Source organism: Protomyctophum parallelum (genome assembly GCF_964188405.1).
Source record: "Protomyctophum parallelum genome assembly, chromosome: 4".
Lineage (NCBI taxonomy): Eukaryota > Metazoa > Chordata > Actinopteri > Myctophiformes > Myctophidae > Protomyctophum > Protomyctophum parallelum.
Window position 1 is genome coordinate 26,887,108 of NC_139700.1, and position 109,909 is coordinate 26,997,016.

General features: G+C 42.7%; 3 protein-coding genes across 4 annotated transcripts in view; 1 reads left to right on the forward strand and 2 right to left on the reverse strand.

The window, feature by feature from the left end:
- The window catches only part of b4galnt4a (beta-1,4-N-acetyl-galactosaminyl transferase 4a), a 324,656-nt gene extending 291,972 nt beyond the window's left edge, over window positions 1-32,684 (reverse strand). For both annotated transcript variants that reach the window (XM_083763365.1, XM_083763364.1), the window contains exon 1: window positions 32,236-32,684. In XM_083763365.1, coding sequence (XP_083619491.1) covers window positions 32,236-32,377 — 142 coding nt within the window. In that variant the 5' untranslated portion in view covers window positions 32,378-32,684. The remainder of the gene's footprint in view (window positions 1-32,235) is intronic.
- Window positions 32,685-46,256: 13,572 nt separating this feature from the next.
- Window positions 46,257-81,129, forward strand: LOC310857976 (immunoglobulin superfamily member 22-like; the record flags this gene model as incomplete). The annotated part of the gene is made up of 26 exons (XM_083764020.1): window positions 46,257-46,359; window positions 47,764-47,874; window positions 49,287-49,423; window positions 57,418-57,517; window positions 58,042-58,078; window positions 58,844-59,015; window positions 61,677-61,790; window positions 62,077-62,239; window positions 63,558-63,670; window positions 64,428-64,590; window positions 65,798-66,082; window positions 66,214-66,338; window positions 66,835-66,976; window positions 67,300-67,507; window positions 70,375-70,463; window positions 70,973-71,127; window positions 71,578-71,725; window positions 72,387-72,560; window positions 73,016-73,144; window positions 73,606-73,908; window positions 74,621-74,709; window positions 75,379-75,571; window positions 77,198-77,500; window positions 77,812-77,960; window positions 78,792-78,975; window positions 81,065-81,129. 26 exons carry the CDS (start codon window positions 46,257-46,259, stop codon window positions 81,127-81,129), a joined length of 3,954 nt encoding a protein of 1,317 aa, XP_083620146.1.
- Window positions 81,130-92,196: 11,067 nt separating this feature from the next.
- tmem86a (transmembrane protein 86A) lies at window positions 92,197-107,166 on the reverse strand. The gene is made up of 3 exons (XM_083762630.1): window positions 107,054-107,166; window positions 93,596-93,860; window positions 92,197-93,355 (listed from the first exon to the last, which is right to left on the reverse strand). Exons 1-3 carry the CDS (start codon window positions 107,072-107,074, stop codon window positions 92,916-92,918), a joined length of 726 nt encoding a protein of 241 aa, XP_083618756.1. The 5' UTR covers window positions 107,075-107,166; the 3' UTR covers window positions 92,197-92,915.
- Between the last annotated feature and the right edge of the window lie 2,743 nt (window positions 107,167-109,909).

The window sequence follows — 109,909 nt, forward strand, 5'->3', positions numbered from 1 at the left end:
GGGGGGGGTACAGTGTACAGGTGGGGGGATACAGTGTACAGGTGGGGGGGGATACAGTGTACAGGTGGGGGGGATACAGTGTACAGGTGGGGGGGATACAGTGTACAGGTGGGGGGGATACAGTGTACAGGTGGGGGGGATACAGTGTACAGGTGGGGGGATACAGTGTACAGGTGGGGGGGGTACAGTGTACAGGTGGGGGGATACAGTGTACAGGTGGGGGGGGATACAGTGTACAGGTGGGGGGATACAGTGTACAGGTGGGGGGGATACAGTGTACAGGTGGGGGGGATACAGTGTACAGGTGGGGGGATACAGTGTACAGGTGGGGGGGATACAGTGTACAGGTGGGGGGATACAGTGTACAGGTGGGGGGGGTACAGTGTACAGGTGGGGGGATACAGTGTACAGGTGGGGGGGATACAGTGTACAGGTGGGGGGGGATACAGTGTACAGGTGGGGGGGATACAGTGTACAGGTGGGGGGGGTACAGTGTACAGGTGGGGGGATACAGTGTACAGGTGGGGGGGGATACAGTGTACAGGTGGGGGGGATACAGTGTACAGGTGGGGGGGATACAGTGTACAGGTGGGGGGGATACAGTGTACAGGTGGGGGGGATACAGTGTACAGGTGGGGGGATACAGTGTACAGGTGGGGGGGATACAGTGTACAGGTGGGGGGGATACAGTGGAGATAGTGACAGAGAGATAATAGAGTCACATGGTGTCGCCTCCTCGCCTCCCGAGGCAGGTGAATGTCTGTGTCAAAAACAGTCAGATTGAAAAACCTTGGCATTTCCATGTCAAGGACTACCAATATTTTAAAGCAACTTCCAAAGTCCAAAGTAGCTTATAATGATCAGACTTGGCAACACTGTCTCTAGGTTGAACGTTCTACTTTACAAGCTCACACATATGAAATATATTGTTGTATTGTTATTTATTATCCATAATTTGAATCTTCAAACTGAGATATATTTTATGATAATACTGTTAGCACAGTCATCATACTCCAAGAGCATACAAATGGAACCAAATGGACCCTGATTTTCAGAGTTAAATTAACACTGATGATAGTGTACTCCCAGAGAGCAAATGGTATCAAATGGGGGTCTGTAGCCTAATGCATTTCAAACTGGGGGTTCTAGGTATTATATTGTCTGCATATCTTATCAACTTCGGGTGAATATTTCACCAGAATACTTTACTGAATATTTCACAAGAATATAACACAAGAGTCAAATGTACGGTCAAATGTAATCACAATATAGGCTACAGATGTAAATATATTTATGACACAGGAAATTTGTGCTATTCCCCCCCCCCCCCCCCCCCCCCCCCCCACACACACACACACACACACACAAACACACACACGACAGGCAAGGCCGTTGTTTGCATCGTTAGCAGGCAGCAGCTAGCTTGGCAATGCTCTCTGTGACTGTAGTTGTTTCACCATGTTTGCGCATTTATGAGAAATAAAAAACACTAATCTGGGAATTATTTCGGGTACCCCCTGGCTATGTGTAATAATAATAATAACAAGAAGAAGAAGAAGAACAACAATAACAACACTAATAACAGTACAGTACAGTACAGTACAGTACAGTACAGTACAGTACAGTACAGTACAGTACAGTACAGTACAGTACAGTACAGTACAGTACAGTACAGTACAGTACAGTACAGTACAGTAGTGTAGTTTGGTAGGAGAAGACGGCCAAAGGATGGGGTGTTGCGCTGTCTATTAGTGTGGCAGGATAACAATAATAATAATAATAATAATAATAATAATAACAATAAGAAGAAGAAGAACAACACTAATAACAGTACAGTACAGTGCAGAGGACAAAATATACAGTACAGTGCAATACTAAGGAACAATAATCAGAACAATAATCCATGTAATAATAACAATAACAACAATAATAACTAGAACTGCACTCTGTCGAGTGCATACTTGCTTGTTGCACACTAGTAGGCCATAAATGGCCAACTAGTGCGCAAGCAGAGCGCGCAAGTCCTTTCGACCGCTGTAAATTGTCAAATCTCAGTATCTCTGTGGAGGAATTTTATTTTTTACTGATTATGTATATAGTATACGTATGACTAGCTCTAAATGATGACGTAAGAAATATATATAGTATATATATAGTATATAGGCATATACTATATATGTATACATATATACTCTATACTCTATACTGTATAAAGTGTGTAGTTGTAAGTTGATTAGCGGTATACTGTGGTTACTTTGCGCCAAAAACCGTGACAGCTGTTCCGCCATTTGAGGCTTACGCAGAAAAACATCAAATCTGTGCCTGTGTTGCTGGACCAATGATGACGAAATGACCATATTTCTTACGTCATCATTTAGAGCTAGTCATACACATACACACCACGTACTCTGGTCCCAGCAGATCAGGCACAATTTGCTATTTTATTTTTTACTGATTATGTATATAGTATACGTATGACTAGCTCTAAATGATGACGTAAGAAATATATATAGTATATATATAGTATATAGGCATATACTATATATGTATACATATATACTCTATACTCTATACTGTATAAAGTGTGTAGTTGTAAGTTGATTAGCGGTATACTGTGGTTACTTTGCGCCAAAAACCGTGACAGCTGTTCCGCCATTTGAGGCTTACGCAGAAAAACATCAAATCTGTGCCTGTGTTGCTGGACCAATGATGACGAAATGACCATATTTCTTACGTCATCATTTAGAGCTAGTCATACACATACACACCACGTACTCTGGTCCCAGCAGATCAGGCACAATTTGCTATTTTATTTTTTACTGATTATGTATATAGTATACGTATGACTAGCTCTAAATGATGACGTAAGAAATATGGTCATTTCGTCATCATTGGTCCAGCAACACAGGCACAGATTTGATGTTTTTCTGCGTAAGCCTCGAATGGCGGAACAGCTGTCACGACGAAGGAGACCGGGCGAAAATATTACTTGCGCGCTCTGCTTGCGCAAGTAATAATCATCATTGTAAGAAGAAGAACAACAATAACAACACTAACAGTACAGTACAGTACACTACAGTACAGTACAGTACAGTACAGCACAGTACAGCACAGGACTACAGTACAGTACAGTACAGAGGACAACATTACAGTACAGTGCAATACTAAGGAGTGCAGTACAGTACAAAGGGGTACAGTACAGCACTCGCATCGCCCTCCCGCTATTGCCTTCTTCGAATGGCGCTAGGATGAGCGGGCCACAGGCCCGCGAAATTCTAGTTTTTTTAATTAATGGGACCATAATTTTCCAAAAAGAATATTATGACATTAGAAATGAGACTTTAAACTAGTGACTGGAAGCAGAAAGTATTCATGACCATGTTTATTAAGGTAATACAGTCTAGGTGAAGTTGGGCCCGAATACATGGACTTCTATGGGGCTATGGGTTTTTCTGGGTCCAATGACAGCGCCACAACAGGCCATTATATGAACTACGATTTCCTTAGTGGCTTCACAAAATATCTGTCTGACTGCCCCCCTGATAGCATCAGATCTGCAGGACTAGTGTCAAGATGAGATGTTACGATACGTTTGCCTTTCTACTGTACCTGCCATCTTGAACAGAATCGTACAGTTATGTAAATTATTATTAAAAGTGTTCTTGAAAAGGGGAAGGAAAAAAAATAAGATGGAAACAGGAGTATAACAGCAACATATTGTACAAATTGTTCACCCTTCCCTCCGGCGTTTTGGCAAGAAAATGGAAGCACTGCCAGGTAATTAGCCTCTGCTGTGCTGACATCGCAACTATTGTTTGCAGATGTTACTGACAATCACTGTTGCCAGATTTTGCGAGAGAATCGGGCATCCAAGTCTATGAAAACAAGCCCAAAAGCAGTGACTATAGGACACACACACACACACACACATACACACACACGCAAGCTCACAACGCATCACAATGTGATGTGTTGTGAGCTTGTAAATCTACTATTTTCAAAAGATCTAGAAAGAAAATGTGAAATACAGGTATTTGGAATATTTTTTAAACATTTACAAGACAAAATCTTGTATGGGGGTCCCTGACAGAAGGTATTTTCAGATGGTGAGGGAATATTTAGATTTAGTCTTAGTCTTTTGAATAACACACCATTTAGTCTTAGTCCTAGTTTCTGAAAAACCCTTAGTCTTTTATAGTCTTGTCTTAAGGTTTTCCTTCTCACCAAAACAAACAAAGATAGCACATTATTTGCGCAAGTCTTGCTTTGGAGTTGATTTGGAGTTGATTGATATCATATTAATTGAGAGTTCATATTGAGAATATGGTTTCTAGTTCACACTACACCAGTAGTCAGCCCTGAAACATGATGAGCAGACTAGAAGTCCAATCTACAGTGGAGTAATTTACCCCCCTCATCACTACAACATGGATAGGGTCACTCCCGACATCGGCAACCGACCGGACATGTTCGGTTCTTCATCAACGGGTTCGATGCGTCGATAAGACGATATGGACGGCAAGCGACGGGAGCTTCTCGTCGGGAGTCTCCTGCCGACAAGCTCGCGACGCTTTCTGTCTGACAGCCAACCGTTGGTGCAATGTGGAGGTAGCTTTAGTCAACAAAATAAATACTGCCGCAGACACATTTATATTAATTTTGGTGGGCTACACTTTAGAAACAAGCCCGAAAAACCGCAACCCACAAGTGACTTTACAGAAGGACAAGCCCAAAGTCACTTATAATAAGCAGACATGGCAACGCTGCTGACAGCACACAAGGCCGTCGGCCTGGATATCCTCTCTGTATCGCCCGTTGGTCCACACAAAAGGGAAAGTGTTCATTTATCCGTTTGTCTCAGTGCACAAATGAGGATTTCACAGTATACGGACATCAACTTGTTTCTCCCTCCAGTCTCATAGCCACCACAGCCAGAGCCATTGAGATAGAATTGCGTCAGTTGAGGGTTCAGAAACACTACAGCACACGTGGTTCTATCTCTGACGCATTGCTTCTTCAACATCCATTATATGAGCATTCAATGTATGCACAGTATAGTGGCGGTAACTATTATTACCGTCGTTGCACCTGATGGGAAGCGTTACTTCCACATTCTTCTTGTTATTCCTGAGCAGATTCTGAAATTCCAGATCAACTGTAGCCTAAGGCTTTGTGGATAAGTGATACGTGATAAGTGAATATTCTTAATCTATATGTTTACATGATCTGCCGATTGATGTAAAATAATTGGTCCGATGGAGATGACAGAGATGACGCAACCCTTTCTTTCTCAAAGGCTCTGGCCACAGACAGCCACTCCCTACCCTCCTTCAAAAGCGCCATAAAAGAGCTTGCCAGAAGAAATGACCCAGAACTGTTTTTCTCAGTCACAGCCAACATGGGAAGCAATATTTTGAAGGGGTTGAATTGATGAAAGAATTATGCAAATAAATAAATAAATCAATCTAGTGTTAGATTTGCCAATCTCGGTCTCAATCTCAAGTCTCTGCCAGTTGATTTGAAATGCAAAAGCAATCCAATGGCTTCCTCTCTATCAATCACACCCGTTTCATACATTTGGGAAATGATACTGTCAAGTACTGTACACTGTAACGTAACGTCAGTCATAGTCAATTAGCTGAAAGTCTCCAGACCAGCAGCATCCCTATTCTGGGGGGAGAGCATTCATAGAAAATAGCAGCCATACAAGCTCACAAACGTGTTCACAGCGCATCACGTTGTGAGCTTGCAGATCTGCCATTTTCGGCGAAGACATTTGATTTAAGTGTAGAGGGGATAAAAAGGAGGGGGCCTATTAGACCCCTGAGGGAAAACTGACAAATTACTGTATGGGTATAAGTGTTTAAAGGCTATAGTAGCTGAATGATGGGATTTTAAGATGTAAAGTGGAACAGTGAATGGAAATGTGATGGAAATATTGGAAAGGGCCCAAAAGCAACATTATCATTTGGCCGGCAATAGCGTAGGTCGGGAGAAGATAATAAGACATACGGTTGGTCTGGACACTTAATGCTTAACAGCCTCTTGGTAGTGAACATCACAAGGCTGGGACTGCACTGGAGCCAGTGGTTCTCAACAGTGATAGTCGACTAAAACTAAGACGAAAAATGTTTGTCGACCTCCTTTTTCCACTGACAAAACTAAGACTAAATATATTGACAATTTCGTCAACAAATTAAAACTAGACTAAAATGTTAGGAAGGGGCCTGGGCCGTGGCTCAGCGGTCCAGGCACCTTGGATGGTAATCCAGACTGGCAGTGTGCCGTGCACTCGATTCCCGATCTCCCCCATCTCTCTCCCCATTCCCTGTCAGCCTACTGTCTATCCCTCCATAAACAATATAAAATAAAGGCGAAAGCCACACAAAAAAAAACATTAAAAAAAAAAAGTTAGGAAAGGGACTAGTGGACGAGTCCAGTATAAGTCATTTTACACTTGCTTGCAGTGTAAAATCACAAATCAGCCATTACGACGGCATCAAGGCCTGCCAAAATAAATTTCTGTCAACAAAAACCAACTGTAGATTTAGTCGACTGAATTCGCGTGACATTTAGTCGACTAAAACTAGACTAACACTAAGGCATTCCAGGTGACTAAGATATGACTAAAACTAAATTAAGTTTCATTCCAAAGACAAGGACTAAACTAAAATAGAAATTTGCTGCCAAAAACAACACTGGTTCTCAAACATTTTTAATGTCAAGGACCCCCACATTGGTATGAACTGGTGCACATTACCAAAACAAAAGTGTTGGGCCTGTGAAATTACAAGGCGTAGGAAAAAAAAAAGAAAGAAAAACTCCATGGAGTGTGACGTGTGCGTGTTGTATTAAAGGTGTGTGAACTGGAGCGTGAGCTGTACCCTCTGCCCTGATCACTGAGGCCTTATTTGGGATCCCACCGCAGCTCGGGAAACATCACTGAGAGCACGGGCACATACTGTATACGTGCCAAGAAGACGCCTATAGTCTCTTCCTGGTTTTAACCACCAGCTGTTTAGAAACCTGGAAGAGAAGCCTGGGCTAGGCATTTCTTGCGGTTTAAGTTAAGGTGTACACCCTCAGACTGCCGGCTAGCCACAGTGGAGGCAGAGGAGCAGGACCGTCACACAGTACATCGTCATTTACTGCCCTAAACAAAAATTACTAAGACTCAGCTGCCATAAATGATTTAATCTTCAAATGCCATGCACTGGAGGGGTTAGCGCCCCTCAAAATCATAGCACAAGCTTGCAACATGGCATGAAGTGACGCACTGTAAGCTTGTAGATCTGCTATTTTGGAATAGCCAACATATGAATGGGCCTCACTTTGAGAAAACAATGGTATAGTATCTATCCAATTGTATTGTACACTGTAGTAAAACACAAAGTGTGAATTGAGGGGAGCCTTTGTTTGCTTTTGTAAGTGACGGGGGGAATGCTTAAAGCAAATATAAAAAGTTCATAGACTTGGCTGCCACAGGGACAGTCATGCTGTTTTTTGGGGGCATGCTGATTTTTGGGGGCACATGAATAAGTCAAAAGTTTATAGACTTGGCTGCCCCTCAAAAATATATATAATAATTTGAGACTATAGAAGTTAGAGTGACAGCCTCTCACAAGCAGCAGCTAAACTGGAAAGAGACAGACGCCACAGCGAATACTAAAACCAGCTAGTCCCTTCAACAGAAATACGGGCAGAATTAAAATTCTAAGCACACTCCACTCTGAGAAGAGTCCAGTGAGTGTGCATTGAAGTGTGCACAAAACTGCACACACACACACACACACACACACACACACACACACACACTTGTATTACCACACTTGTGGGGACATACCGTACAAGTTTTAGGATGGTGATTTTATGAATGACATTTTAAACCTTTTTAAAGCATAACCCTGAAGCCGAAAATAGCCGCTCTACAAGTGTGGGGGTCGCATTATTTGGCCCTCACAAGTAGAGTAAAATGCACGCACGCACGCACGCACGCACGCACGCACGCACACACACACACACACACACACACATGCAAGGAACATAGGCCAAAACAAACAGTTTTGGCCTATGTTTCACCACTAGCCACAATCGAGTACTACAGTTTGTAGACCTAGAACCTGGAGGTGAGTTCACAAGGAGTTCCAATGTTTTTCTCCCACAGGGATCTATGCAGAAAATAAGCAGGTTCATGTGAGCTTCACTTTTTGCTCTCGGACATAAATTGAAGCCGTTAACAGGTTCCGTCCATCTGACGTGTCCACAGCTGGAGCTCTCCAATCCAATGCATCACTTCCTTTATAGATCCCTGGGCAAGTACTGTAATCTATCAGCGGCTGCCATATATTCATAAAGTTATTTTCTGATCTGATACTTGTTATGCTTTTGTGTGACACTGTAGTATGATCAAGTAGGGGGCGTTAATTGATTATGGATATAAGAGGTTTATATGGAGATAAGGTGTCTGCCCGACAACAGCACCGATTGTAGATCTCCCCAGACAAATCAGTAGATGGAGAATCTCTAGACTATGGAGTTCACACGCACGCACACACACACGCACGCACGCACACACACGCACGCACGCGTACGTCATGTCTTCATTCATTCATGCAACAGTATGGGTATCGTCCAATTGCCTTTTTCAGATTTTCTGAATAATTCACCTTCAACCTCCTTTCTGGCATCCGTGTTAAAACAGTTGCCCCAAATGCCCCCCACACCCCATCCCGCAGGGCTTCTACGTAGACTGGTACATCAAAAGCTCTATCCTCTTCAAAGGCAAAGAAGCTGGATTATTATGTTGCGTGTACATTGCAGACAGAGTTTAGTTCTTTGTAGGAGTGAGGTGATGTCACAGTGTGCGTGCGCTGGGATGTGTTAAAAGCAGACACACCACCAGTCAACCCCTGCTGGGCGCTGGTGCTGTGCAGCTTTTAACCCCATTAAAGCGCAAACCACCAATGATGCGCGATGCAACTCCTTGCAACATGCAACTACTTGCAACTACGTGCGACAGAATGGTGCTTTAACTGGGCATATCACAAGCAAGCGCAGAGGTGCGCCGAGCTGCAAAGAACATGTTTCCACAGCAATGATTTTTGCAACTTTTGACTTGTGGATCTGCTACTTTTGATGCTTATGTGTGACGCTGTAATATGATAAAGCAGGGAGTTGATTTACGGGAAATAAAACACAAAAGGTTATAAAATATGGAGATAAGAGGTTTCCGCCCGGCAGCATAAGAGAGCTTTGTGAAGCGGTTGACAATGGTGGGGGGAAGAAAGGGGTTTTCTTCACAAGAGAAAAGCGCTGAAACGGGTGAATAATTAAAGCGTCTCTCCTTGCTCAGACTTCTGTGGCTTTCCATTGTTCAGCGTGTTACAGTAAAGCCGGTGTGACTGGGTTCTGACTGGTACTGTTACAGTAAAGCCGGTGTGACTGGGTTCTGACTGGTATTCTGCAGCATATCACTGCTTCCACATTGATGTTGCTGCGGGCAAACGGATGTTCTCCTGCTCTGATTGCCTGCTGCCGTGCGGCCATCCTAAAAACCTATCTGTGTCACTTTGTAATCCGCACGCATGTTTTCTGCCGCCACGCCACAGAAAGCCCACGCTGTGCCCGATCGGTGACATACCGCTCCCCGACACGTTATTTCACAGGAGAGCCAGCCTTGTCATACCGGTGTGTGTGTGTGAGTGCGTGTGCATGTGCGTGTGTGTGTCAAAGTGCAAAGCCGAACAGCTTGCCAAATACTGTTCTGTTATAGGCAGTTTGTCTGTGTGGAGGAGGAGGAGGTGCCATGTGTATCCTTAAAGGACCACTTCACCACTTTTCAACCTATCTTCATATAATAGGTCCTCACTAATAATCATGATAAAATGGCATGATTTTTTTCTACTCGGTCTGTGTCTCATAGGAGGGCTGTGGGCAGTTCAGAAACCGTCTTCCAGTGACATCATCGATGGGGAATACAGGCTAATAGAAACTGCAGGCTTTCTAGTCTTGAAAAGTTGCAATGCGAAAATGGAACCTTTGTTCTCACGATAATGAAAATCTAAATAATTTTGTAAAAAAATATTGTTTAAAAACAAATCTGCCTAATGATGATGTCACTGGAAGACGGTTTCTAAACTGCCCACAGACCTCCTATGAGACACAGACTGAGTAGAAAAAAATCATGACATTTTATCATGATTATTAGTGAGGACCTATTATATGAAGAAAATTGGTCCTTTAAGTGAACATGAACTGTCAACCCTGTTACATTTGTTTCCATGTAAAATGAATTGCAATTTGTGGATGCAAATAAAGAACAAAAATGTGTGTGTGTGTGTGTGTGTGTGTGTGTGTGTGTGTGTGTGTGTGTGTGAGGTGTGTGTGTGTGTGTGTGTGTGTGTGTGTGTGTGTGTGTGTGTGTGTGTGTGTGTGTGTGTGTGTGTGTGTGTGTGTGTGTGTGTGTGAGTGTGTGTGTGTTCTTGTCGGGGGGGGGGGGTGCTGGGGGGAGCGTAGAATCTTCCCACAGCTCCACAGCTTATGCGTGAGCGACCCAGTAAATCTCTGTCCCCCGGTAGGTAATACCACAGCCTGTAAACACTCACACCCTTCACTGTGTGTCTCTGGAAGTGTGAGCTGCTGATCTGCACACTGTGTTGGACAAGAAAGACAATGGTGAGCCTCACACTGTCCTTGTGCAAATCCCAGTGGTTGACAGTAAACTATATACATCTACTCCAGTACTGTAAAGGGAAATTTCACCGCTGGAAGAAACTCCAGCCACTCAATGTTAAAGGAGCATTCAGTGATTTGGAAAAACCCCCGGTCCATCCCGGTAACAAGATGTGCACATGCACGCACTACAGTGTTTGTGTGTGTGTGTGTGTGTGTGTGTGGGGGGGGGGGGGGGGCACGATAGGCCAACAGCACGCACACCAAGGCCCGCCCCGGCTCGATCATGATTGGCGGAAGGCCCCTTTCTATCCTGATTGGATGAAGGCTGGGCCACCTAGCCAAAAACGAAACCTACGTTTTTTTTTACCCATGACCATGCACATGAGCCAACCCAAATGACCCAATGACCATGCACATGAGCCAACCCAAATGACCCAATGACCATGCACATGAGCCAACCCAAATGACCCAATGACCATGCACATGAGCCAACCCAAATGACCCAATGACCATGCACATGAGCCAACCCAAATGACCCAATGACCATGCACATGAGCCAACCCAAATGACCCAATGACCATGCACATGATGCAACACGTTCAACGTACCATATCATATTTCAAGACAGATTCAGAGCTCCACGACTCAATCTGTCAGACATCCGGTCTCTATATACATGCAGACGCGGGTGAGGCCAGAAGAGGCAAACTGAAAGGATTATTTTCTCCCGATGGGTTTCTCAGATTAAAGGCACCATGGTGTGACTGTGTGCCACCATGAAAATGACCCGACACTGCTGCTGCTGGCCCGCTGCCAGGGCCTGGCCCACAGGAGCAACGTGTGTACGCGTAAAGAAAATTGAATCCTGAAAAGTAACAGCAGTATCAGTATCAGTATCGGACATAGAGGTTTGCCTCCCGCCAGAGACGATAATGTGTGCTGACTGCTGAATGATGGCAGTGTCTCTCCACTGTCACACGCTGCCAGGAAGGTGGGGGGGGGTGGAGGAAGTATAGCCTTCTCCTTCCCACTGCACTTAAACAGGTGGATGTGTGTGTGTGTGTGTGTGTGTGTGTGTGTGTGTGTGTGTGTGTGTGTGTGTGTGTGTGTGTGTGTGTGTGTGTGTGTGTGTGTGTGTGTGTACGTGCGTGCGTGCGTGCGTGCGTGCGTGCGTGCGTGCGTGCGTGCGTGCGTGCGTGCGTGCGTGCGTGCGTGCGTGCGTTGCACAGCATGCATCCCTGAGTGTTCCTTTAACTCAAGAGTGGTTTTTGATATGTATCACACACACACAGTACACACACGCGCGTTGAGACCGACCGACCGACCGACCGACCGACCGACCGACCGACCGACCGACCGACCGACCGACCGACCGACCGACCGACCGACCGACCGACCGACCGACCGACCGACCGACCGACCGACCGACCGACAGACAGACAGACAGACAGACAGACAGACAGACAGACAGACGCAGTATACTGTATGAAGAGGCAGAGTGAGAGAGTCAGATATCATGCAGTCTACGATGGACGGACAAAACCCCTGGTCATAACATTAGAAGATCCCCTGTGATCTTCAGGAGGCTCTGCTTACTGTAGGCCTGTGTGTGTGTGTGTGTGTGTGTGTGTGTGTGTGTGTGTGTGTGTGTGTGTGTGTGTGTGTGTGTGTGTGTGTGTGTGTGTGTGTGTGTGTGTGTGTGTGTGTGTGTGTGTGTGTGTGTGTGCGACTATTACTATCTAGTGAGGACCAAACGTCTCCACAAGTACAGTAGAATTGGAGGACATGGTTTGGGACCATTTTGCTGGTCTTCTTCACAAGAGAAACGGTTGTTTTATGCTTAAACAATATTGTTAAGAGTTACATTCACTATCAGGAAAAGATTCAAGTTGGGGTTAGAGATTAGACATTTAGATGTTAGGTTTAGGCCTGATTTACATTAAAAGATGTAAAAAGAAATGTGATATTTTTGGCTTTATGGGTTAAAATGTAAAAAAAAAAAAAAAGATCAGCATCCTAATGTTTATGTCCTCGGAAGTGTGTGTGTGTGTGTGTGTGTGTGTGTGTGTGTGTGTGTGTGTGTGTGTGTGTGTGTGTGTGTGTGTGTGTGTGTGTGTGTGTGTGTGTGTGCACGTGTATTGGCTGTGGTGTTGCCTTACAGTAAAGCGATCCCGATCTTGCTGGGTTTCAATCAATCATCAAAGAGAGTGTGTCTGAGTGCTCTCCCCCCCGCCGCTCTCAATGAGCCTTTTGTAGTGGCTGTTTGAATGGAAAAGGTCACTTCACCACATACCCCCCCCCCCCCACTGCCACCCACCCACCCACCCACACTAGCTGGCTCGCCTCGCAGCAAAAACCCAAGAGTCAAATCAGGACTGTTAATGTAACTCAGGAAGCGTACAAATGGAACAAAATGGACCCTTAAGGGACCATTTGGTTTCATTTGTACTCAAAAACAGCAAAAGTAGCAGTTACACATTTTCATCCAAGTTCAAAATACTAGACATTATGGTACCCTACCCTCACACCTTTACGTCGCACCGCCAATATGTCTGAGTGATAGTGTTGTGGGCTTTGTCAGAGTACCCCATGTGTGACTTTTGTGCCCATATGGAAATCTCTGTATGTTTAGCCCCTCCTATATACAGCTTTTGGTTACATCACGTCTCACATTTGCCATTGACAATGAAAGGAGAATTTACGTGTAGACGAGCAAATCTGCTAACCAATCACATAAATTCAGTTCTCATCTTACATGGGCATGGTGTAAAGATGAGAAACATTGTATCATGGTTAAGAGTTGTAAGTTGACAAATTATTTCATGAAGAACTATATTCATATTCATATTTTTTATTGGATGATGTATGACGACAAGAGCACCCCTCACTTCACACCGGTGGGATTTTTTATCATCAAAATCTAATCAAAAAAATCTAAGTCTACAAAGTAGGTCCCCACACACCGAGGGCATTTTTGGATTTTTAGCAGCGTTTCTCCGTCGGTTTTCCGAAAAATGCTTCCAGTGTGCAACCACCTTAACTGTTCTAAAAAAAAATGCATTGGAGAAAAAGTACAATATTTCGATCCCAGATGTAGAGGAGTAGAAGTAAAAGTATTGGAAATACACGGAGCATGGTGGCACAGTCGGTAGTGCTGTCGTCTCACAGCTAGAAGGTCCTGGGTTCGATTCCTGCTGGGGACGCTGTGGGCACTGGCGGCGTGTTCCCTCCTCCACGTCATCAGAAACATGCAGTAATCCTGGTCTCTAAACTACCTCCCCCTGGCCAGCCGGGGTGCCTGATGGAGGGGAAAGGAACTGGTCGGAATAATGTGTTCCTTCCACGCACGTAGCGCGGCCTGGAAAATTGCCCCCTGTCAGGTGAAAAGAAGCAGCTTGGACTCCTCATGCATAGAAGGAGGCATGAGGTCAGTCCACTCCCCCCCCAGGTTGGCAGAGGAAGTGAAGGGGCCAGGATTACATTAGATAATTGGCACTGGGTGAAAAAACTGGGTTGCAAAATCCCTTACAAATCCCTCAAAATTGTACTTAGTAAATGTACTTAGTTACTTTACACCACTGTAAGATAGGATCATTCTTGTGAAGCTTCGTTTGGTCGCTGATCTGGAGGTTCTCCATGCAGCGATCATTTTCCCCTCCTTCTTTCATCACAAATTCAGTATAGCTCACATTGATTGTTTTTATTCAACATAATGCTTATGAATATTTACACACCCATGCAGCTAGTAGAGATCTGTAGGTGGAGTGTAAGAGAGAGAGAGAGAGAGAGAGAGAGAGAGAGAGAGAGAGAGAGAGAGAGAGAGAGAGACAGGGGGAGAGAGAGAGAGAGAGAGTGTTTGATGGCTTTTTTCCCAATGACATTTAAAGGCCTCAACCACCAACATGTCTGGATGGAATTTAGATAAAGAATAAATCCCCAGCTTTACGGCAGGCTGTGTATCTTAGACGATGAAGACAGTGCCGATGTGACAGTGCTGCTGATAAGACCCCCCTCTATTCTACTGTAACTGTGAAATATCCTCAGAGAAGATTGTGTGCACATCTCAAAGGCTATATTTAGGCCAGGTGCTGGATGTCAGGCATCAAGGCAAACATCAAAGAGGAGAAAAAACATCTGCACACTAGTTTCTAGAGCTCCGAGACTTCATTTATTAAGAGGCAACAATTGCAACGTTTCGACCTACAAAGTTTTCTTCAGGTTTTCATCATATTTGCCTGATACCTCATATTGAATTGCCTTCATTCATTTACACCAGACAGGTTGTTTACACACTGTCTGGGAGTACGGTTTGGGGATCCTTAACGGTTCCTTAAAACCGTTATCTTAATTTATGTTAATCTTAACTTCCTCTAACGGCTCCCTTTAATGATTCCTATAGGGCAGTGGATTTCAACACTTTTCAGATCAGCTCCATTATTTATTCGGCATTTGAGCCACGGACCACCATTTGATGACATTTAGCCTCTCAGACCCCCAAAAACGAAAGAATATTGTGTTGCCGTTGGATAAGAGTTTGTCCACAATTCCATGCTGTATTGATGTGGTACCATTAGGAGAGATAACAGACAAATGTTGATTAAAATAACAATTATTCTACATTAATTGTTTAGACTTCCTGTAAATTAAGTGATGTAGAAGAACAATAATTTAACTCATGAGAGCTAAAATTAAGGTTTCAATGTATGCTCTCAAGAGTTAAAAGATCTATAAGGGTCCATTTGGTTACGAAAAGCTATTGGTTTTGATAGCACATCAGTGAGCTGGATGCAATCCTACCTGGAGGGGAGAGAACAGATGGTGGAGGTGAACGGAACACTGTCCCCTCCCCTCCCAGTGAGCTGTGGTGTCCCACAAGGAAGCATACTAGGGCCTTTACTGTTCCTAATTTATGTTAACGACATGACTTCAGCTTGTGACTGCAACTTGTTCCTGTTCGCAGATGACTCAGCACTGCTGGTCTCGGACAGGAACAAACTGCAGGTTGAAAAGACCCTCAGCTCTGAACTCGGTAGAATCTGCACCTGGCTCGCTGATAACAAACTATCCTTACACCTGGGAAAAACTGAATCCATCCTCTTCGGATCAAATAGTAAACTCAGCAAGGCAGATGGCTTCTTGGTTAGAGTGGGTGACAATATTATCACACGAAAAGATCAAATTACCTACCTAGGTTCCATCCTGGAGGCTAATCTTTCCGGTGATAAAATGGCCACCAACGTAATCAAAAAAGTCAATCAAAGAACAAGATTCCTTTACAGGATCTCCTCACTGGTCAGCAAAAACACCTTGAAGACCTTAACAGGAGCCCTCGTACAAGGTTTCTTTGACTATGCATCCACCTCTTGGTACCACAGCACCTCAAAGGCCCTTAAAACAAGGCTCCAGACCTCCCAAAACAAACTGGTCAGGCTCCTACTTGGCCTCACCCCCCGAACCCACCTCACCCCTGCCCACTTTGACAGGCTGGGATGGCTTAGGGTCGTCGACAGAGTACAGCATCTTGCAATGGGTCTGGTCCACAAGATTCGATACACCACCAAGATACCCATGTACCTGTCTAAATACTTCCTTAATGTAAACGAAGTCCACACCCACAACACCAGAGGGAGTGCAACAAACCATGTACAACCCAGATTCGGCACAAACAAGGGACTAAATTCTTTTCGCTCCTATGCCACCAAAATGTGGAACGCCCTACCAACAGTCATTAAGACATGTGAATCCCTTGACTCCTTCAAAACCGCTCTCAAAGGGCACCTACGGATGGCTGCAATTCGAAACTGGCCTCTGTAAAATCTGAATCCCCCCCACCCCCCCACCCCATTTCCCTCACTGTATATTGTATATTTTCCCAGTGCTTGTATATTTTCCCTTTTTTGCTTCCCATATGATGAATTCCTGTTGTTCTTTAACTACATAGAAATGTCTATTTGTATGTCTCTAAATGGTTGTATGTCTTTAAATGTTTTGATGAATTGAACAATGTGGACCCTGTTGTAAACAAGTGTAATGCTTAATTGGGTCGTCCACTCACAGTTGACAGTCTTTGTATTGAGTTTGTGCTTAAAATGTACTGTAAATTCTACAAACTGTTAATAAATATTTCAATCAATCAATCAAACGAACTGTCCATCATTTAGCTGGAGACCACCTGGAATCCCCTCAAGAGCCACTGGTGGTCCCCTGACCATTGTTTGAAAACCACTGCTATAGGGGATTACAAATGGATCCTTACAGGTGCGTAACTCTGAGTGTACGAATGTAACCAAAGATCTCTGGCCATGGGACAACACCGGGTTGAGGGTGATTGATAAGTCATTTTAGAGATACGCACGCATAGATGCTGCGCATTTCACTGCACGACACTGGCAAACAACTGAGTACAACTCAGACTTTAGGGATTAGGTTAAAGAAATTAGGTCCTGACATCCTCACAAAACGTAGTAATACAAAGTACGCGTGTGTGTGTGTGTGTGTGTGTGTGTGTGTGCGTGTGCGTGTGCGTGTGCGTGTGCGTGTGCGTGTGCGTGTGTGTGTGTGTGTGTGTGTGCGTGTATGTGCATGTGCGGTTCCCTTTAACAATCCTCATAGGCGATTCCAAGTGGACCCTTACATAACTCTGAGAGTGCACAAATGGAACCAAATGGACCCGGTTCCATTTGTACACTCTCAGAGTTGTGGTGGTCCTTGAAAATAAAACGTTTGAGAACCACTGGTACTGTAATTGTATAACAGACGTGAAGTCCATATACTTTCACATAAAAAACGTCTCCAAAATGTGATGGAACCAATTCCGGTTCCTCAATGTTGTATCTGGTTCTACCGGTTCTACCGTTCAGGATCCCAACCCTACTCACTACCAGCTGGGAAAAAAAAAGTTTAGGCAGCGGAGGTGACAACAGAGGGCATCAGTTACCATGACAACAAACCAACCGAACCTGCAGGGTGCCCATGGCAAGATCAAGAACCCCTTATCTGGCTTCACACACCTACATCCAAGCATGCATGTGGGTGTACTGCACACATCACACACACACACACACACACACACACACACACGCACACATCCAAGCGTGCATGTGGGTGCAGTGTGTGTACACAGAAGTAGCAGCAGCGTCCTACAGGTTTTATCACAACACCCTACAGCCACATGTACAATACCGATTGATCTCAGTGATTGTGTCGGGCGTTGGATTTCGATCTAAAGAATCAGCAGGGGTTTATTTGTCGTTCACTTATAGGCACAAGCATCAAAATGTGGGCGACGTTACTGTATGTATATGATGGAAATAAAAAAATAAATGAGAAAATTAGGTGGCAGCACGGCTGGGTCGCGAGGCAGTCCCGCGACTGTCAGGCCGGCGGTTCAATAACACAATACGCAGAATGCAGTTCACTCTTCATACTATGTGATCAGCGTTCCCGCAACTTGGCATTTGTTATCACGATGAACAATGATTATCGTCCCATCCCTAGTTCATCCCTCCAGGCTCCTCCTAGTGGCATTAGCAGTAGTTCTTCACTATTGTAAAATGCATGAATTCTGTGGATTTATGTATCTTAATGTATGCCCTTGAAGGGTTTAATGTCGTGTTCATAACTCTGTACCTTAAGGCGCTGCTTCAGGGCGGTTTGTGATCTCAGATTATGTGTCATGCAGATAAATCTGTAGAATTACAGGGGCAGAGGCAACCTGAGTCAATTTAATGAAATACCATTGTAATAAAATAGTTTATCTTGACGAAAGCATCCGACTTGAAAACGGAATGTGCAGTGAGGAACGTGCAGAATCAGGGGTGGCATAGAATAAATGTCAAATACCAAACGTCAAAGTAATTTCCACTTATGTACATTTATAATACTTTGTGCGTGTGTGCAGTATGGCAAGGCAAGGCGATTGTATTTGTATAGCACATTTCAGCGACAAGGCAATTCAATGTGCTTTACACAGAACAGGCAAAGGAAACACAATTATACAATGACATTAGGATGCATAAAAGGAAAGAAGTAAAAAAATAACAGATGCTTGCAGTGCGGAAGAGAAAGCAAAAGAAAAACAAAAGGAACTCAATCAAAGGCAGCGGCAAACAGAAAGGTCTTTAGTTGTGTTTTATAAAGAGTGACAGCAGTCCTGCAGTATTCTGGGAGTCTGTTCCAGATATGTGTGTATAAAAACGGAAATGCTGCATCCTCACATTTAGTTTTGGTTTTGGTTTTGGTGGACAGAAAGCAGACCTTTCCCAGATGACCTGAGAGATCGGGATGGTTCATGACATCGTATAAGATCAGAAATGTATTTGACCCTAAACCATTCAAGCTTCATAGACCAGCAGTAGTCATTTTAAATAAATTATTTGACAGCAAGACACAAATCTCTGCATAATAAATAACTGTACCAGAAAATGAATTTCTCCCACTTCAGTACACCTGTAAACCTGTGATGGGACAATAAATCAGATTTTATTGTCATTCCGAGGATTAAAAATAATATATGCATAGTTAATATATTCCCTGTGGATCACACTATTCCCGACATCTTTCCCATTCAATGTCTTTCTGCGGAACACTATATTACAAACACAACTATTTTCAGGCGGATTTTCATTAAATGGAGGTACAATTGCGACGGCGTGATTCTTCAAATGTTAGTGAAAACATCGGAAGGGAACGGGAGTTAGAGATTAATTCATAACGCAGTCAACGTGTTAATCACAGAAGAAGGCAGCTTACTGTTTTATTTAAATGTTTTATCATATTTGTCCCCCTGGCGACAATCAAAATGCCAAATGTGCAGTACAGAATGTTCTATACCAATGCAAAGCTAACCCAGTCAAAATCCTCAGTGTTAATCTATCCATTTGTAACTCCGAGAGGGTTCCAAGCGCAACCAAATATACCCTTGCGGGTCCATTTGGTTGCGTTTTGCACTCTGAACACTCAGAACGTTGTGTGTGTTACGCCCTCTCCCATATGGTTTCTCTCTGGGCAACCAAGTAGTCAATCTGTTCAATTTCCACACACTTCCTCCCTTTGACCTCCTCCTTACGAATGATCATCTGTATGCACGCATACACGCATGTATGTGTGTGTGTGTGTGTGTGTGTGTGTGTGTGTGTGTGTGTGTGTGTGTGTGTGTGTGTGTGTGTGTGTGTGTGTGTGTGTGTGTGTGTGTGTGTGTGTGTGTGTGTGTGTGTGTGTGTGTGTGTGTGTGTGTGTGTGTGTGTGTGTGTGTGTGTGTGTGTGTGTGTGTGTGTGTGTGTGTGTGTGTGTGCGTGCGTGCGTGCGTGTGTGTGCATGCAGAATTAGTGCAGTGAGTAAAATGAAATACAAAAAGATTGTGAAAAGAGAAGATATATAAGCCCACAAGAAGATTATTTTCAAAACTTTTCACAACACTGACAAAGTATAAGGTGGCGATGCATCCTGATCATTCGATGAATCCAAAAAATAATTAATAGAATGATCACTAAGAAAATAATGTAATATTGTGTAATATTGGTGCCTTTGTTGCAGAACAAAGTATAAAAAGGCCTAAAGTGTTTAATCAGACTAATCGATTTAGCCTATTATTAAAGAATCATCATCATGGATGTATAAAGCAATATATTGCCAATATTCATAAGCATCTCAGTTGATATTAACATTCGATTAATCAGTTACGGTCGGAAATTGTGTGTGTTTGTGTGTGGCATGCTTATGTGTGCATACTGTATGTGCATGTACACATGTGTGCATGCATCCTTCAGACTCAGAGCATGTGCGTGCATGTGTGTGCGTGCGCATGCGTACATACGTGCGTGTGTGTGCGCGCGTGTGTGTGTGTGTGCGCGTGGGTCTCCCCCCATGTGTAATGATGGTGAATGAATGGGGGGCTGTCTGAGGAAGCGGGCCAGGCAGTCAGTAGACCTGTTGATGCAGCCAGGGGGAACAGGGGAGCTGTTGTGTGCCACGGCGTGACCGCATAGATGTGCCTCTCATCTACTATGCGCCGCCGTGCCGCCTGCCAACGCACTTCCTCATTGAAATTCTGATTAAATAAGGTCAGTCCGGCCGGGTGCGCAAATCTGCAAAACCGTTTAACTACACCTTTCACCAGTTTTTTTGCCCATCATCAAAGTTGAAACAGATACTAGGGGGGGCTGTTTTTTATTTTTCCATTACCTTTGAAAAGGTTAATGGATCAGGAATAGGAAGTGTCCTAACGTAAGTGCAGTGGCCTTGTTGTGGTTAGAGAGTGTCCGCCATGGGAATGGGAGGTCGAGGTTCAATCCCAAGTTTTACAAAAAGAAGAATGTGTACCTCCCTGCTTGGCGCTCCACGTTGGATTGGGGGGTAAGGCCTGGGACATGCTAGCGTCATGTCCGGCCTGTTTACTTGTCACGCCACAGAAACAGGTGATACTGTATAGGCTCCTGACCTATGGGCCACATGGCCCAAGGAGTGGACTGAGTATAGAGCCCTGGGGGACCCCAGTCAACTAAGTATATCGTTGCTGTCAGGCAAAAACCTCTTATCTCCATATTCAGACTTTTCATGTTTTTTGGTAAATTAACGCCCTACTCGATCACACTCCAGCGTCACACAAAAGCATCAAAAGTAGCAGATCCGCAAGCGCCGCGTTTCGAGCTTGTGGGTCTGCTACTTACAGTTTTGGACATGCAGTACATGAGATCTCCACCCGACAGCAACGATATACGGTTTATGCAGACTTGAAATGTAGTGTATGCATGCCTATTCTAATCCAGACAATGGGTACTGTATAGTGTGTACACACACACACACACACACACACACACACACACACACAAACCTGTGTGTTCACACGCACTATGGATAAGCTCATGAATCACCGGTAATATAAGCGTTCGTATATATACATTCAGAACAAGGTTATGTCCACCATAACAACCCAAAAGGATGCGAGAAATGTCCAGAGGGTTATCTACACCAGATACGTTACATCATTTTAACACATCTCATCCTTTTTCAAAATTCAAAATGGCTCCTGGCTGGGTTTTCTATTCCGGATGATAAATAATGTGGATAAAAGTTATACCCGTAGAGGCTTTCATTCAGACGGCTCCAATTTCTTCACCTAGCCACTACTAAATAGCAATACAGTAATGCACACGTGCACACACACACAAACACACACGCACAGAGCTGTGGAATGGCCTCTGGTTGACGGCACAATGAAATGACTTCATAGCAGTCATAGTGATCACATTACATCACGTCTACTGGGCGATGGCCTGCTATATACTGTAGTTAGGTAATCCAGTGCTTCCATAACCAGCCTATGGGGGGGAATTCAGTTTCAGCTTCACCTTAGCCGGTTGCCAAGAATCGAACCTGGGACCTACCGTTTCCCAGGCGACCTTTCTACTCATTCAGCTCGGGCCGACCTCCTGGATGGGGGTTCCAGCGGCCGCGGGTCCCCAGCTAAATGACTGATTTTAGTAACCAAATAGATCCTTACGGGTCTGTAACTCCAAGAGTGTACGTCCATTTGGTTCCATTCTTACACTTTTGGAGTTATGGTGGTCCGTGGCATTGAAAGGAGTAGTTCACGCAAATAATTACTTGTATCAATTACACACCACATGAAGCCTTGAATTCATGGACTCCTAAGCCAATCATTTGATGACAGCCGGAGTCTCCTATACCGACTCAGTCTCCTACTGACCTGGGGCATCAAATTATTGGCTTAGGAATGCGACAATTATTTTCTATGAATTACACACCCCATGAATTCAAGGTTTCATGGAGTGTGTAATTGATAGAAAATAAGTCATTTTATGGGTGAACTACTGCTTTAACGCATAGCAAACTGAGGGTCCTTGAGATGAAAAAGGTTTGAGATCCACCTAGCAAATCCACTGCTCATTTAAAACCTTATGAAACCCTCTCAACCCGACAACACAGAGATCTCTCAGCTATATCGACCTAGTATTGACAGTGTACCGGTAAGAGGTTATTACAGAACAGAGGGAGGCTAACCTTGTACTGTACATTCACTGTACTACTGTACATTGATACTGTAGTGTACATGGTGGCTAGAAGCCAGGCGACTGCACAAGCAGCCTCATGCTGCTATAAGCCATTTGGAGACCGATCGCCCAATTGATCAAAGACATTTTGAGGGTAGACGAGGACATGTAGTACTGTACGTACAGTATACCTTCAGCCTGCTTCACAGTGGAAAGCAGTGTTGTTTTTGGCAGCACATTTAGATTTTAGTTTTAGTCGTAGTCTCTTGAATAGTTTTAATTTGGTTTTAGTCACATTTTAGTCATCCGGAATGTTTTGGTGTTCTGGTAGTCGACTAAAAGTCTGGTTTTAGGAGACTACATATCGTGAAATTCGCGAGATGACTTCGTCCACTAGTCCCTCCCTAACATTTTAGCCTAGTTTTTATTTGTTGACGAAATTGTTGGTATATTTAGTCTTGGTTTTAGTCATCGTAGCTTTGTTTTCAACTTTTCATTTAGTTTCCATTTCGTTTTCATCAGTGAAAAAAGGTAGTCGACAAACATTTTTCGTCTTAGTTTTAGTCAACGAAATCAACACTGGTGGAAGAAAGGTATCCAAAAAAGACAAAAGACCAAAGCACAAATATGACGTGGGGAGAGACCGTTGTTGTAAAATACAAGGGGAAAACAAACACATGAACCCTATAGAGTTCTTATTCTGGGGGAGAACGTTAAATGGTATATGGTGCATTTATATAGCGCCTTTATCCAAGGCGCTTTACATAGATTGTGCATTACATTCACACATTCACACACACATTCATACACCGATTGCGGCGGAAACCATGCAAGGCACCAACCAGCACAACAGGAGCAATTAGGGGTTCAGAGACTTTCTCAAGGACACTTCGACACCATCCAGCCACTCTACCCCAGAGCCACTGCCGCCCCAGACGTTCAGACAAATCACACCCGTGTGAACTGAGCGCCTCAGGCTGCTCAACAACACCGCTGGCTGGCTGGCTGTAGTTATAGTTAGGGCTGGCCAAATGGAGACATTTTGTTAACCGGTTACTGTCAGGCCTTGCCGGTTAATTAACCATTAGCCGCTAAGGAAAAAATGCGCTATTTTTATCCATTAAAAGAAAAGACCAATAGCGGGCCACCACAGGGTTTTTTGAGACGGGGGAATTAGCAGCCACTACTTTACATGCGATATCGTGAACACATGCACTGTGACGCACACACTTTCCCAGTAGCCTAATCTGAGTGGCTCACATCCATACCCTACACTTCCATTGAGACATTACTGAGTCACTCACATCCTATACCCTACACTTCCATTGAGACATCACTGAGTCGCTCACATCCTATACCCTACACTTCCATTGAGACATCACTGAGTCGCTCACATCCTATACCCTACACTTCCATTGAGACATTACTGAGTCACTCACATCCTATACCCTACACTTCCATTGAGACATTACTGAGTCACTCACATCCTATACCCTACACTTCCATTGAGGCATCACTGAGTCGCTCACATCCTATACCCTACACTTCCATTGAGACATTACTGAGTCACTCACATCCTATACCCTACACTTCCATTGAGACATTACTGAGTCACTCACATCCTATACCCTACACTTCCATTGAGACATTACTGAGTCGCTCACATCCATACCCTACACTTCCATTGAGACATTACTGAGTCACTCACATCCTATACCCTACACTTCCATTGAGACATTACTGAGTCACTCACATCCTATACCCTACACTTCCATTGAGACATTACTGAGTCGCTCACATCCTATACCCTACACTTCCATTGAGACATTACTGAGTCACTCACATCCTATACCCTACACTTCCATTGAGACATTACTGAGTCACTCACATCCTATACCTTACACTTCCATTAAGACATTACTGAGTCGCTCACATCCCTAACCTACACTTCCATTGAGACATTACTGAGTCGAACACATCCCTACCCTACACTTCCATTGAGACATCACTGAGTCGCTCACATCCTATACCCTACACTTCCATTGAGACATCACTGAGTCGCTCACATCCTATACCCTACACTTCCATTGAGACATTACTGAGTCACTCACATCCTATACCCTACACTTCCATTGAGACATTACTGAGTCACTCACATCCTATACCCTACACTTCCATTGAGACATCACTGAGTCGCTCACATCCTATACCCTACACTTCCATTGAGACATTACTGAGTCACTCACATCCTATACCCTACACTTCCATTGAGACATTACTGAGTCACTCACATCCTATACCCTACACTTCCATTGAGACATTACTGAGTCACTCACACCCTATACCCTACACTTCCATTGAGACATTACTGAGTCACTCACATCCTATACCCTACACTTCCATTGAGACATTACTGAGTCGCTCACATCCATACCCTACACTTCCATTGAGACATTACTGAGTCACTCACATCCTATACCCTACACTTCCATTGAGACATTACTGAGTCACTCACATCCTATACCCTACACTTCCATTGAGACATTACTGAGTCGCTCACATCCTATACCCTACACTTCCATTGAGACATTACTGAGTCACTCACATCCTATACCCTACACTTCCATTGAGACATTACTGAGTCACTCACATCCTATACCTTACACTTCCATTAAGACATTACTGAGTCGCTCACATCCCTAACCTACACTTCCATTGAGACATTACTGAGTCGAACACATCCCTACCCTACACTTCCATTGAGACATCACTGAGTCGCTCACATCCTATACCCTACACTTCCATTGAGACATCACTGAGTCGCTCACATCCCCTACACTACCATTGAGACATCACTGAGTCGCTCACATCCCCTACACTACCATTGAGACATTACTGAGTCGCTCACAACCTATACCCTACACTTCCATTGAGACATTACTGAGTCGCTCACAACCTATACCCTACACTTCCATTGAGACATTACTGAGTCACTCACATCCTATACCCTACACTTCCATTGAGACATTACTGAGTCACTCACATCCTATACCCTACACTTCCATTGAGACATTACTGAGTCACTCACATCCTATACCTTACACTTCCATTGAGACATTACTGAGTCGCTCACATCCTATACCCTACACTTGGGCCGCTTTGCACAGAGATATTCAAATTCTATTAAGTCTGGTGATTACCTGCCAATTCTCTTTAGGATGAAACACTAGCAGAACCAAAATGTTATGCATCCTGAGCCTAGAAAAACGAAAGAAAGGCTTTCTAATCTAATCAAATGTAATCTAATTTGACTATTCAGAACATGGTAGTAGTAGGTACATTCAACAAGACGTCCTTTCATAATAATAAAAACAATGTGTCGGGAAATTACATCATTTCTACAGTATCTGGCCCAAATCTCTGAGTTGAAAATCTTCTTTACACTAATGACAATTACAACAATTAAGAATATTTACATGCTTTATAATATATAGCCCTATATACATGCATCTCGTTATTCCTAAAGAGATGAAGTGGGTTGACCTGTTCAAATGGCTTACTAAAAGACAAGACAGTCAATTAGAGCACAGAACAGAGCCTTCCAAGACAGACAGAGTGGAGAAGTAAAACAGACACACTTAATAGCGGAAACTAGTTAAAAAACAACAAGGTCGCATGGAGAGATCACCCGTATCTACGCAAGCGAGTAGAGAGTTTGTGTTTCTCTGGAAAATGAAAGCAACCGGTTCCGATCATGATCAAGGCGGCTAGCTTGCAGACAGCGTGATCACAAAAGCCTTCCCCAGAACAAACTGACTCGCAGATATTCACACACACTGTTGTGTGGGTGCATGCTTTTGGTTAGACATACCATTGGTCCGATATCTCAAACCCTCACCCTAACCCTAACCTCCCAGGCGAAAAAGAAATATATTCTACTATTATATATTCTAAGTACTAAATGTACTTATTTTTATACTTAAGTTGCACTTAAGATGTGCTAAAACATATCTTAAATATTTTTACTTTAATATTTTTCTATACTTTTTAACCCTTTTGTGACCAAAAAAATTGTGTTAAATTGAAAATATACTTCCAGTATCCCAAGTATACTTTTGAATTTGTATTTTCGAATATATCGAGTGTATATCAAGTATTAAATAAATGCATTTAAAATATACTACCAATGTGTTAATATAATAACATTATGAACTAATGTGCTTAAAATATACTTTGTTATCTCGAATACACTATCAGATCTACTTAAACATATTATTTCTATACTTTTTAACCTTTTTGTGACAAATAAATAGTGTTAAATTGAAAATATACTTCCAGTATCCCAAGTATACTTTTTCCGATGAGTGAAAAGCATACTTATATTATATTTATAGTGTATTTTTATAGTGTATTATAAGTGTATATCAAGTATTAAATAAATGCATTTAAAATATACTACCAATGTGTTAATATAATAACATTACAAACTAATGTGTTTAAAATATATTTGATAGTATACTTGAAACTAATACAAGTATACTTCAAATTAATGACTTTTATACTCCAAATACATTTTAAGCATTATATATAATATATATGCAAATATATGCAAATTTATACTTTTCCAAAGTATATATATATTATATATATACTTCGGAAAAGTATAAATTTGCATATATTTGCATATATAACTCTTAATTGGAGCAACCATGTTACTATACATATGAATGGGAAAAGGGGAGAGAGACTGACCAAACCAACAGACATTTAGATTCATTCTAATATTCAAATAAGAACACAAATAAGAACAATAACACACGGTCCTTGGCGCCCCAGTGTATGCTGGGAAATGGACTTCGTCTAGCCACTCCCATTTCACCTGGCAGTATTTATAGCAAATTAGTACTTAATATACTTAAACTTAATATACTGAAAGTTTATACTTGTATTGTATTTATAATGTATTAAAAATACAATCTACAAATATATTTACTTAAAATATGCTAAGAGTGCATTTAAAAAATACAATCTACAAATATATTTTTAATTATTATATTAAAGTACATCTTACAATAAATGCATGTTCAGGTTAACTTGCTATGAATATATTGCTAATGGACTTAAAATATAATAATCACAAATGTATTTTTTATTATTATATTAAAGTACATCTTACAATAAATGCATGTTCAGGAGAACTTGCTATGAATATATTGATAAAGTGCTTAAAATATAATAATCACAAATTTATTTTTAATTATTATATTAAAGTACATCTTACAATAAATGCATGTTCAGGAGAACTTGCTATGAATATATTGCTAATGGACTTAAAATATAATAATCACAAATGTATTTTTAATTATTATATTAAAGTACATCTTAAAATAAATGCATGTTCAGGAGAACTTGCTATGAATATATTGATAAAGTGATTAAAATATAATAATCACAAATGTATTTTTAATTATTATATTAAAGTACATCTTACAATAAATGCATGTTCAGGAGAACTTGCTATGAATATATTGCTAATGGACTTAAAATATAATAATCACCAATATATTTTTAATTATTATAATTAAAGTACATCTTACAATAAATGCATGTTCAGGAGAACTTGTTGTGAATATATTGATAAAGTACTTAAAATATAATCATCACAAATGTATTTGTGATTATATGTATTTAAGTTAGACAAAAGTAAACATAAAATGAATGCACTCATGAAAAGCATATTTTCATACTATTTGAAATATATTTCTCATTTAGTACACTTATCACAAATCAGCTAAATCACAAATTAATTTATGTTCACTTATATTATATTTAGCAAAAATGTACTATTAATATGATTAGAGACACTACAAGTATACATTTAACATACTTTCTGTGCTAAAAGTGTACTTAAGTATGGAATAAATATATTTATTTTTCGCCTGGGCTCCCATGGGGAAGCACACCTAAACCTAACCTTAACCCTCTCCCAAACCTTAACGCACCCCTCACCAACCTTAATCCGGTCGTCTTAACGCACCCCTCACCAACCTTAATCCAGTCAGACCAATGCTATGAGGCCGGTTGGATCATTTGGATTGGTCTCAACAAACCTTTTCACTCCGTATCTTGACACTGGAAGGCCAGTGTTGTAAGATGACAACTGAATTTATGTGATTGGTTAGCCGATTTGCTCGTCTACATATGACCTTCCTTCCATTGTCATTTGGCAAATGTGAGACGTGATGGGACGAAAAGCTGTATAGGAAGGGCTAGCGCCCCCAAAAAAAGCATATCTACAAACTCACAGCATGTTGCTTGTTGCATTGCATTGTGCTTTTGAGTGACATGTACACTTTGTACGTCAAAGTAGGTAACAAGGTTTCTGCCTGACAGCAAAGTTATGATTGATGGGGTCTTATATTGGACAAAAACAAAAGACATTGTCCCTCTCTCTCAAACTATAAGGCAAGTATAGGGAAGATCCTCCCGAGTCTCTACAGCAATATGAAGTATTGAAATTGGAAATCGTGAAATCCATCTGTCTCTCGGAGCACATAGTAAGACAATATATGAAAGAGTACAGTCTGAGTGTAAGAGCAAAAAACGAGTAGATGTGAACCTCATTTGATCATTTATTACTATAGCCTCATTCTGGTGTGCTGCCTGTGTGGCTGTGTGCACGTGCGTGCGAGATAGAGAGAGAGAGATAGAGAGAAAGGGAAGTTGGGAGTCAGAAAGCGAGAAAGGTTACAGACTAATTCAGTGAACTTCAAGTTACCTCTACATAACGGGGCTTTGACACTGCCCTTCCTGAATATGAGAATAGCACAGTGGCTGTTTCAATTAAAATGTCATGTAGTCTAACAGTGAACTGTTTTTCCGTCGCCTTAGCCGCAACATAACAACTCAGCACTCGGATCAAAACCAGAACTAGCGATACCTGCACGCCATCCATCCATCCATGGTAGCCAAATGGATTGTAATCGATCAACAAAACAGATCTAGAATGGATCCTGGCTAAACGCATGAGGGCGGAAAGATTTTAATGTGCCTGAGACAGACAGACAGACAGACAGACAGAGAGAGTTACTTCAAGTTACCTCTACATAACGGGGATCGGTACAGATGTACAGGACATTATGATGATGACCATTAATCATATCAGACAGTTAACAGCATCTACTATAGAGAACAGTGTATGATATCAGCCCTGGCAGACTGTCAGACAGCACAGAATGCCTTTTATCTATGTCAGCATGTTAATGGTGGTGGACCATATGTTTTCAGTCTGCCTTGTGAAAGTTGACACTTAAAGGTCTAGTAACTTTGCCTTGTATATATTTACGAAAATAAAAACATCAAATACATTTTTGTGCCCATCATTTTCCCTCCATACAGAAGTCACTCATCAGCCACTGGAGCAGTGGGGTGGTGTTTACCATGCAGAAATTCATTGCCCTCTCTCTGCATTTAGTTTGTTTTGGCAGTCCAAAAACATCCCTGCTATCTAAACAAAATGGTGAAAAGAAAACACCAAAATGCAGAGAAAGAGAAAAGTGTTTCAAGAGATAAATGAATTGCATTTTCATAGCGATTTTCCAAGTGCTCAAAGCGCTTTTCAATGGTTCATTCATTCATACATTGGTTGGTGTAGCAGCGAACAGTCAAGGCCAGCGTCCTCACTTCCCACATTCACACACAAATGGTGGCAAGCTCACACCGACCGACTCATTGGAGGCAATGGAGGTTCAGTGTCTTGCCCAAGGACACTTCAACATGTGGACAGGAGGAGCCGGGATTTGAACCGCCGACCCAGGGATCATTCGACGACCTGCTCTACCTCCTGAGCCACAGCCGCCCTAAACACCATCACACTACTCCAGATGGCGGGAATCGATAACCATATTTTTTTATAACAGGTCAAAGTTACGTATAGCTATACATACTGTGCCTTTAAGTGTGAGTTATGCTCCCATGTCGCAAACCGATAAATAGCTGATCTACAAGTGCGATGCATTGTGAGCTTGAGACAGATCCATATCATGTTGGGGGTCCTTCCTTGACATGAAAAGGTTTGAGAACCACTGGTATTCCCTCAGTACACCAGCAGGTGTGTAGGCTGCAGCTCCAGCCACCACAAGCAGCAGGTGTGTGTGCGTGCGCACACACACACACACACACACACACACACACACACACACACACACACACACCTCCCCACATATGACGGATGTGTCATGACCTCAGCAGCTGCATGCCTGATCAACCCTTTTATTATTAATGTACGATCAGCTCTTCTATTATTAATACGCCGACGGCCTGCTGGCTTTCGACCTGGCTGGAACCAACTCACATGCAGCAACAGCCTTCTAGATTCTAGACAGTCCATTTATGACAAAGACAGATAAATAGATAGATAGATAGATAGATAGATAGATAGATAGATAGATAGATAGATAGATAGATAGATAGATAGATAGATAGATAGATAGATAGATAGATAGATAGATAGATAGATAGATACTGTATCTATCTAGGTAGGTACTATACACAGTATACAAGGTATTCCAGAAAGTTCAATATATATACATTAGCGATTAGCGTATATACTATAATAAACACTGAGGATTTGAGGATTTTTCTGTGTGAATCAAAGAGTGTGTGTGTGTGTGTGTGTGTGTGTGTGTGTGTGTGTGTGTGTGTGTGTGTGTGTGTGTGTGTGTGACCTCAACCAAAATAATCTGCTAAACCATAAAGCATCTGAGGAAATCCTCCCAGCACAGACAGTGTTTTATAAAGCCACGTTCTTTCACATTATCCCACAACAACCAACCCAGCATGAAGCATGAAGTGAACTGTGAACTGTGTCATGGATAGTCATGTAGTCCTAATAGTGTCTGTGTCAGGGCATTTTTGCCACGGACATATAAAATGGCAAAAAAACATACAGTATAGCTGAATGACCATCACAGGTCTGTAACTCTGAGTGTTCAAAGTGAATGTTTGTACACTCTCAGAGTGTACAAACGGTCCTCCTTGCAAATAAAACATTTGAGAACGACTGGTAGGCCTACTATAGTGGACTGTGGACTCATAATGTACCATAGCACGTCATAGTAAAATCAGTGGCATACATAATTATCCATAACAAAAACCTCTAGCAATGTCCGTGTACGGACATGAAGCCTGGTCTGTGTGTGTCATGATATACAGTCCAAATAACAAAGACACTTCAACTACAGTTGAAGTGACGTGTGTCATAGCATATGGGTCCTGTACCTTTGCCACAAGTGTCTGTGTGTGTCATATACCATACAGGACAGGTCCGACTCATACTTTTTCCATATAGTTGAAGTGTCTGTGTGTGTGTGTGTGTGTGTGTGTGTGTGTGTGTGTGTGTGTGTGTGTGTGTGTGTGTGTGTGTGTGTGTGTGTGTGTGTGTGTGTGTGTGTGTGTGTGTGTGTGCGTGCGTGTGCGTGTGCGTGTGCGTGTGCGTGTGCGTGTGCGTGTGCGTGTGTGTGTGTGTGTGTGTGTGCGCGCCGACTCCTACCTTTGCCGTAGTTGAAGTGCAGCTTGATGCTCTTGCCCTGGTTTATGTGCAGGTAGGTGAACCACACGGCGAAGGTCAGCAGCACCAGCAGCAGCAGCAGCTTGAACTGCTTCCGAATCTTCTTCACTGGGAACCGCAGCATGCTCGCACACACATCGTCCGCTTGGAACAACAAGCCGGGGCTGCAGTTCAACTGTGAGATGATGGTGGTGATGATGATGGTGGTGGTGGTGACGAGTGGTTTCTTTGGAGGTTGATGTGTGTCACAGAGTAACCGCCGCCCACGGCCGTCGTGGAGGAGCGGCGGCACAAACCGATGACATCCCGGCTGGACTGTTTTGTTTTGTTCCTTTTTTCCACGGTGGTGTTAAAGCATGTCCCCCGCGCGCGCGCGTGCGTGTGTGTGTGTGTGTGTCCGTGACCTGCTGCCTCGACACACTAATGCAAAAGCAGTCGTATCTTTAGACGTGTCGCTTCGATCGAGGGACTCCTTGGAGAAGAATGTTGGCTTGTTGTGAACAACACGAGGCTCGCGTTCCATCCAGTCGCTTTGCGCGGCGGTGACAGCTCAGAGAAATAGAAATAAATCTAAGTCATAAACCTTCGCACAGTTCAGTCAGAGAGTGAGTGTGACCGACTCTCTCTCTCTCTCTCTCTCTCTCTCTCTCTCTCTCTCTCTCTCTCTCTCTGACGAGCGGACAAAATAGCAGTCAGGCGATAATCTACACAAATCCCTCTCCTCTGCTTCAAGCCTTTTGCTTGATGATGTGATCGGTCCTGCACTCACACACACACACGCACGGATCATCCGTGTGGGTTTTAGACGCGCTCAAATGCACAGCGGCGGCGTCACACAAACACTCTCTCTCTCTCACACACACACACACACACACACACACACACATGCACACACACACACACACACACACACACACACGTGCACACACACAAAATAATCCGACAAGAGTCAAACAAACAGTGGGACAGCTACAGCTACAACACTGCACGATGGATGGAGTCTATATTTCTGCCGCTTTTTAGAATTTACAGTGGATTATACATTATAACGATATTCTAGCCTTAATTAAATATGAGCCTAGTAGTAAACATCCCACTCTGGATGATGACACGTGCAGGAGGAGAGCTGTCTTAACCAGGGAGGAGTGTTTTGGTCCACGCATCAGCTGTCATGTCACAGTGCTGTACTGTACACGGCACGCTCCATCACTTGTTCATCTTCAGGTGACACACATGACTGACAGGCTGACAGTGGCTTCAAGTGGACGCTTAATTGGTTTAATAGGAGGAGAGGCGCGAGTCCACACACGTCACACTCCTCACACACTCACTCACTCACTCACTCAGACACTCACACACACTCTCTCACACACACACACACACACACACACACACACACACACACACACACACACACACACTCCTCACTGGCTCACTCACACTCCTCACTGGCTCACTCAATCACACACACTCCTCACTCAATCACACACACTCGTCACTCACACACACTCCTCACTCACTCACTCACTCACTCACACACACACACACACACACACACACACACACACACACACACACACACACACACACACACACTCCTCACTCACTCACACACACACACACACTCCTCACTCACTCACACATACTCACTCACTCACTCACTCTCTCTCTCTCTCTCACACACACGGTACCACCACTGTCATCCTTTATATTCCTTTATACTCTGGTCCGTTCAAAGCAGCACGAGGAGATCCCGTCCAGTCGTAATGGACCGTCCATCGTCAGTGTTTTGGTTTGGATGGTGGTGATGGTGATGGTTATGGTGATGATGATGATGATGCTGATGATACTCAGCCTCAGGTGATCCCAGCAGCTCCACACAAAGCGTCCATCCATGTGCAGCACGCCAGCACGGTAACTCGCTGCTACATGGTGTATTCTCCCATCAGTCCAAGCAGGTGCATCTCTCTCTCTCTCTCTCTATCTCTCTCTCTCTCACTCTCACCCCCCTTAGTTCCCAGCCCAGTGGATCCACCGCACGCCGCGCACGGCCGTGGAGAGATGAGCCCAGAGCTGGAAGGAACAACACACGGCGTTGGAGGTGGTGTGGTGGTGATAATAAAGACCGGAACAGTAACAGCTAGCAGCAGCAGTCAGTCGTGCACTGTCCGTGTTGTCATTTCTGTAAAACGAGCTCCTCATTTAGAACACATCGTCCCTGTATGGCATGCACTGTCTGCGATGATGCGCGTCTTGTTCACAGCGTGCACCACGGAAACAAAGCTCTCCTGCACGCAAGATGGTGTGAAGAAAACAAAACCATAGCCTAGCCGTGGGTGGGTGGCATAATAACAGAGACGGTTCTGCTACAAATGGATATATCTTCTCACGGCGATCGCTTCACGCCCATCATTTGAGCATCTTTGACGGTGCTCAGCAACCGAACTTGCCAGGAGGGTGAAATGACAGGTTGCGTCGTCCAACCACGAGCCTCCGTTCGACGGGGGTGGGATGATGACGACGTCTGTTCCTCTCGCCATGGGGGTTGGTCCGGGTCCCACATTGGGATATAATAACAAAGTAAATTGTGTGGAGCGTGATCCATTGTTGAACACTAAAAGTTTAATTTAATTGTATTTTTATTTAGTTTATTTATTTATTTATTTATTTTCTAAGATATGGTCTATTTTAGCATGAAAGGTGTTTTGTGCAAATAAGAAAATAAAATTAGTTCAGTAGCCTTGTCCAAAATGGACACAATTTATTTAAACGTTGCATCATGTTGGTAAATGGTGCATTTATAGGCCTATAGTGCCTTTATCCAAGGCGCTTTACAGAGATTGTGCATTACATTCACCCATTCACACACACATTCATACACCGATGGCAGCGGAAACCATGCAAGGCACCAACTAGCACATCGGGAGCAATTAGGGGTTCAGTGTCTTGCTCAAGGACACTTCGACAGTAACTCTGGGGGAGCCCGGGTTCGAACTGGCAACCTTAACGGTTAACATCCAGGCACTCTACCCCTGAGCCACCGCCGCCCACATGTTATTGGGCCTAATAATATTAGACACTCTCTGGATATAATACGGTATGCGCTTAATGCTGCCGCCCTGTGGTGAAAAGAGAGAAGAGCAATAATGACTGACTCCATCCATCCTCCAGGACGCCCACAGACAGTCTGAGCACTTTAATAATTGTATTATGCGTTAATGTCGGTGTGCGCACCGTTAAGGAACACAAGAACAGCAAGTGCAATTATGTTCTAATTACTTTTACTCACAATACCATTATAAATAATCTACTTTCACCACATGCACTCCTTTTCTAGCTCTATACAAATCTGCTGCTTTGCAATTTGCATTCTGTTTTATAAGTGGTTTTCAAACTTTTTTTGGACCCCAAAATTGATAGGCGGCAGGCCATATGGCCTATATATTGTTCTTTCTTACTGTAAATCGCTCGGGATTAAGAGTGTCAAATAAGATCGAGCCTAAAATGCCTGAAAATGTTTTGTGGCAGGGACTTCCAAGAAGAGAAGATTTGTTTAAACAAAATGTAAACAGTAAAGGCTCATACATAGTCTGGATTTACGGTGGTGGGGTGACCACCGAACTACAACATGACGTCACGAGCCGCGGTGAAGAGCAAACCACCGCCACCGCTCCAGCCCTTCTCTCTGTTTTTACTCACCACCGCTCAACGTTATTTCAGCTCCGGTGGTCAGCTCACCACCGGAGCGGTGGTCACCTCACCACTGAAAATCCAGACTATGAATAGGCCTTAACACTTAAAAATAGCAAATGCACAAGCATGTGATGCGCTATGCGCTTGTAGGCCTACTATTGTGCTATTTTTAAATAGCCAACGTATAAAAATGAATACAGGTTTTAAAATGGTGTGATTATGCAATACATTTTTCTGGGGCCAGCGCTGCCACCTGAAACCTCCTCAAGGACCTCTGTTGGTCCCCGGACCCCACTTTGAGAACCACTGTTCTTACAATGTGTTGCAAAAATATTGCAGGTCACATGCTCATTGTATAGACTGCATCTGTCATATGTCACAGTTATTTATTAGTTTAAATGTTATAGATTTATGATCATTCATTTAGTTAGTTAGATACCCAAATACGGTAAAAGATACAGCATTAACTTTTGACCCATGTCATCCAGAACATCTCCAGAAAATTGACGCTTGCAGCTTTTCGGCAAAGAGATTTAATTGATTGGTTGATTGAATACTTTATTAAATAGAAAAGTACACAAAGTATACAGAGCCGGTCCCACATCCCAGTCAAGTTTACTGTATAGAGCGGTTTAAAATGAATGTACACTCCCAAGAGGACTTTCACTTCAATAATGACCAGAGAAGTGGATTCCCCCATGTTCATGTGCCCTTATCATCCCCAATAAATTGACTCCCTTCACTACATCTACACAACAGAGAGGCTTATCTGCCTCTTAACTATAGGTCCAATCATTCATCCCAGCCTAAGCTGGCAGGCCTGCCTGCCCGCCAGGTTACTGATGTCCTTATGCATCTGGATGCAGGATCAAAAGGACACAAAGCCATGCAGACCAAACAGAATGTGACCTCTGTTCTCCATCTGTGCTCTCTCAGAGAGTCAAGCCACAAATTGTAATCCTCTAGATATGGATTAAATAAAACGCAATCTTCAGGGCAAACACTCAACGTATTATATGGAGTCCTTCGAGTATTTGTCCTCCTGGTCTTATTGGAGTGTGAGCCCTGCAGAGAGTGACCTTAAGGCATAAGCCCAAATCCAATATCATTTACCTTTTTTTGAATCCAATGAATCCTAGTGTCGGCTAATCTCGGGGGCCAACATTCTGCAGCAATAGCAGATCTATAAGGTCACATTTTCACAAGGCAGGCATCCCAACGCTGTTGTTAGGTTGTAGATGGGCTATTTATCTATTGTCTACTATAGACCCCTGGGAGAGTCAGTGCTAGGGTTTAAGGGGTTAAAAACAAAACATATGTTTAGAACGGAACTATTCTCTACCCGAGTGATTCTCAAACGTTTTAATGTCAAGAACCTCCAAATGTAGCCTAAATGTATTTGGCAACGAACCACCCATCCGAAAATATATCTGGAAAATGTTCGTAATGTGTCGCATGATCGCATCGTACGTTGCAGCGAGTTGTGAGCTTGTAGATTGTAAACTGAGTTATTTTCAAAGTCAATGTAAGCTAATTTATAGCTGGGGGCCTCCTGGAACCCCCTTAAGGACACAAGGGTTTAGCTGGGGGCCTCCTGGAACCCCCTTAAGGACACAAGGGTTCCCCCCCCCCCCCCCCCCCCCCCCCCGGACACACTTTGAGAACAGCCGCTCTACCATGATGGAAAAAAGCCCTCAAGGCATTTTGTGTTATCCTTTAGTTAGCATTGCTTACATGTGTAATTGTACTTGCTATGCTGTTTGCAGCATTTGTAGTTTTTGACAAAAACGGGGAGAATGGGGTCGGCTTTACACAAAGACGAATGTAGCTGGAGTGAAGATACTGTATATTTTGTGAGATACTTACATACACACACACACACACACACGCACACACACAAAACACACAGCAAAACACTGCTAATCTAACTCAGAGAGTGTAAAAACAGCACACTTTTGAACATTTCACAGTGCATTTAGTCTATACCCAATATTTTTTGCCTTGTGTTTCAGTGAAGGGTGCACTGCACAGGCATCCAGATTCCAGAACACAGCAGGAGGTCATGCAATGCTTTTACTGTAACTCCGCTCTCTTTCACAATTCACACTGCGGATGGCTCTCTTTCATGGGTTGCTTTGGAAATGCAAGAATCCAGTCTTCTTCAAACATCTACGGCACTGAGCGCTTTCACACCATACAAGGTTATGTCTTTCTGCGCTTTTTATCCTTCTCAAAGTTAAACATGACTTCTGTCACCTTTCTTCATAATCACGCACGCACGCACACACACACAAATCTAGCATTTGTACCGGTATACTCTCTGAGTTAAATGGATTTTAACGCACGCACGCACACACACTTAACATTTGTATACTCTCTGGATGGATAAATGGCGCATGCAGAAGGTGGGTGTGCAGGCCGGTGATATGGGCAGGGTACATGCTGCCTGGCAGCTGACAGCTATAGGCCTATACCAGCTGAAAGGGACTGGGTTCTTTTTTTCCTTTTCTGAGCTATAGTAAATAGCTCAGATAGCTGTGTTACAGAGCTAGGAAGAGCCGGTTAGGCCCAGGCAGGCAGGAAGTGCACGGATTGGCCATATATTTTCTTTTTTTGTTTCTTTTTTTAAGAACAATGTACACATTATCATCAGATCACTTTACAGAATCTCTCTTTAAAAAAAAACAAAAAAACAAGACATACTGAAAAACTATTTAAACTTTAAACTTAAATATGGAAAAATGATGCGGTATAACCCCCCCCCACCACCTGCACGCACGCACGCACGCAGCTCTCCACCCTCCACCCTCCTCAACGTTCCATTTTGTGTAGTCCCTGGTCAGCAGAGCAGCAGCTCAGCTGGGTTTTGATGAGAGCTCTGAGCTGCAATGCCATGTGGATTAACAGGAGAGTGGGCTGGGTTGGGCTGCCGCATCCTGCTGGATGAGTTCCGGCTGCTGCCTTGTCCTCCTCCAACCACTCCTGAAACAGGTGTGGAATGGCATCTTCGCTCTGCTCCAGCGAGTCCTATTGGATTACCCACTCTGGAGAAGATTAGTCTCCAACAGGATTCTGGATGACTATGGCCGAGAAGGAGGGGAGGAGGTGGGGGGCTGATCAGAGTGGGGATGAACTGATGACTTTTTTTTTGTAGCCGAGTACATCTTCCTGAAACTCAGAAGATTGGATTACCCTTTTGGATGAGTGGCAGATGTTTTATTCCCCATGCAGGCAGGAGGAGACCGGGGTTCCGGTGCACATTTTGGGGGTATCGTCCAGGGATCTGGTTTCACAGATCTGTGTGTGTGGATGAGGTTAAATGAAGGGTGACTCTAGCATGCAGCGCCTGACTCAAGCCCACAAGCCTCCCTGGGCCTTGGCTGAGCGGTAGATGCTTGGTTTCCCACACGGGAACACCTTGGATTCGAATCCGCGTGGTCATGCACACATGAACTCATGCTGTTAATTGCAAAGTAAAAATAAGAGCAAAAATAGAGCAAATCGTTAACCCTAAGTCCCTCCTCCACATACCCAGTGTGGCATGCATATAGTTGCGTGTGTGCGTGCAGACACAGACAGACACGCACTTGCTGCCTGCAGCTGTCTCCTCCTAATACGGTCAAGCGGTTTGGAGGATTAGACGCCTCCCAAGGGTCTTAAGTAGAAGTGCATAGAGGGGGACTTTTAATATCGGATGAATAAAATTGGATAAAGCTGCAGGCATCTTACCAAAACTGTGCATTTTATACGCGGGACACATCTGAAATCTAAACTGATCCCATCCAACGCTGTCCTCCTCTGCCACCTGAGACTCTCCATTCTTTCACATTCACTGCATGGATCTGCCTTTCTGTCACTCTGGAGAGATCTCTTTAGACTCCCTCCCTGAACGTCCACTCCACATTCATATACGTGCACTGTATGCACACACATAGTAAAGTATTCTGTGTTAATGTTATTCACTCGCATACTCACTATGTAACACGCATGTAACTTTGCTCTTCTACCCCGGATTTGAACCCGGTTCACGAGTGCACATTTTATCATTATTATTATTATTATTATTATTTTACCATTGATTTAATAGAGCCTGGCTCAGGGGATAAATTGAATATATCAGGTTAAAATTCATGTCAGATTCTGTGTCTGGGCGAGACATGACCTTTGACACAATCTGACACATGAAGCTCTACTATCTCAATAGTAGAGCAGGGAGAGAAAATTCAACCACTCCAATTGTATAATAAGGTATATTGTGTTAACATATACTCTACCATATAGATTGACTTTAAATCAACACTGCATGCTTGCAGCCTTGCACGCACGCACGCACGCACACACACACACACACACACACACACACACACACACACACACACACACACACACACACACACACACACACACACCTCTCCCTCATCTGAAACAGGTGAGGCATCTATACGCAGCTGTGGTGAAAATAGCTCACTGCCTCCGTCGTCAGTTGCCTGCGATTATGATCTCATAGCTTCAAAGCGTTCTTTCCTTCTGAGGACACTTTAGCGAGGAGCCGAGGAGGCATGGCTTATCCCAAAGGCACAGGAAGCCTGTCACTCCTGGAGACAATTCCATTCTTCCACCGTCATTCTATTTTAGAATTTTATCACTAAAATGTTTTGTGCCAGGGACCCCCATAATTAAATATTTGAGCTTTAAAAAAAATATATTATATCAAAGATTTTTCACAAATTGTCACAACTCACCACATCTGCGACACGTTAACATTGGGCCTGAGATGAGAAGACCAAACATGAGCATTGCTATAAACTGTCTTTCATCAACGCTGAACATCCATGTCTGGCCCACATCTCCCCAGTTCAATGGTGACAGAACAAGAGCTGAAGCAGAAAAAATAGGCTACAATCCAACCAGTCCATTCACTCATTCCGTTTTGGGTTGTATTACGCAGAAGAATATCTAAACCGTCTCTCCATCATTAGTATGCCAGCCAGGTATGACGAAAAGACGATTACAGAGAAATTATGTCAATGGTTGCTCTCTCTCTCTCTCTCTCTCTCTCTCTCTCTCTCTCTCTCTGAAAGTCCTCCCTGTATCCACCGTGATATTTGCTGCTAAGTGATGTCTCACCTGCACAAGACACACAGAAACAGACTTGTTTATATCCACTGTTGTTTAAATGCTCCTTTTATTGCTATTTTATCGCCAAGTTAATCAGCGGGTGCAATAATAGGTGGCCGAACCCCTGGTCCTCTGTCTAATCTGGCCTATAAAAGTGTTTAAAGGGGATTCTGTCTCGGTTTATTTAAACGGAAAGTGGTCTTGCCATTTCAGCACAGGGCTGGAAAATGTGGTTTGACAAACCCCTTTACTAATGTTAACCATGACAGTTTTTGTTACTCTCACTGAACACAATAAGAGGAAGGTAAACAGAGGCTGTTAGAAATATCGCCTTTTTCGCAGAAAATGTCAGATTGACAAGCTTGTCGATCGGGTATTTTCAGCAAAAGCTTTAATCACATTAACAGAGAATACACTAGTGTAGAGCCCTGAGTTAGTGGTTAAGTATTCTTTGATGGCAGTACTTTTACTAAAGTACAGTATACAGGACTTTTACTTGTAACAGACTGCAGTACAGTACTTAAGTAAAAATAAATAACAAGACCACTGACAGAAACAAACATCTGTCGGGTGGAATATGTCCAAAACCAAAACTGTTACTTTTCAGGATTCCTTTATTTTTATTTTTAAGTATATCAGATCCACAAGCTCGAAACGTGGTGCTTCGCGGCGCGTAGAAAAAACAATAAGTTAAAATATGGAGCAACGAATAGTGTCGAGTGGTTTCATTCAAAGATAATACAGACATATGGGAACGCTCCGCCACCCATATTCTATTGTCATTCTGTCATGCCTTTAGGAAGAGTGCTCAGTGCTTTGTTCAAAGAGAAACGTTAATTTAAAACTGTACAGCTAAACGAATGTACCGCACATCATTGTCCTTCTATTCAAAGAGCGGAGTGAGTGGAAGTTTCAAGTTCAAGTTTCAAGTTCAAGTTAAAGAATAACAGATCAATAAGTGTCACGGCACGTTCTGAGATAGCAGATTGGCTATTTTTGAACATTTTTGAAGAAGGCTTAAGTGGGTAAATAAAATAAAGTGTATCATCTCTGACGTCTGTGTGTGTATATTACCTATTTATTTGTTTGATTAGAAGTTAAATGTTTTTGGGGAAATTGATTATCCTGGGCTCTAATGTGAAGTTACACACTCTCTGAAACCAAGGCATAAGAAAAATAAGTGCTGGGCGGGGGGGGGGGACTTTAAGGGCTGCTAGAACCTTTCCATCACCACAGGCTCCTCAGAGAGAGAGGCATGATGTTCTGAGGAGGGAGCGGGCCTGCTGGCACACATAAACGTCAACTGACCGGTGGGAGGCATTAGGGTGATCTATTGGCCCGGGCGGCAGTGGTAAAAGTACCAATACCACAATATATAGAAATACTTATATGCAAACTTTGACTTGTGTGAAAGTCCAAAAGTATTGGCATCAAAATATACTTAGTAAAATATACAGTAGGCTGCAGCAGGCTATATACATCTACAAGAGGCTACCAAAGCAATTAGCCACCACCTGTAAAAATACTTAAAACTTAAAGACTTTAAATTTAAATCAATTTCATTAATAGCTCAAGGTACTCTCAATCTATTTTTGAATAGTGGAAGTATAATATATTTAATTGTTTATGTATGTTTTGTAATAATCTAAATCTGCAAAGCAACAAGTAACTAGTGTTTCCAAATCATTGTAGCAGAGTAAAAAGTACATTTGCCTCTGAGATGTATAGCAAATTGTAAATGTTTCCACCACAGGACAGCCTGGACCCGAGCAGCTCATATCTGACCAGTGCGGAGGTCATTAGGATGATCTATCGGCCCGGTCAGGCCCAGGAGGGCGGCCTGGACCTGGGAAGATCAGAACAGACGTGTGGGGAAGCATTAGGATGATCTATTTGCCCGGTCAGGCCCAGGAGGACAGCCTGGACCCGGGCAGCTCAGAACAGATCAGAGCCTTATTTGTCCAGAGAAGAGAGGGACCCAGCAGGCGTTAGTCACATCCTGACCCACAGTCACTGCTCATCCGCCCAGAAAGGAAAGTGTAACTAAAAGGAGGAGAGACTAGCTTTAGTTTAGACGGAAGCAGCAGCCTTGCTGGATGGAACAACGGCAACCTAAGTGGAGACGTTAAAGCCAGACGCAACTGAACCTTGTTGCTAATGCTACATTTGTAGAGAGGTGACAGGACAAGCTAAAACCATGTAAGTTTGTGTGTGTACTTGTGTAACTATAATACCAGTGAGTAGCCTACCTAAACGTCCCCGTAGCTAAGGTAGAATTTGAGATTGAGTTTTTATGCAGTAGCCTAAGGACTGCATTGTGGTCCTCAAGAGAAATGGTTCAATTTACTATTACAAATTATTCCGGTTGGGGTTTAGTTACAGGATTCTAAGTTTATAGTTCTGGGATGAAGTCCTTGATTTGTATACTTACTATAATTGTGCGCTGGTGTTATAGGCTATAGGCCTACATTTCTTTCTACATTTTTCAAAATAGCAAAAATAGAAGATCTGCTAGCTCACAATGTGGCGCATTGCAACATGTTGTGATCTTTGAAAGCATACAGTATTATTGCATCGTTTCGAGCTTGTGGATCTGCTACTTTTGACACTTTTGTGTGACGCTGTAGAGTGATCAAGTTGGGCGTTCATTTATGAAAAAACACAAAAAGTTAGAATATGGAGATAAGAAGTTTTTTGCCTGACAGCCACAATATGGGGTATAATAATGATATATTGCCCAGCACTAGTGTGTGAATGTGTCTATGCATTTGTAACTGAAATTGAACAGGCCTTATGTTGGGGGAGAGCAGAAAGGCTGCTCTGCCAGTTAGTGCAGAGATCAGTGCATTTCAAGAAAGCCCATGGGAGAGCATGAGAAATAGAGTTTATAGTGTCAAGTTCCCTCAATCAGCTAGATGGCAACCCATTCCCGTCGCTTTGAGCCATGTTGTGTTAACTACCTTTAACTACAGCAATAAGTCTCCATCAAAATGTCTGCTATAGTATAGCACCACATAAAGATGGATTTTGTTTTGCTACCGCTGGATCGAGTCATCAAAGCTCACAGGATTAATTAGTTTTTGCATGCATGTTTGCCGCAGCAGAGAAAATACATGTTTATTGTTTTGCCACTCAGAGACTAATCTTTGAGTTAGGTTTCCCGGGTCGCTTGAGAGAAGTAATGTGAGTTTGACTGAGGCTATATGTGCTCAAAGCATTGTCACTGAGAAAAAATGAACACTTAGTCACTCACTTAGTTTCTATACGGGCTCATGAATATATTAAAGCGAGCGCCTTTGTGCCTGGTATTCCATTTTTCATTTGCGCACAATGGCGGCAGGCATAAAACACAAGGGAGGCACACGCACGGTGCACACGCACGCACACACGCACACACACACACACACACACACACACACACACACACACACACACACACACACACACACACACACACACACACACACACACACACACACACACACACACACACACACACACACACACACACAGTCTTTCATCTATTGAAGGCGGTAGAGGTGTGCCTGAGTGTTTGGAGATAAGAACATGAGTGACAGTCACACTCTTAATTATTAGATGGTGGTGTATGGGGGAGACTTCCAGAGACACTAATCTGCTTTGTGCAGGAGACTTATTTTAACGGAGCATTCAGTGATTTGGGTGATTATAGGGATATACAAGGAGGTTAAATGGGAGGCTATTGTGCAGTCACAGTTACCAATACAAGCTAGTTAATTCAGCATTCTTTTATTGACCGGTCAGGCCTACCATTGTGTGGCACATCAATGCACGGAATATATATGTTCACAGTGAAAGGGGTGTTGTTGAGAAGAACCACACGCCCACTCCCTAACCAGATGTCCTTTGGGAAACCCAGCCATTGTCTATTTGCATTTGTCGTACGATTGGTAGCATGTTTTGAGCTTGTAGATCGGCTGTTGTTGGCACGCCACACCGTCGTACAATGGACCATAAATTAGGCATTCGCTTTTCCCACCAGCCAGTGGATCGAAAGACACGCACGCACGCACACACACACACACACACACACACACACACACACACACACACACACACACACACACACACACACACACACACATAAATGAAGTATGGACAAAAGAGTGGACTTCAACGTTTCAGGATAGATCACAGAAAGGGTACCGACCGCCGGCAATATCCCCCACACAGCATGTGTGTAAATCCATAACTGGATATTTGTGTGGCAAAGACACTGGCCTATTATAATTTATAATCACTGCATAAAAGGAGCATGTGAGGGGTGTGAGGGATGGGCAGAGAGAGGGATTGTTTGAGAGCGTATACTGCTGCAAACCACAAACCTAATTACCTGTTAAGGCCAAGGGAGGCACCATGATGATGGCACATGCCTGCCTGGTGCCCGCATGTGCACACTCCTCCCTTTGTGAGTGCTCTTTGGGGTATTGAGGACAGCTGTGTATGAATATAGAGGACACAGTTAGGCTTGTCCCATTAAATTCCCTTTATCTAATGGAAGCAATATGTGCCTACAGTACAATATAAAGCAGATAAACTATTAGACAGTAACAAGACCCGGTGGAGTATGTGAATTATGTTGTGCCATTCATCAAAGACTATTCAGTTAATACTGAGCACACAGTATCCACTCGCTGTCGGCCAGAAACCCTGCATCTCCCTAAAGCATATACGTTTCTGGAAATGGAAATAAGAACCCTTCCACCGTTCCACTGGATACAGTGCAGTGATTATTAGTTAGTCACAACTCTTGCTAATATTTTTCATTCAGTATTTATGAAAAGATGCAGATAGACTTAAGCACTTTCACTTTTAAAATTGTCCAAAAAAAGCGCTGTGAGCTTGTAGTACTTTTGCTTTATACTCTCCGAATATTCAGCTTTTGCTGAACATACCCGATCGAAAAGCTTTCGTTTACAATGCGTGGTTAATTTACCATAAAAACGATAACACTGGAGATACTGGAGATACAAGGTTTCTGCCAGACAGCAACGATTCTCTCTCTCTCTCTCTCTGTGACCTGCCAAGTCCCAAAAGCCCTGTCAGTCTCAGCAGCACCAAGGTGACCTTGTCCCACCATGGCAGCAGAGCTGCGCCAGGCCAGCGAGGGCATGCTGGAGCAGCAGGTAGGCGAGACGAGACAGGTGTCCGAGATGTCATCTTCCTCCTCCACTTCCACCACCTCCTTTTCCATGAGTTCCTCCTCCTCTGGCATGCTGCGTAAGGTCTACCAGAGCTCCTCCAAGACTGCCGAGGGTATGAGAGAAAGAAAACACATGGTTACAAAAAACGGCATTAACCACTTGACTCATTTTCAACTATATCTTTGTGTAATTGGTTCTCACTTTTTTCTCCTCCATTGATGGCACCAATGTGTGCACAACATAATAAAACCTTTACAGTTAGCCCAAACATTTAGATTCTCGTAGAGGTTTTTTTTCGATTCTGACGAATCTCTCTACGAGAGTCTAAAAGATTTATTGCGCATTTACAATGGAGAGAAAAGCAAGATGGCCGCCAGATTCCGAGACAGAGTTGATTAAAATACCTTTTTTATTGAAAAATAAGCATGTTCCGTGTTTAGTCTGATTCCGAACACCTCACAAACAAGTGGGGCAACATTTAAAGCAGCTTAGATTTAGCATTTGTACAAGGTTTAGAGTGATTTTGAGGCACAAACGTTCAACTTTCGACGTTAAGGGGGGGGGGGGGGGGGGGGGTATCTTTTAGACTCTCGTAGAGAGAATCGAAAAAAAACCTCTACGAGAATCTAAATGTTTGGGCTACTTTACAGTCATTGTTGTGATTTTGGTTGACCAACGATGATGTCATTGGTGGACAGGTTACTGAACTCCCCACAGCTCTCCTAAGAGACACAGATTAGTCTCTGAGTAGAAAGCAATTGTGGCATTTTATCATGAACATTAGTGAGGACCAATATTATATGAAGACGCATGGCATGCCTACCGATGACGTCACTGGTATACTCGATGACCGTACAGGCGTAGGCATAGGCTACATTTATGTAATTTAGATAGCATTGACATGGCACTCTACAGTGTATACTCATATAGTTTTATTGTACAGATATTCTACTGTTAGTCGGATGTTAGGTTCTTAGCTTGCTTATGATCTTTGATGACTGCTAAATGCATAAATTGTAAAATGTTAGGCAGGTTTCTGAACAGTCCACAGCCATCCTCTAAATGTTAGGCAGGTTTCTGAACAGTCCACAGCCATCTTAAAATGGAGCATTGAGAACCAATTATATGAAATGAAGATAGATTGAAACAGGGTGAAGCTGATAAGCTGAAACTAGCAAAATGACCTAATAAGTTCACAATGCACTAAGCACAAAGCTTGTTTTAATCTATTTTAGCTATTACAATCTTTGACAATGACATGCACATGCTCAAAATAGGGACGTGTTCAACAGGCTTTGCTTCACACTGTTCACCAGCACTACCCTTAAACAGGTGGTACAGGTAGCGATAGTGTTTTCGACTTGTTCGATTGAAATACTTTCAAAGGCGTAAACTATCCAAACCACCCTTTAACCCACGAGCTGGCACCATAATTATCTGTTGCAGCATTATCTAAATGGTTACGTATGCTGTGTGTTGCTGTAATTAATCTCTGTTTTATTTGGTGACAATCCAGCCAGCGCTGAGTCCTTCAGCCAGGTGCAAACATCCCCCCGCATCCTGATCCCAGAGGGGGAGTCTGTCCCAGATTTTGAGGAGAAACCACGCCCTGTCACTGCCCAGGAGGGTGAGTTAGCGGATCCCTCTTTTTTCCCCTTTCATCTCGAAACTCCGTGAAATTGCAAAGCAGCACCATCTGTATAACCCCAGCATCTCTCATCCCATTAAATATTATAAACAGGCCTGAGCTCCCGAGACACAATCAAAGCACAAAGTAGCTGTGCTTGGAACTTTCTTTGTGCTTGTGATGACCTCTGGGCAGGGGGGAAAAAGAGAGATGTACTGCAACTTGCTTTGAACAAATACTGCAGGCTTTGAAAGCCTAATTTGTGCTATCTCCGACTGTGATTTATAGATTGAGGGGCCAAACACACAGCCTGTTACAAATTATACATAACTTAACTCTGCAGATTAGCATGATCATTCAGCATTAGTGGTAGACAGTAAAGAATGACATTTACTGTACTTATCTGTATCTGTACCTTAGATGTACGTTGTAGCAGATTGTATCTGTCAAGCTTGGGAAAGAAGACAGAGTACTCTGTATAAATCTGAGTTGTAATATAATTAATTATGTAATGTAAACATGCTGTAAATGCATAAATGATGTAATATAAAATATGCTGTAATTGCAATTGTGAAATGATGTCTTATAAACCCATGTTCCCATTGGGCACAAGGTGTGCATGACACGAAAATAATACATATTATTATAACTATACAAACTATTTTAGTATCCCTGCTGGGGAAAAAAAAGCAAAAGCTGGTGTATGCACAAACACACACATATAATAACACTTATGTTCATTGTTCCTAGTAGCCTAGCCTAGTAACTTTGCTCGAGCTAATAAGCAACATGCATGACTCGCCACCTGGCCTGACCTGTTAAGTGGACAGGTGGTGTCGGGTGAAGGTTTCTGAAACATGGAACAAAGGCTATACGATTCCGTAGTATGTATAATATATATTTTGAGTTTGAATTGACTTTTTTCATGGCAATGAGACGTTGCGTTCACAGTCACACAGATGATATTTTTAAAAGTGGCACGAATAGAGCACCGAAGTCTAACGTCAATATCGGTAGAGGGTGCTATAAGTACCGGGTTTGTGTACTTTATTATTTGTAGCCTATTAAATCCCCATTGGGGGATTTTAGATCACCTCATAACAACTATGTTTGAAAAATAAACAAATCATCCTGTTCGTTTCACTCATATGGATATGAAGAATCAACTGAGAAAACGCAAATGTTACTGCTGCCAAATTAGATACTGTATCAAATTCTTATATGAGACGATTTTAAGATGACCCCATGTTATTCTCCATATAGAGAAAAACTTCCACGTGCCCCAAATAAGCAGCTAGAGCAGTGGATCTCAAAAAGTCTCATGTCAAAGACCCCCCCCCCCCACACACACACACACACACACACACACACACACACACACACACAATGAATACGTATGCATTTGTTTTTAGATGAAAAGGCGGTGTTCAAGGCCAAGGTGACAGGAAGACCTGAGCCCAGAGTGACCTGGGAGAGAGCCAGCGGACAGCCACTCTCTGACGGGACCAACACATTCTATGACAGCCTCAACAAACATCATATTCTCAAGGTTTGCATGCAGCCCATAGACTACGCTAAACCAGTGGTTCTCAAACATTTTCATGTCAAGGACCCACAAATTAATATATATATTTGGCCGCGGACCCCCATCTGAAAATGTTTTGTGCCAGGAACCCCCAGAAGAGTTTTGTGTAAAAATAATAATAAAACAGGAAATCTAAACGTTTTCAAACACTTTCAAGATTTTTCTAAAAATGTAAAATGTACAAGCCCTCCAATGACCCCTGGGGGTCCCCAGATAGCACTTTGAGAATCACTGGTCTATTTGGTTTCATTTGAAATGTATTTATTTAACCTTTATTTAACCAGTAAAAACCACATTGAGACTGAAGTCTCTTTTACAAGTGTAAACTGGCCAAGAGAAGAGGAAAAATAAGTGACACAGCTCTGCCAGTAACAATAAATACAAGACAATAACAGGACAAACATGCAACGCTCATAAATACAGTACCCACTACCGAAGAAGCTCAAAGGGAGAACAGGAACGAATAATAACGCAACCAATAAAGGCTAATATATCAATTTAAGCAATGCAATTTGCTAATACACAAAAAAACAACCAAACCAACATTTGCTATACGTCAAAGCAGGAGCAATGTTTGGGAAGTGTGCCTGACAGCAATATAAAGTGCCACTTCACCCCTTTTGCAACCATATTTTATTGTAATGATGTTTGGGAGACAAGAAACACTTTCCTGAGGTTTTTACGTGCATAATATGTGTTTTTAGATATTTTAAATATTATATTTCAAAGTGTCCATGGGCTCCATGATGTCATGGACACTGGGCTCACTTCCTTCCTGGACTACAATTCCCATAATGCTTTGGTCCACTGCTCTTCCTTGTGGATAGGGGGGGGGGAATAAGCGAGCCCAATGTAAGTGAGCTCATGGACACTTTGAAATAGTGAAATATCTAAAAACGCTTAATACCCACATAAAAGCCCCAGGAAAGTGTTTCTTGTCTCATTAAAATAAGACCAGTGACCTCCAGGGGAAAGTCTGGATGGCAACCGAGGAAGGTCGGTGACTCTGGAGAGACAGCTGACCTCCAGGAAAGTCTGACAGAGCAACAGGGGTTAGCAACCTCTGTTGCAGCACTCGTAAGAGCCTAGGGCACCAAGCAAGCTACAGAATGTACACATGAGCAATACCCCAGGATTATTAAGGACCCCACACACCCCCATACAGTTTTTTTCAGGCTGCTGCCCTCGGGGAAGAGGTACCAAAGTATCAAAGCCAACACAAACAGACTGAAGAACAGCTTTATCCCTCAGGCTGTGAGACTGCTCAACAAGCCTAAATGAACATTGAACATTCCGTGGTATTACGGATTGTATACTGACCTGAGTCCTTTAAAACTTTTTAAAACTTTTATACTTAGTATTGTTATTTAAATTTTTACTTATGTGTATTGTGGAGCATCACCCAACGAAAGTTTTTCACAATGCTGTACCTGTACATCTATGTGACAATAAAACACCTCAACACCTTGAACCTTGAGTCTCCCGAGAGGAGGGGAGGAAGAGAGACTCAATAGCACAGATTAAACTGATATCCCCCAAGAACACACAAGGCAGAGAGAGCTTCCTGCTAGTTCTGGCAGGGAAGAAAGGACAGTGGCGCGGCGCCCTGGGCACGGTGGTCGCTGGGGTGTGGTCAGCACTGGTTTGCTGCACCTGGCCGGCAGTTTTTTCGCACTTCCCTGTTGGCCGGGTGTGGCTCTCCCTCCCGGTGCTGGTTGCGCCTTGGTGATGGCTGCCCCTCCGTGGACTTTTCTATAGCTGGAAGCCTGGAGGAGAGGGGCAGTGACTTGGCCAATCACTGCTGACCCGCCAACTGGAGATTGTAGTGGTTGAGGGTTGAAACACTCTAAGAAGGTTGGAGACCACCTGATGACCTCTCTTCCAGACCAAGGCATCCATTAGAAATGGATTATATTCGCATCTTTGATGTATTTACAAACAGAACTGGTTGCAAAAGGGGTGAAGTGGCCCTTGAAGTCTGAATTCATGCCCACATAATAGTACCATATATATATGGTACCATATTTATATGGTACTAAAAATACCATATATATATGGTACCATCCATATATGTGGGTGTGAAATCAGACTAGAGATAGAGAGATGTCAGATGTGTGGTGCACATTCTGGTTCTCCGGTATAGACACTAGACAGGCAGTATAGCTACTAATCTAAAGATCTAATGAGCACCTTCAGGCAAGCACTGTACTATTTTAAGCATCTCAGATGTAAAAATGTATACTACAATTATTTTGATTATTGTCAACCACTCAAACCCTCTATTCTTATGACAGACCTGAGTTAACAACTGTTTTGGGCAGATTCTCCCACCCCCATCTAAACGAAATCTCTTCACCAGAAAGAGGCAATCTACAATCTGGTAGATCTGCTATTTTTGTCAAAATTAATGTTCCCTCCTGCGGTCACCAGATAACTGATGCATTTGGATGTTGTGCATAGAGGAAACATAAAATAAGCATTTACCAGCAACAACATTGACGACGTGATGAACACATTATTAATGCATTACTAAGTAGGCCAATAACGATTGTTAAATAGGACATCATTAACAATCAGGACAAGTATATTTTTGGCACAAATACTTCAACTTCAATTTGTAATACAACTTTAACAGGGAATGTCTATACATATTGCAGCTATACTTGTATGTAGGCCAGTGGTTCTCAAACCTTTTCTAGTCAAGGACCCCCAAATTCTAAAAAGGTTTTTCTAAGGACTGCTAGGGAATTAAAAATGTTTCAAACATTTTCTAGGGACCCCCAGAAACTATTCAAAATGTTTCAAACATTTTCTAGGGACCCCCAGAAACTATTCAAAATGTTTCAAACATTTTCTAGGGACCCCCAGAAAATATTAAAAATGTTTCAAACATTTTCTAGGGACCCCCAGAAACTATTAAAAATGTTTCAAACATTTTCTAGGGACCCCCAGAAACTATTCAAAATGTTTCAAACATTTTCTAGGGACCCCCAGAAATTATTCAAAACATTTCAAAAATAGCAGATCAATAAGCTCACAGCACGAAGTGCTGCACTATGTGAGCTTGTAGATCTGCTAAAATGATTGTGATGATGCTACCCCACCCTAGCCTGGATCCAGCCCAAAGACCCCGCCCACTCTCTGAGTGGACTGCTACAGTCTGATAATAAGGCTAACCCCACCCCCCAAGGATTCAAGATTCAAGATTGCTTTATTTTGTCATTCTTTCCAACTGCAGCAGCAGGGGAAAAAAACGAAATTACGTTTCTCCTAGTTAAAAGACAACACAGGCTCATACAATAATAAATATATCAAGTGCAAGACAATAGGCTACTCTGAATATAAATAAAAAACTGAGTCCATAAAAAAGACAAATAGAATAAGAAAAACATTTAAAACCTGAACATAGAGTTCATGTCATCAGTTCATGTCCTATCTGCCAGGGATACTAGAGGATACTACTAGGAGTCTGATTGCCTGGGGAAAGAAGCTGCTCCGCATCCTTTCCGTCCTGGCACTGATGCTCCTGTATACCGTTTCCCAGATGGCATAAGGGAGATCAGGCTGTGAGAGGGGTGGGTGGCATCCTCAATGATGCCAGTTGCTCTCCTCATTTTTGAGAACCAAGTATATTTCTTCCAGCACTGTTGTTAAATCTACTGTGATTTAAGACATGAGAAGAGAGAGAAAGTAGAAAGAAACCAAATGCTCTTGAACAGGCTGCCAATAATAAACCCGTTCTGCCATCCAGTATAGTCACCTCATAGTCATACAGCACGGTGAGCACGCCATGCATCATGCAGAAAAGTAGGCTACATAAAAAATAAATAAATAAAATAAAAACTTTGATCCTTTTATCTATATCACCACTCTGGAGTGGATTTATATGCCGTCTTCTTACCAGCCGGGGAGCTTAAGTGAAGCTTAAATGGCTATTATAAACCAATGAACTTGCAGATGCTGACATGCATCTACCGTGCCATCTGTGTTTCATGATCGCGGGGATGACTTTTAACTTTAAGATGCAGGGATGAAGGCTTTATAAGAACAGATTCCTGACGTAGCACCGCCTCCTGCTGTTTGATTCAAGCACTGCAGGGGAGTTTGATTGATTGATTGAAATATGTATTAGCAGTTTGCAGAATTACAGTACATTTCAAGCACAAACTCAATACAAAGACTGTTAACTGTGAGTGGACGACCCAATTAAGCATTACACTTGTTTACAAGAGAGTCCACCATGTTCAATTCATCAAAAAGTTTGTTGACGTGAGTCAGTCAGTCAGTCAGTCATGTTCACCCAAAGAAAATTACTTATTTTTCTATCAATTGCACAACCAATGAAGCATTGGATTCAGTTACTACAAGGGGACTGACAAATCTTTCTGTGAGATACTTTTTTCTTTTCTTACATTAAACACTTGAACCCTTAAGAAGAGAAACACTGAGCAAACAAGGCAGGTGTTTTGTATGTCTGGTAGGCAGGCATGTCACGCGTAATTGTAGAACGCACTACGGGCGCAGACACCACAAAACAGTTTGCAATCAAACAGGGTCGGGAAGACTCGACCCGGGGCGAGTTCGCCCCGTAAAGTGAAGAAGACTCGCCAAAAGGGGAAGGAATCTCGCCCCGAAAGTGAAGACGACTCGATTCCGAGCGATTCGATGCCGATGGAGAAATCTCACATAGTTAAATTACCTCATAGTCATGCTGCATGCGCTGTTGGTCGATGAAGAATTATAATCCAAGGTTTGTCAATCATATTATGGTTTATGGTTGAAAGTAAACCATAATAAGTAAACTTTAAGAAGAGATCTGCAGTCATTGTGCTGCAGACAGTGCAGAGTGCATGAGAGCAGCACCGCTTGCTAATTGAGTTGACATTTGCGCAACTTCACTGCATGGCATTACCAGTGTTGGGCAGTAGCTAGCTACAAGTAGCGAAGCTACATAGCTTAACTACATTTATCAGTAGCTTGATGGTAGCTTCACTCCTTTTGAACCAAGTAGCGTTTTTTGTAGTGTAGCTATTTTTAGACCCAAGTAGTGACGTAGCTTTCAACAAAAGCTATACGTTACAAATTGACTGTTAAATAAAGTTTTGTGGGGGAAAAAAATCCCTGGAAAAAAATCCATGATTGGTTGGTTTAGATAAGAAGAGTCTGACACAGTTATGTTGTTAAGCAAGAGGATCCCACGCAGCAGCTGTCCTTTTATCTCTAGCACAACACAGTATATTACTCACCTAATGCTCCCTGCAGGTTCCATGTTTAATTCCAGCGTGTGTAACCTACATTATTGTCTAAGTGAAAGTTTTCATATTAAAAAATTTGATCGCTAACTATAGTACTTTGACAGCTCATTCATCGTAGCTTGTTTACAAGTCAAACTGACTTCTTGTGCAGAAACTGCGGCATCAAAATAAGAGCCACTTGTATTGATTAGTCAACACTAGTTTTATTTCTAAGTCTACCTACAGGACATTAACATCTCATTTAAGTGCCTGTCAGCATTCTCTCAATCTGAGTATCCCATCCTCAAATATTCGGTAAAACAGTGCCTATCGAGGCAACAGTCTGTCTTGAGAGACTAGCATTCTCGAGTCTAAATGATGTCTCTCAGCTGGTGTGCAAATGGCTAGGCTGTGGCAATAATAATAACAAAAAAAATAACAAAAAATAACTAAAATCGTTCATTTTTTGGAACCATGAACTTTAGTTCAAAATGTTGAATTATGAACTGAATTAGTTCCTTTAATTTTTTTTTACTGTGAACTGAACTATAGTTAATAAAAAAACGAACTTTCCCAACACTGAACACATGAATCAGCCGGCTCCTGACACCGCAAGGTACATTAATACAAGTAAATGTGAAAAAGTTGACACCAAAAGCCAGACAGAGGGCTTGTTTCCTGTTTGTTTTTTAATAAACAATCAAACTCAGCATTTTTGCCTGCCTATTAGGCTATTTGTTCGGTGGAAACTTGATCATTAAGTTGATAAAAAAAATTTTTTTTTTAAAGTAGTGTCCATGTAGCTAGCTACTTTTGCCATGTAGCTTATAGTGTAGCTTGCTACAATTATCTGGGGATAGCTTCGTTGTAGTTGAGTTATATTTAATAGAGAGTAACTGGTAGTGTAGCTTACTACATTTTCCAAGTAGCTTGCCCATCACTGGGCATTACAGTAATTAGTTATTTGCCAGCACCTGCTCCAATATAGGCCTAAATCAAACTTTATTTATATAGCACATTTAAAACAATAGAAGCTGACCAAAGTGCTGTACTGTAGGCCTACAAGTGGAGCATCACCATCGGTGCACAAAAAGAACATAATCTCCACAACTCCACAAGGTTCTCAGCGCAATGGCGCATCGATAAAAGTTGGGATTTCACTAGTGGCATTATTCAGGCAATACTCAACAGATTGTTATAATTCCAAGTGATCTATAATCTGTGAAGTTTATATTTTCATTTGGATGTAAGTAATGTTTTTATATGACTTATCAAACATGGTAGCCTATACTTAATGTCCACTGAGCTGTGGTGCGCTTGCCTACACTCTCTCAATGAAGTGAAGAAACTCGCCAGAATGTGAAGAAGAGTCGCCCCGGGTAAAAGTGGCGAGTCTTCTTGTTACCGTCAATATACATTATACAGCGCATGATAGACACGCCGACCACGGCAACGTCAGACAGGCTGACCACAGTGTTGCAGATGCAGTTAGTAGGCTAGTGTGGCAAGCAACTCTGACAATAGTACAGTATTACTGCAGACAGCTACCATTTGGATAGATGCACCAACGCAAAGCCAAGTAGCCAGGTGCCTATTAGATGGGGGTAGCACCCGCAGTTTCATTAAAGAGGATATTTCCAGAGCACTTAACCTGCCAGTTATAGGTAAAGAAACGTTGAATATGTATGTATTTGTTTTGCAACAGCAGTGATTCGGTCGGCGTAGGCATACCTACCGGATCTTCTTTCTACACAAATTACTCAAAACAAGACAAAGACATTTTTTATTAAAAATAAAACCGCATGAGTTTTCCTGATGTCGTAAACTGTCAGAATCAGCTTTTGTTCGTTTATGTGCTAAAAGAGTGACTTTGAGAGCTGTTTCCTCGCAATGGACCCTATTTTTTATTTCTTAAATTGCTAATAAACAACACAACGGAGCGAAATAACTCATGGAATGTAATAGTTTGCCCATAATAAGGTAAGAAAACAACCCAAACCTCTAAAAAAGTGGTCTTGCCCTAAACAATGTAATGCCATAATGGGGGTGGGGGGGGGGGGGGTCGGGGTCCCTGCTCTATCTCTCACTGAACTAGGGGGTCCTGGCCTTAAAAAACATTGAAAACTGTACTAGTGATACCCAAATCAGCGATTAGTCTCCCTCCCAGTGAACACAGCAGGCGACTAATCTGTTCTGTCTGTCTCCTGTCGTAACTGCAGATGTATGAACAGCAGTTACAGCACTGCATTCATTAACTCCAGAGACATGTTGAGATGCTTGCTGGCAGTGTGAGATAATAGCAGTATTTTACTAAGTATTTTTTTTACAATTTCCAGTACTTTTACTTATACTACACTACATCTCTGCAGAGGCAAATATTGTATAGGCCTACTTTTACTCCACTATAATAATTTAAAAGTTTTAGTTATTTTGATTATTATTACAAAACATAGCCTACATTAACCACTTCAGCCCTATACATATCGGCCATTTAAAAATAAAAAAAATCTATAATAAAATTATACATTTGAAAACTTGAAATGTGACATTCTGAGTAGCCTTTACTTTACTTACTCAAATACATTTTGAATTCCGGACTTTTACTTTTCTAATTTCTACATTGCACAGTATTGATATACTTTCACTGAATAGCCTATAAGTAAAACATTTGAGCAGCACTCTTACCTGTACTGAAGTGAATGCATTTCTTCCCCCTTGCCTCAGATCAAAAGCCTGACCCTGGCAGAGGCTGATGTCTACAGGTGTGTAGCCTCCAACAGCCACGGAGAGGCCGTCTCCTCCGTGTCTCTGACCATCACAGAGCGTAAGCCTGGAACCCCTTGGAGATCTATAGCAGATCTATAAGCCCACAGCACGACGTGATGTGCCGTGAGCTTGTAGTTCTGCTTTTAGAATAGCCAACAGATAAAGTGGTTACAATGATTATGTGATGTTGTATTGACACATTTAGCTAGGGAACCCCCAATCCCCCCCCCCCACAGGACAGGACCCCACTTTGAGAACCCATAAGAGTGTACAAATGGAACCAAAGGGCAAAGGGACCCATAAGGGTCCATTTTGAGGGGCGCTCACCGCTAGCCCCTCCTATGTCCAGCTTTGAGGGTCTGTGTAAACATAAACATTGAAGACAAAAGTGTGTAAACACAAACATTGAAGACAAAATTGAGGGTGGGGGGGGGGGGGGGATATCCTTGAAATTGAAAAGTTTGAGAAACACATTCAAAGGGTGATACACAGTGTCCATTTTGACAGCACTTTATTTATTTAGTTTTGGTCATACCCTGTTGTCAATAATTCTTGTCTGTCTCCGTCTCCATCTGTCTCCAGACCCAGCGATGCAACTCAAAAAGATGCTGCATCATCGGTAAGAACACAACACAAGCCTCTGTAGACAAATTCATCAAAAATAAAAAAAAATACATCGTTTGGCGAGCAGATCCTTTGAGTACTTCTTAATAGTGGTGGAAAAAGTACTTTGATTTTGTTGTAGTATATATAGAAAATATGTTCTTAAAGGGGCATTCCACTCATTTTCAACATTTTACTATGTCATTAATATAATCATTAACATGGTGAATCACATCTTGATGACATCATCAAGATGTGATTCACCATGTTAATGATTTCTTTCAGACCTCCAGTTCTAGGCAACACAGAATGGGGGACCTTTTTTATACAGCTCTAAGGTATATTAATGACATAGTAAAATGTTGAAAATGAGTGGTAATCCCCTTTAAAAGCAAAGTCCTGTATAAACATTTTAGGCCTCTGGCTATGAGTAAAAGTACATCAAAATGTATAAAAGTAGGCCTACTACCAGAATGCATACTTGTGAGGACAACGATTTTATTAATGCAAGTATTTGGCATTTTTAACTGTAAGCCTAGAGACATAAAAATAGCTGATCTACATCCATGTTTTACTCTAACTCTAATCCCAACCCCAACCTGAATCTAAACACATGTCTAGAATTTTTCCAACCATAAAACCACCATTTATGACTAGGACCAGGAACCAGCAAATGGTCCAGAGTCCCGACTCCCCACGATGTCTATTTCTTATATTCTACGTACAAGTAGCCTATAGTCGCACACACGCACACTCAGTGAGGACTGTTGGTGCTGTGCAGCAGTGTGGTGAAGCGTGAGGAGAAGAAGCCTCCGACAGAAGAGGAGATGCTGAAGATCCTGTCTGGAGCGGACAGGAAGGACTACGAGAGGATCTGCGCTGAGAACGGCTTCACAGACTTCAGAGGACTCCTCAAAAGGCTGAAGGAGATGAGGAAGAAAGAGGAGGTGGAGGTGAGGGCCTGACACTGACTACGTGTAAAATATACCTTCCTGGCAGAAACCTCTCATCTTCCGTATTCAAACTTTTCGTGTCATTTCATTAATTGATGCCCTAATTAATTAATTAATTGATGCCACTGCAGCGTCACACAAAAGCATCAAAAGTAGCAGATCCGCAAGCTCGAAACACGATTTGCGCTTGATGATCTAGGCTACTTTTGCCGTTTTTTATTTTGAATCCTGAAAAGTAACAGTTTTGGACATGAGGTTTTTGTGCACCCGACAGAGACGTTATCCTACATAGATTACATAAAAGAACTATAACCACGTCTAGACCTTTCCGTAAAATAAATTGCCGATCTTCAAGGACACAAATGTTGGCTATATATATGTTTGTATATATCTATTATAACATTAGTAAAGTTGTCATGTGGCGAAAAAGTGTGGCCGTGGCCGTGGCCGTGGCCATCAGCCAATGAAAAGATGTGGCCAGCACAGCCCCTCCCCCTTCTGCCTCCTGGGATCATCTCATCTCCCTCTCCCTCTCGCACTTCGCAGGAGAAGGAAAAACCCGGAAGGAGAGGAATTGTCGCCTCACGATGTTGCTTATTCCTTCTAAATCTCTGTATATAAAATATAGGTCCAACAGCGAATCTCTTAGTTACATCAACATTGTTCCTCCACAATAGTTGTTTTTTGCCTAAGTAAAACGATTAGACTGTTCGCAACTTCACATTGGCTATTTCGCTACTGCACACACACACATGAAACACTGTTGCCCTTTCACCACGCTAAATTCGCCAGGTCTATGCAAGTGAGCACAAATTACATGTGAGAAAATTAATTCACAAGCCCACAAATGCCATTCAAATGCCATTCAACACACGCTACGACTCGCTTACAATTCGCAAACCTGGCAACACTGCCCTGTCTTCTAATAGGCCCACACTAGCTCTCAGAATCTGATTCTGATCTCCCGCAGGAGAAGACAAACAAGGAAGGAGAGGAATTGTAGCCTCACGATTTTGCATCTCTCTCTCTCCCTCACCACGCCTCTCTCTCTCTCTCTCTCGCCACGCCACACACACACACACACACACACACAGGCTATACACGGCGGCGCCGCGGCAGCGAGACAGGACGTTATAATCTTGAGTTTCATTAAATAACTGTCTTTCTCCGTGCACGTGCGCACACAACATTATTCAAGTGAAATGCGTAACGGCAATATTGGGCTAATATAGGCTAACAATACAGGACGTTATAATCTTCAGTTTCATTAAATAACTCTGTCTTTCTCAGCATGCGCACGTGCGCACACAACATTATTCAAGTGAAATGCATAACGCCAATATTGGGCTAATATAGGCTACCAATATGTGGGTAGCCTACAGGGATTTACCCACGGAATGAATATATATATATATATTCATCTATACCAGGGCTGCCCACACTTTTTTTTTACTTCAGAGCTACTTTCAAAACGACCAGCTCATACCCACCAAATAAAACTATCATCCCATTGCAGAAAATCGTTACAAAATGTAATTGAGGCTACATACAGTGGTGTCCCCTTCGTCTGTACCAGGCTGACTTCTATAGGTTTTGAAAGGTTTTTTTTCTTTTTTTTTTCTTTATTTACCCAGGGAAGTAGCTGAGCACAGGTGCTCATTTTCAGCAACGCCCTGCACATCATAGTCTTAAGGGGTGTGTTTTTTTCACCCACTGTGTAATACAATGAATGGACGGTAGGTGGCAGTAGTACAGAGGCCAGAGAAACTATAAGACAAACGCACATGGAATGGGAAATAGAGGGGGGAAATGGAAATGGTAGGGTTTTTATTTTTGGTATTTGACTTTGCTACTGATGATTGTACGCAACAACAACTATTGCATTGTGTGTTTGAGCTGACAGGCCCTTTTTTATGTCAATCAATCAAGTCATCTCAGGTCATCTCAAGCGGCAGATAGTTTTTTTTAAATAGTTTTTTATATTCAAATTATATATATTTTTAGGGCCATGTCATGTGCTCTACCTGCAAAGCCTTTGTGCCATAACTTTTGGGCACCGCTTAACGTCAGATCAGGGGTTTTGCTCCCCGACAGCATAATCGGAGCAAATACCGGGCAGTGTGTATGAGCCATAACGTGTTGACTACACTACACTACACTAATAAGGACACATAATAATAACTAATAACCCATCCGTTACTACATGTGGAGTCAACTCCCGCAATTTCCTTCTTCCCATAGTGCGCGGCAACGTAACTCTGGGATGAGCGGCCGCGAAATTCTAGTATATATACAAACAGGACATTTTAATTCAGTAAAGATTAAGAAAGTATACAGCTATTCAAAAATCTCAATATAAAAGGACATTTGAAGACAATAAAAAACAAAGAAGTCAATATTATACAGTGCAGAAGAATAAGTAAAGACGTCTTTATAGTAGGCTATGCTCACATAGGCCCTATGTACACGTCACCTCAGTGTGAACTAATGGGTCTATTTGGGTCCAATTTCACACTCAGGAAAACACCAAGGAGTTTACCGTGCACTAACAGCAACAATCACCTAAGCTGCAGTATTTGGAACAAGTGGCAAGAGCGCACTTCGGTGTCTCTGCAGTCATGGCAGGCTTTCATACTTCATCTTTTTCACATTTCTTTCCAGATGGTGCGTGTTCTCAAACCCCTAGAAGACATCACTGCCAAGCCTGACAGCTATATTGTCTTTGAGACCGTCCTGGAACTGAGAGACCCAAACGTCAAGATGCAATGGTTCCTGGTAAAAAAAACACAGTCTATGTTTGTTTGTTTGTTTGTTTGTTTGTTTGTTTGTTTGTGCGTGCGTGCGTGCGTGCGTGCGTGCGTGCGTGCGTGTGTGTGTGTGTGTGTGTGTGTGTGTGTGTGTGTGTGTGTGTGTGTGTGTGTGTGTGTGTGTGTGTGTGTGTGTGTGTAGGTATGTGCGTGCGTGTGCGCGAGTGTGTGTGCCCCATGTGGTGGGAATTTGCATACATCAAAACCGTATGCCCGAGGTTCCTTCAACTCAACTGGTGTGATTTATCATGCAGGGCACAGAGCTGCTGAGGATCCAGTATTCTCACGGGAAGTACGAAGTGAAGCAGATGGGAACCAAGCACACGCTGTGCATCTCGGCCGTGTGCCTGGCTGACATGGGCACCTACACGCTGTACGTCGGAGACAAGAGCCTGTCAGCCAAGCTCACCGTCGTAGGCAAGTGCACGCCCCCCCCCCCTACAGTAATAATAGATTCATCATTATCTCTTTCCCTGGGAAGTCATGTGACTATTCATTTAAGCACGCGTCCTTCATTTGTGGGTTTGGCGAAAACAGCTCTTTTGCAAGCTCACAATGTGCCGCGCCGTGAACTTGCCGTTTTCGGCTAAGAGAGGGGACTTTGGTTAATGAATAAAATGTTATTTTGGCCAATCAGTTGGTAGGCTATGTCAACACAATATAACTCACACAACTGAGGTGGTTATATTTAGTCTAACCCTAACCCTGCATGTGTTAGGGTCTCTCTGACCACTAGTCCACTACCAACCAGTCAATCAGTGGTAGGCTACTGTGTTAGGGTCTGACCACTACCAACCAGTCAATCAGTGGTACTGTGTTAGGGTCTAACACAGTTAGACCCTAACACAGTACCACTAATTGACTGGTTGGTATAACTGGCCGTCAATGGTGACGTAATTATGATATGTAATTACGATATGTTTCAATATTGGTTAGATAACAGATAACGTATGTATATAGTATGTAAGACCCCCCAGTAAAAAAAAAACACTTTGTATCTGAAATAGACACTCTTTCTCGCTTTCTAAGGTGTTTATTGTCTTATAAATAAAGTGTATAATGTGTTATGATTAAGGTTATGTATATGATTAAGGTTATAAAGTATTATGATTATTTATGAGCGCTTATACATATAATTATACATGGTTATGAGAAGGTTATAATGTCTTATAAGTTATAAGTTAGAATGAAGTGTGTTCATAATGCGTTATAAACATGGGATGCATAGCAAGTGTTACCCAACATTTTACTATGTCATTAATATACCTTGATAAAAAATCATTAACATGGTGGATCACATCTTGATGAAATCATCAAGATGTGTTTCACCATGTTAATGATTTTTTTCAGACCTCCAGTTCTAGGAAACACAGAATGGGGGCACTTTTTATTTTATTATTTCCACACAACAGCTCTAAAGTATATTAATGACATGAGTGAAGTGATATATATATATATATATATATATATATATATATATATATATATATATATATATATATATATATATGAAAATGAGGAAAAGAGAAAGCGCTCGGAAATAATACACCTCTCTGAGACCAAAATGGCGTGAGAGTCTATTTTGTGATGATCCTTCAACCCTCTCAGCAACCCCTATTGTGTCATTCATCATCAGCAACCTCTTTCTCTCTGCTATTCCATCATTGTCTAACCTGTCTCTCTCTCTCTCTCTCTCTCTCTCTCCCACACACATGCACTTTCTTGGCTCGCTCAGACGAGCCTCTGAAGTTCCTGTCCGACTTTAAGCCCATGAGAGTGACAGAGCGCCAGACAGCCGTGTTTGAGGTCCGTCTCTCCAAGAAGACAGATGCGCCGCTCATATGGAAGGTTGGTGGTGCATGTCTCAAATACCAAGATTTATTCAGAGAGAGAGAGAGAGAGAGAGAGAGAGAGAGAGAGAGAGAGAGAGAGAGAGAGAGAGAGAGAGAGAGAGAGAGAGAGCAAGTTTTGCATCTTGGTAGCTTATACAAAGATGAGACACTCATGCTCTACTTCAGTGTGTAAAAGACCCCCAAATTGATATGTTTTGTGCCAGGGACCTCCCAGAAGGGAACATGTAGGGCTTGTAGGCTATAAGAAAATTTAAAAAAGTATGCAAAATATGCATACAAATATGCATACATCGGATATTCTTTTTAATATCCAATTAACATATAAATGGATAAAGTTGTCAAAAAACATTAATTTAGCTGGGGACCTCCTGGTCCAGATTTGGTGCTGGCTGAGAAAAGGTATTGTATGAAGCTAAAAGCGTAATATCTCCTCTGCTGAAACAGCAGCCGTTTCTTTGCTTTAGCAAGAGACATTTCAGAATCAGAATCAACTTAATTGTCATGTCACAGGTTTACAGGTGTAAAACAGTGGTGGTGCTTGTCCTTGTTGATGCGTTGGGCCTCGACTACACACACCCTTCTTGTACAGTTCCTGGAGCGCTTGTGTGGTACACACGGCTCCTATACTCCTGGATAAGACATGGATTGCATTGCAGCACTGTAAACTAAGCAGAAATGACAATGAAAGCCCTTTAGTTTAAAGTGCTGTATTTAAGTCTGTTCCCCGGTTGCGTTTGCTTGTGCTGGAACAGGTAAAGGGAAAGGAGGTGAAGAGAGACGAGAAGTTTGAGGTCTCCCTGTCCGAAGACGGTCTTACCTACACCTTGAAGATCAAAGACGTCAAATCCAGCGACACCGGAGAATACAGCATCAACATCGGAGACCTCGCGGCCACTGTGCCGCTCTTCATAGAAAGTATAATGTTTCACTGCTGTAGGCCTACCATGAAAACCCTAAGTGTGTTTATGCTGCGTTTTTGTTTGGAAAAGTATCGGCCCTTATTTGCCATATCGGGTCATATCGGTATCGGCGAATATGCCAGTCTAACTAGTAACCACCGATCCGACACAGGGGTAAGGGGGTTGACACTGTGGCAGGTAAATAAAATGTGGAGTGTGGAGTTGTGGAGTTGCCCAAACTGCAAGTGCACATATGAGTGAGGAGTCTGCTATGAACACAACACGAGATATATAGCTAGATAGCTATAAACACAACACGAGATCACAACACTGGTATTGGTATAAAATATACATACAGTGCCAAAGCAAGTATTAAACATTTTCCAAATTCTAACTTTGTTTGAATAGCTGACATTTATAATCTGGCAAGTAAATTGTAACTAAGGACATTCAATAAGTGGAGAAAAAACTCAGAGATGTAGGCCTAGTAGATCAAAAGTAGTATAAAAAAAAAAGTATAGTACATCAATATTCATCAAAATTGCACTTTAGCACAGTTGAGTAAATTCACTTATAGTCACTTTCCATCACTGCACATGAAGTGTAGTAATTAAACCCTCTCTTCTAGTGCCGAGTTGAACATCCCACCTGACCCACCAAATCCCTCCACACAACAGGCACATTTATCAGCTCTGTCTAACACGATGCTCATCAGCCCCCCGGTACATTCATTATTACAAAGCACATTCATTATTACAGCTATATGTCTAATTAGATGCTCATGCATCTGCACAAGGACATCAGGCTCTCCTCTGGGATTTTACACAAACACTGTCTGTTAATTGGGAACGTGCTAGGATATTTATCATTAGACACTTCCCCTACTCTTTATCACTTTATTATGTGCATCTTTTGCTGTCTATTTATTGGTTATCACAGCAGAAACGTGAATGAGGTTTCGCTCAATAAATTAGTTAGTAGATAAATTAGTTAAGTCGCTTCTCTCCACAATGCACACATAAATACCTTTTGTGGCTTATGTAATAATGAGGTTTTGCTGAACCATGAACCATACCGTCGCTATTATGGGGGGATTAACATTCTGCGAAAAAGAGCAGGGTCTACAAGCTCACAGCACTCAGCAAAACCCCAGACATATATATTCAGTATATTTGTAGATCTGCTCAATTAACTGTTAATTGCTAATTCACTTCTCTCTCCAGGGATTCCCATCAAGTTCCACAGCTTCCTGAAGAATGTGCAAGTCAAGGAGAAGAGCAAGGCCCGCATGGAGTGTGAGATGAGCTCCAAGGACGTGCACATCCGCTGGAAGAAGGACGGAGGCGACATCACGGGGAACCCTCGCTACATCTTCATGCGCGAGGACAAGAGGGCAGAGGTCATCATCGAGGACTGCGATTGGTCCGACGAGGGGGAGTACGCCATTGTGTGCACCCAGGACAATGATGAGCACGAGTACGTCAGTTCTGCCAGCCTAACGGTGATGGGTAAGACACTGCCACTAGATCTATAGTTGTGGCCATGGTGAAGAGTGGTATGTCAGATACCAAGTGTGTGTGTGTGTGTGTGTGTGTGTGTGTGTGTGTGTGTGTGTGTGTGTGTGTGCATGTCCACGCAGAGCGCCTGGCCACGGTGAAGAGTGGTATGTCAGATACCAAGTGTTCTACAGGCTCCACCACTGAGCTGTGTGTTGTCCTGGATGACGAGAAGGTGGACGGAGTGTGGCTGAAGGATGGAGTGGGGGTGAGACTACAACAACAACAACACAGCAATAACAAGAAGGGAGAGGGGATCACCCAACCCCCGCTTCCAAAATATAAATACTGGAACAAGACACTGATCGTCGCTGTTGGGCAGAAAAAAACAAACCTCTTCTCTCCGCCTTAATTGACCATACTACAGTCAGCGTCACACAAAAACAGCAGATCTGCAAGCTCGAATCGCACCGTGTTTTGAGCGTGTAGATCTGCTACTTTTTAATTTGACAGTTTTGGACATATGGGTTTCCACCTGACAGAGACGATATATAAATAATTACCCCTAAAACATTTTCCAGATGAAGCTAGTTCCTGCTATGGAAGTATAGGTTGTCTATTGTGCCATAAACCAAAACGCCATGGCTGGTCTGATTGCATTTGTTTTATGTTTTTGGATTTCATACTTTTCCATACATATATCTGAGTCTCTATTCATGCTAAAAACAATTCCGCTGTGTCGTACTGTGTGCTACGCCTGACAGATTGCAGATATGAGTGGGGTGCAGGTGGTCAAACAGGGTGCGGTCCACAAGCTGACCTTCAGTGGAGTGACCGACGCCCACCAGGGCAAGTACACCTTCAGAGCCAAGGGTGCCGACAGCGAGGCCGTGTTGACCATTGCAGGTCAGTGTCAGTGTGCGTTACTATACTTGTGAGGACCAAGTGTCCCAAGTATACCTGTAGTAGAACGTGAGAAACGCGAGGAACCGGATATTGAATTATGTTGTTATTTTATATATATAATGTTTTTTAGATCTACTAATTGCTTGGTTACTTTTGATGTTTTTGTGTGACGCTTGTGTGTGACACACACACACACACACACACACACACACACACACACACACACACACACACACACACACACACACACACACACACACACACACACACACACTAGGGGGTCTTAGGAAATAAGAATGAGGTGCTTTTCCTCGTATCCCCAGACCCTCCAGAGATCGACCCTGCAGTGCTGGAGATGCTGGCGGCCCAGCCTGTGGTGGTGAAAGCGGGCCAGACGGCGACCATTAGGATCCCCTTCAAAGGTAGACCCCCGCCCAAGGTGACCTGGCACAAGGACGGCCTCGAGATGAAGGAGGATGAGAGGACCAAGGTGGAGCGAACGGCTGACTCCACCACACTGGTAATCAGCAGGTAAAGGAGCACCGGGGCATTTGGTACTGTAGACGTATGGCATTTATAAAATCTTTCGATTTTAATCACATATTATTAAGCATATCGTTGTCTCCTTATTTTAACTTAAATTAACACACAGCGTCACACAAAAGTATCAGATCCACAAGCTCGAAACGCTACACGAAGCAATGCGTTTTGAGCTTTATAGATCTGCTACCTTTGCCATGTTTTAATTTGAAAACTAACGGTTTTGGACATATGTGGTTTCCATCTGACAGAAACAGAGTACATACTGTAACAGCACAGTGACATTGTGGTGTGCATGGTCTTACATTGGGAGTTTGGGGGGTTCAATCTCCGGCCAAGTAATAACAAAGACTGAGTGGTACCTAATGCCCATTGCCTCCATGCTCAGCACTCAGCATCAAGGGTTGTAGTGGGGGTAAGTCCCTGTGATTTGCTAGCATCATATCCAGGGGATTGAGGGAAATGCTAAACAAGATTAATGGATGTTGTTGTTTGTTTATGTAATCTATTGTTCAAACCAGTAACAAATGAAGAGGTGCTAAAAAAACTAAGCGCCCTTCAGCCAAACAAGGCCACCGGTCATGACAATTTACCAACCAGATTCCTCAGGGATGCTGCTGTCTCTATAGCTCCTATAATAACCCACATCTCAAACCTATCCATCAGTCAAAGCCACGTTCCCCATGAACTTAAAATGGCACGAGTAATCCCCCTGTTCAAAAAGGGAAGTAAATTAGACACAGGAAACTACCGCCCTGTCTCTATCCTGTGTTCTATGTCTAAAATCATAGAGAGAATAATTTATGAACAAATTAGCAGATACTTAAGAGAACGCAATCTGCTCTTCGAATTCCAATCCGGTTTCAGAACATCACACTCCACTGACACATGCCTATTATATTTGAATGACTACATCAAACGCGAGGTAGACGCGGGTAAATACTGTGGGATGGTCATGCTGGACCTTCAAAAAGCATTTGACACTGTCAATCATTCGATCCTACTGGACAAGCTGAAGGCGACTGGTTTTGATAGTACTTCACTATGTTGGATGAGGTCCTACCTTGAAGGTAGAGAACAAATGGTTGATATAAATGGAACCATGTCCTCCCCCCTCCCAGTGAACTGTGGGGTTCCACAAGGAAGCATATTAGGGACATTACTCTTCCTACTATACATTAATGACATGAGCGCCGCATGTAACTGTAAGTTGTTCTTGTTTGCCGATGACTCAGCACTACTGATTTCGGGAGAAAACAAAGCGCAGGTTGAGGAGGATCTTAATACAGAACTCACCAAAATCCGAACCTGGCTTACCGATAACAAGCTCTCATTGCACCTCGGTAAAACGGAGTCCATCCTTTTCGGGTCAAACCATTCCCTGAGTAGGACAAATGTGTCGATGACATAGTCATCTCTAGCAAAGTAGAGGTCACAGATCTAGGATGTATCCTTGACAATAAACTGACAGGAGATAGCATGGCATCAAGGGCGATCAAAAGAATAAATCAAATTCTTGGGCAGAATCTCCACCTTTATTAACCAAAGGGCCCTTAGGACCTTAGCTGGAGCCCTCATACTGCCCATCTTTGACTATGCTTGTACGTCCTGGTTCCCTAACACCTCAATGGCACAGAAAACCAAGCTTCAAACTTCTCAAAACAAACTAATCCGACTTCTTCTTCACCTAGGGCCCATGACCCACCTATATGCGGAGCATTTTGACAGCATAGGCTGGCTCAGGGTGGAAGACAGAGTCAAGCAATTAAAGATGGGCCTGACTTTCAAAATTGTAAATGCCCTCCATGCCCTCAGTACCCACTTACTTGTCTAATTACTTTTAAAAAGTGAGCAACACCCACAGCCATAAAACTAGAGGGAGCGTGAACAAGGATCTGGTGCCACCCATTTATAAAACAAATATGGGCAAATTCACCTTCCAAAGCACTGCTACCCAGGTGTGGAATGCCCTCCCCCCATCGCTCAAAACAAACAAATCACTGGCTTCCTTCAAGACAGGCCTAAAAATTCACCTGTCAGCAAGTCAAAGGGAGAGGAGGTGATCGCATCAGCCGCTTTGTGCGAATAATCCCCTTCCGATTAACCTTCGGCCCCAACCTGTGAATACTGTATATTTCATGTTTAGAGGAAATGTATATGTTGCCTTAAATTATTATTGTTATATCACTTTCTGTTACTGTGTTAACTTATTATTCATGTCATGTGTGAGTGGATAGGACCCGAATGGAAACAAGGCCGCAAGGTCTTTCTTCAGTGAAATCCTTTTTTGGACAAAAATGCCTGACTGTACATTGTGCTGTTTGCATTTATGTTGCCTAATAAAGTATTCAATCAATCAATCAATTGTGTAATAATTATATAATTGTTGATACAGCTCCTGCATGGTCACCAGGTGGGGCTGGTAGCCAATCTATCCACACCTCTGTTGGTATATTAAGATGTCATTTGTTTCTTTACTTACTTGAAAGAGACTGCAAGGTCGAAACATTGTACTGCTTGCTGCTGCGAATAAAACATTTAGCTTTTAAAGACGCCCCTCTTGTTGTTCAGGTGGTTTTTGTAGATAGGCGTTTTGACCTATGGGTCACATGGCACTGAAGTGAAAACCTTCCGAAAATGTGCATCACAGCGCACTTCGTGCCGTGATGTGCTATTTTTGCAAAATATTTGAAAGGTTATTTTTTAATCATTTAGATTTTTGTTTTGACATAAATCTTCACTTTTGGGGGTAGGGGTCGCTGGCACAAACCACTTTCAGATGAGGGTCCATGTCAAGGTCCTTGAGAGGAAAGGTTTGAGAAGCACTGCTCTAATAGAGGCTCAATGTGTGCTTCCAGGTGCGTCAGAGAGGACAGCGGTGACATCATGCTCCGTCTGAAGAGTGACTGTGGCACTGCTGTGGTCAACCTGCACCTCATTGTGATTGGTGGGTCAAAGTGTGACACACATGCGACAGACGTATCTCAAGCCTAATTTATGCCCTGCTCACTACAAAGTGAAAAACATATTTCAAGACTGGACCTCGAGAAATTATTAGTCGTCTAATAGCTATAGTCCACTAATGGCTGGTAAATTATTCTACTTTAATACATCAAATATTTTTGTTTGCTGCATACATTTTACGCTGGGTTTTCAGGTTGGCGAGGTTGAGAACTGAAAATTCTAATGTTCATTTCACAATGGCTACTGCCTATTGAAAGTCATGAATCATGATCAACCCATGATCACATCATGAACGTGAATCAAGACCAAATCGATCGATTAATCAACTATGAGGGTACCGCCCTATACTATACATATTTGTTATCTTCAATGTAGTCTCTGGAGACAGACTGTGTTGACTGTGCTGTTCTTCCTTTGTTTTGCCCTATAGTCTTCAATGAGATGTGTGGTCGTACAACAAAGCTTAACTTAGGCTTTACCTCTTCCCTCCAGACCGGCCCAGGCCCCCTCAGGGTCAAGTGGAGTTCATGGAGCACTCAGGCACGGTCGTCAGGATGAAGTGGAAGGCCCCTCGCGACGACGGGGGAAAGCAGATCACCGGCTTTGTGGTGGAGCGCCGCGCGGCGGGGAAGAAGTCCTGGCTGAAGGTCAGTAGTGGAAAAAGTACTCACGTTTTACTTAGTAAAAATATGAATACTGCAATAATAAAGTGAAAGTCCAGAATTCAAATTTTACTTGAGTAAAAGTACAAAAGGTATTGGCGTCAAAATGTCCCAAAAGTCTAAAGTACTCATTATACAGAATGTCCCAAAGTTTGTATAAAAATCTTGTGAAAATAGCAGATATACAAGCTCGCAATGCGTCGCATTGTGACCTTGTAGATCGGCTATTTTCAAATGGGCGAAATGTATAAGGCTGAAGTGGTTCATCAAAAGTAAAAGTTTTCAAATAATTGCAGTGGAGTACAAGTAAAATATCTGCTTGTGAGATGTAATGGAGTACAAGTAAACTTATTGAAAATTGGAAATGGTCAAGTAAAGTGAAAGTACCTCAAATTGTACTCAAGTCAGTAAATGTACGTTCCACCACTGCTGAAGGTGGGCGAGGTGGAGAGCAGCACCAGCGTCTTCGGGGACACCAGGGTGGACGAGGGCCAGGCGTACCAGTACCGCATCCGGGCCGTCAACTCCCAGGGCATGAGCGACCCTCTGGAGACCCAGGAGGTGCGCGCCGGAGAGCCCATAGGTCAGTCGTTCTCAAACTATCTATTCTAAATTTAAGGGAAAAAAAAGTCTAAACCCACATCCTTAGCACAGAGCAAGACTGCTGCTTGCTTAGGGGCCCATCTCACAACACCACGGCGCACAGACAGCCTCCAGGCATCTGGCGCCAGCCCGGTCCTCCCACCTCAATGTGCAATACTTACAAGCACCAAACATTTGCTTGAACTACCTTAATTAACTTCATTTTCGCCAAGAACAAATCCAACCACCGCCATCATCCCGACGATCATGTGTCACACAGTGAAATGCATGTTGGGAGGGACACAGATTAATGTATGGGTCACCGTTTAACGTCACTCGATATAACTTAACTACACGCGGGTGACACACTCCTCTCCTCCACCACCTCCTTCGCTGTGCCAGACAAATACAACAGGGTTTTTTCGAGCCCAACAGTCGAGACACATGCATAAACTCCCGTAGCCAGTTCATGTGCGTAAATACCGTGACGCAGACAGCGCGATGACCGCCATCCCGTGCTGTCTGTAAAAAAAGATACAGAGATGCAATGAGAGTTAATGACATATCTATCTATACTACTACTATCTAAGTACCTAAACATGTTACTTAAGCACAGTACTTGAGTAAATGAACCTTTCCACCACTGCCACCTCCCCATGCAGAGCCACCAGGCATGGTGTCTCAGCCCCAGGTGTCCAACATCACCAAGGACACCATGACACTGAGCTGGTCTCCTCCAGCACAGGACGGAGGGGCTCCTGTCCTGGGCTACGTCCTGGAGAGGAGGAAGAAAGGCAGCAACATGTGGGTCCCAGTCAGCAAGGAGCCGCTCACAGGTCACATACAACATCTTATCCGTCTTCATCTGGATAACGTTGCTGTCATACACTGTCTACAACGTCACACAAAATCTAAAGTAGCAGATCCAACACGGCTTTTTGAGCTTGTTGATCGTCAGACCTTCATCAGGTCTGACGACCGAAACGTTGCTCAATAAAATCAGTGTGCGGGATTATTTTTCTCTACTTATCAGTTCCAGTTCGAAAACTAATTTGATGAATTGAGCAGCCCTTACCGTCACCTGAAAAATATATACTTGCGTGTGACTTAACAAAAAATTAAGTGGATCTGCTACTTTGATACTTTTGTGTGACACTGTCGTATGGTCAAGCAGGGCGTAACATTTATGGAAAAACACAAAAGGTTGGAATATGGAGATCTCTGCCCGACAGGGACACTATGCGTGTTCCACAGGTGTGTAACTTTATCCCTGTGTGTTCTACTGGTCCAGATACTAAGTGTGTGGTGGATGGACTGATGGAGGACATGGAGTACGAGTTCAGAGTAACCAGTGTGAACAGAGCGGGAGCAGGAAGCCCCAGTTCCAGCTCCACCGCTGTCATCGCCAAAGACCCCATACGTGAGCCTTCCTTCTCCTGTTCCTTCTCACTCACATCTACTCTCATCTGTGCTTTCAATTAAAAACATCTTCACCAGTCACCACGTCTCCCTGTGTACTTATACGTCTGTAATCCACCAAACGCGAGTACCCTTTGCCAATTTCCACACAGACGTTTCACACCACGACAGGGAGCACAGTGCGGTCAGTCGGTCAGATACACGGTTGTCCAGAACCATTACAAAAGGCGATGGTATAAAGCCCATATGGCCTAGGCTTCACTTAAAGCCGGACATCAAATCAAATCTACTCAAACTATAAGTTAGCCTCTTAAACCCTATACTTTTTTTCCCCTCACTCAATCTAAATTTGGTTACCGAGACGAGTAGCAGCCACGTTGTGAGCTCAGCTTGTACATCCGCCATTCTCACAGAATGATCACCCCACAGAATATAGGGTTCATGAACATTCTCTCCCTATAGGTGCACCCGGTCTGGTGAGGAACTTGCGTGTGTCGGATTCTCATTCTTCTAACTCGTCCATCTCTCTGAGCTGGAAGCCCCCAGACCAAGGGGACGAGCCCTCTGGCTACATCCTGGAGGTCCGACCCGAGGACGCTAAAGAGTGGACCAGGGTCTCCAAGATCCCCATCGCTGGCACCGCCCACACGGTGCTGGGACTGCAGGAACGCATGAAGTACTTCTTCCGAATCCGGGCCGTCAACGAGGGAGGGGTGGGGGAACCGATCGAACTGACGCAGGGCGTTTTGGCCATGCCACCACCTGGTGAGATGACTACTGTACAGTCTATTATCCCACTGGCATTTTCATGTCATGGACCTCCAAATGAATGTGCATTTGGCTGTGGATGCCAATTTTAAAGCAGTTTGTGCCATAAGGACCCCCATTATCCGTAATTAAAATATTTCAAGTTAAAAAAAAGAAGAACATGGGTTAAAGTGGTTAAACTGATCTTGACGCAAAATTAATTAATCTGGCTGGGGACCCAGGATCCCCCTCAAGGACCCCTGCAGGGCTCTTTGAGAACCACTATATTAGCCGTTTCTTGTATTCTATATTGAAGAAACATTTAACCACTTAAACCCTATGAACTTGGGTGACTGAGGTCCCCCAGGGGTCTATGCCAGGTCTTCTCTCCCCCGTAATTACAGTAGGAAATTACAGCTCAAGCTTATAATGCGTCGACGTGTTGCGCTTGTAGATATATATATATAGGGTTCATGTGGTTAACATAACCCATTTTGGTGTTAGCATTACGTTGTGCTTTAGCTATTGAAAAATAGCAGATCTACAAGCTCATAGCGCGCTACCGAGTGGCGCGCTACGAGCTTGTAGGTCTGATATTTTAGAAAAATCGAAGGACTGACATGGAAACAGCTTTTTCAGAAAACTGTCAGGATGTAGAAAAGAAGAAATTTTTAGAATCTGATCTCAGGTCAGAATGGGATAATGTCATGTGTGACTGCTTCCCATGCAGCGGCTCCCAGATTTGACGTCCAAGGCAGGCTGAAGAACCACATGGTGGTCCGTGCTGGAACAGCACTCTGCCTTCAGCTCAGCTTCACAGTAAGACCTCCATCAGTCACATGCTGCCAACATTAACCACACCCTCTGTGGAGCAGAAACCTCATATCTTCATATTTGAACCTTTTGAGGGTTTTCTTTGTAAATTAGCGCCCCTCTGATTGTAGGCCTATACTACAGCGTCACACAAACGTGCCAAAATTGGGGACCGCATGTAATTCAGACAGCGCATTAGTCCGACATGCGCGTCTGCTCCCGTGCTTGCGGTTATGGTTAGGTTAGGAGATGAGGTGAGTCGTCAACGTACTGCACCCGCCAAAATTAGCAGATATACAGGGTCGCTACTCTTTTTCTTATGTTATCCTGAAAATATCCTGACATTTTCCCCATTTCCACCCGACAGACAACATTTTGAATTTGCAGAATGCAAACAAGAGTGTTTCTATCTAAGCGTGTTTCATGAATCAGCCTTTGAGCGTATAAAATAACCAATAAATCACACAAAAACACACATTTATCATAAGATATTCAATATTATATAAGATAAACAATATTCACAAAATGCAGTGTTCGATTATAATCTAATAAATGAAATACATTACACTTATTTCTGTGGCAGCATATCTGCCTAAATCACATCTTTGCATGCTGTATTAAATATTTAAGCAACGCGTTTTGAGCTTGTTTTGAGCTAACATGCCCTTCTCCCAGGGATCCCCTCACCCGGTGGTAACTTGGCTCAAGGACGGCGTTCGAACCAACGGCAAGGAGGCCATCACTAAGAGCAAGAGTCACTCCCAGCTGCTCATCTCCTCCTCCAGGAGGTGTGACTCTGGTGTCTACCGTGTCCAACTGAAGAACCATTATGGAGAGGTCCACTATGACGTCAACGTCAGGGTGACAGGTACGCTGTCGGGTGGAAACCTTGTATGTGCAAATATATATATACGGTATTAAAATACACAGTGGAACACACAGGTTGTTTTTCTATTTCCTGAAAAGTAGTTATTTGGTCCCAAACTCTTGCTAATACTTTTTACTTTGTTACTTAGACCACAGACAAACGTACTCGCTTTGTCAAAAAGTAATAACAGTGCAGTGCTGATGCTGATAGCCAAGTCACAAGTGGTTAAGGCGTGTACCACATAAGATCTGATTCTTGATTGCTAGAGTCAGTGCCGGCCCTGAGCAATTTGATGCCCTAGGCAGGATCTTTCACACACGCGTGTGGCAGAGGAAGCCTTGCAAGGCATGACCTGCTCATCTGGAGCAATTAGAAGTTCAGTGTCTTGCTCAAGGATATTTTGACAGCAACACGGTCAGCCTGGGATTGAACCGAGAACCTTCCCGATTCCCAAGCGGCCCCTCTACCCCCTGAGTTTAGTTCCCGGGCCCAGCCTAGCGGTTTTGAGTGAAAATCAACCTATAATCACCAGTAGGTTACTATCAAGACGATCTTATCAGCCAGAACGACAACCCTCCTCATACCCTACACATAACCGCAAGCACGGAGCAGTGCAGTCACGTCCGTGTTTCCTAATCGCAGCCAGTAGGCTCCCAGACTACATGCAGTATGTCGATAAGATCGTCTTGATAAGTAACCTATACTGGTGAATGGTGATTATCTGCTGATCACATTCAAAGCGGGTGCCCAGTCAGACCTTTTCTGCATGTCACTCACAGACTTTCAAAAACATTAAAGTAATGTCCAGAAAGGTTCAGCCTGACCGCGACAATATGCACAAGTTGGCCTCTTATATCACACGCTGGATAGAAAACTAATTTTCTCCATTGCTGAGGCAGTGCTTTGAGTTTATCCAGACATACTGTCTGGCTAATCCCTGACAAAAGACAGCGCTGAAAATGACTGGAGGCACCAGTGAAGTGCTCTTTGTGCCCTTTCGTATGAAACCTTGATCCTTTGAGAGTTATTTTTGGAATTCTCACTTACAGAGTGAGAACTCCGTCTTACAGCTATAAAACTAACTATAAAGAAATAGAACATTATGTGGATCTCCTCAGGATCCACAGAGAAACCGTATGGCTTAAGGTGGATCTCAGACTTCATGTGACCAGCTGTGACTGCTGCAGTCATCTATGACGTCAGAATCCAAATGTGGAAATGAAGGTTGCAGCACGATCACAGCCTCATTGTCTGCCATTATACATTTTAAGTTAAATATTTTAAAATAGATACATAGTAGATTGGGTATTACATTCACACACACGTTCATACACCGATGGCATGTGCCTTGCAGAGGAAACCATGCAAGGCACGAAGCAAATAGGGGTTCAGCGTCTTGCTCAAGGACACTTCGACACCAACTCTGGGGGACCCTGGGATCGAACTGGGAACCCCTGAGCCACTGCCGCCCCTGTGAAAAGAAATTAGTGGCTACTTCCGTGTGTGTTTTGCGTGATTAGTTCTGGTCCAGAGTCCAGACAGACCGACACAGCCACAAGGTAAAAACAAAACAAACACATTTTCATCTCCTTGTGCTCCTCTCTTCTTCCTTCCCTTTTGGGCCAGACTTCCCGCGTCCTCCTAAGAACCTGTATCTTGTGGAGGAGGTTCCAGGCACGGTCACCCTGCAGTGGGAGCACACACCCGACCTGCAGGACGACGAGGACACTCACTATGTCATCCTCAAACGAGACACCAGCACCGCATCCTGGTTCACGGCCGCAGAGCGCATCTACAGCCGCAAGTACACCGTCACCGGACTGCTTCCTGGGAGGAAGTACTACTTCCGGGTGCTGGCCCAGAACACCGTTGGGGACAGCGACCCTCTGGACTCCAAGGAGCCCATGGTCATCGCCAAGGAGAATAAAGGTGGCTAGAGTTTGCACGTGGTGCTCAGCAGAGCAGCAACTGCCTATTCCTTTTTGTTTTGTGATTATTCCATCGATTACATTTGTATCAATGGTTTAGATTTATTTTAGATAACAATGTTTTTCTCAATAGCACTAAACAGTATGTGAAAATAATGTTTCAGTTTATTAGTGTTAATGTATAAGCATGTATGTGTCTGTCTCACTCTCTGTGTGTGTGTGTGTGTGTGTGTGTGTGTGTGTGTGTGTGTGTGTGTGTGTGTGTGTGTGTGTGTGTGTGTGTGTGTGTGTGTGTGTGTGTGTGTGCCTCAGAGGCTATCAGCAGTCTCTTGATGAAGGAGTACAAGGCACCCTCACGCCAGGTGAAGCCATCCTTCCTGCTTCCATTGAAGAACCATGCTGTCAGCAGAGGTCATGACTGCACCATGAGCTGTGCCTACCAGGGCATGCCTACTCCACAGGTATGAGCTGTGCCTACCAGGGCATGCCTACTCCACAGGTATGGGCTGTGCCTACTCCACAGGTATGGGCTGTGCCTACCAGGGCATGCCTACTCCACAGGTATGGGCTGTGCCTACCAGGGCATGCCTACTCCACAGGTATGGGCTGTGCCTACTCCACAGGTATGGGCTGTGCCTACCAGGGCATGCCTACTCCACAGGTATGGGATGTGCCTTTACTCCACAGGTATTAGTTGTGCCCACCAAGGCATGCCTACTCCACAGGTATGGGCTGTGCCTACCAGGGCATGCCTACTCCACAGGTATGGGCTGTGCCTACTCCACAGGTATGGGCTGTGCCTACCAGGGCATGCCTACTCCACAGGTATGGGATGTGCCTACAGTGTAAAAGGAGACCCCCCCACACTGCACCGGTTCCTAAACAATTAACCCAATATGTGAAATGAATGATGTTTTAGTAATATTGGTCCTGCTGTTCTACAGTCCAGGTGAAGAAATCACAGACTGAGGCTTTATGAAATATCCGAGACCATAAGGGGTTTATTGAAAATGCTTCCAAACATATTGCTTGTTTAAACACTTCAATAATTGCTCCAATATATATTTTTAAATAACCAAATATAGCCCATCCACAAGCGACGCATAGATGGGCTATTCTCGCTGTGCAACATGCCTCCATAGTAGACAGAGAGAACTTTAATCCACGTGAACAATTGCACACCTAAATGAGAATAATCTGCAGCTATACCAACCGACATGACGAGTTCGCACAAAGGACAAAAAGTCACAAAGTATAGCGTGTTGTAACTCCCGGTGGTCTGCGCTCTGCAGGCGTGCTGGTACAAGGGAGGAGGAGTGAAGATTTCGGACTCGTCTCGCTTTTGGTACAGCACCGCCAACGGGGTGTGCACCCTGGTCATCCCCACCTGTGGAGTCAAAGACGGTGGAGAATACACCCTGGTGCTGGAGAACCCTCTGGGAACAGTACAGTGCTCCTGCACCTTGGTGGTCTTTGGTAAGTACACTGGACCTGTTGCGTTGATGGTCATGTCCCCTTTTAACCCATTTACACCTGAGGACAATTCTACAAATGTTTTTTAAATCCTGACAGTTTTCTGAAAAATATGTCCGTCCCGTACCCCCCTCCAGAAGCAAAGATTTGAGTTGAAAACGTTCGCTCTGAAAGAATATATACGGTATTCAAAGATTTGTGCCACATTTTCACGATAATTTTTTTTTTAGCAGATCTTAGAAGCTCATAGCGCAGCACATATCTACGAGCTTGTAGGTCTGCTATTTTTCAATAGATAATGTATAACATAATCCCAGGGTTGGGAGGGTTACTTTTAAAAAGGAATCCCCTACAGTTACAAGTTACTTCCTAAAAAATGTAGTCAGTAACGTAATCCCGATTACTCCATTTAAAAAGTAACTACAAGTTACTTTTGGATTACTTTGAAGTAAAACTCAATTTAATTAGATAATACAAGTTTTACCATTGATAGACAAGAATGTTGAGCCTATGAAAGGACAACTGAAATATGGTTAAGGTCATTTAAATTGTTAATAATTTGACCTCTCTGAGCAGTTACATTACTGTAGAAGTATAGAGTATAACAGATCATAAGAAAAATGCATCGTGTCAACTTATAACAGATCATAAGAAAAATGCATCTTGACCTACAGAACCATTTTGATTGTTTGATTGACAACAACCAACAACTTTGACAACCAACAACTTTGACAACCAACAACTCCATCCATGTGTGGTCAAAGTGGCAAATAAAAACTATTTTTGACATTCCTGGCTGACACTCATTTAGATAGACATGAGTTTAAAACATTGACTAGACAGTGAAGACTCATTTATATAGTCTACAAATAACTCAGCCCTATACAATTATATTTATACCCCGTAGGCTACTCTTTAAATAAAAAGCCTCATTGTATTTGACCATTATTTATCCCCAATCCAATATATCATATATGCTCTCCTTCCTATCTAGTATCTCTGCAGTGTTGCCTGGTCTGATTATTATAAGCCACATTGGGCTTATTTTTCTAAAGTTGCTTGTAAATAATGGTATCGTCTATTTTCAAATAGCCAACATATATAAATATGCACATTGTTTAATGGACGATATATATAGCTTTGAAGTGCTTGTGTGGCCTTTTATAGTCACTTCTTTTGGGCTTGTTTTCATAGACCTGGTTGCTTAAGTTATTTCTCTCGCAAATTGGCAACACCGCCCTGACGCAGCAGCAGCCTCCACTGTGAGGATTTTACACAGAGTCAGAGAGGTGCGCGCTGCGCTCAACTCCAATCCATTCCGTTTGGTGTTATAATAATTTATAACTTGTTTGTAAAATTAATGAGGGGAAGGGGAGAATGTAATCCTCATGTAACCCCCGTTACAACACCCCCGTTACACGTTACACGTTTTTTTTTTACTCTGATTACAGGTTACTTCCCAACCCTGCATAATCCTTAAAACACCAAAAGGCGTTCCCGTCCTATGAAACAGTAGTGAACCCACCCACAGGACATCATCTCTGTCGGGTGGAAACCTCAGATGTCCAAAACCGTTACTTTTCAGGATTCAAATCCCAAAAATAGCAAACGTATCAGATCCACAAGCTCAAAACGCGCCGCACCATGTTTCGAGCTTGTAGATCTGCTATTTTTTAGGCTTTTGTGTGACACTGTAGTAATAGTATGATCAAGTAGCAGTAGCACGTTAATTTATAAAGAACACAAAAAAGTTAAAATATGGAGATAAGAGGTTTCTGCCCGACAGCAACGGTATTATACATGTCTGAATAGAAGAGCAGGGAGACCAAATACCACCACCACTGTTTTGTTAGTTATTATGATCATACAGATTGGTTAAAATCGTGTTAAATTCAGTGAAAAAATAATAATGGATTGCAACTATATTTTAATTCCGAGTGTTACACGCTCAGTCTCAGACACTCTAGTTATAAAAGGATGAACAAACACTGGAAGAACTGCTATGGATGGATGATCATACTGTAGAAACACTCGAGCTCGATGGATGGAATGAAATGTGGCTGATTGCTGCTCTCCACCATATGTGTTGCAGACAAGGATGACAACAGCCTCTTGGAGAGCCTGACTGTCCAGGCAAACAAAGAGAGGATCATGTGAGAGGGGAGGGCTGCCTGTCCTGCTACAGCAGCACTTCTCAAACGCTCTCATGTCCAGGAACCCCAAATTAATATCCCCCCCCCAATCAGAATCAGAAAATACATTTTCCACAGTATTGTATTGTTAAAGTTGTGAGGAAAAAAAGCCCAAAAATAAATGTATATGCTACATTTAACACATTTTGTTGGGGACCCCCTGGAAACCCCTCAAGCACCCCTGCAGGCCCCCAGTCTCCACTTTGACAACATTACATGAGAGTAGACCAACTGGTGGTCTACTCTCGACTCTATCCACGTTTTTCCCCGCCAAGGTACTGGGGCTCCTTGTGTGTGTGCTTTGCTTCCTTCAGGCCGTGTTGCCATGTCTGCTTATTAAAGCAACTTTTGACTTGTTTTTTCTGTAAAGTCACTTGCAAATAAATTATTGGTAGGTTGCTGGTTGTTTTTTTTGGGCTTGATTCTAAAGTGTATAGTAGTTGCTTATTTGGGCTTGCTTCCACATTTCTTCACATCAAGGAACCCCACATTATATGTAATTATCCACAGACATCCATCCATTAATGTTTTAAAAATATTAAAAATATTTTGATTTATTCTCAATGTTTTTAAATAACGGGTGTACAACCTCACAATGTGTCGCTGTGAGCTTGTAGATTAGCTATTTTCATTTGTGCTTGTTTTCATAGACCTGGCCACTTGTTTCTCTTGCAAAACTGGCAACACAGAGAAAGAGGAACATATGCACACACAAACGCAATGCACTATGGGCTGTAAGGAAAAGGTGAATAGGTCTATGGTATGTAGGGACAATAACATGGTATCCAGTGAGTGAAATGATGGATTGAAACTGAGTAAATTCAGTGTTTTATTTTATGTGCCTACTGCCTGGTGTACAACAGAAAACAGAGAAAATGAAAATGGTGAGTACCAAATCAAAATGCACAGCAACACCAAAAAAACACTCGCTAAACAAAAAAATTACTTCTCTAAACAAAACAAAAACCTGGCACTGACCTAACATTGTTTTTAACATACAATTCCTACTTTTAAAATGTAAAGGGTACCCGTACCCCAAATCTTACCTTTTGTTTCCCTGACAGGAACAGGAAAATGAGACAAAAGGCTGAGACAAACACACTAAACACAACAGGCCTGGATTGAACATAACAATGTAGGACTTGTCTCCCAGGAGAAAAAGGTTCTGACTGAAATGTGCATGCACAGGTGTATTGAGGTGATGGGAGATGATGATTAGGGAACCAATCGGGTGGTGAGGTGGAGTTGATGGAATGATGATTTTTCAGATCTGTCCGGTAATATACCAAATGGACACCAGAGGTCAGCCCAGCTCCCATTATGTTTATTGACAGTCTAGTAGTGTGGGCTCATTATTCAGATACATTGAAAGAAAAAGAGGTGATCCTCTTTCTGTCAACCTTTTTTCCGCTTGTTCTACTTCGTAAGCCTCGTAAGCCCTATATATGCCTTGTTGAGCCAGTTTCACCACCTCACACTAAGTTCAAACTTAGCCTAGTTAGACCAGGGCTATACGACAAATGGCAAAAGTCCAAAATAGCATGCCAAATTGAAAGTGATTAACCAACCAATAACTAATCTATGTCCCATGGGTCAGGCTGCGGGTGCCTATAGCAACAGCATCTATTTTGGAATGACGCACTACCCTCAGGAACATTGTACCCAACTCAGTACCATTAATACCATTCACTCAACACAGTCCACCATTGTTGGAGGTGTTGTTGTTGTGTTTCAGGAGAGCAGACAGAATGCACTGAGAGAAGGGCCTATGACCCCTCTCTCCATCCTTACGTCAATGTCCTGGCTTTCTATTGCGCCACCAGTGGACTCTGATTTAGCACAGAAAAAGAAAAGCAAAAAGCCTACGTCAATGACACCTCACCTTATGACGCTGTGCTTTTCAGCGGCAGCTTGGCAGGGTGGACATATAGTTTGGTTGGAGGAGTGAATGTCTGAATGGTCTTGGTTTTTTTGTCCAGTGTTCTGTTTGCAAGAAGGACGCCAAAAGTGGGTGGTTGTTGGTTTCATTTGCATGAATACATTTGACTGAGGGTACGCAGGGGGAGGACGCCAAATCTACTGGGAATGCAAATAGCAGCTCAGTCCCTGAATAGAGAGATCTGGGCACGACTTGAGATGATAGTCATTTAACAACAAGAATCCTAGGTTGTCAAACCTTTTCATGTCAAGGACCCTCAAATTGATATGGGGGTTCATTTGTCGACTCGTGGCCAGGGGTTGGCCAACCCGAGGCCAGGGACCGGCCAGAACAGAAGATTTAGGCTATTATCTAAATTATTCAACATTTTCCAAACATTTTCTATCGTTTTCAGAGACTTTCCAAAAACAGTAGATGTAAAAGCTTGCAACATGGCACGAATAGATCTGCTATTTTTGGAATAGCCAACAATATGGATAAAGTGGTTAAAATGATTGTGATGCTTTTGCTGGAGTCCCCGGACCCCACTTTGAGAACCACTGTCCTAGCAAACCTATTCTGGGAGGCAAACATTCAGCAACGAATAGCAGATCTACAACCTCACAACGCGTTGCAGATCTGAGACGATATTTAGTACACATGCAGGGAAACAATGAGGTAGCCTAGTACAGATAGGGTGACTAGATCCAAAGTGTTCATTTGAGGGGCAGAAGTATCACTTGTGTGGGACAGGGGGGACGGGACGGGGTTAGCGACTTATTACTTTAAACCTTTGATTCTAACATGTAAACAACATTAAATAAGAAGAAGTTATGCAAAATCTGGCATGTTTTCCTATATAATGCCTAATTTGCATATGTAAATGTACAATTTCAGAAAGCTGGGGAAGTTTCATGGTGATAATTTCTTAAAATGTGTCATCCAATTCACCTAGGTGAAAATAATATGTAAATATCTAAAAAACTCCTGTGGAAGGGTCATCAAACGGTATACTTTACTTGAAACAGTTTAAACTAGATTAACCCATTTAGGCCTGACATGGAAATTTAAAAAATGTCTTCTATGGTTTTGCATACTCATTTGGTAATCTCGTCTCAAAAACTCTTGGGAACTCAGATTAGGTAATCATAGCCCACATTTGGAGCTCTGGCTCATGGACTTCTGATTTATGTTGGTATTTTAACACCTGAATGCAGCCTGACCACTGACCTGACCAGTAATGTAAACCAACCAGAATCTCAACTGAGAATACAGTCAGGTTCTGTTTCAAGCTCCGTCTATAAAGAGACACAATTTGGCCATGGAGTTCAAACCTGTCACTGATTAGGGTTAGCCTAAGCCTATAACTATTAGGGGACTAACTATTAAGCCATTTCAGCAGTGAGGCCTGCCAGTCACAATGTGGGACATGGTCTCAATTTGTGGGACACCTGAAAAGTCCTGGCAATAAGGGACTGTCCCATGCAAAGGGGGACATCTGGTCATCCTAAGTACAGACCCCTGGGGGACTCCAGTCCACAAAGTCAGTATAGTGTTTAAGTGGTTAAGGAAAACCTCTAATATTCAGAATCACCAGACACTGAAAGATACAGGCCATTCTTTTTCAAAGGAAGCCAACGACATGGAGATACAAAGATACATCCGACATTTGTAGCTGCTACAAAGCTACAAAAAATGTTGAGCCGATTTCAACTACAGCTACAGATACAAAGCGACAAAATGTGCAGTTTTGTATAAGCCAGTGTGAACACGGAATAATACTCCTGTCATTGTTGATTACACTGGATCAGACACCTGCCTGGACAGGTGTCATCACTTCAACTGAGCTGTTCAGTGCTGTCCATGCAGCCATGATGAGGCGTTTTTATAAAGGCACTTACAGAGAGGCCTTTTGATGGCTGAACCTTGGCTGCCAGTGAATAGGATGCATTTGGGTGAGAGGACTGGCACAGCTAATGGGGTCATTCCTACTATTCTGTGCCATTTGTGTCATATTATTAGCCTACAGCATATATTTTGTAAAATAAGCAAGAAACACTAATTGCATATTATCTTATCTTATACTGTTAAAGCCATAGAACACAATGATTTGCATCTCAGGGTGAAATAAATATAAAATAGCTTTGATTTGAGTAGAGGTAAGCTAAAATGCCATGTCCATCATGTTTATTCAGCTTCAGTTACAAATATAAAATCAAATTCAATCAAAATTTTGAATTCTTACTATATAGTATTAGTTCTGATGTTTCTCACCAAATGTTATTGTGATACATGTAGGCTATTTTTATTTTTTAATGCTTAGAATCTTGAAATCAATGTTTGCCCCTGACTTGCCTGTCCCCCGTTAATCCACCTTAATGTTCCCCGACAGAAAATAGAAGCAGTATAAGTATCACTGTTTAATTTGCCTTTGTATCAATGTTTTAGGTTGTGTTATACTGATGTGGTAAAGCATAATGTCCAGGGTTAGGGTTAGTCCACAATAATGTCCACCATGTCAGTGTGTCACGCTTTATAGAGGACATTGATACATTTTCATAATTCTGAAAATACGTTTGAAAAATATATTAAGATTCTTACTCTGTGTTCACATTCACAATGTGCTACCATATTCTTCATTACATGAGTAATGGCCATCTTTAGCATAAAACGTGCGTGTGTGTGTGTGTGTGTGCGCAAGGATTCATCTACAGTATGCGTATCTGAGAGAAAGGTAGAAGGAGAGAGGAGAAAGTGAAATGGAGCTATAGAGGCCTATAGGGAGAGGAAGAGAGAAACAGCTTCATTTGGTCGGAAGCTGGATGCGTTCCCACAGGGCTCGGCTCTGTTCAAAGGACACGTTCTGCCACAGTGAGACAATGGAGTGTAATAGAGCAGTCACTAGAACAGTGCTGGTCGCTGTCCTCTGGCCCTCAGTCTCCAGTCTACTGCACCTTGGGCTGCCAAAGCTTAAATAATACAATTAGCATGGATGTATTCCCAAGTCAGAGATATTAACCACATTAACCCTGGTTGTCTCATATTTTAGCCATGTCTATATTAGGTTAAAAAAAAAGAAAAAAAAAAGCCTAGGGCTATGCATAATTTAGACAATAGCAGATGTACAAGTTCACAACGTGTCACACTGTGAACTTGTAGATCGTCGTAGGACGTGTCCGGCTTTAAACCCACCTTGTGTAGACGACGTGTTAAAGCTTGTCATGTTATAAATATAGGGTTGACTGTTCCTTAATGAACAGTGGTTCTCAACATGGGGTCTGGGCGGGGTCCCGGTCCCCCAGGGGTCGTTTCGGGAGGACCTGGATCACAACATAGCATTAATCATTTTAACCACTTTATATGTTGGCCATTCAAAAATAGCAGATCTACAAGCTTGTACATATGCTATCTTCGAACATTTTGTTAAGATCTGAAGTATTGGAAATGTTACATATTCTTAAAAAAATATGTCTTCAGATGGGGGTCCGCGGTAAAATACATATCAACTTGGGGGTCCTTGGCATTAAAATGTTTGAGAACCACCGATTTAGAATGAGCCACGGCAGTGTTCGAGTTGCATTGTAATTGCATTTATTTCTCTAATATACATATTCACATTCATAGCAGTTCACTACAGGAAAGGATCAATATGGTCCTTAATCTCTATACAGTTATGAGGGAAAATAAATCACAAAAGTGAAAGTTGAGGACAAGGTGAAATAATAGGTACTACAGAAGAATAACATCCATTCATAAAAAAACATGTCAGCCTTTCTTTTCTAGTGGGCTTTAAATAAAGATCAAAAGCCATTTGTCAGAAACCATCCCAGTTTTTTCCCTTACATGCTAGGGGGCTAAACAGGTTTTTCCGGAGCTTTTTTCTGAGAACGAAAGGATAACACCTTTATGGAAACTCTATACATAAGGTGGCTGTAACTGTAACACTTCAAAAGCAATTAATGCCATCAAAAGAAAAGAGAAAGCAACTAAATATTCCTTTTGTTTTCAATATAAATGTATTCTTCTCCCAAGAGCTCTTGTGCATAAACATTAAAACAGCATTCGTCTCTATAGGCTACTTGAAAAGAAAATGAGGGAGATAGGAACTAGAAGCGTATACTTAGTAGGAAATACAGTACACAACAAACCCTTTGTTTTACATCTGAGTCTGGTTTTCAAAAAGACATTTGACTGGCCTTTAGTCAGGCATTTAAAAAAGTGCACTGTACAGTAGTATGAGCTTTTCTTCTAGCATTATACTGTGTGAAAAATAAAGGAAAAACATTTCTCTGCCTTCTTGCATTGAGTTGAAGACATTTTTGAATAATTAAAAAAAATAGTATGTTGGTCTTAAAAGCAAAACCACACCCAGCCAGCAAAATAATAAATCCTGATTTACACTTGATTTTACTGTGTGTGTGTGTGTGTGTGTGTGTGTGTGTGTGTGTGGGGGGGGGGGGGGTGGATTTGTTGATCGGGACGCTGTTCAGATGCAAGACCTGCATCAGTGTGATTCAGCTGTACTGGTCAGTGGTCATATACATGAAACACAAGCACATTAGAGGTCTGTGTGTGAATGTCAGTCACTGAATGGTAATGGGACACATGGCATAAACAGCAAAAAGGTGAAAATTCATGATCACATCAACAGCAGCAATACGAGGGGGGAAAGAAAGTGCCAACTTCTGTAAGAGGAGAAAGTGAAAGCACGGCTCTCTGTCTATCACAACTATACTGGTTCCAGCTCACCCTTTGGGACAGTCTGAACCAGTGGTTTTAAACCTTTCCAGGCCCCAAAAAGATTTTGAACTGGGGACCGCTCCACCCTGATAAACACATGGAATGTATAGGAGTAGAAGTATAGTAGGAGTTGAGGCATTACACTTTGACTCTGTTCCACAGATAAATATTATGAAAATAGCAGATTTACAAGCTCAGTGCTCACATGCCTCGCAATGCGAGTCGTTGTGCGCTTGTAGATTTGTCATTTTCAAAAAAAATTGCCTCTTCTTAAATGGTCACTTCGCTGTCATTTGGGGACCCTCACAACCACAGGTTCAGAACCGTACTGGTCTAAGCTGGTCTCCCACACAGCCCCTCTCCCTTTCTCTTCACACACAAAGCCCTGAACAACAGGGACTGTTGAGGTAAAGTAATGCGCCTGCCATCCTGTCCCCCAACAGGCTAGCAGCAAGCTATCTTCTCTCTTCATGTGTCACATTTCACCTCCTCACCCACTTCCAGCTACAGGATCTCAAAACAATAGCCGTTTTTTTTGTAAATGCCATGCCCCGAAGAGCACCTGCCCTACAGACAGGGAACTGTCTCTTCCAGACAATGGGTTGATTGATACATGAGGGTGCCAATGGACTAATGGATCAAGCTCTAAAAGGTATTATTTATTACCACCCAGGTCATAAATGTATGGTAATTTATAACCTAGGCGATTATCTATCACTCAAGTCAGTCCATCGCCTTTTGTACCATCTAACCATCAAAGACTTAAATTAAATTACACTTGTGTTATAAATCAACACGAGTTGTCCTGCCTGGGTTGCAATCACAGTACTGGATCAAAGCGTAATAAGTGCATGTCTCGGAGAGATAGATACGGTAGCTGGTTAACCAGAAAGACAAGGCAGCCTGAGTCTGAGCCTGACAGATCACATCTGTCTGACTACGCTGAAATATTGTGCCAACACACACACACATTGCCAAAACCAAGTGTTATGGAGGGATACTTGGGCGAGCTGTCGACATAAGACTGCACAATATTATTAGCCATTCTCAATACCTTGACTAATGTCAACAACAGCATAATCTGCCTGCAGATATGGCTGAGTAGATGATGTATAAATACTGTGAAATATAGTGAAGTGTGAGTGTCTTGCAAGTGCATGTGTGAGTGTTTGTGCACTGTCTGCGTGTCACGTGTGGGCACTGTGTGTCAGCGTGTGTTTTGTGACAAATACGAGGGTCATTGAAGCAGTTGAATGAACACATGACTGACTGTTTCATTTTGTGGCCGCAAACACTTTGCTCTCCAATGATTTGTGTACAAGTTATAATCTGTAGTACGGTTGGTGTGGCTTACTGAAAAGCGTAGTTTATAACGTTGCTGTCGGGCAGAAACCTCATATCCATATTTTAACTTTTTGTTTTTTGCAAATTAACGCCCAACTCGATCATACTACAATGTCACACAAAAGTAGCAGATCCACAAGCTCTAAACATGGCACAAAGCAAGTATTCATCTACTTGTTTCAACCATCTAGGCCAGGGGTTTTAAACTGATTGTGAACCAGCTGGGACCACCACCTTGACTAAGAATCAACCTGGGGACCACTGTTGAGTTGCAATGGGATTAGTGCTTTCGTAACACTTGCTATGGAATGCATCCCATGTCTATACTGTTTCTTAAACGATCGTGACGGTCCACGGACTGAACTGATATACAGTACTGACACATGTGGCCCTATGTTGGGCGTGCCTTAACCTTTATCCCTAAACTTTTTTCTTTTTTGCCATATTTTACCATCTTGAAAAATATTTTAAAATGGCTCAACTAGCCGATCTACATCCACACATTATGATCTTGTAGATCGGCTATTTGAACTATTTTAATAATAGTAATATAGTATTATATATTAACAGTTTGACTGTTTTTTACGATTAACCCGCATTTTAATCAACCCCCCTTCACTGCCGAGATTGTTGTATTACCTTTAGAGCACACGCTGAATTATTTGGGCTTTTAATCCGCGAAAATCGAGCGAAAATAGCTCCCCCCGTTTGTTATGAACGATCGAACCACCCGCCATCTTGCTACACCGAGAAGAGGCAGCACAGGACCCGCCTCCATGAGGCGTTGAACCCAATGCGTTTGCATTGGCCTCAATTTCCCAGAAGCCCTAGCAGCTCACAGCATGTGACGATTTCCGGTTCATTGTCAACACGAAATGCACCTCCTCTCTTCCTAAGCGGCGAAAAAGAATTTTCTTTTTTTTGTTTACATTACGGCGGATTAAACACATAAAACAAAAGTCGCGTAAGTCTTTTATGGCAGCGACATTAACCTGGAGTAATCCATTCGCGGCACGGAAACTGTTAACTCTAACTGCCTTTTCTGTGGATTTTTTTTTTTTTTTTTTTTTTTAAGATATTTTTTTGCGGCTTACGCCTTTTATTGATTTTTTAAGGGACAGACAGTAGGCTGACAGGAAACGGGAGAGAGATGGGGGGATGACATGCGGTAAAGGCCGTGTCGGGTTCGGGAGTCGAACCCGCGGCACACCGCGACTGGATCACCAGTCCGGTGCCCAGACCGTTACGCTACGGCCTGGGCCTCTGTGGAATTTCTTAACCTCAGACTTCCCAGTAATTCTGATAACATTGACGCACTTCCACCGAACATTGCACAAAGGTTCCGTGGAAGAAAATACAAAATCTTCACTTTGCTACATTACTTCACGGACCACCTGTTGAAAACCCCTGATCTACGTAGGCACATTTACAGCAACTCTGACCTTGAGTTTGACATTCTCTTAAACATCAACAACATAGATGATTAGTGTGTACGGCACACACACACACACACACACACGCACGCACACAAACACACACACACAGAGTGTGGTACTTGAGACATACAGATAAGCACCGGGTTAGAACAATAAGGAAAACATCAACATAAGTGTCTGGGCATCGCTCCAACAGGATTATACTGGATTCATTCTGAGCTGAGAATAACTGTTCCTTTTACTTTAATGACTTTCCCCTTTGTTCTTTTGGACTGTGGCAACGCAGTGTCAAAATCAGGGTGCCCTATGGTGAGGTGGGGTCGGTGTGCATGCATGCGTGCATGTTGCTCCTGAGAGTTTAACGCTTATTAAAACAAATGCTGTAGCCCTTGCGGTTCAGACAAATACGACACACCGAGCCAGCAACCCCATGCACTCTTGACACAATTCCAGCAATATGTACCCCACCGTTTTTTCCTAATAATCAAACCAGCGGGAGCTGTTGGTGGTGCGTACACGTGCGAGCCAGTGTGTACACCTACGTTTGTGACTACAACAGCATAGCGTAGCAGGAACATTGGGCAGGCAAGAAACTGTGAAACACCTAGTAGCCTACTTAGTGCTGACAGAAGTAGCAGGTGTTCTGCAATCTGCAGTTTGGTATTCTTTCCTCCTTGACGACATAGCAGGCAGTAATGGACAAGTGCAACAGTGCACAGGTGCAACATTTCAGCCTGATGATTTGGCGTTTTTTTAAATACAGTTAATGCCTCTGCGCCGAAACATAAGCATCAGGCTTAACGTCTACTGTGTCCTGAAGGCAGGAGTTTGCCTTTAATAAGTAAATGTTTTATTTTTCTCTTCTCCCTCTTGCAACCACCTGTCGCGGAGGACAACATGATCGAAAAGGTGGAGTGAACAAAGGCAGTATGGTTATTATGAGTGAAATGGAAGGGACAGAAATGTGATAGATGTGACTCGGCTCATGTCTTAGATAATAAATTAAAGAGAACAGGAGAACAGAATGTGACGGACAAAGGGGAAAATTTAAAACAACTCCCTTTTCAGTAAAGTGGCATTGACTAAAACAAATGCTACTGTCATACAGAATTTAAAAGGCTATGAGAAGAAACACAAGGGAGCCATATTGTAGAGACAGAGATGTGGTGACTTGTAGCTATGTTCCACTACAAAAGGTAAACCCAGAACCATCCAGATTAAGTGAAATTTGGTGATAATTCAAAATCACACCCGCGTGAAGTGAGGGACGCTCTTATCATCGTAAATGGGAATTTAATCTTTGTGTAGGACAAAAATAGACGATTTGCTCGTCCACATATGACCTAAATTCTCCATTTATTGTCAAAGGGAATTGAATGTTTGTGTAAGACGAACATGTACACCAATAGCTGAATATAGGAGGGACTAGCGCCCCTCAAAAATACAAACTCATTAAAAGAAAAGTGTCCTGAGCTTGTAGATTCCCAGAAGTGTAAGTTCCCAGAAGTGTAATGGAAACAAATCACTTTAGTGGAAGAGAGCCATAACAGAGCAGGGAACGGACAGCTAAAACGAGGGGACTCACTCAGATAACACCCACACACACACACACACACTCTCGAAGGTCCCCCCCCAGATATGTTCCCCTTTTAAATAAATAAAACAGTAAAAGTCAAATACGGAAATTATGCTTCAGGCAGACGTAGCAAGCTAATACTATACATTCTCTGTAGTAATTTCTGGGTGCGAGAGAGACCCCTATACTAGAATGAATAATGGCAGGTAGGGCTGTTAGAGGAGGTTGTAAGCCTGATTTATACGTACAGTAGCTGCACTCTGGCGTGGCATGCCGCGAATAGCAGATACACAAGCTTGTAGATCTGCCATTTACATAGCGCGACGGCGGCACACGACTAAAGGTGGCCTTACACTTGACTAGCCGATAATCGGGCATTTTTGATGCTCGGGGGGTGCACGACTCAATCGATCTGCTCGGGGCTGCTCAAAGCGCGATCGGCCCGATCAACATCAAGAATGTTTGATATTTGCTCTGCCCCGCTCCGATTATCCTGTAGTGTGTGGAACTCGGCTAGTGTAAGGCCACCTTTAGTATAAGTGAGGCTGCAGAGAGCTACTGCTGTATCTCCACGGTACAGAGATGACCGGGGTTTGCGGGGGGGTGATAGCCGGACCACCGGTATGAGGGTGCCAGACTAGGACGCGGGCTAAGGGTTGAACATCCGGCGTCAAGACACGTCCACAATCACAAAGGGCCAGAGGTGCGACAGCAGTGACCGTAGCGCTCCGTCGGCCTCACGTGGTCTTCTTCCGGGCCACCTCCTGCTCCGCCTCCTGCTGGCACTCGACGGCGGACAGCGCGATCAGCATCTGCGCGGCGTAGTAGGTGGCCATGATGATGGCGCGCGAGTGCGGCACGGGGAAGCAGAACTTGTTGACGGCGATGGTGAGGTCGGACACCATGAAGAGGGCGGCGCCCAGGCAGGCCGACAGCTTGGTCCAAGTCCACAGGTCGCCGGTGAGCTGCACGCCGGCCACCGCCCGCCAGCTCATGAAGCCGATGAGCGCCACATAGACGCCCACCAGGTAGGTGAAGGGCCCCGACAGGGAGGGGTAGAGGAACAGGTAGCTGAGGCCCGAAACCACACCAGTCGCCAGGCCGGCACGCAGGTTGAGGGGCTTCATGCCGAAGGCGGACGAGTAGAGGATGTGCGTGATGGCGAACATCAGGAGCCCTGAGGGGGATGCAAGCAAAGTAACGTTTTAGAAACCTCATCTCCATATTTTTTTGTTTTTTTTATAAATGAACGCCCTATTTGATCATACTATGTGCGTCACACAACAGTATCAAAAATAGCATATCTACAAACTTGCAACGTGGTGCGAAACACTAGCCTTGCGTAGCCATACTAATACTTGAACTTTTCAGATATGCATCTGGGTCAACAATCACAGGCCTTACAGTACATCCTCACCATGGTTAAAGTATCCCTGCTCCTGCCAGATGAGAAAAGCATCGCCTATGGCGGAGAAGATGAGGCCAGCCAGGATCTTGCGGGCACTGGAGCGGGCGCCCAGGAAGCTGAACCCGTGGGCCAGCAGAAAGACCCACAGGCAGAAGATGGGCAGACATTTGATGAGGGCACTGAACCAGGACGGGGTGGAGGTGGGCAGCCACAGGACGAAGTACACACAGGTCGACTTGAAGAAGGGGACCAGCTTGGGTCCCTCACTCTTGACCTGCAAGACAAATGGACGCATTACAATCGGAGGCTGATTCTACAAAAGGTAGTTCTCAAACTTTCTTTAACTAACTTTTTCTAAAATGTTCAAAAATAGCAGATGTACAAGTTTGTATATATATATTTGAATAGCCAACAAAGAAATCTAAAATGACACAAATGATTTCCCGGTTTTAATGAGTATGTGGTTTTTCTTTGGTTAAAATAAGTGTCAAATAGCTCTATATATTCTGATAGTACTCACAACTCATTGTTATAGAATGTTTGTTCAGTAACAGGAATGTCTCTCCAGCAGTAAATGCATTTTCAGGTCATGATACCGATCACGATTAAACATGTACAATTGTAAGTTATGACACAAAGAAATGAGCAGACAAAATTGGAACACTATAAAAAAGGAAGCTGATAAAAAAAAGGGAACAGCATTTTTTTCCTTCTCCATCTATAATTGAGGAAGCAAGCTCTAATGTCTGGTTAGTGGCTACTATAAATGTAAAATGAGGAAACTATGAACCTGTGTGGCTGAAGTGAAACTCAACGCTTAGACAAAATGAGAAAGAAGTAGGACGTATAAAGATAACAGGTTCCTGAACTGTTTTCTTTGACTCCCCGTAACCTCTCCTCTGCTCCTCCCTTGTTTTTCTTCTCTGCAGTGGTGGAAGAAGTACTTAAAGTAAAAGTAGGAATACCACAATATAAAATAAAAGTACAAAGTACAGTAAAACGTACCCTGTGATTGTACTTAAGTACAATACTTAAATGCAGTTATATACACTTATATAAACCACTGCTTTTCTCCCCCAAGACACTATTGTCTTCACTGTATTCTGCTCTCCATCATTGTCCAGGAATCATATTTTTCTGGCATAATGATGTTTTCCTTTCTCTCTCTCCTCAAGGTTGAATCAGTCCGGTCTCTTTTATGTCCAAGTTCATGGGGCCCATCTGGGTATAAATAGGACAAAGAGAGCCACTGAGAGCTCCAACACTCCACTCCACTTCTGAGAATCACTCAGTGGGATTGTAGGGTCGGGTCTATCGGCTGCCACGTTGAAATAGTCAGATGGGTGCAGGGGTCATTATCAGTTATCACCATGCAAGCTTGTGATGGACATTTCCATCAATATTTTATTTTTTACCACAGACATGCAAAACAATCAGTAATATTACCAGAATCACATAGGCTTAGCCATACATGTATGCATGCTAAGGGAATGTCATCCCGACACGTTATGTTATGTAACGGTATGTATTATTCAATTCAATTATTCACATTTGTTACGTTTAGATTGTGAATTGTGAATGTGTTTTTTTCCCATTATAATGAAAAAATATAGGCAATATATCTTCATCTTTCATCTTAGGTGACGGCCTATAACACGAAATGCTCGAGGTCTTGACCTTGAGCATTTCGTGTTTCGGATTGAGCATAAATTGGATTTACCTTGCAATTACAAGTCTCCTGACATTGCCATAAGTATTCCACCACATGCAGTGCAAGTCTTCAATTAATAGAAGACACATTTCCACTCATAGCACCACAGTGCTGCCTTCCCTCGGTGTCAAACATGGAAGAGGAAGTAAAGTAATCCCTCTATGACTTTAAGTGAACTGCTGGCAGAGTGGTGAAGCATCCAGAACCATGCAACTATGTGACTGAGTACTTCCATCATAGTCTCATGTATCATATGCTGGCTCTGACAAGTCTCTGAGAAGTGAGCTACTGTGTCACGAACCATTCAGTTGCATTTACTGTCATTCTCTGCCTTTATAAGTCTTAAAATCAATACACATCACATGGAAAAGATTACTTCTGTGGCTGATGATTCCTGGTTCGATTCCCGGTTGATACTTGGGTTAGTGTCAAAGTGTCTTTGAGCAAGACACTTAACCTCTAACTGCTCCAGATTGGGGCCTCTCGAATAGTTTATTTATCTGCCATCTGTGTGTGAGTGTAATGCCCATTGTAAAGGATAAATGCATTTTGCAGCAGAAGCCGGGTGCTCATCATCGTGTTTCCCGAATGTTGTCTTGGTCATGATGTCCTATGTTTGCATCACTGCACGAGCCCTTTAAACAAAAAGCTGCGGAAAGGGAAACTCCAGCCGAACAATAACCCTGAGAATTATTGCTCAAACTCAGCATGAATAGGACAGGAGGTTATGGGAACCGCTTTGACCTCCTCCCACCTTCATCCCTATGATACAGACCTCCCCCTCTATCTCCAGGAACCTGATGACCTGCAGGCGAACAACGGTCAAGCCATTTGTGCAGAGGGAGCAACCTTTAAAGGGCCACTTCACCCCTTTTGCAACCAGATCTTATTTAAGTTATTTTAATGATGTTTGGGAGACAAGAAATACTTTTTATGTGGGTAATATGTGTTTTTATATATTTTAGTATTTCAAAGTGTCTGTGATGTCACAGACACTGGTCTCATTGCTGGATTACTACAATGGCCATAATGCTTTGCTAGTTTGCTGCACTCATCCCAACTTGTGAAGAGGGGGAGGGCTGTATTACTGAGACAATATGTAGTCCAAGGTATATGAAATGGAGGTAAGGTCACCAACGTCATATCACGCAATTTAAAACGGCAAATTCGTCTATTACACTATTTCTGAATGACTGAGATCTTTTGTAAAGTAATCGCTTCTGGCAAATAACAGAAGACATAACACATTATTGTCTGCTGTGTTGCTTTTCGATGTGTACACTGTAATTTTATAGAGGTATCTAAAGACCAAAAAGTATGTTTCTGAACGTGCCAAGTATCGCGACTCGCGACACTGTCCACCGTTTCCTGTCTGGCAGCCAAATCTCGCGATACCCCCGGAACAGAAACGATACCTGCTGCTGTTTAAGTCCTCAAATAAAATGATGTACTGTGCACTCTGTGCACATCGAAAAGCAAGTGATTAGAAAACAAACTGTGATATGTCTTCTTTTATATGCTGGAACCGATTTTATGACACAGGTCTCAATGGTTCATAAATAATATGAGCTGGTCAAGCCTGCTCCATTCACTGCTTTGTATTCATGTAACTTCCGGTGCGAGATTTGGCTCCCACGAAAGTGTCATGTGACCATGACACTTCCTTCTCTAAACTTCCTTGATGTAGTCCAGGAGCGACAGACAACAGAGAAGCTGATTTCTTTGTTTTGATTAGGTGTTCCTATACTGTCATATAAGCACGGCTAGAATACTGTTTCAACCAATCAGATTGCTTCCTCAAAACGACCTGTTGTATAACATACGTAAGTCTATGTACAGTAGATCCATTTGTGCTTGGTTGGCATGAGTAGGAAGGAGGGGAGTCCCACACAGCTGTTTTCACTTACAAAACCTTTATGGATGAAAGGTTGTCGGTCGGACCTTCATCAGGCATAAAAGGGGCTACAAGTGACTGAGACATTCTTGTCGACCGCTTTTTACTATTTTTTTTGTAGATCAGAACAGGGTTTCTGTAAGGCTGCACTGCTGAATCCCTGATCAACCCATTGTGTACACCTTTGAATAAATCGTCGTTTCATTTCAACTGATTTATTTATGTAGTCATCTGCTGTGACATATAGGCCTACGGAGTCTGTAAAATTGGCTTCTTGGCAGACTGAGGGGGAGTGTGCAACAACACTGCAGTTGGCACGCCACCACCCAATTGATTTGATTCAAGAAGACGTGAATGTAGTCAGCCTGGTCAGACCAGCTGGTGTTACTACTTCCCTCAAGCGTGCAGATATTATTACTTAACCATTAGCGATGACATTGAGAATAGTCAAGTTAGTGGGTGAAGGTACATTAGGGCTTTGCTTTCATGATGAATGGAGAGGTACTGATTTTATGTAACCTACAGCAGTGGTTCTGTGTGGGGTCCAGGGACCACCAGAGGTCCCCAGCCAAATAAGTTAACTTAAAGTGGTTGAATGGATTTTTTCTATGGTTTAATTATGAACTTAACCTAGTCTTGCATACTTTGTGAGCTTGCAGATCTGCTATTTTCAAAATATCTCGAAGAAATATGAAGAACATTGGAAACACAAGTCTTGGGAGTGTGCGGCCAAATACATTTCAGTTTTGGGTCCTTGTTCCACTTAAACCCCTGCATAGGTATTGTGGGGAAAGCTTTGTGAGCTTTAGTCACATGTGAGCTTGTCGATCGGCTTCTTTCAGCTAAGGCTGGCTTCCCCACAAAACAGAAAAGACACTATAGTATTGAGTCCTGCAGGACTCCAGTTACCCATAGGGTGTTTAAATGGTTAACATGAAAAGGTTTGAGAACTGCTGATCCACAGCATACAGTATGTAAAGCCTTTTCTACTGAAATGTAGCTTCCAAGTGGACAAGTGGATGAATGTGCCGAGGCTTACATGGGGCTTTGCACAGAATGCTGGCAGCAATCCAGTGTCTCCGAGGTGAGATTCTCCTTTTAAGAATACTTTCTCTGCCGATAAATGTCGATAAACGTAACCTACGTTAAATCTCTGTAATGGTGCCGGCCTGTACTTCTCATCAGCTAGTGAGAGATGAACACCTAATCCGACAACACACATACCATTCAGTCAACATCCAGTTCCGGTGTTTTGGATCTTCAAATAAAGGGTTAAACGGGGGGATATCCTGGCATTAGTAATCATTCTTTAATTAATCCTGGCGGCCAAACGGTTAATTAAACAAGTCCAACTTCAGAAGAGAGAGAACAAAAATGTACTGAGCTGTAAGGTCAGTCAGAGCTAGGTCATACGACACACACACACACACACACACACACACACACACACACACACACACACACACACACACACACACACACACAGGGTGTATCTGAATTCATATCTGAAATGGCTCTTGTTTTGCTGAGGTTTGGGTCGGGTTCAGGCCAGGGATGCTGGAGCAGATGAGAGGTCAGTGGAACGCCGGGCCTGATCCTGAACTGTAATGTGGTTTGCCGTTGATTTATTGCGCGGTTACCCCTCGTCTACTCCTCCTCTGCCCTACTAGTCGATAAGGCCAAACCGTTTGAACAGAATGGCCCCCTCATTCTAGACCAGTAGTTCTCAAAGTTTTTAATGTCAAGGACTCACAAAATGATACGCATTTGTCCCCCATCTGAACGGATTTTGTGCCAGGGAACCGCATAAGAGAAGATTTGTGTAAATGTTTCATAAATAGCAGGTCTACAAGCAGAACAACAGCATTGCAACACGAAAATCAAGTAAAGTTAGTAAATAAAGTGGTGCCCTAAACATTTTGCTCCCGGAACGTCTTCAAAGACCCATTGGGGTCCCCGGACCCCAGAGCTGATGTTCACACACTCTGAGGTCTGATGTCTGCAGGCCTCTGTACTGCTAGATGTGATTGTCTGCACTAAAGTAACCTATCTCACTATTCCTTCAGAGAGCTTCCATTCCTTTCTCCCTACTCACATTTACAACAGTGTTGTTGTGTACTGTACTGCTGTGCTGGGTTGCTTTAAACGTGGCAGCTTTGTGTTAAGGAGGAGCACAAACTGACCATGAATGTCTATGTTGTGGCAGGGCAGAAACATTGTGTCTCCAGATTTCATCTTATGTTTTTGTTTTTTTAATATATAAATGCCCTGCTTACTTAAGTAGTAGTAAGAGTTTTGGACATTCTAGCTTTCCACCCAACAGCAAGCTTGTAAATCGGCTATTTTCGTCTAATGTTAACCTAGAGTTCTAGAGTTCAAGTGGGTAAAGCTAAATCAATTGTTTTCACTGAAAGTACAAATTATCATTTTATTCTTTCTCCATTTTACTGTTCCCATCTTAACCGCTCCAACGGTAGGTTGAACGATTGAGCAGGAACTCCCTGCTCTTATCATCCCACCCCAGCAGTCTACAGTACTTCCACCCTAGTTATTCGCAGAAAGGTTTGGGTGATCAGTGATCATGTCACGTGTCAGACTTAGTATACATAAGACAATGCCCAAGGTACAATATATAATACATTATACTCTGTATATTCAGCATGTCATGTATAACATATGCCTGGATTGCATAGTATCTGTAGGCCATATTATTTCTGATGCTGGTGAGTGTTATGTCTTGTGCATACATGCGTTACATGTATGTATGTGTGATACGGGGAGGCATGGCATGCTATGGTTTTAGCATCACAGTGATCTAGAAGCCACTGTGTCTGGTAGACAACAGTGACCATGAGTCATAACATTACCAAGAAAGAAGCAGAGAACACAACATGTTACACCTAGACGCTATAAATACATTCCCTGGCCTTATCTATTCTATATTGGAGAAGTTGTACCCAACACATGGCAAGAAACCCAAAGCCACAACAGCTACGTCACTATTGCAACACCCACAACACCATCTTACACACTACACCCACACGCACTCACACGGCAGTGACGTCACACACTTACCTTCGCAGTGTTCGGGACCTATCTCCTCCTATCGCGCCGAACGCCAAAACTCAACACCATCCGCCAAACACTGGCACTGGCACTGCCACCAAAAATGCCTCCCTTCCACACTCACGCCGCCAATGCATTTGTTTACTACAAACATTATCGCCCGAAGCACCCACACCCCCAGAACACTGTTGCCCTTTCACCACGCTAAATTCGCCAGGTCTATGCAAGTGAGCACAAATTACATGTGAGAAAATTCATTCACAAGCCCACAAATGCCATTCAACACACACTACGACTCGCTTACAATTCGCAAACCTGGCAACACTGCCCTGTCTTCTAATTATTAGAAGACAGGGCAGTGTTGCCAGGTTTGCGAATCAGATTCTGAGAGCTAGTGTGGGCCTATTAGAATCTAATAGGCCCACACTAGCTCTCAGAATCTGATTCTGATCTCCCGCAGGAGAAGAGAAACAAGGAAGGGGAGAGGAATGGTAGCCTCACGATTTTGCTTATTCCTTCTAAATCTCTGTATTTAAAATATCGCTCTCTCAGCGAATCTCTTAGTTACATCAACATTGTACTTTGTCAGTTGTTTGTTTGTGCCTACATATTACGATTACACGGAACGCTTTGGCTATTTTCGCCTGCCAGCCAACTGCCGAGTACACACGCCTGCACACACACGCACACGCACGCCTGGCTTGCACACACACACACACGCACACGCACGCCTGGAAGCCACGATCTCTCTCTCTCTTTCGCTACGCCACGCCACACACACACACTCATTAAATAACTGTCTTTCTCCGCACGCGCATGTGCGCACACAACATTATTCAAGTGAAATGCGTAACGGCAATATTGGGCTAATATAGGCTACCAATACAGGACGTTATAATCTTCACTTTCATTAAATAACTGTCTTTCTCCGCACGCGCGCACACAACATTATTCAAGTGAAATGCATAACGCCAATATTGGGCTAATATAGGCTACCAATATGTGGGTAGCCTACAGGGATTTACCCACGGAATGAATATATATATATATATATATTCATCTATACCAGGGCTGCCCACACTTTTTTTTACTTCAGAGCTACTTTCAAAACAACCAGCTCATATACCCAACAAATAAAACTATCATCCCATTGCAGAAAATAGTTACAACATGTAATTGAGGCTACATACAGTGGTGTCCCCTTCGTCTGTACCAGGTTGACTTCTATAGGTTTTGAAAGGTACCTTTTTACCCAGGGAAGTAGCTGAGCACAGGTGCTCATTTTCAGCAACGCCCTGCACATCGAAACACACACACACACACACACACACACACACACACACACACACACACACACACACACACACAAAATGTCATGTCAAAGGTACCTCTGGAAGCCACACCTCTGATGGGTCGGGTTTAGTCTTAAGGGGTGTGTTTTTTTCCACCCACTGTGTAATACAATGAATGGACGGTAGGTGGCAGTAGTACAGAGGCCAGAGAAACTATAAGACAAACGCACATGGAATGGGAAATAGAGGGGGGGAAATGGAAATGGTAGGGTTTTTATTTTTGGTATTTGACTTTGCTACTGATGATTGTACTATTGCATTGTGTGTTTGAGCTGACAGGCCCTTTTTGATGTCAATCAATCAAGTCATCTCAGGTCATCTCAAGCGGCAGATGCAAAAATAGTTTTTTATATTAAGATTATATATATTTTTAGGGCCATGTCATGTGCTCTACCTGCAAAGCCTTTGTGATCTATAACTTTTGGGCACCGCTTAACGTCAGATCAGGGGTTGTCGGCCAGCGCCAAAAATGCTCCCCGACAGCATCATCGGAGCAAATACCGGGCAGTGTGTATGAGCCATAACGTGTTGACTACACTACACTACACTAATAAGGACACATAATAATAACTAATAACCCATCCGTTACTACATGTGGAGTCAACTCCCGCAATTTCCTTCTTCCCATAGTGCGCGGCAACGTAACTCTGGGATGAGCCGCAAAGCGGCCGCGGAATTCTAGTATGATATATCTCTCCTTTGATTAGCCCAATACAAATGGAACGCTGTTTACAAACGCACCATGGAACACAGGTTATCACACACACTTGGTTGGTTGTACAACAGCTGCTACATGTCCTGCATGCATGGGTTAATGATTGACCACATGTATCATGACCAGTGAACAGCATTTTGTTTCTCTCTTGGTGTAAAGGAAGACTCAGTAGAATGACTCATTTCTGAGCCTTTTCTGGCTGTATTTTGACGTACAGTCTTCTTAAGTACCAGGTCTTATTACTTAACTTAAGACCTGGAGGCGTGGTCCCTGCCTTGCACTTTAAAAACCGCTGAGTCTGTCAATATTTTTAAGTTTGTTGAAAACGTTTTTATTTCGGAAACATTTTCCCGATGTTATTTTACCTTGATTATGTTGTTCTTATTTGCTTGTTGTACTCTATTTTTCCTTGTATGATTACACTGTCCTGTTTTAATTTTGATTGATTTTATTGTGTTCATTGTACAGCACTTTGTAACCTTGTTAAGAAAGATGCTTTATAAATAAAATTGACTTACTTAGGTTTTTAAATCCTCACTATTAAAAGACTCATCTTTTATCCCTGACCTTTACTCCAATTTGACCCTTTGCTTGTTTATGCCGATTAGAATTTTGATTTGTACTTGTACAGCACTTTGGGCAACCATGGCTGCTTTGAATGTGCTTTGTGCTTTAAACTAATATTAATTGGTTTGAGGTGCACAGATTCCTTTGTGCTTTGTCAACTTACTAACTACAACTTACTAAGTACAAAGTACTGTAATCCAGTGATCCAGTCTAGTGCAAGATGTTAATTATACAGAATGGATTCAAATTCCAAACTGTCACCAACGATTTCAGAAAGCCCCATTGAAGATAAGACTACAGAGGTGTACACGGATGTTGTGTAAGGCAGTGGTTCCAAAACGTTTTAGCTTGAGACCCAAAAGAGAAATTGTATGTCTCCCTGTGACCCTAAACTACCGGTAGTTAAAATAGCTGCTCTACAAGCTGACAATGCAATGCAAAAAGACTTAATGACATTAATGGAATTTCTTAGATGTTTTATGTTTATATTTTATGTTTATGAAATTCTCCTGGAAAATTTAAAATTGGGGTGGACATTCTTTTAAATCTTTGCAATAATAATAAATCCCCCCAAAAAACGAGAAAATGTGTTTTGGAACCAGTGGTGTAAGCAGTGTTGTTTTTGTCGACTAAAACTAAGACGAAAAATGTGGGTCGACTAACTTTTTCCACTGACGAATGAAAACTAAGCTATGATGACTAAAACTAAGAAATATATTGACAATTTTGTTGACGAATATACTAGACTAAAATGTTAGGAAGGGACTAGTGGACAAGAGATCCAGTATAAGTCATTTTACACTTGGTTGCATGCTGAAAATAGATCTACAAGCTGCGCTGCGACGTGTTGTGAGCTTGTAGATCTGTTATTTTCAGCAAGTGTAATAACAGTCATTACGACGGCATCAAGGCCCGCCAAAATACATTTTAGTCGACTAAATCAACTGTAGATTTAGTTGACTAAAATCTTATGACATTTAGTCGACTAAAACTAGACTAACACTAAAACATTCCAGGTGACTAAAACTAAATGCAAACTATTCAAGAGACTATGACCTATGATCAAAATTTGCTGCCAAAAACAAAAACAACACTGGGTGTAAGGCCTTTGTAACAGGACACACAACCCTGTTTGGAACAGACAGCTGTGAGGCACTGACGGCCTACCTCCGGCCACAAGACAACAAAAGCACATATGTTTGAACAGCCACCCATGATGACATCTCCACTTCTATTCTAGGTCATCTGAGAATGTCCAGAATATGATATACGTAAAGGCACAAAGAACAACGTGCCCATGCAGCCCATATCCCCTATGTGTAGGAGGCACCCAAAGAGGCACGGCAGGAACATAGCTGACAATGTTTATGACAACATATCACACAACACCATATCTGTCCCGCTTATAACTGCTGTGCCACCAATGGTAAGTTAGGGTGAGCCACAGACAACATCCATGCCACTCCCTATTGATGAACTAATTTGTTCAAAATTATCCCAGATAATGGACTGAATACATAAATATACTTTTCAGACGGTTGACATTTCTGGATAATAAATAAATGGTCGTCTTGTAAAATATTCTAGGATTTTTATTTTCATGGAGCTGTATGCCATAATCATCAACATAAAAAAAGAAAAAGGTTTTTAAATACTTCATGTGCAATGAGAATTGAGAATATATGAAAGTCTCACTTTTTGAATAATATTACAGAAGAAAATTAATTTTGCACAATATCCAATCTTTTGAGAGGGAGCTGTATATATATATATATATATATTTTTTTTTTCTTTCCTTCAAATCTTTGCTTCCCTGAAAATATATTTTTAAGATGGGGTCCACAGCTAAATATATAAACTCAGCAACAAAAGTTCGGAAACGTAACTTTGGTCCATTATTTCTGGTGGTATTGTATGTTATATTATTTTAATCGTTGATTAGTCATCTTTACAACGATGTATATTGTAAGGATCGGGCGTTCGTGGAATGATCAACACAGCTAAACGTGTGGGTAGCCCCTCCAAATAATTTGCCAAAATGGCAAGTGGTTGGCCTATCGCTCAGCCATTCCCCACCCCCTTTCCAGACCTAGTGGTGTTGACGTTACATGTTAAAAGACCTACATTCAGAAGCCATAAACGATGCTTTTTCTTTCTTTTTCTTACCATCTTGTTTACTTCATAATAATATTGGTCTTTTACATTTTAACATTTGGAAACAGCCTTAAATGGTGCAGAGAAAGCAGGTAGGGATGTAGCTCTGGTCCATAGCCTTACTCATGGACCATGAGTCCAGTCCATTTACTCAGTACAACATTTCGGGGGCATATTTAGAATGTGTGCAGGCTTGAGTATGTTGAATCTAGTTTGCATTAATGAGGATTTAGTTGACCCAATGAAATAAAATGGCGATAGCATCTAGTGTGGGGCAGACGGCCTGTCACAGCCAGATTTGGGAGAGCAGCAGCTTTGTTGTTGCGAGGAAAGCGGTAAAATTAGACTTTCGTGGTTGTTTTCGTCTCAGATTTAGTCCGGCGGAGCGTCACAGTATAACTCATGGGGACACAAAAGTACCCGGAAGCATCTCTGGAGGGGGCGCTCATGTCAAGGCTAAAATACTGAATGGGAAGTCAACAAGGACGTCAAGGAAGAGAGAGGAGAGAGAAGTTCAGCGAAGCAAAATTTAAAAAAAAAGATTAAAAATACTAACGGCAATTAGCGCCTTTTCGCACACGTTTCTGCAGTCTCCTAAAGCTGTTGTATGCATCTTTGAAACATCTCACCAACACTGAAGCGACCGAGCAGGTCTCCGTGAACAGAGAGTAGGTAAATCTGCGTCCTATGGAGTGGAATAACCGATGAGGGACCCTAGGGTACCGCCATCCAAAATTCAGAAATGGTAACCGAGGGTCCCAAAAGGGGCTAGGGTTGAATACCAAGCACTTGCCATTTGGAGGCGCTACCGACATGTGTAGCGGTGTTGCTCATTCCACGAACACCTGATCTTTACAATCTATACCTCTTTGTAAAGGTGACTAATCAACGATAATATATAAATAATAATAATATAAAATACAATAACAATTGGTATTATAAAAGTGGAGAAATAATGGACCAAATGTAAGTTTCTGAACTTTTGTTGCTGAGTTCATCATTTTGGGCATCCTTGACATATGAAAAGGTTTGAGAACCACATACTGTACAATACATCATGATCAGTTCAGGCATTCCTCTGGGCAACACAGTTATATAGGCTAGGCTAAACTTCTAGAAAGTATATAGGCCACTAAAAGGCCAGGTCACACACTACCACACCATCCATCACAGCTGGTGTTCAGGATACTATTTCATAGCAGCAACTGTCAAAGTATGCTGATGCTGGAGGCTGGAGCACTTTCAATTATTGACTTGTCAAATGGGTTTCTTACTTAGGTGAAGGTGTTCACCACATTATAGATCATCATATTCCATCACACAAGGTTGTTGGTAGCAAAAAGGGAAACAGATCTACAAGGTCACAATGCATGTTTAGAGCATGTGTGTGTATTTATAACATTTATGTATATAAAAAAAACATTCACCTCTAATGAGCCAACAGAGGCAGTGGGTCGACGCATGCGCGACATGATGACCAGAGAAAAAGCAAAGACAAAAAGGTGGTCACGTGACAGCCTGTTTTATTTGTCTGCCAGGGCTGTGCTTTTAGAAGTGTGTAGAAGAGTCCTGTCCGACTCAGATGCTGCAGAGATTCTACAGGAAAAGTTGGCGCTCGGTCTTTGTCCGTTTTGTCGTGACATGATGCCAACAACATGTCAACTAATAACAAAGAGCAACCATACGAACCGATAAAAAAAGTTCCTGTTGTGCCTTCTTCTATCACCTCTTCTCAAATTCATTTTCGTAGCCATAAATAGTAACAAAGCCAAGGTGATAACTGGGGAACCCGTAGGTGGTCTGCAGCTTTTCTTCTAAAGAAAATAAACAGCAACCCGACCGCGGGTTTACCAACCAAGACTATCACACATGACATAACAGACAGCCCTACAAAGACGAGTCACTTCACTTGGTAGAAAGATGACAGACAGTTGTCTGAATGTATCAGGATTATCTGGCTTCCATATCATCAAAACGCTGGCGTGACGGTATAAAGCTCGCTACTCACCACTGTTACCGGAGACACCATGATTTTTCATCCGCTTTATGATGCGCCAGGTTCGGCTTTAACGGCGGACAGTTTCCCCAACGGTAGTACGGTATATATATGTTTTGTCTGACTGTGATGATGCCGATTGTTTTTGTCTCTTTTCGTAAGGGGGGGGAGTCTGTAGCCTCATGTATGCTCCATCACACGCACGGTGGTGTCGCTCTTCGAAAAAATAGCAGATCTACAATATCACAAGGCGTCGCTTCCATGACGCTTTGTGAGCTTTTATATCTGCTATTTTCGAAAAACAGGCATTTTAGATGATGGGGCGGTGACAGGATTGCCAAGATGTGGGCGGCGCAACTCTATGGGGCGGAGCCACGATGTGTTTAGGCCAATGAACGGGGGAGTTTCACGTCGAGTGGGTGGGATCGGCGGCAGACGTGAACCATGGCTCTGACGTGAACGCCCATATTTGGAGGAGGAGTCTGACTCGTGTTTACATTTATATGAGAGCAGATGGCTTTTATTTACGTTTGGATTGAAACCTTTACATTGTTGCAGAATGCAGACTGCAGAGGTGGACAAAATAACTCAGTTATTTGTAACTTGTTTGAAAATACTCGGCAATTTTCGAATAGCCTAAGACAATATATAATAGGGAATAATTTATTCATTTATGTTTTGTTATAATACGATATATACAAACTAAAGTTACTTAGTTGTAAGTAACTAACATTTAGTAAATAGCCTAGCCCTAGTGTAGTACAGTACTTGTCTTGTACAAATAATATACTTACTTTCCCCCAACAGTGGCATTGTGTTGGATAAATCATAAGGGTGTTATTTATTTTGTACTTTGGCCCATTTGCTTCGTTATAGTGACATCTAGTGGCACAGTTTGGGTTATTACATGATGGCAACAACTCATACGTCACGCAACGCCACGACACTGGAGGAGGTGTGGATAAAAACAGAAACAGAGTATACTATTAGAACGGAATGGGTGAATGGCCCGGGGCAATGCGTCCCCTGGGCAATGCGCCACCTTGCGAAGTTGCTGTATATTAATTACGCTTTCTAATCAAATTCAGATCACTGTACTGTGTTGGTATTATAATCTCAATTCGATTGTACTCTTCTGTCACGTTAGAATATTATAGTTAGAGAGGTTTGTATTAATTTGGGTTTTAGTTGTCATGATCCGTGACCTGTTCTGTCACCCTGATGTGTTTCCCTATGTTCCTTGTTTTGTGTACTTTTACCTTTTATTTTGTAGTATCTAGTGTCTCTTGGTTTGATTGATTGATTGATTGAAATATTTATTAACAGTTTGTAGAATTTACAGTACATTTTAAGCACAAACTCAATACAAAGACTGTCAACTGTGAGTGGACGACCCAATTAAGCATTACACTTGTTTACAACAGGGTCCACATTGTTCAATTCATCAAAACATTTAAAGACATACAAACATTTAGAGACATACAAATAGACATTTCTATGTAGCTAAAGAACAGAACAGGAATTCATCATATGGGAAGCAAAAAAGGGAAAAGATACAATATACAGTGAGGGAAAATGGGGGGGGGGGGGGTGGGGGGGATTCAGATTTTACAGAGGCCAGTTTCGAATTGCAGCCATCCGTAGGTGCCCTTTGAGAGCGGTTTGATCCGAAGAGGATGGATTCAGTTCAATTCAGTTTCCTGTGTTGCCCATGTTTACCTGCCTTGTCTAACCTGTGATTAGTGTAGTGTTCCCCACCTGTGTCCTGTTACTATTGAGTATTGAGTTTGTGCTTAAAATGTACTGTAAATTCTACAAACTGTTAATAAATATTTCAATCAATCAATCAAAACTCTCCCAGCCAATCCCTGTGTTGATTTGTCTGTTGTATTTCACCTGTGTCTAGTTAGTCCATGTCTATTTATATGCCCTTGTGTGTTCAGTTCTCTGTTGGTTCGTTATTATTTGTCACTGTGAGTATTCGTTGTAGTAGGCCTACCTTGTTCCTTGACTCCTCGTTTGCCCTGTATTTCAGAACCCCTAGTTTTCCCAGTTCAGTGTTTCCCTTTGTACTCCGTGTTCTGTGTTTTGACTGCCTACTCATCGGGCTTGATATAATAAATATCTTCATTTGAACTGAGCTGCCTCTGCCTCTCATCTTGCACTTGGGTCCTCCTACACTGTCTTGACTCGAACCGTGACATTAGTTAGTGTTATTCAACAAGTCATTCATGGCTGTAATAACTGTATGGTTATGTAGCTTCTAGTCAACTATATTACAATTAAAACAAAAACTGAAGGGTTGTTTTTATTCAATTCACCAGGCTAATTTACGTTTTGTGATTTTAAACTAAACCAAAATGTCAGTTCTGCAATCTCTCTCTCTCTCTCTCTCTCTCTCTCTCTCTCTCTCTCTCTCTCTCACACACACACACACACACACACACACACACACAAACACATGCACCCTATATGAAGTCAGTCAGTTATCATCATAAGTTCATAACAAGCAACACCACACAGTAGGGGTGAAACAAAGGTAGTAATAGACTAGCCAACACCACCTGACCTCAAGACTGCTGAATCGTTGCCCTCCACACCCTTCGGACAGTCTAGCATCAGGGTCTTCAGCCCTGATGTTAGTCACATCATGTTGCTGTCACACTGCCTTCCTGGCCATGCCTTGTGTTGGCTCCCACAGTGTCATTTTGCTCGCCTGTGTCGCAACCAGATATCAGAACAGGTCAGCTCCATATATGGAGATCTAAGGGTTTGAGGTCAGACGTAGAGTTGCTGGCTAGCTCCATATATGCAGATCTAGGTAGTGATCCAGTTGGACTATGGTGATACCATTTATAGGTTTGCTTG

Bases quoted from the DNA above. Each gene is read 5' to 3' on its own strand.
- tmem86a (XM_083762630.1), bottom strand. From the start codon at position 107,074: ATGGTGTCTCCGGTAACAGTG. The intron at 93,861-107,053 runs GTGAGTAGCGAG...TTTGTCTTGCAG, and splicing joins TGGTGTCTCCGGTAACAGTG to GTCAAGAGTGAGGGACCCAA. The intron at 93,356-93,595 runs GTGAGGATGTAC...CATCCCCCTCAG, and splicing joins GCAGGGATACTTTAACCATG to GGCTCCTGATGTTCGCCATC.